At 45.3% G+C, this 131,388-nt stretch overlaps 2 protein-coding genes across 3 annotated transcripts in view; both read left to right on the forward strand.

Moving 5' to 3' along the window:
• The first annotated feature begins 41,628 nt into the window (after positions 1 to 41,628).
• On the forward strand, positions 41,629 to 121,606 carry cdan1 (codanin 1). 2 transcript variants are annotated; one of them, XM_084310869.1, is made up of 28 exons: positions 41,629 to 41,721; positions 42,922 to 43,697; positions 47,444 to 47,650; positions 52,117 to 52,316; positions 53,755 to 53,868; positions 54,924 to 55,002; positions 56,331 to 56,451; positions 59,405 to 59,514; positions 61,343 to 61,432; positions 62,212 to 62,287; positions 64,411 to 64,619; positions 67,463 to 67,598; positions 68,045 to 68,188; positions 70,028 to 70,194; positions 75,143 to 75,224; positions 76,086 to 76,181; positions 83,178 to 83,232; positions 84,271 to 84,407; positions 84,819 to 84,922; positions 97,171 to 97,320; positions 98,962 to 99,025; positions 99,725 to 99,803; positions 104,340 to 104,560; positions 107,658 to 107,765; positions 108,859 to 108,922; positions 111,814 to 111,995; positions 118,972 to 119,079; positions 121,213 to 121,606. In XM_084310869.1, exons 1-28 carry the CDS (start codon positions 41,638 to 41,640, stop codon positions 121,336 to 121,338), a joined length of 4,089 nt encoding a protein of 1,362 aa, XP_084166995.1. In that variant the 5' UTR covers positions 41,629 to 41,637; the 3' UTR covers positions 121,339 to 121,606. The 2 variants fall into 2 exon arrangements, with proteins under 2 accessions (XP_084166995.1, XP_084166996.1); XM_084310870.1 differs by lacking the exon at positions 111,814 to 111,995.
• A 4,959-nt stretch (positions 121,607 to 126,565) lies between these two features.
• Positions 126,566 to 131,388, forward strand: part of LOC311225119 (stAR-related lipid transfer protein 9-like) — a gene marked incomplete at both ends in the record, with an annotated part of 72,134 nt that continues 67,311 nt past the window's right edge. The window contains one exon of the mRNA XM_084310324.1: positions 126,566 to 126,612. Coding sequence (XP_084166450.1) covers positions 126,566 to 126,612 — 47 coding nt within the window. The remainder of the gene's footprint in view (positions 126,613 to 131,388) is intronic.

Raw genomic sequence — 131,388 nt, forward strand, 5'->3', positions numbered from 1 at the left:
CGAGAAAGACTTTCGTCTCGTTTACATCAGGGTCCCCCATTTTCAATTCATAATGACATTTATGACATACACAACATACAGATATATATCATGACATTTATGACATAATATACAATGCACAGGTGATTAAACTGGGTATAACATTATAAATATGATATGAAGTAGCGCAATGCCACTTACGGTATTATATTAGGCTAAAACTGTCTTCAGTTTAGTCATGACGTCAGTTTTGTAGGTTAGTTAGTTAGCGTCGGGGTTAGACGGGGTTCTACGTCAAATGATACTCTCTTTTCTAGACTCTTTTTGTACCACAAACAGTACTGTATTTGCAAATCTGGTATGTCATAAATGTATAGATGTAGCAGCAAGGCCAGATTAAGACTTCAGAGGCCCCTGGGCCAGATTCTTGTGGAGGCCCCCCCACACACACATACACGTGCACGCACGCACAGTGGCGTTTTTATATGTCACTTTAAAAAATATATAGAATATTTAGAAGTGGTGGGCTCTGAGGGCCAAGCTAAAAGGACTTTGATCACCCCTGCCCACTTTGACAACCTAGGATGGCTTAGAGTAGACGACAGAGTACAGCAACTTGCAATGGGCCTGGTCTACAAGATACACTACGCGACCAAGGTACCCATGTACATGTCAAAATACTTCCCAAAGGTCAGTGAATACCACGACCACAACACCAGAGGGAGCTCCACAAATCATGTTAAACCCAGATTCGGCTCAAACAAGGGACTAAACACGTTTCGCAATTATGCCACATCAATGTGGAACGCCCTACCCACAGCTGTAAAGGAATGTGAATCACTACCCACTTTTAAAACCACTCTCAAAGAACACCTGACGGGATGAAAAAAGTAGAGATAGTTGGTATGCTTTGCCGAAGTAACGCGCTCTTTCTGTCCCTTTCCTGTTTAGATTTTAACTTAGCAGCTCCGCTTTCCCACCGTTTAACTTTTTTATCCATGTTTTTTGAGTGTCATATGATCATACAGTACTACTCGAGTCTTAGCCTACTTGATCAACTTGCAAGTGCAATTCTCGCGATCAGTGGTCACCTGACCTGACCTGACAGTGACCCCTGGACCTGGACGTCAGTGTCACGTAGACTCAACGTCTCTCACCCCTCATTATCAAACAATCAATCACATTTTTATTTGCAATACAAAAAATGTAATAACAATAGATAGAGAAGAGATGAAATGATAGTAGTAGTCACTATAGATGCTGTGAAAGTAAACGCTGGATGAGGATCTGATTGTATATATTTTCTTTTTGTATCTCTTTTATTTTTTTTTACTAGTGTGTAGTGGAGGCCCCTAGTCGCGTTATTTCTAAACCTAGCTGCATTTCTGGCAAGACGCTCTCTGATTGGCCAACGCCTGTTTCTACACTGGTTAAGCTTAGGCACTCTTTCGAAGTTGGTTAAGGTTAGAGTTTGTCTTAGAGCATAGGTGTCAAACTCATGGCCCGCGGGCCAAATGTGGCCCCCAAGAGCTCTGGTAAATTTTTTTATTTTTTATTTAATTTTTTTTAAACATTAATCTTGGGTTAAAAAATAGCGGTGTTAAAAGAATTGTGGGTTAATGCGTTAATAAAGTTTTAACTTTGACAGCCTTAGTTATTACACATTCTTACACATACATGTATGTTGAACATCTGAGGTATTGATGAAGTAACAAAGGAAAAAAGTCAAAAGCACTTACTCCTCAGACATTCTTTGACAATTTTACAGCCCAAAATACAAAAAAGATCCAGGCGGAATAGGTAACAAATGGTTGAAGAAATATTGTCTGAACTGTCAGATGCAAACTGGCTGTGTGACATAACCGAGCATCTCGCTCAATTGAATAAGAAGCTGTAGGGACGCAAACAAGTCCCACCCAAAACTTGACCAATATAGTTGTGAACTGAGACAACCCTTATTTTGTTATTTTTGAGTACAGTTACAGTTGTGTGTTCATGCAGACACATAATAGCAATTTCATTACGAATTTAAAATGGGGGACCCTGATGTAAACAAGTCGAAAGTCTTTCTCTGGTCTGCATCCCCTTAACAATTGTGTGTATTGAGCTGTACTGTACTGTACCCATTCTGCAATCTGTTAATTAAAGTTAATTAAACAATCTTCCATTAGTTGGATGTATGCAAGGTTGTGTGCAGCCATTTGTTTTTGTAACATCTGCTACATCTGTCCCACGTGTTCTTTGCAGCTCACAGTTGTTAGTTCTGCCCCTCTTGACTGTGACAAAAAGGTTGAATGAATGAATGAATGAATGAATGAATGAAAACTTTATTTAACAGATTGCAGAATGGGTACAATACAGTACGGCTCAATACATACAATTGTTAAGGGGATGCAGACCTGAGAAAGACGTTTGTCTTGTTTCCATCAGGGTCCCCCATTTTCAATTCATATAGACATTTATGACATACACAACATACATGACATTTATGGCATAGGGACATATAGGTATTTAGTACTGATACATTTGTGACATAGGCGGTATTCAAATATACAGTACTGTTACCCCTAGATCCTGACAGAGTATATACATATGATGGGGAGGGGACTGTACATTAGGAGGGGGTGGGTGGGTGGGAGGGAAATATACATACGGCGGGGAGGGAATATATACATGCGGTGGGGAGGAGACTGTCTATTAGGAGGTGGTGGGGGTTTTGGGCATTTACGGTGGCCAGTTTCGACAAACAAACTTAATGTCATAGCTTGTATTTGATGATATTCTTCTTTGTTATTTACTTGAATGGTTTGATCATTGATTGATGGAGTAATATGGGGTTCTGATAAACTAAAATTATTTGTTAAAATAACATAAGCTAACATATATTTTTACATCTATGCGAATGCATTTGCAATATGTATAACTTGAATAAGTAATAAATACAGAAACAACATGTTTAACAATATGTAAATGAGTAGCTACATTTATTTTACATTACATTAACATTTATACGGTCTTTGGCCCTTTGTATTGGGGCAACCATAATGCTGATGTGGCCCTCTGTGAAAATGAGTTTGACACGAGCATGGCGATAGAACGCCAGGTAGTTTGCAGGCTGTTCGACGCGGAAATGGGCAAAGACACAGCTCGTCACGCGATTGGGCAAACATGTCAGTGGCCAATCAGAGAGAGTCAGTCAGTGCCAATCAGAGAGCGTCTGCCAGAAATGCGGCTAGGTTTAGAAATAACGCCCCCTAGTCACTAGGGGGAGCTCGATGATATCCGCTATCAGCACCGGCGGGTCTCTGCTGTCTGTCATGAATAATGATCCCAATCTGCCTTATTCGTGTCGGGCTGCGTCTATTATTTTACCAACGGATTTCCAGCTCCGCGTTCTGCGATCTGATTGGCCACTGACGTTTCTTAGGCGACTCTTTCGAAGTTGGTTAAGGTTAGAGTATGGAATCAGGGCTGGTGTTCTATCGCCCTGCTCTAAGACAAACTCTAACCTTAACCAACTTCGAAAGAGTGCCTAAGCTTAAAGGAAAACTCCAACATTTTGGGAAATTAGCTTATTTAACATCTTCCCTGGAGTTAGACAAGAAGATACATACCTTTTTTCTCTGTGCGTGCATTTAGCTTAGGGAACAGTCGCTCCGTTAGCATAGCTTAGCTTAGCTTCATCACTGGAAGTGAGGCGGGGCCGGAGCCGGTTCCCTACAGGTTTGTTGATATTCTCATTCCTTCAAAGGATCCGAACCGATTGAAGTTTATGGATACCATGACTTAAAATCCTCTTACCTTGACGATTAAAAGCCTCCCCAATTTAGAAAACAGTAATCCAATGGCTGGTATTGATAATATACTACTAACTACTGGACGCTCGGAGCTAACCGGAGCTAACACAGAACAGGATGGTAAAGCAAATATAATGACTTCCTTTCTGGGGTTTTCAAAATAAAAGTGCGACGTTTATAGCAGCGGAAAACGTTTATTTTGTACATTATCTAACGTTAACACAAACCTAAACTAATGTTAGGTTAGTTGTAACGTTAGTTTAGGTTCGTGTTAACGTTAGATAATGTACAAAATAAACGTTTTCCGCTGCTATAAACGTCGCACTTTTATTTTGACAACCCCAGAAAGGAAGTCATTATATATGCTTTACCATCCTGGTCTGTGTTAGCTCCGGTTAGCTCAGAGCGTCCGGTATAACAATACCAGCCATTGGATTACTGTTTTCTAAATTGGGGAGGCTTTTAATCGTCAAGGTAAGAGGATTTCAAGTCATGGTATCCATAAACTTCAATCGGTTCGGATCCTTTGAATGAATGAGAATGTCAACAATCACGACGACACGTTGAAATCACTGGCTGCGCTCAGAGGAGTGGTTGGGCAAAAAATTGTTCCGAGTATATTTGCTTATAAAACGTAATTGTCTAATTCAATTATTTTTTATTTCTCCACGTGGTGAATACCAGTGTTGTGCTAGTTACTGAAAAATAGTAACTCAGTTACTTTACTAGTTACTTCATTTCAAAGTAACTTCGTTACTGTACTAGTTACTTACACCCAAAAGTAATGAGTTACTGTGAAAAGTAACTATTTAGTTATTTAAAAAAAATAAAAAATAAAAATTGCTCAAGTCCCATGCCCCATATACTCAAAATCGGTTGATCAACTTGACAGTTTCCATTCACATCACCGAACTCTGCTAAGCAATGTGGTCTAGAGCGTTTCATTATATATTCCCTCCCCGCTGTATGTATATTTCTCTCCCACCCACCCACCCCCTCCTAATGTACAGTCCCCTCCCCATCATATGTATATACTCTGTCAGGATCTAGGGGTAACAGTACTGTATATTTGAATACCGCTTATGTCACAAATGTATCAGTACTAAATACCTATATGTCCCTATGCCATAAATGTCATGTATGTTGTGTATGTCATAAATGTCTATATGAATTGAAAATGGGGGACCCTGATGGAAACAAGACAAACGTCTTTCTCAGGTCTGCATCCCCTTAACAATTGTATGTATTGAGCCGTACTGTATTGTACCCATTCTGCAATCTGTTAAATAAAGTTTTCATTCATTCATTCATTCATCCATTCATTAATTCATTCATAACGATAGGTTATGTAGATAACCTAGTTATATTAGTATTGGCTAAGCGTCCCGCTCTGAGCCTTACGAGATACTCTATATCTCCTGTGATACCTAATGTATCTCCCACGAACAAAAAACACATGCACCCCACCTGTATGGGGCCCCGCCCCTTATGGTGGTACCACCCATATAACCATGACTCTGGTCATGAAACACCCTTCCTCGCCAAAAACCCGTCCCAGGAAAAGACCCCTCAAGAGGGAACTCAGGGCGCGCAGAGCGGGACGCTTAGCCAATACTAATATAACTAGGTTATCTACATAACCTATTGTTATATTTCGTATAGCATCGCGTCCCGCTCTGAGCCTTACGAGATAATGGGGAAGAGCGGGCGCGAGACCCGACAGATGTACCCCCTGAGGACCCGTAAGCCCACATCAAGGGGTGCGGGGAGCCCTGTCACCCCATCCTTCCTAACGAAGGGGGGGCGCAGTCAACTCCACCTGAATGCGAACAAGAGGGAGCCAGAACCCCTTGAACACACCGTACAGGCGGAACCACGTGTGACTCAACACACTGCGGCCCATACCCATACACTCCTGCTACCCGACCAAAGGACGGGAAGCAGGAAAGGCCACAGACCCCAGAACCGCCTGGGAGACAGAACCCCCGGTCATGTCCATGAGGAAAAACCTTACAAAGGAGCCCGGGGAGGACCATGAAGCTGCAGCACAGATGGCCTCCACCGAGGCCCCACCCAGGAGAGCGGCCGAGGCAGCCACCCCACGAGTGGAGTGCGCCCTGACGCCCCCAGGGGGATCCTGCCCAGCCAGCGTGTAGCAGAGGGTAACACCCTCGCACAACCAATGGGACAGGCGCTGCTCCGACAGTGCCTTACCAGCACGAGCCCCACCGTAACAGACAAAAAGCTGGTCGGTAACCCTGAAATCCTGAGTACGGCTGAGGTAAAACCCCAAGCACGGACTGGACATGACAGGTGAAGGCCCGCATCTAACTCACCAGTGTGAGGAGGAGGACGAAACGCCTGAACCACAATATCCCGGGAGCGGAAGGAACTCCGGATATTCTTAGGCACGAAAGCAGGATTAGGTCGCAGAGTGACACCGCAATCGGTCCGAAAAGACAGGCACTCTGGACGTACCGAGAGAGCACAGAGCTCACCTACGCGTTTAGCGGAAGTGACAGCCAGAAGGAACGCGGTCCTGAAGGACAGCTGTCCCAACGGCGCCCGCTCGAGCGGCTCAAACGGGGCCAAGGACAACCGACGAGGACCAATTGAAGATCCCAAGTCGGAGCCAAGGAGCGTTGCACCGGCTTAACGCGTCGAGCGCCAAGCAGGAAACGCTTCACAAGAGGGTGGCTGAACAAGACATCCCCTCAAACCCCTCATGATAGGAGGATATAGCTGCTGCATATACCCTCACCGTCGAAGCCGACAGTCTATCAAGGAGAGACTGGAGGTAACTAAGGACAGCAACCAGGGGGCAGGAGACTGAGTCCTGGCCCCCCGCCTTACACCACACTTGGAACATACGTCATCTGCCCGCGTAAGCGCGACAGTGGAGGGAGCATGCGCATTCCAGATGGTAACACCATCAGGATCAAGGACCTGCGCCCCTCAACGTACCCGTCCCAACAACTGACCTAACAGATGTATGGGGAAGAATCCCTGGCGGCACGGCATCGGTCCCAGACCTGCCTGGCCATGTCCAGACGCAATCCTCACCCGTCAGGATGAGGGCCGCCCCGCGACAGTACACCTGCACCCACATTCTCCCTGCCGGGGATGTGGGGAGCCCTTAGGCCGCGCAGATGGAGGACGCCCATAGCCAGCCGCCCGCCGCCTGGTGCAGACAGGGGGAGCGTACTCCTCCCTGTCTGTCGATACACGACACTGACGTCGTATCGTCCGTCCTGATCAACACCATTTGTGGACCAGAAGGACCGCTTTCAACACCAACACATTGAACGTAGCGCAGACCGGGCAGCATGGTTTGCCAGCTGCCCCCTACTGCGTTGGCCCGACGCGTCACCAGCGAGGGAGGCGTCGGTGAAAACGCGACGTGAGACAGCGCCGTAACCGTCCTAGGACGGAACCTCCCGAGCGTGTTGACAACACGCTCTGAGACGGATGCCCATAGCCCTCCAACCGTTGACTGGGAAGAGGAATACTCTACATCCAGTCTACAGCAACCCCAGGCTGGTAGAGACCTGCCTGGTACGAGACCTGACGATCCACCTTGACCGCGAAGGACCAGAACGTCATCAGGGCAGAACACTCCGTAACCCCGGATGACGCAGAGGCCCCAGTGCGGCCTCCACGCACTTGGTGAAGATGCGGGGAGCCAGAGAAAACCGAACGGCAGCCTCTGGTACTCATACGCTAACCATGCAAAGGAAGCGTAGGTAAGCCCTAGGATAGAAGATCGGGGATGCGCATACGCATCCTACAGGTCTATGGAGGAGAACCAGACCCCCACCTGACAGTGTTCAACAGGTAGGAGACGATCCAAAAAATGCTGAACCTTCCCATGGGACAGGTCCAGCCTGGGTCTTACACCCCTCCCTCCCGACTTCTCGGGCAGAGAACACCGGGAGGAGAACGCCATGACGATGGCTTGCTTCGTCCACAGAGATTGGATCTCGTCGACCAGAGCTGTCCCTGCTGGAGACCCCGACAACAGGGTCTGTACCAAACCTGAAAACGGGTGGGGTTGTGTAAACACAAGTCCCCGCCTCACCATTCTCTCCATCTACCTCGACATATGGTACTGCCGTAGTCATATGTGACGACACTCCCAACGCACCCGCCGTCACGTGGCGCAGGTCCGCCAGGAACTGTAGATAGTTGGCCCGGTCCCCCCCGCTGTGCGAAGACAACCCTGGAATCGTGCGAGGAGCGCGTTCCGTGTCGGAACACCTGACCCTGACACCACCCACGAGGCAATCGCACCCAAGGGGGAACCCCGACAGAAAAGGGCCTGTCTGATACGGGGGGCTTCCGATCAAAAAAGCCCCCCCACTGAACACCCCTCCAGAACATGCTGAAGGAGTTGTTCTGCAGCCGGACATGCAAGGTGTAAGGCCCCCATGGGTTCCTACACACCGTAGCCCTGCAGTGATATCACTACCACCCCAAACCATGTGAGCTGCGACCACTTGCCAATATTCCAGGAGTGGGAGCACCAACATGATACCTGGCCTGGCGAAGGCGAGGCCGGGGAAGCCCGCACTGTGTGCCTCAAAAGGTTTCGAGCCCCCCTGCTGACAACACTTAAGTTGACAGACGTAACACCAGGCTCAACCAACACAGTTCAAGGTGTGGGAGCCGCTTGACAGCACAACATTCTCACGGACAGACCCAGGCTCAGCCATCAACTGGGTGTCAGCCCCTGTCTCCATGAGAAGCGAAGAATGGGGCCGCATACGCTTCAAGAAGGTTCGCGGCCCGCAGCCAAAGGAACACACCCAGAGCCCCGCTTCTGAGGGTAACAGAAAGCGGACTGAGCGGGGAGCGGGCTGCTCGCGGCAAAATGACGACGGAGTGGTTTACCAACACCGAAATCACCCAAAATGGCCGATCCCTCGGCCGCCAAGACTGTCGGCCTCGCGATACCCTGTCGATTCTCCAACCAGGGCACCACTGGCGGGGGAAACATGGCCGCCTGTCGAGGGCCCCGTCATCGCCGCTGACGAGGCCATGCTCTCTCTTCTTCTGGCTGCGCGGTGTGAGGCGGTGTAGGGCCTAGGACAATACCGCCCGCGCTCCAGCAGAAGACCAAAATCCCCTGCGGAGAGGGGAACCCTGAGCGGTTATAGCTTGCGGCTGGGTCAAAGCTAATAACGTCAACATCCTCGACGGAGTGGTTTACCAACACCGTGCGCGATGTGTCGACGTCGGCCGGCCCTCAAGGCCCCTCCACCAGACACCATTTCTGTAATAGAAAAAACACCAATTCGAACACAGTTCTAATCGTTGCCAATTCCATACCGTGGCGGTACAAGCCTTAACAGCCCACCAGCCACTCGCCAGGCCGACCCATGGTGTCGGCCGGGCGGGGCATTGTTTCAATATATCAAAAACAAAGGACTGACGTTAACATGGAGCACCAGTGGTGATTGCAAACAGCACCCTCCACTGTGGTGTGGACCATGAAAAGGTTAAATGAATAAAAGAGCTAAACCACAAAAACTGTAGAATGAGCAAACCCATACACACAAAGTTTAAGGGGAGACGGACCAGACCCGTCTTCATTCAAAATATTCACAACAGAACACCAGCCCTAGTTTAGCCCATTTACCAAAAAAGGTAAACAAAGCCCCCCCCCCGCACTACTCCCCCAGTATACCGATTGACCGTCAGTATGAATGGTTTGAGAGGAGAGAAAGCTTGTAGCAAGACAGACCTTCTCATAGCAGAGTGACAAAATGAAACAATAGCCCCCTACACAGGGCCGCCCCAGGAGATGGGGGCCTCGCGTCTAAAAACGCACAGGGCCTCACATTTCTCCCAAGCGGCCCTGCCCTTACACTACTGCAGCCTAACGCCAGGCAATGTGGAACCCAAGACAACAATTGCCTGTGCACAAACACGCAACATGTTTACCATGTCGGCTGGACCCATAGCCCCACTACCCGACGCCAACCCAGATGGGAACACCGTTCAACAAACCCCGCCGGAACACAAGGTAATACCTGGCTAGAACCTAGCCACGACCTACCCCGTTGTCAACCCATTTACCCGAAAAAGGTAAATAGAACTCAAAACCCCACAACAGCTACCGACTGACCTTCATTGATGAACCGGGCAAGAGGCGGGAGAGAGACAACATCTCACGGCGGAGACATTAAAACAGCATAGCAATTAGCAGTAGTGATAGCATGCGGCAGTAGCGATAGCATGTTAGCATAGCTTTAGATGTTTTAGCAGCACGCCCAAGACAGCTTGGAAACCGTTCCCTGCAGAGAACGTTCACCAAACCATCTTGCCCCTGGCGCCAACACACAACAAGGTTGTGTTAACAACACAAACCAGCATTACTAACACTAATACCCATGCCTGAAGACACAGGGCCTACCTGAGTACAAGCTGGCCCGACAGCCAGCCTTGTACAGCTGAACCTCGATGTGCAGTCATCAAACGAGGAACATCACAGGCCCGTCGTGTCGCCGAAAACATGCGTCGAAGATGCCAGGGGCCAGCAACCTCCGGTAAGCTTCCAACATTATTAATCTTCCTTAATCTTTTCATTCCGCTAGCTCGTATGGTGCAAGCATCCAGTACGCTGGGACGAAAATAGAGGAAGGGTGTTTCATGACCAGAGTCATGGTTATATGGGTGGTACCACCATAAGGGGCGGGGCCCCATACAGGTGGGGTGCATGTGTTTTTTGTTCGTGGGAGATACATTAGGTATCACAGGAGATATAGAGTATCTCGTAAGGCTCAGAGCGGGACGCGATGCTATACGAAATATAACCATCTTGCAGCGTTGTTTAAGATATCAATCAAAGCATTGCAACGTTAGAATAGTTAGGATATCAATTGTGCATGAAAGGACTATATTTATATTGTTTGATTAGTATTATGAGATTCCCTGGCAGATTTCGTACAGTCAAAATCCGTTGATCTTGAGTTTCAGTGAACACATTGCACTCACCGTCACCAGTCTGCGGTGGTCGAGATGTAACGTTAGTCCAGTTGACTCCAGCAGCCCTTCAAACATGTTCTTTATCTCGTTTCCATGTTGTATATTAATTATCTCTCCAAGTAGTTGCTAAATGGTTTGTTAGTTCGTTATTATTACTGCGTTCTTATTATGTAGATTCATAGCGAGCGTCCTCTTGTTGTTTACTGTAGAGAGCGTCTATTTCTTTCAGAACGTCAGTGGCCAATCAGAAGTGCGAAAACCAGAATGAGGCTACGGAAAGAAATAATAATAATAATAATACTTCGTTTTATATAGCGCCTTTCAGTCTACAGTAAACAAAACAAACGCAGGCGAAATAAGGACGCTCGCTATGAATCTACATAAAAAGAACACAGTAACGAACTAACAAACCATTCAGTAACGTAAGTAGCGTTACTGAATTTCAAAAGTAATGCGTTAGAGTACTAGTTGCGGCAAAAAGTTACTTCGTTTCTGTAACGCGTTACCCGTTAGTCCCAACACTGGTGAATACACAGGTCACAACATGTTTACATGAACGTGTTGGAGTTGTATTTGGAGTGTATTCTGCAATCTGTTAATAAACTTTTCAATCAATCAATCAAACTATACACTGTAACGGGAACGTCAGGCTCCGGCCCCGCCTCACTTCCAGTGATGAAGCTAAGCTATGCTAACGGAGCGACTGTTCCCTAAGCTAAATGCACGCACAGAGACAAAAAAGGTATGTATCTTCTTGTCTAACTCCAGGGAAGATGTTAAATAAGCTAATTTCCCAAAATGTTGGAGTTTTCCTTTAACAATTGTGTGTATTGAGCCGTACTGTATTGTACCCATTCTGCAATCTGTTAAATAAAGTTTTCATCCATTCATTCATTCAACAATGATATTACCTCACATCACACAGTTGTATGACAAATATATTTGGTTTGTTGCAAAGCGGGACAGTGTTCACAAGTAACACATCACTTCCTGTTGATCATGCATTATTAGATCACTTCCTGTTGATCATGCATTATTACATCACTCCCGGTTGATCATGCATTATTCCTACATTTAATTGGATCTGGGGGTCATACAGTTTGGCTCATCAACTATCTAAATAGTTTGCGGGACACTGAACAAATGCAAATGTAAACTAAAATAATAGTACTGTTGCATTTTCCTCGTCACACGGTGAACAACGGAGAAAGATGCATTAGAAATGGAAAGAATTGCTCACGTTTGATCAGAAGCCAAGAATTGTTAAAAGAGCCATTTCTTCATAAAAATTCCCTTTATTTTGTATTTGATAAAGAATCTGCAAATCTATGATATACATGTACATACACAGCCCAGATGGAAGACTGGGCCAACCATACATAATAAAAAGTAGTGACAGACATGTCCTAATAGAGCTTTTCAAATGTATAAAAGGATGTTCATGAAATTATCTGTAATGTACATATTACATGTTGCAGGACACTGAACAAATGCAAATGTAAACAGAAATAATAGTAGTTTAGGGATGTCCGATATTATCGGCCGATATCGGCATTAAAATGTGATATCGGAAAATATCGGTATTGGTTTTCAAAAAAAAATATATATATATTTTTTTTTAACATTTCTATAACCTTTATTTACCCAGGCAAGCAAGTAAGAACAAATTCTTTTTTATTTATTGTCAAAAGTATGCATAATGTTGTTAATTCCACAACAAGAGATATGTAATGTTAATTACCTGAAATTAAAAAAAGAACATTGCATATATCGTATCGGTTGATATCGGTATCGGAAATTAAGAGTTGGACAATATCGGTAAAACAGCCAATATCGAGCATCCCTAGTACTGTTCCATTTTCCTCGTCACACTGTGAACAACAGATGGCCACTGAAGGTACTTAGGTGATCCTCATCGTCATAGATCCTTGCAGTTAAGTAGCGTGCATCTACCCTGAGCTGCACATACACCACATCCCCTGCCTCTAGTAGAAGTGAGGCTCCATTTGAGGCGCTAACATCATCGGTAGGTTGGCGTGCAAATGCACTGACTACACGTACACCATTTTTAACCAGGGATGCAGATGTGGTAGGTAGTGTTTCCCCCCCAACATGGATGAAGAGATTGAACAGGTAGACACCCTCCACTGGAGCCGTGAAGACGCCTGTTGGAGAAACAAGATCATCATTGTCCGCTCCTCTAATCCAACTAACAGAAAAATATAAATTGTTATTTACGATAGCCCTTAACATTACCGGACCCATACTTCCATTATCACGGTGCATGATAAACTAAAAGTAATTTATAGTAAATTAAAGGAGCAATAGGTGCCTGTTGATCTTTGGCAGAATATTTGTAAATCTTTAAACTGAATTCGACAACGCCCTTTCCGATCAGACCTTTGTGTACACGCAACTGTTATATGCACAACAAGCACGCGTGTCACTCAAGGTTTTGATAGACAGCTCGCTCATTCCAATCGTTTGACTTGGTCGTTCATTTGATTGGATCTTGTTGTTTTAGCTCCTGCCCCTTACCAGAACAACAGATCTTTCTCATTTTGGTGTCAAACGTTTTATTTATTTAGTACTATCCATTACTGTCGAGATAAAATAAGAAATCTAACATGTTGCCAAAAATCTGTCGTCATGTTAATCGGAAACAATAAGCAATGTGTAGAAAGAAACAGATCTGATACTGTTTAATCTTTATCAGGAGGAGGAATGGTTTATCTTTCTTAGTGAGTATCCCATAATCTCCCCAACAGAATTGCTGTAAGGATCAATGATAGTCCTGTTGGTAAAACTGTCTAACATTTAGCTAAAATGCACAACACAAATGGCAGTTGCTTGCATGTCTTTGTGGTTGTATCTTACACATACTATTACAAAGTAATAACTGGCAACATTACAGTATGAACACATTCTGTCACCTGTGTCATCTAGTATCCACCATACCTGTGGTTCGATCATAAGCGTTGCCAACATTCGTGATGACGTGTCTGTAGACCAGGGTAGTACTAGTTTTATAAGGCCCTGTGAATCCACGTCCTGAAGCCAAGAGGCCGGCTGAGAAAGACACCTGTCTGGCTGTGAGACAAAGATAGCATCACATATCACTTGCATTTCATGGGTTATAAGATAACAGTGTATTAACCATGAGGTCTCTTTATAACACATTAATGTATCTTCATGGAATAAACTGGAGCTGCCCCACCGTGGCTGTGATTTATTCTGGTTATTGATATAAGACATAAGTTATATAAGTTGCATTATGAGCAATTATGAATATTCATATAACACTGTATCCATATCCTAAAGCCAAGAGGGAGGCTGAGAAAGACACACACACACACACACACACACACACACACACACACACACACACACACACACACACACACATGAAATACCATCACTCTGTAGCAGACTGTGAAGTTACAAATTAACACATTTTTACATTAAAATCCCTTACCTGCATTCCGTCTCTGCAGCGCCCGCACCTCACTCTCTGTGGCATTTGATCTCACATTGAGGGTTTCAAGAGGAGCTAAAAAAAGAAAATTACCATAACACTTTTTTCTTTTTCTTTACAGCTATAATGGATTATAACCTGTTATACACAACATACATAACAGTGTATTAATGAGTAGGTCTCTTATAGCACATTAATGTGTCTTCATGCAATAAACTGGAGCTGCCCCACAGTGGCTGTGATTTATTCTGGTTATTGATACAAGATACTATGATTTATCATGCATGTTAATATTATTATATATTATGAGCAATTATGAATATTCATATAAGACTATGTCCATGTCCTGAAGCCAAGAGGCCGGCTGAGAAAGACACCTGTTTGCCTGTGAGACAAAGATAGCATCACATATCACTTGCATTTCATGGGTTATAAGATAACAGTGTATTAACCATGAGGTCTCTTTATAACACATTAATGTGTCTTCATGGAATAAACTGGAGCTGCCCCACCGTGGCTGTGATTTATTCTGGTTATTGATATAAGACATAAGTTATATAAGTTGCATTATGAGCAATTATGAATATTCATATAACACTGTATCCATATCCTAAAGCCAAGAGGGAGGCTGAGAAAGACACACACACACACACAGACGCGCACACACACACACACACACACACACACACACACACACACACACACACACACACACACACACACACACACACACACACACACACACACACACACACACACACAGACACACACACACACACACACACATGTGTCTTCATGCAATAAACTGGAGCTGCCCACCATGGCTGTGATTTATTCTGGTTATTGATATAAGACACTAGAGTTATCATTCATGTTAATAATGCATTATGAGCAATTATGAATATTCATATAACACTATCAGCAGTTTGTGGTCAGTAAAGCATTACCAAATATCTTTCTTCGTTTTTATATGCAGTTTATATATTTCTTTCTATTATCTTTTTCTATTGTATTTCTATTAATTTATTTTAAATAAATGTTTGTTCTAAAGGTTCTAAAGCTCTTCCTTAAAATGTTTCAGTGAAAGTAATTAGTTTTAAACAATAAAAGTCAATAATACCTTTAAACTGATTCTCACAGTCCCTCTGCCTGTCTGTCACCGCCTGCAGCTCCAGCTGTGTGCGTCTCAGCTCCACCCTCTGCGCCGTCATCAGAGCCTCCATGTCCCTCTGCCTGTCTGTCACCGCCTGCAGCTCCAGCTGTGTGCGTCTCAGCTCGATCCTCTGCTCCGTCAGGTCCCTCAGCACGCTGCAGATGTCAGGCAGGCAGGCTTGTTGGGAGAGTCCAGTTCCCTCTTGGTCAATCTGCACTGTCCCTCCGTCAGGAACAACCTGTGAAGAGATCTCGTTCAGACCGTCCCTGTCTACAGTGTCTCCCAGAACCTCAGCGCCTGACAGACGGCACCATAAGAGCAACCGCAGGTATACAGTCGAAGTCAATAGTCCACGTGGGGGTCCTGTAGGGGGGGGGGGGGAGCGAGAGCGAGCGAGAGCACATGGTATTGTATTTATTATTTTTATGTCTTTTAGTCTATTTTCATTCTGATTTAATTACTGGACTGTCATTATTGTTATTATTATTTCTGTTATTGTCCTGTGAATTATGGTTGATTATTACATGGCGTTTTCACATTTGCCAAAATGCTTGCTTGTGATTGGTCAATAGCCCCCCGACAGCGGTCATTATTTTTCAATAATGACCGCTGTGGGACAATAATGACCGATGTGCGCAGCTGTTGGCAATCAAGCCCACATCAGTGCAGCAAATCAGACACACTGCCGCGGCTGCACTGACAGCGGAGTGTGTGTAGATTACAGCGGAGCCAGAACAGCCCGCGATAATAATAATCACTTTATTTGGGCTGACAGAGCCACAGAACAACTGCGATTTGTCAAATGAATTAGGTATATTGTTAGTAAGTTAGCCATGTAATAAGCGGGATAATGTATAGCTTTACTCGGTCATTGTCGCAAAATAATTGACCTTCACTGACGTTTAAAACACCTCGCCGAAGCGGCTCGGTATTTTAAACTACGTGTCGGTCAATTATTTTGCGACAATGACCTCGTAGCTATACATTATCCCTTACTTATTACTGTTACCGTATTGTTTGTCTTGGTTCATGTAAAAAAAGGGTAAATAAAAAACATTTGTTCAAAAAAAATAAACTGAAAACTGACTTGCTCCTCAAAGCACGCCTGGATGATCCAGCTGCCTTTGAATGATTTTTTTGTTGTTACCCTAGTGGGAGTATTTTCTTTATTACAATTCCATTATGACTTTATGTCCTTTATGTATTTAAAAATATAATTCTAATTAGACATTATAGATGTCTCTGCAATGTGGTCTCTTGTCTTCCTTGTATTATTTTTCATATCCACTAGATGGAGAATTGTAGGATTAAAGCACTGATATTCAGGATCTAGTAATCATGAAAAGTCTGGATCTGGATCAGGGTGATCCTATCCTGAATTGCTTTGAAATACCGGGACACAATCTGGCAGAGTTGTCTGATCTGATCGGATCTGAATGTTCAGTAAAACTAGATGATATTTTTGAACGTGTGGCAGCTCCTCTTCAACCTCTGATATCAATGCAGGTGGCGTTCCCCTTTAAAGAGTGTGAGGTGTTTCACCTTGAAGCCATCGGTCTTGCTCCAAGACCCAACCCCTCGCAGATTATAGGCTCTTTCCACCTTCACATACCTTTCCATTCAGGCCGAGTGACTTGGCCAAGACAATCAGCAACAGGGGGAGAAATAGAGCCAGCTTCATCCTCACTACACTGTCTGTCCATGAGAGAGAGAGAAAGAGGGGGGGGAGAGAGAGAGAGAGAGAGAGGGGGGGGGGGGTGAAAGAGAGAGGGGGAGGTGAAAGAGAGAGGGGGAGGTGAAAGAGAGAGAGGGAGAGAGATAGAGGGGGGAGAGAGGGGGGCAGAGAGAGAGAGGGGGGGGAGTGAAAGAGAGGGAGAGAGAGAGATAGAGAAGGGGGAGGAAGAGAGAATGCAATAAAAATTGAATCAACTGCAAAACGTGGAATATTGCTGAATTTGGCCTAATCTGGACTGAAATTCCGTTTTTGGGTGGAAAGTTTGGTGCAAAGCAAACATGTCCGGGGATAATAACGTTATATTGTGCATTGGAAATACAAACATACTTAAAATGAGTAAATATTATTCATTTTAAACATGTTTATATTATTTATAGGGCTATAAAACAAAAAACAAAAAGATACTTTTTCTTGTTCTACTCTCATATAACCAGGCAGGGCCTGAAGGGGGGGCGGCGCCCTTGCGCCCCTAGTGGCAGAGCCGCCACTGAATCATAAATGACCAAATCAGCCGCTGTAATTTAAGATGTAATGTCTAATTTCTAGTGCTGTTTCAGCAGCGTGCCTCACAGGGAGGACTTTACTGTGACGCTTGCAATGCTAGGCTATAGGTATGAGTAACGTCACAGACACACACATAGTCCACACCACACAGGTCTGCATGGTGAAGACGCACATATTGAAATCATACCTGTCAACCCTCTCGTTTTTCCAGGGATTCTCCTGTATTTCAACCTTCTCTCCCGCCGTCCTCCTGTTAAAATATTTCCCTGTATTTTTCAATTATTTTTAAAAATTTATACAAAATGGCTGCAATTCCCCTCCATGACGACAGGTGGCAGCAGTTTAGATTAGAAGGTTAGCGCAGGAAGTAAGACCGGAAGATGGTTGCTGAGAAAGCTTCTTCTTCTTCTTCTTCTTCTTCTTTTTGGAGTTTTACGCCGGACAGCCACGGGCACAGTGGGGTTGTTCCCGGAGAGCTCGCTCTCGGCCGTGGTTTCTCAGTGTATAATGTATGGTGTTCTCCCTCAACATGCGAGTAGGGTGAGAGAGAGAGAGAGAGAGAGCCTCTCTATATATACATTTACATTTACATTTAGCTGACACTTTTATCCAACGACAAGTCATCAGGAAGGGCACAGGCCCAGACTGGCCATCGGGAGCACCGGGAGTTTTCCCGGTGGCCTGGCCTGCACAGATTAAAAAATAAATTATATTAAAAAAAATATAAAAAAATATAAAAATATTATAATTTTTTATAATTTTTTTGCCAGGTCATTGTTTCTAGTTGTGGCGGCGGCGCGGCGCGATAGTTAGATAACCTAGGTGGGTGGGGAACAACCAGGATTTCACTGTCTGCGACAGAGTTGGAGAACTATCTGACTCTCTCCCTCACGCGGATCACACACACACACAATGGAGCCGTGCTGCCGCTTGTGATTGGTGGAGGCGGGACCAGACGATACAACTGATTGACAGCGGAGGCGGCGAATGGAATGGCAGACGGCACTCAGATGCAGAATAACAGCCAGGCAATGAGCCAGGTAGTGAGGGACTCGGTAGAGATCAGAGAGCGAAAGTCAATTAACGTTGATGTCAAGATGGACAGTGGAAGAAAGAGAAAGGGTGGAGGAGAGAGGGATAAAACAAAGAAAAAGAAAGGCCCTTACAGGAGAGAGTGGTTAACTGTATTATAATAGTAAATAGAAAAATATGTTGTGCTCTTGCTTTCTTTTTGAAGGTGGAGAGAGTAGCATTGCTAGTGCCACAACAGTTTTATTTGAGGTCCATAACAGTACATTGTACTAAGCAATTGTTGGCTCATTAGTTTGTGATTCACATGCACTAAAATTCACCAGAATGCAGGAAATTAAGTTTTTGTAACAAAAAAAATCCTGGTGGGGGACCCCCAGACCCCCCGCGTTAAAAGTGGCCAGATTGGGGCTATATTTCGCGCTATATCTCCCGGTATGAATTATTTCCCCAGTCCGGCCCCACAACTCTATCAGCTGAGTAACAATGTTCATCAAAGTGTTGAGTGCTACAGTGCAGGTTAGTAAATTAGGACAAGTGCATGACTTTTATTTTATATAGTTTAAATAGCTGATGTGAAAATGTGTTTAAGATGTAATGTCTAATTTCTAGTGCTGTTTCAGCAGCGTGCCTCACAGGGAGGACTTTACTGTGACGCTTGCTATAGGTATGAGTAACGTCACAGACACACACATAGTCCACACCACACAGGTCTGCATGGTGAAGACGCACATATTGAAATCATACCTGTCAACCCTTCCGTTTTTCCAGGGATTCTCCTGTATTTCAACCTTTTCTCCCGCCGTCCTCCCGTTAAAATATTTCCCTGTATTTTTCAATTATTTTTTTTAATTTATACAAAATGGCTGCAATTCCCCTCCGTGACGACCGGTGGCAGCAGTTTAGATTAGAACGTTAGCGCAGGAAGTAAGACCGGAAGATGGTTGCTGAGAAAGCTTCTTCTTCTTCTTCTTGGAGTTTTACGCCGGACAGCCACGGGCACAGTGGGGTTGTTCCCGGAGAGCTCGCTCTCGGCCGTGGTTCCTCAGTGTATAATGTATGGTGCTCTCCCTCAACATGCGAGTAGGGTGAGACAACACCATTCTGTAGTCCAAATAATACCCTACTTTATACTATATTATTGTCATTCGTTTAATGTAAAGTCAGTCTTACATTGGCACTGCTTTAACGTTGCATTTACCCATAATCCATTGCTGTATTAGACGCATGTGCCAGTATAACTTTTGTAAAGTAATGAAGCGCAAATGTAAAGTTAATCAATACACAATGAAATAATATCTTTATCTATATCAAGGACCACAATGGAAATAAGTCTTGACTTTTTTGTGTAGCATCCTTGACGTTTTTCTGGAATCTTGTATTTTTTTCTTTTTAATGTTTAAGGTTAGAGTTTGTCTTCGAGCAGGGCGATAGAACACCAGCCCTGATTCCAAACTCTAACCGTAACCAACTTTGAAAGAGTCGCCTAAGCTTAACCAGTGATAAACTAGGCGTTAGGTAGTTTGCTGCGATTGGGCGCGCATGTCACATGACCAGAAACGTCAGTGGCCAATCAGATCGCACCAGAAACGTCAGTGGCCAATCAGATCGCAGAACGCGAACGCGGAACTGGAAATCCGTTGGTAAAAAACTAGACGCTTCCCCATTGCCCATTTCTAATCGTCTCGTTTAAAACAAATAAAGCATGAACATTTGTCATGAACATGAGCATGGTGTACCTTTCTGTGTGTATTCATCCACAATCTATAGCTCAACATGAAACAATTCGCAATTAATCGTAAAATAATTACGTATAATTTTATTTCAACCAAAAATGCTTAAACAATAATGTTAGTGATATAAGGGAACAATTTTTGTGCAAAAATGGAAAGCTTGCCAATGTTCATGAGGCAGAATTATTACAATAGCCGATAATACATGTTCCCAATGATAAATCCCTAAACGGGTGGACCGCTCGGGAAACTAAAGTGACGTCAGACAACACCTCCCTATTGGTGCGGTTGTGCCTTTCAAAGTGACTTTCAATCAACGCCTCCTGAGTGGCTCTGAAAGGGGCTCTGCGACACATGGTGGTGAAAACAGCAGACCAGTTTGTTGGAGAGACTGGCGAGATGTAACAAGCCAGTAACAGATGGAGTGCTGTCACGAGAAAGGCTCTCTCTATATATAGATATATATATATAGAGAGAGAGAGAGAGAGAGAGAGAGAGAGAGAGAGAGAGAGAGAGAGAGAGAGAGAGAGAGAGAGAGAGAGAGAGAGAGAGAGCCTCTCTATATATACATTTACATTTAGCTGACACTTTTATCCAACGACAAGTCATCAGGAAGGCACCACTCTATCAGCTGAGTAACAATGTTCATCAAAGTGTTGAGTGCTACAGTGCAGGTTAGTATATTAGGACAAGTGCATGACTTTTATTTTATATATATTTAGGGCTGTCAGTTTATCGCGTTAATTAGATTAATTAATTACACAGCAAATTATCGCGTTTTTATGAAAATTAACTCAAAATTAATTACAATTATTATTATTTTTTCTCTCATTCATTCCAGAAGAACGTAGAATACACATTTACAGACTTTTTTTATATGGTCCATTTGCATGTTCTTGGTATCTGATTCTAGGTCCATCTATGTATTCCCAGTGTCAGAAATACTGTGTCTGTTACTAGGCTTGAGTAAATTGTAATGAACCAAATGAGAATATCAATAAAAAAAATTGTATCTTTGACTGTGAATAGCACCATGCTCAAATTGACCAGACCTGAAAAATCTAAGCAAATTAATCAATGGAAGATGATTCACCAGAAGGTTTTGTAGATACAGTACTATGAGGGCAGACGTTCCACTCTACTGGTTAAAATTACTTACTCGTGAGTAGTACGTTCGTTGATAATGAAAAATTATGTCCACAGCCACTCCAGTGTAAAACAAAGATATCCAGATGGATGGTCCACAGATGCACACTGACCTGGCTGAGAGAATTGTTGATGTTTGATGTTCTAGAATGTTCAACCATGACATCATACTGTGACATCACAAATGTTCTAGAATGTTCTATTATGACAATTATATAATACAATAACCTAAATATACCTTTGGCTCCTACAAGTACTGAATTCTGCCATCCGGACACATGCAATTTGAAATATGATTATAGAATATAGAATATCAGGCATAAAATGGTTATGCGATTAATACAAATCCTGTAATTAATTAGATTAATTATTTTAATCGCCTGACAGCACTACTTTAAATAGCTGATGTGAAAATGTGTTTAGTGTTGGCGAGCACAAGACGTGAACACAGCCCTGGTAAATGTAGTTCAGCCATACATTTGTAAACATGTCGTCTCCATAATGCATGATGTTGGTTCACTGGTAGATTAGCTTTTGTTTGATTCACATTTTGAGCCGAAAACCTGCCTTGAATCATAAAATGACCAAATCAGCCGCTGAAATTTAAGATGTAATGTCTAATTTCTAGTGCTGTTTCAGCAGCGTGCCTCACAGGGAGGACTTTACTGTGACGCTTGCAATGCTAGGCTATAGGTATGAGTAACGTCACAGACACACACATAGTCCACACCACACAGGTCTGCATGGTGAAGACGCACATATTGAAATCATACCTGTCAACCCTCTCGTTTTTCCAGGGATTCTCCTGTATTTCAACCTTCTCTCCCGCCGTCCTCCCGTTAAAATATTTCTCAGTATTTTTCTAAATGTATACAAAATGGCTGCAATTCCCTCCGTGACGACAGGTGGCAGCAGTTTAGATTAGAACGTTAGCGCAGGAAGTAAGACCGGAAGATGGTTGCTGAGAATTCTTCTTCTTCTTCTTCGTCTTCGTCTTCGTCTTCGTCTTCGTCTTCTTCTTCTTCTTCTTCTTCTTCTTCTTCTTCTTCTTCTTCTTCTTCTTCTTCTTCTTCTTCTTCTTCTTCTTCTTCTTCTTCTTCTTCTTCTTCTTCTTCTTCTTCTTCTTCTTCTTCTTCTTCTTCTTCTTCTTCTTCTTCTTCTTCTTCTTCTTCTTCTTCTTCTTCTTCTTCTTCTTCTTCTTCTTCTTCTTCTTCTTCTTCTTCTTCTTCTTCTTCTTCTTCTTCTTCTTCTTCTTCTTCTTCTTCTTCTTCTTCTTCTTCTTCTTCTTCTTCTTTTTGGAGTTTTACGCCGGACAGCCACGGGCACAGTGGGGTTGTTCCCGGAGAGCTCACTCTCGGCCGTGGTTCCTCAGTGTATAATGTATGGTGCTCTCCCTCAACATGCGAGTAGGGTGAGACAACACCATTCTTTAGTCCAAATAATACCCTACTTTATACTATATTATTGTCATTCGTTTAATGTAAAGTCAGTCTTACATTGGCACTGCTTTAACGTTGCATTTACCCATAATCCATTGCTGTATTAAACCCATGTGCCAGTATAACTTTTGTAAAGTAATGGCACAACCGCACCAATAGGGAGGTGTTGTCTGACGTCACTTTAGTTTCCCGCGCGGTCTACCCGTTTAGGGATTTATCATTGGGAAAATCTATTATCGGCTATTGTAATAATTCTGCCTCATGAACATTGGCAAGCTTTCCATTTTTGCACAAAATTAGTTCCCTTCTATCACTAAGTCAAGTCAAGTCAAGAGTTTTATTTGTCACGGCATACAGGTATACAATGAAATGCGGGTGGTCTTGCCCGCAACGATGTGCAATACAGTGGTACAACATATAATAGAATCCAATAAAAAACAACATTGTGCAATAAACAGGTAACAGGTAACATGGTGGGACATCTCGGTATCTGTACATAGTTATTTACAGAGCATATAGGACATGCTAGGTAGCTTTGGTAGTGCAATACACTGTTACTGTTGTTATACTAATTTAAAGTGGCCTTTCCTTTTTGGCCATAAGTGTGGGTGTGTGCGTCATGAGTGTGTGCCTGCTCATGTTAAAGTGTTAAAGTGGCTGCTAGTGTGTGAGCGTGCGTGTCGCGTGTGTGCTCATGTGTGCTTGTGTGTGGATAGTTCAGTGTTCTGTGGCACTCAGTGTTCATTGTTCAAGGCTCTGATGGCCTGGGGGAAGAAGCTGAGCCTAAGCCTCTCTGTCCTAGTAGCTGGGGTTCGCAGGCGTCTGCCTGACCTCAGCAGCTGGAACAGGCTGTTATTGGGGTGGTGGGAGTCTTTCATTATTCTGCAGGCTCTGGATTTGCACCTCTTGTTGTATAGAACCTGCAGGGGAGGTAGTGCAATACCCGTGGTACGCTCGGCTGAGCGCACCACTCTCTGTAGGGCCTTCTTGTCCTGTGCCGTGCTGTTTCCATACCAGGCAGTGATGTTTCCGGTCAAGATGCTCTCTACAGCTCCTGAGTAGAAGGACTGGAGTATCTTCCCCGATACTCTGAACTTCCTTAACTGTCTCAGGTGGTAGAGGCGCTGCTTCGCCTTTTTTACGACTGTGTCTATGTGTGTTGACCATGTCAGATCCTCTGAGATGTGGACCCCCAGGTACTTAAAGCTGCTCACCCTGTCCACGGTAGCCCCGTTTATAATCAGTGGTGTGTGTGTCTCCTGCTGTCCTCTCCTATAATCCACGATCAGCTTGGTTTTACCAATGTTCAGGAGCAGGCTGTTGTCCTGGCACCAGCGTTCCAGTACCTCAACCTCCTCCCGGTAGGCCTTCTCGTCGTTGTCCGAGATCAGCCCCACCACCACTGTGTCGTCTGCAAACTTCACTATGGAGTTGGAGCTGAACTTGGCCACACAATCGTGTGTGTAGAGTGAGTACAGCAGGGGGCTCAGAACACAGCCTTGGGGGGACCCGATGCTCAGGGTGATGGTGTTGGAGGTCTGACCCCCCACCCTGACCGCCTGGGGTCTTTCACTCAGAAAGTCCAGTACCCAGGCGCTCAGGGCGGAGCTCAGACCCAGCTCGATCAGCTTGTCCACCAGTCTGGTGGGGACTATGGTGTTGAACGCTGAGCTGTAGTCAATGAACAACAGTCTCACATAGCCCCCCTTCTGACGGTCAAGGTGAGAGAGGGTGCTGTGCAGTACCTGGGAGACCGCGTCGTCAGTGGACCTGTTTGTTCTGTATGCAAATTGCATAGGGTCCATATCACTGGGGAGGGAGCACAAATGTGGTCCTTGACCAGCCTCTCGAAACATTTCATGACCACAGAGGTGAGTGCCACCGGTCTGTAGTCATTGAGACATGTTGGGGAGGGTTTCTTCGGTACAGGGATGATGGTAGACATCTTGAAGCAGGCAGGGACCACTGACTCCGCCAGGGATTGATTAAATATGGCGGTGAACACCGGGGCTAGCTGGTTGGCACAGGACTTAAGTATGCGTCCTGTTATACCATCTGGGCCTGCCGCTTTCCTGGTGTTCACCTGCATAAATGCTAAATTGCTGAATTGCTAAAATGCTAAACATTATTGTTTAAGCATTTTTGGTTGAAATAAAATTATACGTAATTATTTTACGATTAATTGCGAATTGTTTCATGTTGAGCTATAGATTGTGGATGAATATCCACAGAAAGGTACACCATGCTCATGTTCATGACAAATGTTCATGCTTTATTTGTTTTAAACGAGACGATTAGAAATGGGCAATGGGGAAGCGTCTAGTTCCCAATCCCCTTCCTGGTCGTTGCGCACTCTACCCCCTACCGTCGGTCCGGGAGGGCGGAGACTATCACATGCTTCCTCCGACACATGTGTACCCAGCCCACCGCTTCTTTTCACCTGGCAGCGCGGACTCTCACTGGGGGAGTGTAACGTGTGGAGGGTCACACTACCTCTCCCAGATCCTTCCCTTGCTGTGCAGGCGCCCCGACCGAACTGTAGGAGTCGCTGTTTACAACGACCAGGACCCACCCTCGCCGGGTTTCCCACCCGCTAACACCGCCAATTGTGTTAGTATGGACGGTCGGCCAACCCGGAAGCACCACAGCTGGATTCGATCCCACTGTCTCTGTGGTGGTAGACAGACGCTTAGTCCGCTGCGCTACCCGGCAGCACATCGATATCTTAATTAGAAATCTTAATTAGAAAGATTCAAAGAGGCCCCTCTGCACGATTGCATACGGGTGAAACACAATTCTACTTGCGTGTCGATTGAAATCAACTCCATTAGTTGAAGCCGTTTCACGACTATTAGATTCAGAATGTGTTCACTCGAGGACAGCCCTACGCTTCCTGTGCGAAACGGCAGCTCTCACGTGGGATTCTTTTTTTTTATCCACTTTTTATCCCATTTTCTATTTTTTCTCCCATCCCAATTTTCGTATCATCCAATTCAACCCTCCCCTGTCTTTGAACGCTGTTTCTTGCCTCCCACAAGCCGGCTGCAATGTGGACTAAGTCATACATAGCACGAGTCCCCTCCGATACTCGAGGTAACAGCAGTCGCATCTTGCCACCCTCACGTGGGATTCTTAAAGTCCTCGCCTCAAGTCCGTTTGCGAAGTGGATGAGTTGTAATAAATCAAGACATCATTATAGAAGCATAGAATGTACATTTTTACATTTAGTCAATTAGCTGATGCTTTTATCCAAAGCGACTTACAGGTTCTGTACGACAAGACAGCAGGAAGGGCACAACTCTTTCAGCTGAGCAACAATGATCATCAAACGGTGTTGAAACTTGTGCGCTGCAGTGTTGAGTGCACAGTAGTAGACATGTTAGTATAGTAGGTAGTGTAGATCATATTTTGAAGGCTCACCTGTTCCTGGGTACGTGCTGAATGTTCTACGCTTGGATGTAGATGTTGCCCCAAACGTCGGCTTCCTCGTTCTTCTCTTGAGCTCACCGACTCTAAACAAAAAGGCGGGCCTCTTTATATCACTCCTAAACTGAGGGGAGGGTCTGTTTTGAGAGTCGCACGATGACAAGCTGCATCATTTGCATAATTATGGGTGTTTTCACGTTGTTTGCTATTCTGTGGAAATACGAATTGGTTTCCTCAACAGCACTTTAAATAGCTGATGTGAAAATGTGTTTAGTGTTGGCGAGCACAAGACGTGAACACAGCCCTGGGAAATGTAGTTCAGCCATACATTTGTAAACATGTCGTCTCCATAATGCAGGATGTTGGTTCACTGGTAGATTAGCTTTTGTTTGATTCACATTTTGAGCCTAAAACCTGCCTTGAATCATAAAATGACCAAATCAGCCGCTGTAATTTAAGATGTAATGTCTAATTTCTAGTGCTGTTTCAGAAGCGTGCCTCACAGGGAGGACTTTACTGTGACGCTTGCAATGCTAGGCTATAGGTATGAGTAACGTCACAGACACACACATAGTCCACACCACACAGGTCTGCATGGTGAAGACGCACATATTGAAATCATACCTGTGTCAACCCTCTCGTTTTTCCAGGGATTCTCCTGTATTTCAACCTTCTCTCCCGCCGTCCTCCCGTTAAAATATTTCCCCGTATTTTTCATTTTTTTTTTTTTATTTATACAAAATGGCTGCAATTCCCCTCCGTGACGACCGGTGGCAGCAGTTTAGATTAGAACGTTAGCGCAGGAAGTAAGACCGGAAGATGGTTGTTGAGAAAGCTTCTTCTTCTTCTTCTTCTTCTTTTTGAAATTGGTTTGTCTAAATCAGTTGTCTCCCTGTTTTATCTTCAAGGAGGTCTACGTTTGGCTTATTGTTGGAAAATACAATTTCCTAGATAGAGATTCAAATCACAGTTTGAAATTAGAAGTGGGGAGCTTACCCCCCCCCCCCCTCCCCCACCATCACTAGCAGCAGCAGCAACAACAACAACAACAACAACAACAACAACAACAACAACAACACCAACAGCATGATGATGATGATGATGATCATGCCTAGATGTTGTGTAGCTGTGGCTGTTCTAGGCTCTTGATTCACTGTAGACAGGGGGGGGGGGGGGGGTCAGCGCGATAAGCACCTCTTGCATATAATCAGTTCTAACGTTAATGACCCGTTAATCTCCAATAAATGAAACATGGCTATAGCTGACATCACTGTCACACAGTTCAAACAGACCACGCTTGCCAAGAGACTAGGGGTGGGAATCACCAGAGGCCTCACAATACGATATTATCACGATACTAATATAAGTCACGATACGATAGTATTGCGATTAAAAATATATTGCAATATGCTGAGTATTGCGATATTAATATTGCGATATATTGCGATTTATTACCTTTTTTCAACTGCAAAGTAAAACTTTGTCAACATGTTTTATCTAATAAAATAAAGTTTTCAGTCTGTTCATCTCACTTCAATAGTTTTTATTGCAGAACATGGTATTTTCTCCAGCAGACAGATGTCAACACTGTAATCTGTGTTGCATGTACCTGACAAACTGAACTGTTTGTATTACAGTCATATTCCAACTTAACTGAATGTGTGTGTGTGTGTGTGCGTGTGTGTGTGTGTGTGTGTGTGTGTGTGTGTGTGTGTGTGTGTGTGTGTCTGATCACACCCCAGTGACTACAGGCATCTTGAGAAATCTAACAACAGATATAGTCTCTGACCAACTCAACCTCTCTCTCTCTCTCTCTCTCTCTCTCTCTCTCTCTGTCTCTGTCTCTCTCTCTCTCTCTCTCTCTCTCTCTCTCTCTCTCCTTAATATTAGCATTACTTCATACTAGCATTGCAACACCTGCATTGTGTCAGAGAGAGGCTCACACCTTGCTGCTTGGTTTTTTAATGCACATCAACTTGCACCTATACTAGTTGGCACCTGAAGACAAGATTATCATTTCTGAAAAGTTGTTTACTGTAGCATGGATGGCATTTTCTAAATGTCAAAGGGAGTGCTCTGTGTTTAAGGACATGTATTGTTTATTATACAACGGCATGCAAATTTCTCGATTCTGATTGGCTGAAACAGTCATTTTACACGTCTTTATTGGCAACAATCCACGCTGCTGGCCCAGGACCCGCCCACAACCGACCCACATCACATCACTCCGCCGGATCACAAGAAGGTGGCCAATAATATTTACAAATGGATATGTTAATGGCGACTAAACGACTAAATATGAAGCGATTCTGTCAAGGGGAATGTGTTAGCCCTTTAAACAATGTTGGATGATGTAATTGATGGGTCTTGAGGCAATCTAGAACAAAAGAAAAATCGCGGTTTGATTGATAGATTAATTGATTGATTTAAATTTCTACTTCCTTCTTGCTACTGACTGCAGCGTTCTCTCTCACTGTCCGACGCTGGCGTACCCACAAACACACACACACACATACACACACACACACACACACACACACACACACACATACGCACACACACACTGTGACACACACACACACACACACACACGCACACACACACACACACACTCCTGTCTGCAACAGGAGTCAGACTGAGAGAGAAGCAGCGCTGTTTTAAGTGAGCATGGTCTATTGAATTGATTGATTGGTTGATTGCTAATTTTATTACTGTACCCCTGGTTTCCAACTGGTTAAGTTTAGGCTAAAAGAAATAAATAAAAAAATAGGGCGAAGAAAACGTTTTTTTCCTATGCATTCCCTTAACAATTGTGTGTATTGAGCCGTACTGTATTGTACCCATTCTGCATCTGGTAATAAAATTTTCAATCAATCATTCCAATAATACACAGTTGGATGTGTTAGTTGGTTGGATGCACTTCAAGCTGCTTCCACATGAGGCAACTTCTCTCAATCATTCCAATAATACACAGTTGGATGTGTTAGTTTGGTTGGATGCACTTCAAGCTGCTTCCACATGGAGTTGTGGGAACTACTTTTTCTGGCGGATGGTTTTTTCAATAAATCTTCGATTAATGTGTGTTTATTGTATAGAAATAAGGTTGGATGAATCTGGCAGTTGTATAAAAGCTTTACACCACGTGCAGTCGTGATTTGTGACCAATAAACCATGCCTAGGGGGGTCTAACGACCCTCGGCTGCGCCTCGGGCCTAACAACCACCCCTAGGCATGGTTTATTGGTCACAAACCACTCCTGCGTGTGATGTAATGCTTAATTAAAAGGATCCCCAATAGCTGGACGCCTTGACGTCGAGCTAGTCTTCCTGGGGTCCAAGACAGACATACACAAACATAAACACATAGATAATCAAGCAATCCATAATCCTAATAACAAAAAGATAAAAATCTATTTAATTTGTTGTAGAAAAAAAATTACAATTATTTTAAAATTCAAAGACAAAAATATAAGACATTCATGTTCATTCTATTTTTAGACTAAAGAATGTAGGTGGATTCTGAGTATTTTGGAAATGGACTTTGGTGAAAGGACATTTCTCGGCTCTTGGGTGGATGGGCAGACAATTAACTCTTCATGCCTCAAGAACGCGATGCCCTCATCTCCGGCAAGAGCTCTTTCCTTTTTTGTCGAACCACCTCTGTATAATCCTCATAGATATAGACGTTGGATCCTCGCAGCTTTTAGCCCTCTGCATGACAGCAATCTGTGAACTGAACAAGCCTGACAATGCTCATTGTGTTTAAAGGGTGAGATCGGTACATTTATGCATATGTATTGGGAATGTCCCCCTGTTAAGATATTCTGGGAAGAAGCAACCACACAATTATCAGAACTTTTGTTTCTGACCATACCTGTACTGCCTTCGGTATTGTTGCTGAATGATGTCTCTCAGTTATCACACTCAGTACATGTAAAGAGGCTAATCTTGTCCGGTCTTACGGCTGCCAAAAAGCTAATAGCATCACGCTGGATTCAACCGGATAAAATGTGCCTGAAGGTATGGATTCTTACCTATCTAGATGTGATTTATTTAGAGATGTCTAAACGCACGAATTCTGGGTGTTAATGAAGCCAACGCACTGAGTCTCCTGACGTGGGCTGGAGGCGAACAAGCTCCTCTGTCCCTCTTTATCCGAAGACCTGAGGCGCATGACTTACTGCAAGTCAACCGAGACTGGCTGACCTCTCTCACCCGCTAGAGTGAAACTATAGTATTCCTTTGTTGTTATTTTCAAAATACTGTAGTAAATAATTGCAGAAATAACCCCATATGTAGTAGTATTTCTATGGTAATTCTGTTTGACGTGTTCAAAATACACAGGAACAGTAGTGATTCACCATACATTTATGTGATTTCACTATAGAAATGCTATGGACAATCACTGCAGTGTTGTTGTGGTAAATCTCTACAGTGTACATTCCACCAATCCGGTCCGATTTGAGTCCCTCTGATGTTTTTAAGTGTCTTTTATCTAATCAGTTACCAAAATGTGCTTTGAAATGCTATTTATTTCAGTTGCAATGTCCTCTTTAATAAAGTGTAAAAACATTGCAAGAATGTCATTTTTTTTATTATGCATTATGTTGTTCTTTCAGTTGACACCATGTATTTTGACAATACATTTCAAGAAAATGTATTTGGGATATGACCAAGAACATTTGTAAAAAGTCCATACTTTTTTCTATGAACATAAACATCCATATGTGATGTTAATGCTGGCAATGATTTATTCTTAAATAAATTAATAATTATTCATTAAAATAACATTATTTAGTCTGTCCCTCAGTAACCCTCAACCCCGTTACACTGAGCATTCTCCCTCCACAAAAATAATGGTTCAACCATAGAAGCATGTGAAACAGGAAGTGACAACTTTGAAGTCTTTTGGAAAACACAACACCAGAAACAGGCAAGTAGTTACCTCATTGTACTCATTGTCATTTATCTTGTAATATTATGGTAGTCAAGCATAATTACTCAACACCGTTACGTGTTTGATTGTAACGGGGTTGTGAGATTGTAACGGGGTTGTTGCGGCAGTAGACTGTAATAGACAGACCTGCCGAGGGGCTGAGCGAAGGAGTTCAAACAATTGACGCGCGACATGAAATAACTCCGTTCCACGTCCAGGAAATACTTTTAAGGCATTTATTCTTTCACTTCATCATGAGACAAACAAAATACGATTTGCACTTTGCGGTATTGCGTTATTGCGGTCAAAAGATAATATGCTCTCCTAACTCTCAACCCCTCTCTCCGTGAGCTGTCAACCTCTGTGAACTGTCAACGTGAAAAGGTGAATGAAATTCCATAAGACGCTCCCATTAGCGCCACACCCCCGTGAGCACGCCCACCACCTAAAGTGACAGTACAACTAATAATACAACAAAACTAGAATACTGAATCATAATAAAGAGACCTCCATTACGGCGCCTACAGGGGTTGTGATTTTAACACTGATTTTGAAGTTATACAATAATAGTAAAATTAATTATTGAGCTTTTTCAACATGCTTATGCCACATACATATTAATTGTAATGTTCATGTTGCTATGTGTGTGTGTGCTTTGTCACTGGACAAAAAGGGTCTATATCCGGACATCTGTGAGTCCGTGATGACACCAACAACAGCAGCAGAGAGAATCCACATCCCCAGCCAGCTAGAGGAGGGAATCCACAGCCAGCCAGCTAGTGGAGGGAATCCACATCCCCAGCCAGCTAGAGAAGGGAATCCACATCCCCAGACAGCTAGTGGAGGGAATCCACATCCCCAGCCAGCTAGAGGAGGGAATCCACATCCCCAGCCAGCTAGAGAAGGGAATCCACATCCCCAGCCAGCTAGAGGAGGGAATCCACATCCCCAGCCAGCTAGAGGAGGGAATCCACATCCCCAGCCAGCCAGAGGAGGGAATCCACAGCCAGCCAGTGGAAGGAATCCACATCCCCAGACAGCTAGAGGAGGGAATCCACAGCCAGCCAGTGGAAGGAATCCACATCCCCAGACAGCTAGAGGAGGGAATCCACAGCCAGCCAGCTAGTGGAGGGAATCCACATCCCCAGACAGCTAGTGGAGGGAATCCACATCCCCAGCCAGCTAGAGGAGGGAATCCACATCCACAGCCAGCTAGAGGAGGGAATCCACATCCCCAGCCAGCTAGAGAAGGGAATCCACATCCCCAGCCAGCTAGAGAAGGGAATCCACATCCCCAGCCAGCTAGTGGAGGGAATCCACATCCCCAGCCAGCTAGTGGAGGGAATCCACATCCCCAGCCAGCTAGTGGAGGGAATCCACATCCCCAGCCAGCTAGAGGAGGGAATCCACATCCCCAGCCAGCTAGTGGAGGGAATCCACATCCCCAGCCAGCTAGTGGAGGGAATCCACATCCCCAGCCAGCTAGTGGAGGGAATCCACATCCCCAGCCAGCTAGTGGAGGGAATCCACATCCCCAGCAAGCTAGAGGAGGGAATCCACATCCCCAGCCAGCTAGAGGAGGGAATCCACATCCCCAGCCAGCTAGAGGAGGGAATCCACATCCCCAGCCAGCTAGTGGATGGAATCCACATCCCCAGCCAGCCAGTGGAAGGAATCCACATCCCCAGACAGCTAGAGAAGGGAATCCACATCCCCAGCCAGCTAGAGGAGGGAATCCACAGCCAGCCAGCTAGTGGAGGGAATCCACATCCCCAGCCAGCTAGAGGAGGGAATCCACAGCCAGCCAGCTAGTGGAGGGAATCCACATCCCCAGCCAGCTAGAGGAGGGAATCCACATCCCCAGCCAGCTAGAGGAGGGAATCCACATCCCCAGCCAGCTAGTGGATGGAATCCACATCCCCAGCCAGCCAGTGGAAGGAATCCACATCCCCAGCCAGCTAGAGAAGGGAATCCACATCCCCAGCCAGCTAGAGGAGGGAATCCACATCCCCAGCCAGCTAGTGGAGGGAATGGGAATGGGGAGGAAAGGGTTCACTGAATGGGAAATGGTATAATTGAACATGCACGTTATAACACTCAAACAAAATGAAAAGTGGGCCCACGTTACCAAATGAAAGTCCTAGCTAAAGCCGGCTTAAAATGGTTGGGGTACCCCTAGACGCTGCTGCTAGCGTTAGTTTCAAACAACATTTATCTTCGCCCTTAGGGCCTGCGCCACACAGTGAATTGTATGATATTGTTTCAGCACTCGAAGCGCCGCTGTACTTAACCGAGATGGCGGGCCCACTCTCACCACCACTCGTCCGGGTGGTAAGATGGCCGTCGGGCGATCCCGCGATAGCAGCCAGCGGGCCGGGGTAGGCAGCTGGGGCAGTGGCGTGGGCTGGAGGAGCGTGCTGTGTTGTGGCGACCTCTGCTGGGAGAAGAGGCGTCCTCGGCTGCGTCGAAGAGACGTCCACTGCGGGGCTGAAGGGCTGAGCTGGCGCGCGAGCTAAGCTGTGGGCTAACCTAAACACAGCTAAACTGTGGGTCTTGGTGGACCCTCCTGCTGTCGCCTATATAGCTAACGCACGGTGGCTATGTATACCACCTGTCTTCGGCGACGCTCGCCTAGTGGTGCACTCAAAATGTCTATAGCCGTTAGCTACAAGCTACTATACCGCGTACACTTCTAGTATAACCCGTGGTATTACTGAAGTTTCTTTCTTTCTCTGTTTCACTAGTCCAACACTCCACTATCGCCTGTATTTCTATAATAACCCGTTTTGTAGCAGAGTCTCTCTATCGCTCCCGCTTGCTCTCAACGGGGCTCTCCGAGAGCGCACGTCTGTTCAAGTCCACGTTCACCGTCGAAGAGGGCTTCCTCCTGTTCCGCTCTCTAGGTAACCAGCGTCTTCCTCGTCTCCTTTCTCCTCTGCTCCGCCTGCCACCACCGCCCCCTGCTGGCGACCGCAATCGGGTCCCACCATAGGACACTCAAGGCAGGAATAAGGATGATTTAGTTGCACGTTAATAATCCATATTGAAGCATTTTGGAGGGATGAAAGAGAACCTCGCGTTATTTGTCCGGGCGAGATATCAAAGAGAAACACTGGTTATCATGTCTTTGTGCACACAGGGGAAGTAAAAGGTTACGTTAGCACTTCTGAATAATAGTAGAATATTCAGGATGCTACATTTATATATACACAGTATATAAAGTTATGTAAAATATATTATTGACGACGTAAAAAGTACTGAATACAATGTTCACTGCGTGAAACACACTGACCACCTCGTTTCTGAAGTGATTGGTCCATATTTCTAATCTTTGATGTGATTTGTCAGGTTCCCGATCCAGTGGGCTGGGCTCTGATGCCGGTTGCACCAATAGAGAGACCTGGAGGGTCTGGACTGGTCAGATGAGCTCAATGGTACACTGGTTGAAGAAACATGGCTTGGCTTCAAAACCAAATTTTCAACGATACTAAACAACATGGCCCCCCTAAGAACCACCAGGGTAAAAAATCGCGCTGAGCCGTGGATGCACGCTGAAATACTGACCGCTATGAAAACCAGAGACAAAAAATGCTCTGAGTTTCGTAAAAGTCAGTCAAAGCTTAACATAAGCACGAGCAGTGAACTCCAAGCCCACGTGACTGAACTCAAACTGCAAAGAAACAGACTAAGAAATGATGTAAACTCCATGATCAAAACAGCAAAGAAAAAATTCATCAATGACAAAACCGAGGAAAACAAAAACAAACCGCGTGAACTTTGGAAATTACTCAATAACCAACTAGGCTGCAGTAAAAAACTTAAAACCAGATTCTCAAACATAAACATAAAGACGGACAACACGCTCATCACAGAAAAGCTGGATGTAGCCAATTACTTAAATAGTTTCTTCACAAACATAGCCACAACACTGGTAAACAAACTACCCTCCCACTCAGGGCATTATGGGGTAGAACACATAGTAGCTTACTACAAAAACCTAGGGGTCCACAAAGACGACTTCAAACTGGAAATGGTAACAACAGATGAGGTACTCAAAAAACTGAGCGCCCTCCAACCTAACAAGGCCACTGGCCATGACAACATCCCCTCCAAATTCCTCAGAGACTCAGCAGCCGCCATCACCCCAGTCATCACACACATAATAAACCTCTCTATAAAACAGGGACACGTCCCCAAGGACTTCAAAATAGCGAGAGTGACCCCTCTGCACAAAAAAGGCAGTAAATTAGACCCAGGCAACTACCGCCCTGTTTCTATCCTTACCTCCATCTCGAAAGTCATGGAAAAAATTGTATACGAACAGGTCGAAAAATACCTTGCGGAAAAAAATCTAATCTACGAATTCCAATCTGGCTTCAGAACATCCCACTCCACTGACACATGCCTTCTCTATTTAAACGACCACATCAAACAAGAGGTGGACGCGGGCAAATACTGCGGCATGGTCATGCTGGACCTACAAAAGGCCTTCGACACTGTCAATCACACCATTCTGATTGACAAGCTAAAAGCAATTGGTTTTGATAGTCTATCAGTGAGCTGGATGCAATCCTACCTGGAGGGGAGAGAGCAGATGGTGGAGGTAAACGGTACCCTATCCCCCCCCCTCACAGTAAACTGTGGTGTTCCACAAGGAAGCATACTAGGTCCGCTACTGTTCCTAATTTATGCAAATGACATGTCGTCAGCTTGTGACTGCAACTTGTTCCTGTTTGCGGACGACTCAGCCCTGCTGGTCTCTGACAAGAACAAATTACAGGTTGAAAAAACCCTCAGCTCAGAACTAAGCAAAATCTGCATATGGCTCGCTGATAACAAACTATCATTACACATGGGCAAAACAGAGTCCATTCTCTTCGGTTCAAATAACAAACTCAGCAAGACCGACGGCTTCTCAGTTACAGTGGGTGACAATATTGTCACAAGGAAAGAAGATATTACCTACCTGGGTTCCATCCTAGAGGCAAATCTTTCCTGTGACAAAATGGCATCCAATGTAATAAAAAAAGTCAACCAACGAACTCGTTTCTTGTACCGGATCTCCTCACTGGTAAACAAGAATACCCTGAAGACTCTAGCAGGAGCACTCATTCAAGGGTACTACGACTATGCTTGCACCTCATGGTACCAAAGCACCTCAAAGGCGCTAAAAACAAAATTACAAACATCTCAAAACAAACTGGTCAGACTACTGCTTGACCTTACTCCTAGAACCCACCTCACCCCTGCCCACTTTGACAACCTAGGATGGCTTAGAGTAGACGACAGAGTACAGCAACTTGCAATGGGCCTGGTCTACAAGATACACTACACGACCAAGGTATCCATGTACATGACTAAATACTTCCCAAAGGTCAGTGAATACCACGATCACAACACCAGAGGGAGCTCCACAAATCATGTTAAACCCAGATTCGGCTCAAACAAGGGACTAAACACGTTTCGCAATTATGCCACATCAATGTGGAACGCCCTACCCAAAGCTGTAAAGGAATGTGAATCACTACCCACTTTCAAAAACACTCTCAAAAAACACCTAAGGGAGACTGCAACTCGAAACTGGCCCCTGTAAATGTCCGAACACAACCCCCGCCAACACCCCCCCCCCCCACACTCCTACCCCCCCCCCCCCCCCCCCCCCCCAACCACCTCCAATGTACAGTCCCACCCCCACCTACCCAATCCAATGTACAGTTTCTACGCCTAATGTATATACTCTTTTCTTTCTGGACTCTTTTTGTATCACAAATACAGTACTGTAATTGCAAATCTGGTATGTCATAAATGTATAGATGTAGCAGTACTGTCTATCTGTATGTCATGTATGTCATATATGTTACGATGAATTGGAAATGGGGGACCCTGGTGGAAACAAGACGAAAGTCTTTCTCTGGTCTGCATCCCCTTAACAATTGTATGTATTGAGCTGTACTGCACTGTACCCATTCTGCAATCTGTTAATAAAGTTTTCATTCATTCATTCATTCATGTTCGGGTGGCTGTTTGCGTTGGAGTTACCCAATAGTCAAGCAGGATTCAAGATCACTGGTAAACACTATGTGTGTGTGTGTGTGTGTGTGTGTGTGTGTGTGTGTGTGTGTGTGTCTGTGTGTGTGTGTAGCCAGCTGTGTTGTCTCCAGGGATGTGATGCGATTGCAGCCCCCCGCCCACACTAGCCCCCCCTAATGGGAGACAGCTGTGTGTGTGTGTGTCAGCCTGACACAAGCCAGCCTGACACAACCTTTGCACAAGTTATATTTTGGTAGATTGATTGATTGATTGATTGAAAACTTTATTAACAGATTGCAGAATGGGTACAGTACAGTACAGCTCAATACATACAATTGTTAAGGGGATGCAGACCAGAGAAATACTTTCGTCTTGTTTACATCAGGGTCCCCCATTTTCAATTCATCATAACATATATGACATAATTAATTAATTAGAGCCATATGCGCTGCTGTGATGGCTGCCTTTCTGATCGCTCCGACGAGACTGTGCTCTATTTTGTTAATTTTTATAGTATTAGGAGTTTTATTTGCACCAACTGTTGGTGCATTATATGTGTATGACCGTCAGTCAATCATTGACATTGGATTACGGGAAACTTACCAACTGGATTACTCGCTGGATCAACTTTCCGAACCACATCAATGGCCGGAAGAAATCCTCCGGAGACTAGGACCGGATCCTTTGTTCCTAGACCCCAGGAAAAGACGTCGAGGAAAAAGGTCTGGGATCCGAAACAGGCTGAGATCCAGACGACACCGTACACCACTTCCCAGTATATTGCTAGCCAATGTACAATCAATAGACAATAAACTGGATGACATCCGAGCAAGGATTCAATATCAAAGAGACGTTAGGGACTGCAATGTCCTTTGCTTCACCGAAACTTGGCTAACACCGGAGGTTCCAGATCACGCGATTCAACCAACGGATCATTTCTTTATCCATAGGAAGGATCGGACACAATCAGAGTCCGGTAAACAACGTGGTGGAGGTATTGCCTTCATGTTTAACAAAAATTGGAGTGATCCAACGAATGTGAAGGAATTATCCAACTACTGCTCCCCAGAACTGGAATATATAACCATCAAGTGTCGTCCTTTCTTCCTCCCGAGGGAGTTAACGGCGATCGTCCTGGTCGGAGTGTATATTCCACCGCAAGCCAACAACAACGCCGCGCTCTCCAGACTCCACGACGAGGTAAATAATATACAAGCGACGAACGTTAACGCCGCCATTTTAGTACTGGGAGATTTCAATAGCGCCAATCTGAGAAAGGTATTGCCTGATTTCTACCAGCATGTGACTTGCAACACCAGAGGCGGTAACATCCTAGATCACTGTTACACGCAATTTAAAGGTGGCTACAAGGCTCATTCTGATAGTGGCTTTGGCAAGTCAGATCACGCATCCATTTTCCTTACACCAAAGTACAGACAAAGAATTAAAAGTACTCCCGTAGTCTCGCGAGAGGTGCAGAAATGGGATGTGACGTCAGAGGACACGATCCGGTCAGTGTTCCACAACACAGACTGGATTGTATTCCGCGACACAGATAACATTAATGCCTACACGGAGACAGTGCTGGACTATGTCTGTACTAGGGTGAAAGAAACAATCCCCACTACCAAAATGAAAGTTTACCCAAATCAAAAACCCTGGGTAGACAAATCCGTCCGTGAAGCTCTGAGAGAGCGCACCAAAGCATACAATGACGGCCTAGTGGCAGGCAACATGAATGACCACAAGGTGGCGCAACACAACGTAAGGAGGACAGTGTCAGAGGCCAAACGGCGCTACAGGGATAAAATTGAACTCCAGTTTGAACAAGCTGACTCTAGAGCTATGTGGCAGGGGCTCAAAACGATGACAGACTACAAAGGCGCCTCCCTCAAACTGAACAATGACATCTCCTTAGCAAACGACCTCAATACCTTCTATGCGAGGTTTGATGCTGGTAATAACAACACCAGCTCACAAGCCTCGGCAATGGGGGGGGGGGGGTCGGCTGCTGATGGAGGCGCAGTGTTCAGGGTAACAGAGCATGAGGTGAGGCGGACCTTTAAAAAAGTGAATATCAGGAAGGCAGCAGGTCCGGACGGCATCCCCGGCCGCGTCCTAAAAGTCTGTGCCGACCAACTGGCCCCAGTATTCACTGACATATTTAACCTGTCCTTAGAACAGGCTGTCATCCCCACCTGCCTGAAGAAGTCCACTATTATCCCTGTACCCAAAAAATCCAAGCCTGCTTGCCTCAACGACTACCGCCCTGTAGCTCTCACCTCCATAGCCATGAAGTGCTTTGAGAAGCTAGTAAAGGGCTACATCTGCTCCTCCCTCCCCATCAACATGGACCCCCTGCAATTTGCATACCGCCCCAACAGGTCCACGGAGGACGCCATATCCCATGTGCTGCACACAGCAGCATCACACCTGGACAAGAGGCAGGGGAACTATGTGAGAATGCTATTCATCGACTACAGCTCGGCATTCAATACCATAGTCCCCTCCATACTCATAGCCAAGCTCAGGGACCTGGGCTTGGGCTATGACCTCTGCCAGTGGGTCTTGGACTTCCTGACTGGCAGACCCCAGGTGGTGAGAGCAGGCAACTGCACCTCCTCATCCATCACCCTCAACATAGGGGCCCCCCAGGGCTGTGTTCTGAGTCCCCTCCTCTACTCCCTGTACACACACGACTGTGTGGCTCAGCGGAGTAGCAATACAATCGTCAAATTTGCTGACGACACAGTGGTGGTGGGCCTGATCTCTGCCAACGACGAGAGGGCCTACCTGGAAGAGGTCAAGGTCCTGGCGGGATGGTGCCAGGAAAACAGCCTCTCCCTGAACGTCAGCAAAACAAAAGAGATGATTGTGGACTTCAGGAGGTCGGGGGTCAAGGACTACAGCCCCCTCAGCATCGACGGGGCACCGGTTGAGAGAGTCAACAGCTTCAAGTACCTCGGAGCCCACATATCCGAGGACTTGAAATGGACCATACACATTAACAGTGTGGTGAAGAAGGCACGACAACGCCTCTACTTCCTCAGGCGCCTAAGGAAGTTCCAAGTCAGCCAGAAGATCCTTAAGAACTTCTACTCATGTACAATAGAGAGCATCTTGACCGGCAACATCACCTCCTGGTTTGGGAATAGCACTGCAAAAGACCAAAGCAGACTACAAAGAGTGACACGTTCAGCCGAACGCACAATTGGAGGGGGGCTCCCCACTCTCCAGAACATTTACAACAAGCGTTGCAAGGGGAAGGCTAAGAGAATTATTAAGGACTCGAGCCACCCGAACAACTGCCTCTTTGAACTGCTGCCGTCAGGCAAGCGACACAGGAGTCTCAAGGCGAGCACAGAAAGACTCAGAAGTAGCTTCTATCCCCAGGCCATCAGGCTGCTAAACGAACAATGAATGAACACTACACAACAACAACCACCAAACACACATAGCACACACATCCACACGCACACACTCACTTTAAACAAACACACTGTAGCACCCACTACACACACTTTATAGCACACACCCACTTTAAACAAACACACTGTAGCACCCACTCCCCACACTTTATATTTATGGATGAAGGATTGCACTACAACTCGTACACCTTACTGTAAATTGTACCTAAAATTGTACCTCATCCCACTTCTGCTTTGCACTAGATAGTACTGTACATTAGTACACTGCATAGTATTGTGTATTGTATATTATATGGTAACTCAGAACATTGTACATATGTCTATACCGAACAACTGTGACCTCATTCTTCTTCTAAATTCATGCTATATTATGTTATTATGTTATTTGATACTATCTTGTCTAGCACAGTCTCTGGAGCGTAACAGTAAGAAGCATTTTGTATGAAAGTATTCTGTACTTCTGTATGACAACTATTAAAGAACTTGAACTATGAATTAGTGTATCTAAATGTATAGATGTAGCAGTACTGTCTATCTGTATGTTGTGTGTGTCATATGATGAATCTCATTATTATCTCATATTTGCGATAAGCGACGGCTTAGACACATAGCCATAATTTAAGATATAGTTTATGCATTCGCAAATATGAGAGCTCTGTCATTGAAGGCATAGTCGCGGCTTGTCACGTGGGCTTAGTGGCCAATCAGAGGAACCCGGAAACCGAACAGCGTTGTAGAAGGCTGCACGCCCCTCTCCATTCCCACAGTGCAGCAGCCCCGTAGTGCGCATGCTCCCACCACTTGGGCCCGCCCCTCTCCATTCCCACAGCGCCTCAGCAGAATGGCGGCTCTTTTGGAATCGCTTCTCGTGAAGAACGTGGAGCTCGGCGAGGCGCTGGGCTGGCTGAGGCTCCGACACGGCGAGGTGAGGAACACTAACCCTAACCCTTGTTAAAGCACGGGGGATGAGATGACACCGCTCACAACCGATGTAAACAACACCGTTTAGCCCATGAGCTAACTAGGTGGGGGGCAGCTAAGCTAGTAGCCAGCAAACCAACATCTATAATATCCTCAGTATCCTCCAGACAACGTGCAACAGCAGCAACAACAACAACAAGCCAAGACAGTTTCAAATGAAACGTGGCAAGTCAATGAAACTCAGACCATGATACCTGTGATGTTTACACATTGATTGTTGTTGTGCAAGCCAAGTAGCATAACATTATGGTGAATTGAAAATGGGGGGACTCTGATGTAAACAAGACGAAAGTCTTTCTCTGGTCTGCATCCCCTTAAAACCATTTCACTGCCACACTACAGAAGGTTAACCCTTTCACTGCCACACTACACAGAAGGTTAACCCTTTTTACTATCACACCGTCGGTAGTGTGATAGTAAAGGGTTAACCTTCTGTGTAGTGTGGCAGTGAAAGGGTTAACCGTCGGTAGTGTGATAGTAAAGGGTTAACCTTCTGTGTAGTGTGGCAGTGAAAGGGTTACCCGTCGGTAGTGTGATAGTAAAGGGTTAACCTTCTGTGTAGTGTGGCAGTGAAAGGGTTAACCTGTGTAGTGTGATAGTGAGAGGGTTAACCTTCTGTAGTAGTGTGGCAGTGAACGGGTTAACCCGCTGTTGTGTGGCAGTGAAAGGGTTAACCTGTGTATTGTCGCAGTGAAAGGGTTAACCTTCTGTTGTATTGTCGCAGTGAAAGGGTTAACTTACTGTTTGGTAGTGCGGCATTGAAAGGGTTAACACACTTGTGTGTATTTGAGCCGTACTGTGTAATTGTACCCCATTCTACAATCTGTTAATAAAGTTGTCAATCAGTCAATCAATCAGCAAGCTGGCTAATGTCAATATAATGTCGCGCCTCGTCTTTCAGCTGATGTTAGTGAGACACACGTTGTCGACTGATTAACTTTTAAACCCTTTCACTGCCACACGACAGAAGGTTGTGTGATAGTAAAGGGCTAACCTTCTGTATTGTCACAGTGAAAGGGTTAACCGGTCGTCGCGTGGCAGTGAAAGGGTTAACTTAACTACCCACCTGAACCAGGAACGGTGTTCCCTTCATTGTGTGTCACCGCTAACTAACGCTGCAGTCCTGCCACCTTTCTGCCGACAGGGAGGCGACAGCTTGTCGTTCCGTGAGCCCGCGGTGACCGTCCACAGGCAGGAGTTTGTGCCGTTCCTCCTCAACTTCCTGCGCGAGCAGAGCAACCAGGCCCTGACCCATGGCCCCGCCACGCCCGCCAAGACCCCCAGGGCCTCCGCCACCGGCGCTCGTGCTCCGGGCTTCTCCGGCGGCGGCGAGCGCAGAGGAGGGGGCTGCAGATCCTCCGGCGGTGGAGGTGGACCCGGCGGCTCCAGGAGCGCCAGTCGAGTCCAGCTGTTCTCCCCGGCCCCCTCCTCCGTGTCCCCCGCGGCGGGGTGGGAGGCGGCGGGGGGCGGCGGCCAGTCCGGGTCCCTGTCCCACTGCCTGAGCGGCGTCAGCGCCCTGAGCAGCCCCTCCGGCTCCGCCTCGGCCTGGAGCCCCGCCTCCAGGGGCTCGGACCACCGCCGGCCCGCCCAGAGGGGGGTCAGCCTCCTCGGGGACTACATGCTGTCTCCCCCCCCCGAGGGGGGGCAACAGAAGGGCCGCAGGAGGAGCGGCGGGGTGGGGGCCGCGGCGGCGGGGTTCGGGGGGGGACAGGGGAGACACGGAGGAGGGGGCCGGGGGGGTTACCAGAGTGACGAGTCGGCGCGCTGGGAGAGCGGTGGTGGGAGACGGCGAGGAGGAGGAGGAGGAGGAGGGGTCGGCAAGATGAGCGAGCAGGCTTCTCCTCCGGTTGTGGGTCATCTTAATTTCAACAACCTAGAAGACTTTCCTCCTGTTGGATCAACGCACACGGCATCGCCCCCGTGAGTCACTCACTGCTGTGTTCTGAATACATATCTGTATGAATGAATTTATTCACACACACACACACGATATATTACATTACATAACATTACACATATCTTCATGTGAGAACATCGTCGTGGAGATTGTGTGCGTGAGCCACGTCTCCCAAGAGAAGCTATTTAAAGCTTTTGGAGGGAGAGCCTGATCACAAATATAATCCCGGTTCGATTCCCGCTCCTCCCGGGCAGCGTGTCGAAGTGTCCTTGAGCAAGACACTTAACCCCTAATTGCTCCCGATGAGCAGGTTGGCTCCTTGCATGGTCACCTCCGCCGTCGGTGTGTGAATGTGTGAGTGAACGGGTAAAATGTGGGGAACAAATTGTAAAGCGCTTTGGATAAAAGCTGCTATATAAAAAAAAAAAAGCAGCCATTTTATTTACCATTGTATTCTGAATACATTCTGTTACACCTATATTGTATTCTGAATACATTTCTGTTACACCTATAATATATTGTATTCTCAATACATTTCTGTTACACCTATAATATATTGTATTCTCAATACATTTCTGTTACACCTATAATATATTGTATTCTCAATACATTTCTGTTACACCTATAATATATTGTATTCTCAATACATTCTGTTACACCTATAATATATTGTATTCTCAATACATTCTGTTACACCTATATTGTATTCTGAATACATTTCTGTTACACCTATAATATATTGTATTCTCAATACATTCTGTTACACCTATATTGTATTCTGAATACATTTCTGTTACACCTATAATATATTGTATTCTCAATACATTTATGTTACACCTATAATATATTGTATTCTCAATACATTTATGTTACACCTATAATATATTGTATTCTCAATCTCAATACATTTCTGTTACACCTATAATAATATTGTATTCTCAATACATTTCTGTTACACCTATATTGTATTCTGAATACATTTCTGTTACAACTATACATTTTGTATTCTCAATACATTTCTGTTACCTCTGAATACATTTCTGTTACAACTTTTCCAGTGCATTGGCATTTTTCTTGTTATCAACGATGCAGTGTTGGTCCAGGATCCATTGATTTTGTATTGATTATCTGGGAGTTGTGGCTCAGGAGGTAGAGCATTGTCAGAATGTAGGTAATCACAAGGTTCTCTGTGTTTGATTCCCGCTCCTCCCGGGAGCGTGTCGAAGTGTCCTTGAGCAAGACACTTAACCCCTAAATGGTAAATGGTGCATTTATATAACAGCTTTTGTCCAAAGCGCTTTACAATTTTGTTCCTCACATTCACCCGTTCATTCACACACCGACGGCGGAGGCGACCATTAGGGATGGGTACCGAATTCTGTACTTTTAAAGGTACTTACCGAAACACGTCGCTACTACCGAGTATCGATTCACGTGAGATACCGTTTTCGGTACTGTAAAAAAATATATATATATATATATATTTTTTTTTTATAAATTCTTTCAACTTTTTTCTTTTCATGTCAACGTTCACACGCACAATATACGCTTACCTAGGATTTTACTTGATTCAACAACAAAGCAGCACTACCTAAATGTTTATTGTGAGCGATCTGTGGGGATGGGAATTGATACGATTTTATCGATACGATTCCATTATCGATTTTGCTTATCGATCTGATTCTTTATCGATTCCTGATAAATTTATAATTTAAATAAATTGGAAATGCAACAGAACTAACCTGGTTAGAATAACAAAATGCAACTTGAAATTTTTTTTATTATCTTTTCCCCCCCTTCTTTTTTCCGTTTTTCTGTTTTTCTCCCATCCCAATGTTAGTCGTTATGCCAGTTCCCAATCCCCTTCCTGGTCGTTGCGCACTCTACCCCCCTACCGTCGGTCTGGGAGGGCGGAGACTATCACATGCTTCCTCCGACACGGGCTGGGCAATTAATCGAAAGAAAATCGCGATCTCGATTCATATACCTATGCAATCTCATTTCTAAGTTATGCCGATTTTTTTTTATATAAAAAAAAAATAAACTTATTATAATTTTATTTTTATTTATTTTTTTACTTTTTACTTTACTTTTCAAATGATTTTATTGAAAAAATAAGAATCGTGAGAGAATCCTGATCAATTCTTGGAGAGAAAAATCGTGATTCACAATTTAGCAAGAATCGCCCAGCCTGTCAGCCCACCGCTTCTTTTCACCTGGTAGCGCGGACTCTCACTGGGAGAGTGTAACGTGTGGAAGGTCACACTACCTCCCTCCAGATCCTTCCCTCGCTGTGCAGGCGCCCCGACCGAACTGTAGGAGTCGCTGTTTACAACGACCCGGACCCACCCTCGCCGGCTTCCCTCCCGCTGACTCTGCCAATCGAGCCAGTATGACGGCCGGCCCAAGCCGGAGGCAACGCCGACAGCCGGATTCGATACCAGTGTCTCTTGCGTTGGTGACGAGCGCTTAGTCCGCTGCGCCACCCGGCCGCCGCCACTTGACATTTCTGATTGTCATTTATCATTTATTGTTGAGCCCCCATGTCAGAAAAATACAAAAACTGTAAAAAATAATAATCTTATTGAACTGTAGTTGCATTCAACAGGTCGTTATTGCAAAAGAGAATTCGTTAGCAATAACCTACCTGTATAAATAAAGGTTAAAAGTAAAAACATAGGCGGTTAGGTGGCGTAGCGGAGATTGCGTTCGTCACCAACCCCGGAGCTGTGAGCTGGATTCGGGGTTGTCACCAGCTTGGCTGGCCGTTCACACTAATACAATTGGCTGTATTAGAGGGTGGGAGAAGCTGGAGGGGTGGGTCCGGGTCGTTGTAAACAGCGACTCCTACAGTTCGGTCGGGGCGCCTGCTAAGCGCGGATAGGACCTGAGTGGGATAGTGTGATCCTCCCACACGCTACGCCCTCTCAGTGAGAGTCCGCGCTGCCAGGTGAAAAGAAGCGGTTGATTGGCTGGACGTGTGTCGGAGGAAGCACGTGGTAGCCTCCACTCTCCCAGATGATCTGACTGTGGGGGGTAAGTGCGCAGCGACCAGGAAGGGGATTGGGAATTGGCATACGACTAACATTGGGATGGGAGAAAATCGGAGGAAAATGGAGGGGGAAAAAGATAATATAAAAAAAAAAAAAAAAAGTAAAAACATAACTGACACATAAGTACCGGTAACATGATCTGGGAAAGCAATTCACCTACCGAAATTCCGAGGCTTCTACCTCCTCTGATGTCGCAGCGCACACACACACACACACAGAGACGGCTCCCTCCCCCCGAGCCCCCACCCGTGCCAGCTCAGTGTTTTCTCTCCGTCTTCCTCTGCAATGAGCATGGCTAGCTAGCGGCTAACATTACTTTACCACGTAAATGAATGACTAGGATGCAAAGCACTTTCGGTTTTCACTGCACACACAAAAACGGTCGCAATTTTGAGCCCTTTAGGTTTTCCTATAGTCAAGGAATCAAATCTGTCTGCTATGGCTGCATGCGCGGCGCTAACGCTATTGTTTTAAAATGCGCAACTGTCGGAAAAACATGGCATTGACGAGAGGAATCGATAGTCACGGAGGCATGCGATTCCAGGAATCGGACAATTAGGAACCGGTTCCCATCCCTTAGCGATCTGTGCTGCTGAATCTCCCCCGGGATCAATAAAGTACTTCTATTCTATTCTATAAATGTAGTCCATTTATTATTACCATTGTCTTATTTCATCTGTCGCTGTGGCTCTTCTTCTTTCCAACGGGTCACCCAGTGTGGCCAAACCGTCCCGGAGGATCAACCCCACGCCGGTCAGCGCCGAGCGGCCTCAGTCCAAACCAAAGAGCTGCTTCACCTCCACGCCGCTCAGCAAGCCCCCCAGTCCCCCCCCGGCGCCTCCGGAGTCGCCAGCAGGAGGCGCTCTTCTGGGCCTCCTCAGCCCCCGTCTGCAGGAGGAGAGGGAGCTGCTGAAGAGGGAGAAGTAAGTGGACTTCGGCTGCTGCGCCTTTAACCCTTTCACTACCACACCACAGAAGGTTAACCGTCTGTGTAGTGTGATAGTAAAGGGTTTTAACCTTCTGTGGTGTGGCAGTGAAAAGGGTTAACATTCTGTATTGTCGCAGTGAAAGGGTTAACCATTAAGGTAGTGCGGCAGTGAAAGGGTTAATGAGTGTGTTTACATGATGACATACGTCATGCCAGATAGGCCACAGACAGACCCTCGCTTGCACCTTGTTTACTATATATTTTTTTTGTTAATTATATTGTTTACACTGTTTATTTTTCTCATATTTATTACATTCAGAGTTAATTCTATTGTGTACACTGTTTATTTTTCTCATATTTATTACATTCAGATTTAATTATATTGTGTACACTGTTTATTCTTCTCATATTTCTATATTCAGAGTTAATTCTATTGTGTACACTGTTTATTCTTCTCATATTTATATTCAGATCAAACTTTATTGCCTATATTCATGTCTTTCTTCTACTATTACCCTCCCCCATGCTGCCATGATGCCCGAATTTCCCCAAGGGGATCAATAAAGGAATATCTTACGTTATTCCGCTGATGTAGACCGTTTCAAAACTTGACAACATAAACATTCTAAAGGGGCCCAGGTTTATTTCCTGTTGCGCTTCCATTGAAAGGGTCCGGATGGCGGTCAGGTGGCGTAACGGAGATTGCGTTCGTCACCAACGCTGGATTCGCCTGTTTGAATCCAGCTCACAGCTCCGGGGTTGTCACCAGCTTGGCTGGCCGTTCACACTAATACAATTGGCAGTATTAGAGGATGGGAGAAGCTGGCGGGGTGGGTCCGGGTCGTTGTAAACAGCGACTCCTACAGTTCGGTCGGGGCGCCTGCTAAGCGCGGATAGGATCTAAGTGGGATAGTGTGATCCTTCCACACGCTACGCCCTCTCAGTGAGAATCCGCGCTGCCAGGTGAAAAGAAGCGGTTGATTGGCTAGACGTGTGTCGGAGGAAGCACGTGATAGCCTCCACTCTCCCAGACCGACTGTGGGGGGTAAGTGCGCAGCGACCAGGAAGGGGATTGGGAATTGGCATAACGACTAACATTGGGATGGGAGAAAATGGGAGGAAAAAGGAGGGGGGAAAAGATAAAAAATAAAAAAAGGTCCGGATGTTTGAGTGCTCTGTGTTTGAGTTGGCGTACGCTGGTCCCATTTGCCGCCTACAACCCTTTCAGACTGCGAGGAACTTGGACGATTGCTGGCATAATATGCCAATATTAGCCCGAATACCTAGGCATGTAAACACAGCCCGTTTACTCTTGGGGTTTTGCTGCTTTTGTAAGTTCTGTTTCCACTGCAAATTGAATGGCATATATATATTTTTTTTACTCTAGTCTAATACTGTAAGGGTGGCTCAGGAGGTAGAGCGGTTGTCTGGTAACCGGAAGGTACCCGGTTAGATTCCCAGGCAGCGTGTCCAAGTGTCCTTGAGCAAGATACTTAAAGGGGAACTATCTTATAAATGGCCTTTTTCAGTGTTTAGCATTGTTTCCTAGCTATGTGGACTTATATTAATATGATCTATGTCTCTAATTCTCATATTGGCGCATTCTTCAAATTCTCCTCTCACAATATTCACCCTCACTGAACTGAGTCATCTGAAAATGTGCTGATTTGTGATGTCAGAGAGACTCCGCTGCATGTTAATGTCCCAGATGCCGCAAAGGCCACACAGTGGTTTAGGAGCCCAGCCTCAAAACGGCTCGAGATCTTCAGGTAGAAAAATGCTGTTTTTGAGGACTTGATTAGAAATACAAAACAATGAATTAAAAAATATATATAATTACAGAGGTGTTCCATAAACTCACAGGAATTGTGTAAAAGTGCCCAAATAGTGAAAGAAATAGTAAAATAGTTCCCCTTTAACCCCTTAACTGCTCCTGATGAGCAGGTTGGCACCTTGCATGGTCGCCTGCCCTCCTCCGTCGTCGGGGGGTGTGTGAATGTGAGGAACAAATTGTAAAGCGCTTTGGATAAAAGCTCTATATGAATGCACCATTCACCATTGACTGTACCAGTGTTATATAATGTGGGTTTAGGAGCTGACTTGGGACCAGCATTCTAAACAAGTCTTTCATTTGAACAGAATCCCCGTCCCAGCTGGCCTGTTGGCGCTGAATTTCTGCATTGTTGTCGAGGAAACGTCGTCGGGCCATTTCTCACCCCTGGAAGGATGGTGTATACACCAAGGAAACTATAATAGAAGGAAGGGTCATCTCGTCAGAATACCAAGGAAACTATAAAAGAAGGAAGGGTCATCACGTCAGAATACCAGTGTTCTGTGCTCCGCTTGGTGCCAGACTTTGGTGCCAGTTCTATTGAAGCCTGTATTAATATTCAAATCATACCAGCTATCTGAGGAAATACATACATCAACCGTTATCAAAACGTTAGCTAGTTAACGAGGCAACACATTGCAGATGGTTCTGATATCCGAGGTTAGGTTTAGGTAGGTAGGTTTAAATGTCGGGTCATAAACAAGGAGACGGCTGGGCGGCTACGTGGCGTAGTGGGCAAGGCGCTCGCCACGAAATGCTGGAGACGCTGGGCTCGTCTGTTCGAGCCCAGCGCTCCACATTTGCTTTCAGTTTAGCTGGTCGTCCGCAGTAATACACATTGGCCGTATTAGGGGGTGGGAAACTGATGGGTGGGGATCGGGCGTTGTGGACGGCGACTCCTACAGGTCGGTTGGTGCGCCTGCGCAGTAGAATCAGGAAGTGTCGGGGGCAGCGTGAGCCTCCCACGCGTTACTCCTCGCCACTGAGAGATCGAGCTGCGCAGGTGAAAAGATGCGACTGCTGTTACCTCGAGTACCGGAGGGGACTCGTGCTATGTATGACTTAGTCCACATTGCAGCCGGCTTGTGGGAGGCAAGAAACAGCGTTCGTGACCGGGGAGGGTTGAATTGGATGATACGAACTGACGGTTAATAATGAGATTCCACACTTGGCACCAATGTGCGTTCATGTGCTACACAGACAGTGACGTAATGTACCTTCCTTCTTTTATAGTTTCCTTGGTGTATACAGGATTACAGGGCCATTTGAAATTGAGATATATATATATATAAGCGTCTTATCTTGATTCCTCCTCACTAAGACTTTTAACTTACACTGCAGTCAGTGTTTGCCAACTAAGGTTGGCTTCTGTTCCAGTATATACTGCATAGATATATTTATTCTTACTGTATATATATATATCCACATCTGTCTGTACATACCTGCATATAATCCCTTTAACATGTCTGTAGATACTATATCTATATCTGTACATATCCCTTACCTACTCTTACTAGTTACACTGCTGACCAGTATGACTTACTACCATAGTGTCTTTATACCTGAATCACTGTACATATTAATACTACAACGCTGTAAGGTAGATGCATCTGATTAGCACTATTACTCAGTAGTACTCATTTATATATTTTATACACAGTTTAATCACCTGTACATTGTATATTACTATTGCATTTTACTGCTACATTTGCACTCTTTTCTTTACGTCGTACTGTACTTGTGCTGTGTGATGATGACTACATTTGAATCTAATCTAAGTACATCCAAGTAGTAGCTATATATCTGTGGCTCAACTGTTCTGCAGTCGCTTTGTTTCCGTTTGTTTTTGGTTCGGTTTCAAGGCCTCGATTCGCCCAAAAAAAATAAAACACTGCACAAGGCCACACCCCTCAGAGCACCTATGAAGCCGTAGCTAGCAGCTAGCGCGCTCTTATCTATGTCAGTGGTTCCCAAAGTCGGGGTCGCGACCCAAAGGTGGGCCGCGAGCAGCCACGGGAGGGCGAGATGATTAAAAAATAAATAATTTTTTTTTTTTTTTGTCAGGCCACTGAACTTAGAAGCAGGCCAGGACAGTGTTTCTAGTTGTATTCAAAAATTCTATTGTATTCTAAAATGTGACTATATGGTTTTATATTAACTAAACAAAAAACATTAAATAAACAAACGAAAAATCTACTTATTTCAACGAACATTTCAAACAAAATAACAGATTATGCACATAAAACGCTGAAAACAACCGAAGCAACAATAGTATTTTAATGAGGCTATTATTATTATCATTATTATTTTGCAACAAGTTAGCCCTCTCATAAATAGCACATATAAATGAATAACTAACTTGAACTAACTTAATAGGATTGAAGTGATATTTGGCTTAAAAAATCGGACGCCTGGCAAAAAAAAAAAAAAAGAAGCCAGACGATGTGCATTGGGCCGCGGCTCTCTGACGCCTTATTTTCTGGGTCCCGGCCTGAAAAGTTTGGGAACCCCTGATCTATGTCACCGCCTCCCTATTGCTCTGGATTCGACCTCTCCCCCGTGTCTCCTTCCCGTGTGTTTTCATTAATTATCCCCCTGACCTCTCTTTTGTTTGCCGTTTTGTTTTGCAGGACGAAGCGTGCCCAGCAGGTCTTCTCCCCCCTGGCGTGCTCTTTGGACCCCCCCTGCACCCCCACCAAGATGGCCCCGAGGGTGGGGTCTAAAGTTACACCAGACACGCTGACGGCAGCCGCGTGCCCGGAACCCTCCAAAGTCACCTTGGCTTCTGACCTGGATCTGCTGGCGGAGCTGTACTGCGCCTGCATTTCAGGTAAACGGCCACTAGGGGGAGTTGGGGTTGAAGTGAGTCACTGGTTTATTGTTTATTGTTTAAAAGGATCCCCATTAGCTGCCACCTAAGTGGCGAGCTAGTCTTCCTGGGGTCCACACAGAAAGACGACAGAAAAGACAAAACATAACAACATGAGATACATAATGACAATCACAATTAACAATGATAATCTAAAAAAACAGTAAAACATTGTAGACATCATTATCAACATCAGAATATTTTGCTCACATATTTAAGTAGTGCATTCTCAGGTGGTATTTGAAAGACACTTTACTATTCAATTTACTTATGTTCAGCGGGCAGTTATTCCAATGATTGATGGCACGATAATAAACAACCGTCCTCTTTGGCGAGGGCTAGTTTTGTGGCTCATAGTGTTCTCGTGATGCGAGTGCATTTCCTACCAATATGGTGCAACACCATCAACCAGAGTGCAACAGTAAAGTGCAACAGACTCAATATACATTAATAATACAGAGTAATAGTGCTAATCAGATGCATGTGTACAGAGTTCCTGTGACAAAATGGCATCCAAGGTAATAAAAAAAGTCAACCAACAAACTCGATTCTTGTACCGGATCTCCTCTCTGGTAAACAAGAATACCCTGAAGACTCTGGCAGGAGCACTCGTTCAAGGGTACTACGACTATGCTTGCACCTCATGGTACCAAAGCACCTCAAAGGCGCTAAAAACAAGATTACAAACATCACAAAACAAACTGGTCAGACTACTGCTTGACCTTACTCCTAGAACCCACCTCACCCCTGCCCACTTTGACAACCTAGGATGGCTTAGAGTAGACGACAGAGTACAGCAACTTGGGCACCCAAGTGGCGACCCATGATTCCCGGACCCGGCGTCCTTTGCCGAATGTCTTCCCCCCCCCCCGCTCTGTCTCCCGTTCTTCCTCTCTCTTTCCCTCTCTACCGGACTGCCCGGTAGTACAAACAAATACAAATCTACCAAAAGCATAATAAAAAAAAATGCAATGGGCCTGGTCTACAAGATACACTACACCACTAAGGTACCCATGTACATGTCAAAATACTTCCCAAAGGTCAGTGAATACCACGACCACAACACCAGAGGGAGCTCCACAAATCATGTTAAACCCAGATTCGGCTCAAACAAGGGACTAAAACACGTTTCCCAATTATGCCACAACAATGTGGAACGCCCTACCCACAGCCGTAAAGGAATGTGAATCACTACCCACTTTCAAAACCACTCTCAAAGAGCACCTACGGGAGACTGCAATTCGAAACTGGCCCCTGTAAATGTCCTAACCCAACCCCCTCCAATGTACAGTTCTCCCCCCCCCGCCTACCCACTCCACCCATCCAACCACCTCCAATGTACAGTTTCTCACCCCACCTACCCAACCTGAACCTGACTTCGTGTTCGTGTCTCACACAGAAAACCTGGTGCCAAATATCTTCCTGGAGCTCTTCTTCGTGCTGCAGTTACTGACGTCTCGATCTCCTCCCGGCTCCGATGGGGACGACGACCGTCTGTGTGCCGTGACGCCAGGTCAGTTAGCTTCCATAAAGGGCCTGTCAGTCTGTGTGTTGTTGACGCCAGGTCAGTTAGCTTCCATAAAGGGCCTGTCAGTCTGTGTGTTGTTGACGCCAGGTCAGTTAGCTTCCATAAAGGGCCTGTCAGTCTGTGTGTTGTTGACGCCAGGTCAGTTAGCTTCCATAAAGGGCCTGTCAGTCTGTGTGTTGTTGACGCCAGGTCAGTTAGCTTCCATAAAGGGCCTGTCAGTCTGTGTGTTGTTGACGCCAGGTCAGTTAGCTTCCATAAAGGGCCTGTCAGTCTGTGTGTTGTTGACGCCAGGTCAGTTAGCTTCCATAAAGGGCCTGTCAGTCTGTGTGTTGACGCCAGGTCAGTTAGCTTCCATAAAGGGCCTGTCAGTCTGTGTGTTGTTGACGCCAGGTCAGTTAGCTTCCATAAAGGGCCTGTCAGTCTGTGTGTTGACGCCAGGTCAGTTAGCTTCCATAAAGGGCCTGTCAGTCTGTGTGTTGTTGACGCCAGGTCAGTTAGCTTCCATAAAGGGCCTGTCAAGTTTGATCAATGTATTTGCCAGGGGTGTAAATTATACACACATTTACAGATTCCATAATGGATTTAGACGTCGAGGTCATGAATTGATTATCTAGAGATGAACCTTTTCAGGCTATTATTCTTCCTGATTAATGTTTAGATGACACAGGGTATGATCTAGAGTAGACTAGAGACCTAGAGAAGAGAACGAGAGGAGTATTGACAGTTTGAAATCACGATACACTGAACATAACATTTAAAAAAAAAAAATTATTCGGTTATTTTGATACTGTGTTGAACGTAACATTTTTTTAAATGTTTTGATTCTGTGATTTTGATACGCTATTGAACGTAAAATTGTTTGGATTTTTTATTCTGTCATTTTGATACAATGTATACGGTTATTTTCTTTCTTTTTCTTCTGTATTGAGATCATTACACCCCTATTATTTCTATGCCGTGTTCCACTTGGAGTTTAAAGAAAGCTGATGCAGCTCTGACCGGCTGATATCTCCCCCCTCTTCTCGTCTCTCTCCTCTCAGACGTTCTGCAGAGAGGCTACCTCGGACAAGTGCACAACTGTGTGTATTTTGCGGTGAGGGTGTTGGAGAATCAATTCCAGTGAGTCATCAATCAATCAATCAATCAATCAATCAAATTTATTTGTATAGCACATTTAGACATGTCAACCAAAGTGCTTCACAGTAAGTCGCATGGCTAAAAACAAAGGAAAGTGCTAAAGTATGGACTAAACAGAAAATATAAACAACCAACGGACAGACAAAGAAACAAAACAACACGTCAACAACAAGCACGGCATGGGTCAGGGAAGGCCAGGGAGTATAGTGGTCATACGCTCCTCGTGTTTCTCCTGACCTCTCACCCCCCACCCCCCCCCCCCCCCCACCCCCGTGTCACATAACCCACTCTCAGGGTCGGCTGGTAACTGGTCCATAAGTAGGGCCGCTGGGAAACGGTGTCATCCGAGGTATCGACCAAAATCACGTCACCGCTGGCTGCCCGGTATATATCGAAGCCTTTTGAGAAGAAAAAGAAAATTAAACGTTATCTGACTTCGACACTTTAATTGTTTGCAGCCGTTCTCTCCGCTGCCGTTATTGTATGATTATCCGATATGACTTGACCGACTTTTTGCCTCGGAAGCGGGAACAAAAACGAGGCCTGTGCCGTTTTTGACTCCCACCTAAACTGCACGGACTAGAGCGTATGACGTATATATCACGCCGATTAGGGTATCTAATGTATACTGCACCTGTGTGTAGAAGAAGAAGTCTTTAATTGTCATGCAGATTAACACACACACACACACACACAGGAACACACACACACACACAGGAACACACACACACACACACACACACACACACGTGTGCACCGAGTCGTCGATGAAATGTCTCTCTCTCTGCCCATGCCCCATCCCGTCGTCCGTCCTCCCCCAGGCGGGTTAACCCCTACACCACCGTGCCACCCTATACTGCATACTTTACTCACTCATAGTATATTTTTAGTGTATTTATTATATTAGTATATTTTTAGTGTGTATTCATTGCAACCATATTTATTGTAACCGAGAGGGCATACAGACCCTCATCAGCACCTTTGATCACACTGCTTACTTGCTCATATGCGTAAATTCAGAGTTAATTATATTATTTACACTGCCTATTTTATTTTTTATTTTTCTACTGTACTATAATCTTATTGCCTGTATTTATGTCCTCTACTATTACCCTGCCCATACATGTACCTCCCCTCCCCATGCTGCTATGATGCCTGAATTTCCCCCAATGGGATCAATAGAGGAATATCGTATATCTTATTGCACAAAGTATAGAAAATAATATCGGTATCTAATGCCAAGTGTCGGTAGAGAGCGTTTTTTTCACACGAGTCCTATTCATAACCACTTCTCTCTTTTGATTGGTCAGATTGGTGGCACACCTGGACAAGTGCACCTTGCGTCTGCTGGCGGAGAACGAGAGAGTGGCCTGTTTCTCCCCGGCCCTCAGGGACCGTCTCGCCCGCGCCCAGGACACCAGCACCGCCAAGGTACCGGTTCTACCCTAACCCTAACCCCCCCCACGCCCAGGACACCAGCACCGCCAAGGTACCGGTTCTACCCTAACCCTAACCCTAACCCTCCCACGCCCAGGACACCAGCACCGCCAAGGTACCGGTTCTACCCTAACCCTAACCCTCCCGCGCTCATGACACCAGCAGAGCCAAGGTACCGGTTCTACCCTAACCCTAACCCCCCCCACGCCCAGGACACCAGCACCGCCAAGGTACCGGTTCTACCCTAACCCTAACCCCCCCCACGCCCAGGACACCAGCACCGCCAAGGTACCGGTTCTACCCTAACCCTAACCCCCCCCACGCCCAGGACACCAGCACCGCCAAGGTACCGGTTCTACTCTAACCCTAACCCCCCCCACGCCCAGGACACCAGCACCGCCAAGGTACCGGTTCTACCCTAACCCTAACCCCCCCCACGCCCAGGACACCAGCACCGCCAAGGTACCGGTTCTACCCTAACCCTAACCCCCCCCACGCCCAGGACACCAGCACCGCCAAGGTACCGGTTCTACTCTAACCCTAACCCTCCCGCGCTCATGACACCAGCAGAGCCAAGGTACCGGTTCTACTCTAACCCTAACCCTCCCGCGCTCATGACACCAGCAGAGCCAAGGTACCGGTTCTACCCTAACCCTAACCCCCCCCACGCCCAGGACACCAGCACCGCCAAGGTACCAGGGGGGTGGGAATCACCAGAGGCCTCACGATACGATATCATCATCACGATACTTAAGTCACGATACGATGGTATTGCGGTTAAAAATATATTGCGATATGCTGAGTATTGCGATATTAATATTGCGATTTTTATTACCTTTTTTAAACTGCAAAGTAAAACTTTGTCAACGTGTTTTATCTAATAAAATTAAGTTTTCAGTCGGTTCATCTCACTTCAATAATTTTTATTGCAGAACATGGTATTTTCTCAAGCAGACGGCTGTCAACACTGTAATCTGTGTTGCATGTACCTGACAAACTGAACTGTTTGTATTACAGTCATATTCCAACTTAACTGAATGCACACGTGTGTGTGGACTACTGTACTATTACAGGTATTGAAATGAACAATGCAACTTCCTTATACAAATCTTTTTCTTTTTTAATACAATCCTTTTTATAAATAATTAAATATCGATACTTAGGGTCCTTGTATCGATACAGTATCGCCACGCAAAGTATCACGATACTACTACGTATCGATATTTCCCCCCCACCACTACAAGGTACCAGTTCTACTCTGTAGAAAGTTATCCGTCGGCACGCTAGCCTAGCACAGCACAAATGAATGGAAGCCGATACGGACCAGCTAGCCTAGCTGGGTTGGCCAAGCACACCTCTTCCCCGGAGTTTTTAGCTAGGCTAGTGGTCCGTGTCTATCTTCTTGTCTGACTCTGAAGAAGAGAGTCGGCGCATTTCCCATAATGTTTGTTTGTTTGTTTTTATTCGGTTCATTAGCAGCAGCTATTCTTCCTGGGCTCCAATAACTTACATGGTGACAACACAAGAATATACATTCACACAAAACATACATACCGGTATATATATATAATGTTGACATGTTCCTTTAAGCCAGTGCTTCTCAAACTTTTTCTGTCAGGCCCCCCTTTGGCGGACAAAAATATTTTGGCCCGCCCCCCTCGCCCCAACAAAATAGTCATGAAATGGGCCATGTTTAAATTTATTGAAATAACACTCCCGCCTACCTCCGGTCAATGGTCTCTAACTACACACCCTCAAGACCCCTACGCTCTGCATCTTCTGGCCGCCTCAGACCCACTCCTATCCGAGCTCCGGGAGGGTCATCAAAGAGAAGCCGCCTATTCTCAGTCCTTGCCCCACAATGGTGGAATGAACTACCCACCCCAGTTAGGACAGCCGAATCACGTCCAATCTTTCGCCGTCGACTAAAGACTCACTTCTTCAACCATTATCTGAATTTTAAAAAAATCTAACCCTAACTAACCTACACTGTAGCACTCAACACTTTGATGAACATTGTTGCTCTCTAGGTGGTATCAGATGAGATTTCAAAGAGTTCTTCCAAGAGTTTGGATGGAGATGTGTCGGGAAGCTTTGTCTCCATGTTGTCTGTAAAGTTTTTTTTATCCAGAGTAACTTGGTGATCCTTTTCTGTGTTTTATTAAATAATGATTTTCAGATTTTGAGAAATGGTATTTTCATGGAGAACAGTGCAGCTGCAACAGATAGCACTTTACTGATAATTTTCTGTAATAATTTTTAATTTTTAATAAATCTCAATGCCCCCCCTGTCATGCCTCTGCGCCCCCCCTGAGGGGCGCGCCCCCCACTTTGAGAAACACTGCTTTAAGCAATGTTTTGATGTTGGCAAGCAGCAACAAACCTGACTGCAAATCCACTGCAGTCTTAGCTGTTGCCTAGCCATGTACCGAGAATTCCACTGAAAAAGGTCTATAGTTTATATCGGGGGCTCTCAAACCTTTTTATGCCACGACCCCATTTTATTTAGGATTTTTTTTGGCGACCCCACATAATGTATCGCGTCGTTTCAACGTGGAATTTAAGGAATTTCAAAATAAAAGCACACGTCGTTGAACTTGATCGTGCATATTTATTAGAACATTTAATTACAGCACTATGTCATCAATACACATTTATAAAACGAGGCATATTTAGCCAAAATATGTTGCCAGAACATATTTATTGATTTTTATTTTTTATTTTCTTACCAATGCGCTGTCACCTACCCACGACCCCACTTTCGGTCGCGACCCGTAGTTGGAGAACCGCTGGTTTATATAATACTTATGACAACACGGCTCTCTCAGGCAGGCATGGTATTGGGTGTACTGCAGTATGACTGTGTGCTCTGCCGTCAGGTGATGGGTTGTGTTTCTCCAGCTCTCTCCCACAGTCTGCCGTCAGATGATAGGTTGTGTTTCTCCAGCTCTCTCCCACAGTCTCCAAGTTCATCCACTCCGTGCCGTTCCAGCCGGCCACCGACAACAGGAGCAACTTCAGCAGCGACAAGGCCTTCCACATCTTCAAGAAGCAGAGGTACGGCTGGCAGCGGCCAGCAGAGGGCAGCAGAGGCCCCGCCATACCATGTTGTTATCACTGAGCCTTTTGGTGATTTGTATTAGTGGTCTGCAAGGGCCTTGAAATGAAGCCCGTACCCAGCCCGAGCCCGTGAACTTCAGGCCCTGCCGAAAATAAGCCCGACTGTAAATAATATTTTAGGCCCTAGCCCGCGTGAAAACCAGATTTTTTTTTTATTATTTATTTTTTGTTTTTAGTTTTTTGTTTTAAATATTCGAAACACGGTTTTATATGAACTTAATAAATAAACAAAAACGAAAATGTTCAATAGGTCTACCTAAATAACAGATAGTGAAAACGAAAGAAACATTAATATATATATTATAACATATAGCCAAAAATTATTTTATTTTTTTGTTTTAAATATTCTAAACACTGTTTATATATTAACTTAATAAATAAACAAAAACGAAAATGTCCAATAGGTCTAACTAAATAACACATTATCATGCTGAAAACTAACAACCATTATATAGCCTTTCTTCGCAAATTCTATTTCCCAGCGCGAGTCAGCCTCGTAAAACTCGTAATTTGAAGGCTATATGGAATCTTCTTTGACACACACACACACGACACAATAGCCTACTCAGTCACTGTACAAACAAACAGAAAACATAAATCAGATTTCGAGCAGAGCAACATTTATATAATGAAAGCGCAACAGAACAGGGCAGCAGCGACGTCACCCCAGACACCAGCAAATAATAATAATCAAACTCACCACTTCGCTGTGTTGATGTCAGCAAGGCGTTGAACAACGTTAACAACGTTAACATCCAAGAACAAATTAAAACATTCGCCAACTGGCTATATTCCAACTTCAACCTATGCCGCTTCGGTCTGGTTAATTTGTTCATCATCCACCTGAGCCGCGCGCTCCCCTCGAGTTATCCCTGCAGGCTGCGGAGGGAGACATCCAAATGTTTCCAAAAATGCAACTTTCCCTTGACTATTTTATCTGTTAACCTATACATCTTGACTCCTCAGACACGAGGCTTTCACGCTCTGATGACAGCACTACGTTACGCGAAAATGAAACAGAAACTTAAGGTTATCCTATAACCCTAGTTATATGAGTATAGCGAGCGTGCAAAAAAAAAAAAAAAAAAAGACGCAATAAAAAAAAAATTTTTTTTTAAAGAGGGCACTGCCCGGCCCGGCCGAGCCCGAATTATTTATTTAAAAACAAAGCCCTACCCAGCCCGAACCCGTCGGGTCGGGTAGGGCCCCGTCGGGCTTGGGCAAGGTTGCAGTGCACTAATTTGTATCTACTTCTAGCTCCACACATGTTATGTTCTTTTAATCTTTTACTAGTTTTAGCCCTTCACATATTTTATATTTTTACTCCTTTACTCGTTTTAGTCTTGCTTATTTTATGTTCTTTTATTTTACTTATTCTTTACTCTCTTGCTAGTTTTTTTTTTTTTTTATATATATTTTTTTGGCGTTTTATCGCTTTATTTATTGCTACTGGGCAGTCCAGTAGAGAGAGACAGAGGAGGAACGGGAGACAGAGTGGGGGGAAGACATTCGGCAAATAACGACGGGTTCGGGAGTCGAACCCGGGTTGGCCGTGTCGCGGCTGAGCGCGCTATGTGGTTCGCCACTGGGGGGCGCCCCAACTCTCTTGCTAGTTTTTATGTTATTTTATGCTGTAGCGCTTTGAGATTTGTTACACAATATTTATATATTGATATCGGGGGGGAAAAAAGCCCTTCTTAATATTGTTATATGTATAATGTTATACTATTGTAATACAATTCATGTTTTTTGTATTTGCCCCCAGGGACATCTTCTACGAGGTGCTGCGAGAATGGGAGGACTATCACAAGGAGCCGGGCTGGAGCTTTGAGGCGGCGCTCGGCAGCAGGATCAGGTACCTTCACTTTCACACACACACACACTAGTTCACTTCTGTATATCAAGTGTCGACTTTAGTTCAAGTTTCTTTAATAGTAATGAGTGGCGCAGTGGGCAAGGCGCTCGCCACTAACACGGGAGACGCTGGGTTTCGAGCCCAGCTCTCGGCGTTGCTACCAGCTTGGCCGGTCGTTCATACTAACACAATTGGCAAAGTGTTAGAGGGCGGGGGGGAAACCGGTGGGTGGGGATCGGACGCTGTGGACAGCGACTCCTACGGGTCGGTTTTCGTGACGCCGGTGCGGCGGAAACGGGAAGTGTCGGGGGCAGCGTGAGCCTCCCACGCGTTACTCCTCCTCGCCGCTGAGAGTTCGAGCTGCTGTTGTGGTGAAAAGATGCGACAGGCTGCCTCCTCGTGTACCGGAGGGTCTTCATGTTCTGTGGTTCTAAGCTGGCCTTCATGTTCTGTGGTTCTAAGCTGGCCTTCATGTTCAGTGGTTCTAAGCTGGCCTTCATGTTCAGTGGTTCTAAGCTGGCCTTCATGTTCTGTGGTTCTAAGCTGGCCTTCATGTTCTGTGGTTCTAAGCTGGCCTTCATGTTCAGTGGTTCTAAGCTGGCCTTCATGTTCAGTGGTTCTAAGCTGGCCTTCATGTTCAGTGGTTCTAAGCTGGCCTTCATGTTCTGTGGTTCTAAGCTGGCCTTCATGTTCAGTGGTTCTAAGCTGGCCTTCATGTTCAGTGGTTCTAAGCTGGTTCTGTGGTTCTAAGCTGGTTCTCACGTTCCTCTTCTCTCCAGAGGGATAGTGAGTCAGCTGACCTCTGCAGGAAACCACTCCCATTTCGCACGTCTTTTCCAAAAGCAGCTTGTGCAGGTAAAGTGTAGCACCACACACACACACACACACACACACACACACACACACACACACACACACACACACACACACACACACACGGGTGACAGTGGCTCAGGAGGTGGAGCGTCGTCTCTGGTCATCCGGAGGTTCCCGGTTCGATTCCTGGGCAGCGTGTCAGTGTGTCCTTGAGCAAGGCACTTAACCCCTAATTGCTCCCGATGAGCAGGTCGGCACCTCGCATGGTCGCCTCCACCGTCGGTGTGTGGATGTGTGAGTGAACGGGTCAAATGTGAGGAACAGAACATTGTAAAGCGCTTTGGATAAAAGCTGTTCTATAAATACACCATCTAGCCCAGGGGTTCTCTAACTGTTTTATACCATGACCCCATTTTATTTAGGAATGTTTTTTGCGACCCCACACAGGTTAATGTATCTCGTAATTTCAACGTGGAATTAAGGAATATCGGAATAAAAGCACACGTTGAACTTGATCATGCCTATTTATTAGAAAATGTAATTACAGCACTACCGTCACGGTGACCAAATGCGTCCACATTTTTATAGGATTCTATCACATTTTCATAACAACAGCGAATATTACTTACCCTGCGCCGTTTTCATTGAGGTTTCTTACAAATTAACGATGTTTTATTTGTCCTATATATGCGGATACCATTTAAAATCTTAAATTGTACCATTTTGTTTCCCTTTAGACAACAAACATTATGCTAATGATGCACTTTTGTTAAGATAATTAGTTTACCATTCGCGGTCACTGTACTGAGGTCGCATTAATAGTTTACCGCTGTTCAGATCGCGTCAAAGAATAGACGCGTCCCAGTGACCTGTGACCTGTGCTAAAGGTCTTGGGAAATGTATTCATGTTGTAGTTTTCAACATTTTCACCTTTTTAATTTTAAACCAATGCTGCCATCTACTGACAACAGAAAGTGTTGTGTGGCGTCACCTTGAGAGGCTACCCTCGCACTTCCGTAAACACCGTTGCCCAAAACACATTCCAGAGATTCCCACTTTTTTACTGGGAATGGGGCGTGACCGCATTTGGTCCCAGACAATAAGAGTGACTGAGATTGGTCTACGTTCCGTTATATCAATACACATTTATAAAACGAGGCATATTTAACCAAAATATGTTGCCAAAACATAATAAAAAAAATTATAATAATTGTACTTGCCAATGCACCTACCCACGACCCCACTTTGGGTCGCGACCCGTAGTTTGAGAACCGCTGATCTAGATAGAGGACCAGACTCAAAGCCCTCCCCCTCCCAGGCAGAACCAACGGGACCACAAATAGTTTCTTCCCCTCAGCTGTCAGACTTCTGAATCTAAACTCTACTTAGCCCACTACTTAGCCCACTGCACCTCACTATATACCTGTGCCATAGCTTATGTAGACTTTATTTTAATGATTATTTTTTATTATATTTTGTATTCTCACCATTTCACATTGTGCTAACCATTGCGCTTTACTGTACAGTTTTATTTACCGTACTTTTCGGACTATAAGCCGCGGCTTTTTTCCCCATTTTTCGACCCTGCGGCTTATATAACGGTGCGGCTTATATGTGGACAAAACCCGAAAATCGAAATATTACTTTTTTTACTGCATTGAAATGTTATTTATCTGTTCCCTTATTTGCTAAACTTAATACAACTTGTAAATGAGTTAATGTTATTTGTCCGACAGTATTGTGTCCCAATGGGAGTCATTCTCTGTAGAGGTGGGAACTTAAAGCTCAATATAAGAACGGCCATGCACCACCACTCACAGAATCGAGAAAGAGCAATCAATCTGTCAACCCTTTCCGTGTCCGGGCCGGGTGAGGTTTCCCGCGTTGAGTCAAATTAAGCCGCAGGCTCCACTCCTTACATATGGTAATTAAACATTAAAACACATGCGGCTTATAGTCCAGTGCGGCTTATATATGTACACATCATTCAATTTAGCTGCTGCGGCTTATAGTCAGGTGCGGCTTATAGTGCGAAAAGTACGGTACGTGTTTTATATTGCAACCCACTGTTGATTGTCACATCCTGGTTAGACGTACACAAGAGTCTTGTACTGTGTAATGACAATAAAGTGAATCTATCGATCTCTCTATCCCCCTGCCAGATGTGTAAAGGCTCCCGGGTGAACGGCTCTCCCGGGGACCCGCCCGACGCCGACCTGCTGGGCCTGCTGGGGGGAGCGGACAGCCTGGGCCGTCTGAAGCGGCTGGAGGAGCGCCTGGTCCAGCCCCAGGGCCTCGTGGGGCCCTGCCCTCCGCCCTCCTTCCCCGGACACCAGGAGTTCTTCAGGGACTTCCTGCAGGCCGCCAGCTGGTGAGGAGAGGAGGAGGAGGAGGATGAGGAGGATGATGATGAGGATGATGTTAATGATAATGATAAACTTTACTTGTATGGCACCTTTCATACAAGAATTGCAGCCCAAAGTCTTGTGACTTGACTTCCGAGGCTCGTTCCCAACAGTCTTTGAGGACGACTTTGGCGGCTGTCGTATGGGGCTGTCGATATGGATTAGAAGGGGGGGGGGGGGGGGGGGGGGTGCGTCTATTCTTATCCTAACGGATTTATGCTTCCGCGTTCGCGTTTTGCGCTCTGATTGGCCACTGACGTTTCTGGTCGCGCCAATCGTGTGGCGGCAAGTTCTTTCGACGGTTAAGCTTAGGCGACTCTTTCGAAGTTGGTTAAGGTTAGAGTTTGTCTTCGAGCAGGGCGATAGAACGCCAGCCCTGATTCCAAACTCTAACCTTTATCAACTTCGAAAGAGTCGCCTATAAGCTTAACCAGTGATAAACTAGGCGTTAGGTAGTTTGCTGCTGTTCAAGGCGGAAATGGGCAAAGACACAGGCGTCACGCGATTGGGCGCACATGTCACATGACCAGAAACGTCAGTGGCCAATCAGATTCGCAAAACGCGAACGCGGATGCATAAATCCGTTAGGATAAGAATAGACGCTGGCAGGGTTGATAGAGCTAAAGGGGGGTGGGGGGGGGGGGTGGGGGGGGGGGTGGTTTAGGTGATAGATTAGCGAGGGGAGGACTGGGTATATTTAGTATTTGTTTTTTTTTGGTCGGGTTTTGGGTCTGTTTGTTATTTTTGTTGTCTTGTCATTATTGTAGTTATTGTTGCCGTCAATGTGTTTGTTTTTGAAAAAAGAAATTTAAAATTTTTCGCTCTTATTTTTATTAAATCAATCTCCTTTCAAATAGGCCAAGTTTTTAATAAGAAAGAGAGAAAAAATACCAACACAAGGAACAATAACAGGGTCTGCTGTAAATATAGCCTATTTTGTGTCTTAATTTGTTATGTTATCCTACACTTTAAGCTGTCTGATATTTCCATTACCTGTAACTCTTGGGTCTCTTTCTCTCCTTCTCTGCCTCCTCCCTGAGTCTGCACAGTCACCATATCATTCTACATTAAGGAGAGCAATACACTTATGAATACACTGAACATCATTATGAAACATTTCTATTGCACCCTTACTTACAATTCATTATGAATTGAAAATGGGGAACCCTGATGTAAACAAGACGAAAGTCTTTCTCTGGTCTGCATCCCCTTAACAATTGTGTGTATTGAGCTGTACTGTACTGTACCCATTCTGCAATCTGTTATTGATTGATTAAAAATGTTATTAACATATTGCAGAATGGGTACAATATAGTACGGCTCAATACACACAATTGTTAAGGGGATGCAGACCAGAGAAAGACTTTTGTTTTGTTTACATCAGGGTCCCCTTATTGCATTATTATTATTATAAAAAAAATTAAAAAAAAAAGTTAAAAAAAAAGATTTTTTTTGGGGGGCCCTCGTCACTAAAGGCCCACGGGCCGCGGCCGTCGTTAATCCGGCCCTGCTCGTCTGCCATAGCGAACGTTAAAATTTGCAAACGAAGTCAACGTTATCCAGCTGACGACACCACATATCTACCGTACTTTTCGCACTATAAGCCGCACCTGACTATAAGCCGCAGCAGCTAAATTGAATGATGTGTACATATATAAGCCGCACTGGACTATAAGCCGCATGTGTTTTAATGTTTAATTACCATATGTAAGGAGTGGAGCCTGCGGCTTAATTTGACTCAACGCGGGAAACCTCACCCGGCCCGGACACGGAAAGGATTGACAGATTGATTGCTCTTTCTCGATTCTGTGAGTGGTGGTGCATGGCCGTTCTTATATTGAGCTTTAAGTTCCCACCTCTACAGAGAATGACTCCCATTGGGACACAATACTGTCGGACAAATAACATTAACTCATTTACAAGTTGTATTAAGTTTAGCAAATAAGGGAACAGATAAATAACATTTCAATGCAGTAAAAAAAGCAATATTTCGATTTTCGGGTTTTGTCCACATATAAGCCGCACCGTTATATAAGCCGCAGGGTCGAAAAATGGGGAAAAAAGCCGCGGCTTATAGTCCGAAAAGTACGGTAGATATATGACAACGTTAGCTAGCGGCTAGCACTAAAGCTAACGCCAACCAGAGGGAAACTTTGTTATTATTATTATTATTATTGGTATGACCTGACGGCATTTCGGGACGTGAAACACTTTTATTGTATTGCGTGGTAGAACTTCTACCACTCAATAGAAGACATGTCTAACATAAATAATCTTAACAATCATAAACAACTTACTGGAAAATCCTTCTGTGGCCTTTATTTACACTCAGCCTACCTGCAGCGCCGTGCGCCGTCTGCTCTGCTGGGGGTGGGAGAGGCACTGGATCAAACCATATGGGGGAGCAGGGGGGGGTGTCGCAATCTTTGGAAACTTAAAAACGTGCTATTAAGTGTCATTGCGTATTATTAATTTGATTGAAATTACGTAGTTATGGTTAGAAATATATATTGGGGGGGGGGATATATCAAATTTTTCATATGATCAAAAAGTGGTGGAGCAAGAGCATAGCTTTGCTCCCCCAAGTTCAATAGTCGGAGAGCATTTGCTCCGAGTGCTCTTATGGCCAGGCGTCTATGAATGATGATATGCAATTTAAAACCAAAACTAAGGCCTCAGTATGAGTTTAAGACGTGAACATGGTCATGTTTGTTGAATAATAATAATAATAATATTGCAGATTTCTTTTTACGGAAAATCACGTGATCGGATCGGGACATCCCTAATAAACATGTTGTAACTGTCCCAGCTGCCAGCTCAACCAGCACCTGAAGGACAGCCTGTGTCAGCAGCTCCTGCAGCTGGACGAGGTGTCCATCCTGGGGCCCGACGCCTCCGCGGCGGAGGGGGAGCAGGAGGAGGGCGAGGGCGACATGGAGCACCAGGTACTGATTTAAAAGACCCTTCGTACAGGAGAAGTGGTGGCTTATTGGTGGAGTTGTGCAAAGGATCAGACCCATTTCTGAGACCGACAAGAAGTTGCCCTCCGGTATTCTGTTAGCATTTAAACTCTTTCTCTAACTGTCTTATTTATCTATCTATCTATCTATCTATCTATCTATCTATCTATCTCTCTCTCTCTCTCTCTCTCTCTCTCTCTCTCTCTCTCTCTCTCTCTCTCTCTCTCTCTCTCTCTCTCTCTCTCTCTCTCTCTCTCTCTCTCTCTCTCTCTCTCTCTCTCTCCCTCTCTCCCTCTCCTCTCTCTCTCCCTCTCTCCCTCTCCTCTCTCTCTCCCCCCCCCCCTCCCCTCTCTCTCTCTCCCCCCTCCCTCTCTCTCTCCCTCCCCCCTCTCTCTCCCTCCCCTCTCTCTCCCCTCTCCCCCCTCTCTCAGGATGAGAAGCAGCGGTTCTCCTCGGTCCTCCTGCAGGCTCGTCTCCTGGCTAAGTTCCTGGGCTTCATCTCCTTCCTGTCGTACCACACGCCTGAGCGGCCGTCCAGGGAGCTCCAGGAGACGGCCATCGCTCTCCGCAGCAAGGTGAGGAGGTCGACCCGAAGGACCGAGAACGCTGCTGTCCTGCTAGTTAGGGTTCTCTAAGCTTATGTTATAGACAACTAAACTTTAATAACTGAACGCAAGTGGACTGTCCTGCTTGTTGTAACTTAATAGGCCACAGGTTACATGATTAACACATTGGTTGCCAGCCGGATGTGACGATTTATCGCTTGGATGCCAGCGCGTTAATCAATGGGAGGACGAGCACGTTTGCGAGCGATTTAAACTATATCTTAAATCATGGCTATGTGTCTTAATACACCCGTCGCTTATCAATGACTCGCTTGCAGTCAACGTGTACGAAACCGGATAGTTTTTTCATCGGTACATTTCCGTTTTATACTGTTTTGAATACGAGTATAGTTTTGGAGATTTCTAGCAAACAAAAAAAGATTTTAATATCGATTATTGTTTACATTTGAAAGCAAGGTTGGAAGAGTGTTTGTTTTATTAAAGCCAAGAGATACTATTATTTACATTAGTCGTCGCCACATTAGTTGGTAGAAATACAAGTCCCAGAATGCCTTGCGCCTAGTAACCTAGTAACCAGCTGTGTCCAGTTATAGTGATTAAGTTGCCGACTGGAGAGAGAGAGCGTTTTTTTTGTGAATGAACTGATGACAAGAACTGCAATGTGGCGTGCGCCGAACGCTTCTATATTAAAGGACATCGTATTGGTGCCCGACGTTTGCACAATCTATTATTTTGGAAAGTAGTTATTCTACACTGCTAGTTAGGATCCTCTAAGCTTATGTTATAGATATATAAACGTTAATAACTGTGAACGCCGTCCTGCTAGTTAGGATTCTCTAAGCTTATGTTATGTAAGGGATAATGTATAGCTACGAGGTCATTTTCGCAAAATAATTGACCGACACAGAGTTTAGAATACAGAGGCGCCTCGCAGAGGTGTTCTAAACGCAGTGAAGGTCAATCATTTTGCGAAAATGACCGAGTATAGCTATACATTATCCCGCTTATTACAGGGCTAACTTACTAACAATATACCTAATCCATTTTACACCATCGACAAGACGAGATCAAATGCAGACGCCGTTGTTCTGTGGCTCCGTCCGCTGTCAGCCCAAAATAAAGTTATTATTATTATTATCGCCGGCAGCCGGCAGGTGTGTGGACTGATTGCACTGATGCAGTGTGTGTCAGTGGGCTTGATTGCTCCAGCTGCGAACAGCGGTCAGTCATTATTGCCAATAATCACCGGTGATTATTGCACGTTGCCCATGGCAGCAGCGGTCAGTTATCGAAAAACAATTCACCGCTGTCGGGGGGCTATTGACCAATCACAATCGAGCATTTCGGCGAATGTGAAAACGCCACGTAATAAATAATAATAGCCTCATTAAAATACTATTGTTGCTTCGGTTGTTTTCAGCGTTTTATGTGCATAATCTGTTATTTAGTTTGAAATGTTCGTTGAAATAAGTAGATTTTTTGTTTTTGTTTATTTATTAAGTTAATATAAAACCATATAGTCACATTTTAGAATACAACTAGAAACACTGTCCTGGCCTGCTTCTAAGTTCAGTGGCCTGACACATTTTTTTTTTCTTTTTTTTTTTTTTAAATCATCTCGCGGCCCTCCCGTGGCTGCTCGCGGCCCACCTTTGGGTCGCGACCCCGACTTTGGGAACCACTGTAATAGATGAACAACATGAACATGAACCCCTCTCCTCTCCCCCCCCGTGCAGAGCACCCCGGTGCTGGACGTGTGTTCCGTGTTAAACCCCTCTCCTCCCCCGTGCAGAGCGCCCCGGTGCTGGACGTGTGTGCCGTGTTAAACCCCCCTCCCCCCCCGTGCAGAGCGCCCCGGTGCTGGACGTGTGTGCCGTGCTGCGGCGCTGTGTGGGCAGGAGGAGGACGGTGCTGACGCTGCCCTGGCTGGTGGAGTTCCTCTCCATGCTGGACCACACAGGGCCCCTGCTGCTCTGCTACCGGGAGGCCCTGGGCATGCTGCTGCTGCTGTACAGGTACCTCCACCTCTCTCTCTCTCTGCTACCGGGAGGCCCTGGGCATGCTGCTGCTGCTGTACAGGTACCTCCACCTCTCTCTCTCTCTCTGCTACCGGGAGGCCCTGGGCATGCTGCTGCTGCTGTACAGGTACCTCCACCTCTCTCTCTCTCTGCTACCGGGAGGCCCTGGGCATGCTGCTGCTGCTGTACAGGTACCTCCACCTCTCTCTCTCTCTGCTACCGGGAGGCCCTGGGCATGCTGCTGCTGCTGTACAGGTACCTCCACCTCTCTCTCTCTCTGCTACCGGGAGGCCCTGGGCATGCTGCTGCTGCTGTACAGGTACCTCCACCTCTCTCTCTCTCTCTACAGGGAGGCCCTGGGCATGCTGCTGCTGCTGCTGTACAGGTACCTCCACCTCTCTCTCTCTCTCTCTGCTACAGGGAGGCCCTGGGCATGCTGCTGCTGCTGTACAGGTACCTCCACCTCTCTCTCTCTCTCTCTGCTACAGGGAGGCCCTGGGCATGCTGCTGCTGCTGTACAGGTACCTCCACCTCTCTCTCTCTCTCTCTGCTACCGGGAGGCCCTGGGCATGCTGCTGCTGCTGTACAGGTACCTCCACCTCTCTCTCTCTCTCTCTGCTACCGGGAGGCCCTGGGCATGCTGCTGCTGCTGTACAGGTACCTCCACCTCTCTCTCTCTCTGCTACCGGGAGGCCCTGGGCATGCTGCTGCTGCTGTACAGGTACCTCCACCTCTCTCTCTCTCTCTACAGGGAGGCCCTGGGCATGCTGCTGCTGCTGTACAGGTACCTCCACCTCTCTCTCTCTCTCTCTCTACAGGGAGGCCCTGGGCATGCTGCTGCTGCTGTACAGGTACCTCCACCTCTCTCTCTCTCTCTCTCTACAGGGAGGCCCTGGGCATGCTGCTGCTGCTGTACAGGTACCTCTCTCTCTCTCTCTCTACAGGTCTCTCTACCACACTCTCTCTCTCTACAGGTACCTCCACCGCTCTCTCTCTCTCTCTCTACAGGTCTCTCTACCACTCTCTCTCTCTCTCTCTCTCTCTACCGCTCTCTCTCTCTCTACCGCTCTCTCTCTACAGGTCTCTCTACCGCTCTCTCTCTCTCTACAGGTCTCTCTACCTCTCTCTCTCTCTCTCTCTACAGGTCTCTCTCTCTCTGCCGCTCTCTCTCTCTACCACTCTCTCTCGCTCTCTCTCTCTACTGGTCTCTCTACTGTTCTCCCTACTGGTCTCTCCTGCACTCTGTATTACTGCTGCAGCTGTTTGATTTGATTCGCACACATACAAATACATAATACAAATACAATATTTGGATGAAAGTGGATGTGCAGGTGAGGTAAGCAACCCGTCGGGGGCTTCGTGTTAAATCCTCACCCCAACTTAAACATTTAAAGGGGAACTATCTTATAAATGGCCTTTTTCAGTGTTTAGCATTGTTTCCTAGCTATGTGGACTTATATTAATATGATCTATGTCTCTAATTCTCATATTGGCGCATTCTTCCAATTCTCCTCTCACAATATTCACCCTCACTGAACTGAGTCATCTGAAAATGTGCTGATTTGTGATGTCAGAGAGACACCGCTGCATGATAATCAGCTGAGTTTCCACACAGTTCCCACTGTGGCTGGAGCCCAGGCTCAAAACGGCTTAAGATCTTGAGGTAGAAAAATGCTGTTTTTGAGTACTTGATTAGAAATACAAAACAATGAATAAAAAAAAAAAAAAATTACAGAGGTGTTCCATAAACCCACAGGAATTGTGTAAAAGTGCCCAAATAGTGAAAGAAATTGTAAAATAGTTCCCCTTTAAGGTTTGAGCCCAGCTCTCGGCGTTGCTACCAGCTCGGCTGGTCGTTCATACTAACACAATTGGCAGTATTAGGGGGTGGGAAGCTGGTGGGTGGGGATCGGACGTTGTGGACAGCGACTCCTACAGGTCGGTTGGTGCGCCTGCGCAGTAGAATCAGGAAGCGACGGGGGCGGCGTGTCCCTCCCACGCAGACCCTCGCCGCTGAGAGATCGTGCTGTGCAGGTGAAAAGATGCGACGGCTGCCTCCTCGAGTACCGGAGGGGACACGTGATGCAAGGCTTAGTCCACATTGCAGCCGGCTTGTGGGAGGCGTGGCCTAACCGTTCGAGACAGGGGAGGGTAGAATTGGACGATACGAAATTGGGGATGGGAGAAAAACGGAAAAATGGGGAGAAAAAGTAGATAAAAAAATAAAAAATACTTAAACATTTAAATCATAAGAAATAAAACAAATGAAACGAATAAATTAAAAGAAAAGGTAATGAAATAAACACACTTACAATAATCAAATAAAAAGAAACATCAAAACAACGGAATAATATGAAGTTGACCAAATGCAAGGATTTATGTAAATGTACCAACCTGCCAGAAATACAGAAGTAATTAAAGTGAAAACAAACACAATTAGTCTACCCTGTTTCCTGTATGGGTGGTTATGAAATCATATTTCGGCGTTTGGTTATGTTTGTGCTTTTTAACTCATTCACGGCCAGCCGTTTGATCCATCCTTGTAGTCAATGGGCCACGCTTTAAAATATAGGGATTTTCACTGTGCGTCGTGGTGTTTGCAGGGCTATATCTATATTCTATATTATAGCTATGGAGACAATACTATGGCTCATTTGACAGTAACTATCCCTCGTCCAACATGTAAAAAAGAATGAATTTTTTCATGTATACGTTTGCGCGTTATACCGTGGTGAATATTGTATAGTTTCAGAGTGATCCTGGCTAATTCCTGGTAACTGCGTTATGGAGCGGTATGTGAATTTTTTGATGATCTGATCGCCAGCAACGGCATTCGTTTTGAATACTACATACGTTGATCGGCTGGATCGATATGAATTGTCTGATCGCGATTTCCAGTATTGATGTCCATCGGGTCCCTGCCATGAAGTCGCACAAGATATGCCTCAAGTGTGCTGAAATTCAAGTCCTTTTTATTTTTATTTTTTTTTACATTTTTATACAGTCTATTTTTACTGTATTTATTTACTGTATATTTATTCCATTTTTATTCTATTTTACTCTACTCTTATCCTAGGCAACTTGATTTGATTCGTTGTATTATTCTAATTCGTGACCTGTTCTGTCTAAATGTTTAAATGTTGAGCGATTTGCAGTGTCAAATTTCCCACGGGATAATAAAACAAGATACAAGATACAAGATACTTTAATGCCACACAACAATGGTTGGTGGTAATTGTTTTCGGTACAGATGTTAAGCACTGGTTACATCAAACATGAAACGGACATCAAACATCAGAAACGTCAAAAACGCCCACCTCCCAATCCCACATTAAATTCATATACATAAATACATATAGGACAGTCACGGTAACAGTGTCAAGGTGCTCCCATAGTCCAGCAGACTGTACACAGAGCAGACTCCGCGGAGGTCCGCGCGGACTCTTGAGCTTTGATCTCAGCGGACAGCAGACCCACAGGTGCGACGCTCCTATTTTCTGACGCGCGGACGTCCGCGCCGCTGACTTGGTGTCACACAAAACACTGCTCGGCGTTTTGGTTGACATCGAACTGCATTAAATGTGACGCCGCGCGAGCGATTGGTGGCGCGAGGAGAGAGATGAGCCCGTGAAGCGCGCTCTCTCTCTCTCTCTCTTTGTCTCTCTCTCTCTCTCCCTCTCGCTCTCTCCCGCTGATAATGTTCCCTCTGATCTGCCAGTACAGTAGAACAGACAGAATTGTGGGAAATGTAGTAAAACTGGTGCGAGAAATGTAGGAAATAGACCGCGGACGTCCGCTGAGATCTGCTCGACTATGAAAGCTCAAAGAGCCGCGCGGACCTCCGCGGAGTCTGCTCTGTGTACAGTCTGCTGGACTATGGGAGCGCCTTCAGTCAGTGACAGATGCTTGCCCGTCTGTGCAAAGGGGGGCGGGCCAGGGTGTTCAGTGTTCGGACTGCTGTGGGGAAAAAACTGTTTGTGAAGCGTGTGTCTGGTTAGGATGGACCTGTAGCGACCTGAGGGCATGCGCTGGAATAAGTGGTGTGCTGGGTGAGAGGGGTCGTTGACTATTTTAACAGAGCGGGTGACTGTGCGTGAGGTGTAGATGGAGTCCAGAGAGGGGAGGGGGCAGCCAATTATTTTGGAGGGTGTCTTGAAAAGTATTTCTATTCTATTCTAAATATGTATGTGGGGACGAGTAGGGATGGATATTGGATGTATACTGTGGATGGATGGATAGGTTTACCAGTCCAGGATCAGTAACATCTATACTGGTACTCACTCTTTTGTTTGTGTTTTTGTTTTTGTATGGGTGATGGGTAAATTACCCCGTACATTTATGTACATTTGTGTGTGTGTATGTACGTGTATGTATGCATACATGTATGTGTGACTATGTATATGTGTGTACTCCAAATGTAGAGTTATTTTATTGACACAATAAAGTATTAAAAAAAATAAAAAAAAGTGTGCTGAATGCGTTTCAAAGTGCTCGGATGAAGCGATTTACTTGGCTTGGTCTAAATTCTCCGCCCGGACGACATTAGATGTGACACACAGTGTGAAATAAGGTTTCAAAAGGGTGGGCGATACTGCCACCTAGCAGGATTCGGCCGGTATTGCACTCTCGGGGTCTCAGAATAATTATGTTCCAATGGTAACACCGAGGTCTGTGAGCCTGTAATGAATAAAAAAAATCGAATAAAAGAAAAAACTGCCAAAACCTGACTATACTCGGGTATGGCGCTGAATGAGTTAAGGGGCATCGATCTAGATTATAATATATATATATATATATATATATATATATATATATAACGCTTGATTTCCCATTGTACCCAGCGTTGGTGTTGGTGGTCCACTGCTGAATGAAAGTAGAGGAATGAATGCTTGACCTTTCTGGTGACCTTTCTGGTGACCTCGTGTGTCGTGTGCTCTTGTTTCAGGAGGATGGTTCTGGGCAGAGGCGGAGAGGTGTGTTACCTGAACCAGATGCTGATGGTGGCTGTACTGGGCTGGCTGTTCCAGGTGAGGCTCCTGATTGGTTGGCAGACATGAAAGGAGGGTTTTTATTAGGGATGCCCCGATCACGTTTTTTGCCACCGATCACCGTTCTTCTATGAGCCATATCGGCCGATACACTGCCGATACCGATCGTTTTTGGTTTTGTTATAGATTATTATAGAATAATAATAATTTATATCTAACCCTAACTAACCTTACTGTCATGCACTTGTCCTAATAAACTAACCTACACTGTAGCACTCAACACTTTGATGATCATTGTTACTCAGCTGATAGAGTTGTGCCCTTCCTGCTGTCTTGTCGTACAGAACTTGTAAGTCGCTTTGGATAAAAGCGTTCAGCTAAATGTAAATGTAATGTAAATACCCATTGTTCAATTAATAAACTGTATGCCTCATGTGTGGAAGAGACTGGGATCATTCTTTTGTGCAATAAGGCAACATCAGGCTTGACTTAAAACATTACTTTCCTAACTTAGTGAAACTAAATGTAACAAATTGACACATAGATATAAATGTACTGAATTGTTATTTCTTATTGTATTTATTATTATATTACAATAAAAAAAACATTTAAATTTTTTTTTTACCGATACCCGATCCAGCTATTTTTGTGAATATCGGCCGATACCGATCACTGGCCGATCGATCCGGGCATGTCTAGTTTTTATGAATCGCATGGTCGCCTCCAAAAAAAATATGATTCTTTTTACTTTTTTACTTGCCAATGCGCAATGCTGTCACCTGCCCGCGACCCCACTTTGGGTCACAACCCGTAGTTTGAGAACCGCTGCCCTAATCACAACAACTGTTGCTTCCTGTCCGAGGGCTTGAGATCTCCCTCCCTGTGTTCGTACCTTTTCAGATCCCAGTGATTCCTGAGGACATCTTCTTCACCAGCGACTTCACTGGTGTCGCCAAGCTGGAGGAGGAGGAGGGCACCAGCAACACCCAGGGACTGGTGAGTCCAGTGTCATTACAAGAGCCGCCACTAGAGGGCAGCGTGGAGCCACGCTAAAACACCCAGGGACTGGTGAGTCCAGTGTCATTACAAGAGCTGACCACTAGAGGGCAGCGTGGAGCCACGCTAAAACACCCAGGGACTGGTGAGTCCAGTGTCATTACAAGAGCCGACCACTAGAGGGCAGCGTGGAGCCACGCTAAAACACCCAGGGACTGGTGAGTCCAGTGTCATTACAAGAGCCGACCACTAGAGGGCAGCGTGGAGCCATGCTAAAACACCCAGGGACTGGTGAGTCCAGTGTCATTACAAGAGCCGACCACTAGAGGGCAGCGTGGAGCCATGCTAAAACACCCAGGGACTGGTGAGTCCAGTGTCATTACAAAAGCCGACCACTTGAGGGCAGCATGGAGCCACGCTAAAACAAACCCTTCATTTCTCCCAAAACCACCAAAGACATGTCTCGTTTCGACAAAGTAATTATTTTAAATACACAATGTTGTAACTTTCACGCTTGGATTGCTAGATTGAAACTTTTAACAATAACAACGACGCTCTCTTGGGCCTTCCCTGGTTGTTAAACACGGTGGGTAAATACTTCACCTACAAGCACAACACTGTTCTCACGACACAGTATTGATAGTCATTAAGAGATTCGCTGGGGGAAAAGGAAACGTTTTAAATGCATAGGTTTATAAAATAGGCAGAGCTAAAGCACAGGCCGGCTTTATGGAATAACAAGTCCAGGGTTCGTACAAGGTCCTTGAAATGCTTGATTTTTGAAAAAAATAAAAAAGTCAAGGCCTGAAATTCCTTGAAAACTGCCCATTTTTTAACATGATGCTTAAAAACTCCTTGAAATTCAAATCAACCATTCGCATTGAACGTTTTGTTCATCCATGATAATACATTTCTGAATCAAGAAATATAATTTCTTTTGTTTAAAGTGTAACTAATTGTCGGAAATAGTTTTTTTAAGCCATACATATTGGATCAGATTTTCTTTTCTTCTTTTTTTTTTTTAAACTTTGGCCATTTCCCTGGCTCTTTTATACGTTTATCGCATTTATACTTGGTCAAGTTCGACCGACAGAAGCAGGCTGAAAGGGTTCAGATGGGGGGGAAGACACTCTGGGAAAGGCACGGCTGCAGTCCGGGATTCGAACTCGCTCAGCCCCAGATCCGTGCGAGCACGGTTGTCCACGGCGCTGAAATAGCACTCGCGGTACGTGGTGAGCTACTGGAGCTCCCCCAGATTTTCTTTTCTATAAAAAACAGCATTTAAAAAGTGAATTGTATCCTTTAAATGCCCTTTTAAAATGAAAAATAGTGCTGGGAAAAGTACTTTAAGGTCCTTGAATTTCATTTTTTGCAATGTCTGTGGGAACCCCGCGTGTCATTTCAAAAGCTGCAATAATCGTTTTCCGACCACTAGAGGGCAGCGTGGAGCCACGCTAAAACAAACCCTTCATTTCTCCCAAAACCACCAAAGACATGTCTCGTTTCCGACAAAGTAATTATTTTAAATACACAATGTTGTAACTTTCACGCTTGGATTGCTAGATTGAAACTTTTAACAATAACAACGACGCTCTCTTGGGCCTTCCCTGGTTGTTAAACACGGTGGGTAAATACTTCACCTACAAGCACAACACTGTTCTCACGACACAGTATTGATAGTCATTAAGAGATTCGCTGGGGGAAAAGGAAAACGTTTTAAATGCATAGGTTTATAAAATAGGCGGAGCTAAAGCACAGGCCGGCTTTATGGAATAACAACAGACTGGCTGCTGGTGGTGCAGGGGTGGACCTTCTGATGGTAGCAGGTTTGTTTGAGTATAAGTCTTTATTTGTCATCAGATTAACACACACACATGCGATGGGCGACCCACAGGAACACACACACATGCACTGAGTCGCTGACGAAATGTTCTCTGCACCTCCCACCCTGTGTATGCATGCTGGAGGAAGACCGGTAAGGTCGAAACGTTGCATCTACTGCCTTTTTTGTTTATTAAAATCACCTTGGAACTACAAGTGAGTTTGCGAGCCCTGCTTTGTTCTTATGTTTCAGTAGGACACCATGACTCAACGAGACCTTCTGATGGCAGGGTTGTTTCAGTAGGACACCATGACTCAACGAGACCTTCTGATAGCAGGGTTGTTTAGAGTAGAGACACCATGACTCAACGAGACCTTCTGATAGCAGGGTTGTTTAGAGTAGAGACACCATGACTCAACGAGACCTTCTGATAGCAGGGTTGTTTAGAGTAGAGACACCATGACTCAACGAGACCTCCTGATAGCAGGGTTGTTTAGAGTAGAGACACCATGACTCAACGAGACCTTCTGATAGCAGGGTTGTTTAGAGTAGAGACACCATGACTCAACGAGACCTTCTGATAGCAGGGTTGTTTAGAGTAGAGACACCATGACTCAACGAGACCTTCTGATAGCAGGGTTGTTTAGAGTAGAGACACCATGACTCAACGAGACCTTCTGATAGCAGGGTTGTTTAGAGTAGAGACACCATGACTCAACGAGACCTTCTGATGGCAGGGTTGTTTGTTACAGTAGAGACACCATGACTCAACGAGACCTTCTGATAGCAGGGTTGTTTAGAGTAGAGACACCATGACTCAACGAGACCTTCTGATAGCAGGGTTGTTTAGAGTAGAGACACCATGACTCAGTGAGACCTCCTGATAGCAGGGTTGTTTAGAGTAGAGACACCATGACTCAGCGAGACCTCCTGATAGCAGGGTTGTTTAGAGTAGAGACACCATGACTCAGCGAGACCTTCTGATAGCAGGGTTGTTTAGAGTAGAGACACCATGACTCAACGAGACCTGCTGATAGCAGGGTTGTTTAGAGTAGAGACACCATGACTCAGTGAGACCTCCTGATAGCAGGGTTGTTTAGAGTAGAGACACCATGACTCAACGAGACCTCCTGATAGCAGGGTTGTTTAGAGTAGAGACACCATGACTCAACGAGACCTCCTGATAGCAGGGTTGTTTAGAGTAGAGACACTGTGACTCAATGAGACCTGCTGATAGCAGGGTTGTTTGTTACAGTAGAGACACCATGACTCAACGAGACCTGCTGATAGCAGGGTTGTTTGTTACAGTAGAGACACCATGACTCAACGAGACCTTCTGATAGCAGGGTTGTTTAGAGTAGAGACACCATGACTCAACGAGACCTTCTGATAGCAGGGTTGTTTAGAGTAGAGACACCATGACTCAGCGAGACCTTCTGATAGCAGGGTTGTTTAGAGTAGAGACACCATGACTCAGTGAGACCTCCTGATAGCAGGGTTGTTTAGAGTAGAGACACCATGACTCAGCGAGACCTTCTGATAGCAGGGTTGTTTAGAGTAGAGACACCATGACTCAACGAGACCTCCTGATAGCAGGGTTGTTTAGAGTAGAGACACCATGACTCAACGAGACCTTCTGATAGCAGGGTTGTTTAGAGTAGAGACACCATGACTCAACGAGACCTTCTGATAGCAGGGTTGTTTAGAGTAGAGACACCATGACTCAGTGAGACCTCCTGATAGCAGGGTTGTTTAGAGTAGAGACACCATGACTCAGCGAGACCTTCTGATAGCAGGGTTGTTTAGAGTAGAGACACCATGACTCAACGAGACCTTCTGATAGCAGGGTTGTTTAGAGTAGAGACACCATGACTCAGTGAGACCTCCTGATAGCAGGGTTGTTTAGAGTAGAGACACCATGACTCAACGAGACCTTCTGATAGCAGGGTTGTTTAGAGTAGAGACACCATGACTCAGTGAGACCTCCTGATAGCAGGGTTGTTTAGAGTAGAGACACCATGACTCAGTGAGACCTCCTGATAGCAGGGTTGTTTAGAGTAGAGACACCATGACTCAACGAGACCTTCTGATAGCAGGGTTGTTTAGAGTAGAGACACCATGACTCAACGAGACCTTCTGATAGCAGGGTTGTTTAGAGTAGAGACACCATGACTCAACGAGACCTTCTGATAGCAGGGTTGTTTAGAGTAGAGACACCATGACTCAGTGAGACCTCCTGATAGCAGGGTTGTTTAGAGTAGAGACACCATGACTCAGCGAGACCTTCTGATAGCAGGGTTGTTTAGAGTAGAGACACCATGACTCAACGAGACCTTCTGATAGCAGGGTTGTTTAGAGTAGAGACACCATGACTCAGTGAGACCTCCTGATAGCAGGGTTGTTTGTTACAGTAGAGACACCATGACTCAACGAGACCTGCTGATAGCAGGGTTGTTTGTTACAGTAGAGACACCATGACTCAACGAGACCTTCTGATAGCAGGGTTGTTTAGAGTAGAGACACCATGACTCAACGAGACCTTCTGATAGCAGGGTTGTTTAGAGTAGAGACACTGTGACTCAATGAGACCTTCTGATAGCAGGGTTGTTTGTTACAGTAGAGACACCATGACTCAACGAGACCTGCTGATAGCAGGGTTGTTTGTTACAGTAGAGACACCATGACTCAACGAGACCTTCTGATAGCAGGGTTGTTTAGAGTAGAGACACCATGACTCAACGAGACCTTCTGATAGCAGGGTTGTTTAGAGTAGAGACACCATGACTCAGTGAGACCTCCTGATAGCAGGGTTGTTTAGAGTAGAGACACCATGACTCAGTGAGACCTCCTGATAGCAGGGTTGTTACAGTAGAGACACCATGACTCAACGAGACCTTCTGATAGCAGGGTTGTTTGGAGTAGAGACACCATGACTCAACGAGACCTCCTGATAGCAGGGTTGTTTAGAGTAGAGACACCATGACTCAACGAGACCTCCTGATAGCAGGGTTGTTTAGAGTAGAGACACCATGACTCAACGAGACCTCCTGATAGCAGGGTTGTTTAGAGTAGAGACACCATGACTCAACGAGACCTCCTGATAGCAGGGTTGTTTAGAGTAGAGACACCGTGACTCAACGAGACCTCCTGATAGCAGGGTTGTTTAGAGTAGAGACACCATGACTCAACGAGACCTCCTGATAGCAGGGTTGTTTAGAGTAGAGACACCATGACTCAATGAGACCTCCTGATAGCAGGGTTGTTTGTTACAGTAGAGACACCATGACTCAACGAGACCTCCTGATAGCAGGGTTGTTTAGAGTAGAGACACTGTGACTCAACGAGACCTTCTGATAGCAGGGTTGTTTAGAGTAGAGACACCATGACTCAATGAGACCTCCTGATAGCAGGGTTGGTCATAAGAAGTTTTGAAAATGTAAGAAATAATGTTCAAAAATAAGTTATTGCAGCTTTAACGATTATCTGGAAATGCAGGCAGATGCCTTCACTGCCTCCTGGTAGAGACTGAGTTCTCCTCTTCAGTGGCTGTGGCACCAGGGGAGTTGAACAGTTCTGGCTCTGCTAGTTTCTTTTCTATCTTTTGGCGCTTTTTTGGTGGACAAACCACCGCACATGTGCACCGTGACTCGTGACTGGAGTCTAGCTCTGCTAGCACACATAGCCTACTGTGTACAGACGGTTTCAAACTGTATTTTAAATTAGAAAGCAAACAAAATAAATGGACAAGAGAAAAATAAATCTCAATTTGGTCAGTATTGTCATTTGGACAAGCAAAGCCATTACTTTAAGTTGCAGGCAAGAAAGACAAGTCTGTCCACTGTCTCTGGGTTTAAAGCTGCCCTGTTGCAGGTCACAATACAAATAAAAAATAAAAAAATCTTATCGATATAATTTGTATTATCGATTATTAAAATATATCGCGATAATTATCGTTTTATCGCCCAGCCCTAGTAGAGACTCCTCTTCAGTTCCTCGTAGAGACTGAGTTCTGCTCTTCAGTTCCTCGTAGAGACTGAGTTCTGCTCTTCAGTTCCTCGTAGAGACTGAGTTCTGCTCTTCAGTTCCTCGTAGAGACTGAGTTCTGCTCTTCAGTTCCTCGTAGAGACTGAGTTCTCCTCTTCAGTTCCTCGTAGAGACTGAGTTCTGCTCTTCAGTTCCTCGTAGACACTGAGTTCTGCTCTTCAGTTCCTCGTAGAGACTGAGTTCTCCTCTTCAGTTCCTCGTAGAGACTGAGTTCTGCTCTTCAGTTCCTCGTAGAGACTGAGTTCTGCTCTTCAGTTCCTCGTAGAGACTGAGTTCTGCTCTTCAGTTCCTCGTAGAGACTGAGTTCTCCTCTTCAGTTCCTCGTAGAGACTGAGTTCTGCTCTTCAGTTCCTCGTAGAGACCGAGTTCTGCTCTTCAGTTCCTCATAGAGACTGAGTTCTGCTCTTCAGTTCCTCGTAGAGACTGAGTTCTCCTCTTCAGTTCCTCGTAGAGACTGAGTTCTCCTCTTCAGTTCCTCGTAGAGACTGAGTTCTGCTCTTCAGTTCCTCGTAGAGACTGAGTTCTCCTCTTCAGTTCCTCGTAGAGACTGAGTTCTGCTCTTCAGTTCCTCGTAGAGACTGAGTTCTGCTCTTCAGTTCCTCGTAGAGACTGAGTTCTCCTCTTCAGTTCCTCGTAGAGACTGAGTTCTGCTCTTCAGTTCCTCGTAGAGACTGAGTTCTGCTCTTCAGTTCCTCGTAGACACTGAGTTCTGCTCTTCAGTTCCTCGTAGAGACTGAGTTCTCCTCTTCAGTTCCTCGTAGAGACTGAGTTCTGCTCTTCAGTTCCTCGTAGAGACTGAGTTCTGCTCTTCAGTTCCTCGTAGAGACTGAGTTCTGCTCTTCAGTTCCTCGTAGAGACTGAGTTCTGCTCTTCAGTTCCTCGTAGAGACTGAGTTCTGCTCTTCAGTTCCTCGTAGAGACTGAGTTCTCCTCTTCAGTTCCTCGTAGAGACTGAGTTCTGCTCTTCAGTTCCTCGTAGAGACTGAGTTCTCCTCTTCAGTTCCTCGTAGAGACTGAGTTCTCCTCTTCAGTTCCTCGTAGAGACTGAGTTCTGCTCTTCAGTTCCTCGTAGAGACTGAGTTCTGCTCTTCAGTTCCTCGTAGAGACTGAGTTCTGCTCTTCATTTTCTAGGACTCCATTCCCCTCGTGGACCAGCAGCTGCTTTACACCTGCTGCCCCTTCCTGGGTGAGTGTCTGGAGTTTTAACAGTTTTACATTAGATTAGATTAAAAATGTATTGTCATTATTACAGCACAAGTACAGTACAACGAAGAGAAGTTTGGCATCCAACCAGAGTGCAAATGTGCAACAGTATTATATACAATGTACAGGTGATTAAACTGGGTATAAAATATATAAATTAGTACTACTGAGTAATAGTGCTAATCAGATGTATGTACAGAGTTGTAGTATTAATATGTACAGTGATAACGGGTATAAAGACACTATGGTTGTGAGTCATACTGGCCAGCAGCGTAACTAGTAAGAATAAGTAAGGGATATCTACAGATGTGTAACAAGGATTATATGCAGGTATATAGAGATGTGGATAAATATATATATAAACGGTATATACAGCATTATTGTACATTCTATCATACAGAGTTATATGGGTTATATGTACGTGTATATAAATTATTATATGCAGGTATATTCAGACAGATATATACTGTATATACAGTAGGGCTGACCTTTGAAGCTTTTTATGGCAATCGAAGCTTCGGGGCCGAGATTCGATTTTAATTCGAAGCTTCGAGATAGAATAAAAAAAAAAAGAAAAAAGTATCTTATGTTGTGGGACTTGTATAGCACTTTGGTCAACTTTGTTGTTTTTTAAATGTGCTCTATAAATAAAGTGGATTGGATTGAATTAATGAATTAAATTAATAATGAGTCGGGGCGGCTGCTCTCCGTTACACAGCCAACAACATTACATTACATAATTATGTTGCAACCGTCGTTTGTTGCATTGGAGGCGTAAGATTTTGTAGGTGGGAGGGGGGATAAAAATCGTATTATTAAATTGTTTAAATTTTTTTTTATAAATATATTCGCATTTTATTTTCCCGTTCGAATCCCGTGCCCATCGAACGAAGCTTCGAAGTATTTAAGACAGCCCTAATATACAGTAAATATGAATTATAAAAATATATATATATATACATCAATATTCTAGAGTGAAGGTAGTTTCCTTCACGTTTTTGTTTTCTCGCTCGACCCCCAGGTGAGTTCCGTAAGCTGCTGGCAGCCTTCGTGTCGGGCAGCTCGGCCCGGGGGGGAGGAGTCATCCGGAAGATCACGCCCACCTCCGCCGAGCCCAGGGACGCACCCGCCACCAACAGGTCGCAGCACAAACTACAGGTACGTCCAACACAGGCCGGCCGGCATGGTGGTGCAGGGGTTAAGCCCCCCAGCAATCTAATATATCATCTGAAAATGCTAAATATATGCTCTGATGAAGTATACAGTATTCACATAAGGTACGGTATGCATAAGGTAAGTATATTGTCCTTTTTAGGTTCCTAGTAGTTGTAGTTGGATGTCTGGCAGCAGTCCCTGCCCACTGTTGTGGGGCCTGATGGCCGCTGGTATGAAGGACTGGCAGAGGCGGTTAGTTGAGTGTCGGGGGGGTATGAGTCTGTGACTGAACGTGCTTCTCATCTTGACTAGCTCGTCGTATGTGCAGATGAATCACAGATTGGGGCTTTAAGTAAAAAGTAATCCGTTATCATCTGTATGCATTTGTGACAGATGTGTTTGTTGTATTTGAAGGTGGACCTGGAGCAAGCCTTCTTTCACAACCAGCCGCCCTCTCTGCGGCGCACCGTGGAGTTTGTAGCGGAGCGGGTCGGATCCAACTGTGTCAAACATATGAAGTGAGTACCACTGAGTTCTAGAGGATGTCTGTCTGTATCAGGAGGTTCTGGGTATATCTGTCTGTCTGTCTGTAATTATCAGGAGGTTCTGGGTATATCTGTCTGTCTGTCTGTAATTATCAGGAGGTTCTGGGTATATCTGTCTGTCTGTCTGTAATTATCAGGAGGTTCTGGGTATATCTGTCTGTCTGTCTGTAATTATCAGGAGGTTCTGGGTATATCTGTCTGTCTGTCTGTAATTATCAGGAGGTTCTGGGTATATCTGTCTGTCTGTCTGTAATTATCAGGAGGTTCTGGGTATATCTGTCTGTCTGTCTGTAATTATCAGGAGGTTCTGGGTATATCTGTCTGTCTGTCTGTAATTATCAGGAGGTTCTGGGTATATCTGTCTGTCTGTATCAGGAGGGTGTGTGTCTGTGTCTCTGTGTGTGTAATATACCATGGTGTGTGTGTGTGTGTGTGTGTGTGTGTGTGTGTGTGTGTGTGTGTAATATACCATGGTGTTGTGTGTGTGTGTGTGTAACATACCACCGTGTTGTGTGTGTGTGTGTGTGTGTAACATACCACCGTGTTGTGTGTGTGTGTGTGTGTGTAACATACCACCGTGTTGTGTGTGTGTGTGTGTGTGTAACATACCACCGTGTTGTGTGTGTGTGTGTGTGTGTAACATACCACCGTGTTGTGTGTGTGTGTGTGTGTGTGTGTAACATACCACCGTGTTGTGTGTGTGTGTGTGTGTGTAACATACCACCGTGTTGTGTGTGTGTGTGTGTAACATACCACCGTGTTGTGTGTGTGTGTGTGTGTGTGTGTGTAACATACCACCGTGTTGTGTGTGTGTGTGTGTGTGTGTGTGTGTAACATACCACATGTTGTGTGTGTGTGTGTGTGTGTGTGTGTGTAACATACCACCGTGTTGTGTGTGTGTGTGTGTGTGTGTGTGTAACATACCACATGTTGTGTGTGTGTGTGTGTGTGTAATATACCATGGTGTTGTGTGTGTGTGTGTGTGTGTAACATACCACCGTGTTGTGTGTGTGTGTGTGTGTGTAACATACCACCGTGTTGTGTGTGTGTGTGTGTGTGTAACATACCACCGTGTTGTGTGTGTGTGTGTGTGTGTGTAACATACCACCGTGTTGTGTGTGTGTGTGTGTGTGTAACATACCACCGTGTTGTGTGTGTGTGTGTGTAACATACCACCGTGTTGTGTGTGTGTGTGTGTGTGTGTAACATACCACCGTGTTGTGTGTGTGTGTGTGTGTGTAACATACCACCGTGTTGTGTGTGTGTGTGTGTAACATACCACCGTGTTGTGTGTGTGTGTGTGTGTGTGTGTAACATACCACCGTGTTGTGTGTGTGTGTGTGTGTGTAACATACCACCGTGTTGTGTGTGTGTGTGTGTGTGTAACATACCACCGTGTTGTGTGTGTGTGTGTGTGTGTGTGTAACATACCACCGTGTTGTGTGTGTGTGTGTGTGTGTAACATACCACCGTGTTGTGTGTGTGTGTGTGTGTGTGTGTGTAACATACCACATGTTGTGTGTGTGTGTGTGTGTGTGTGTGTGTAACATACCACCGTGTTGTGTGTGTGTGTGTGTGTGTGTGTGTAACATACCACATGTTGTGTGTGTGTGTGTGTGTGTGTAACATACCACCGTGTTGTGTGTGTGTGTGTGTGTGTAACATACCACCGTGTTGTGTGTGTGTGTGTGTGTAACATACCACCGTGTTGTGTGTGTGTGTGTGTGTGTGTGTAACATACCACCGTGTTGTGTGTGTGTGTGTGTGTGTAACATACCACCGTGTTGTGTGTGTGTGTGTGTGTGTGTGTGTGTGTGTGTGTGTGTAACATACCACCGTGTTGTGTGTGTGTGTGTGTGTGTGTGTAACATACCACATGTTGTGTGTGTGTGTGTGTGTGTAACATACCACCGTGTTGTGTGTGTGTGTGTGTGTGTGTGTGTGTGTGTGTGTGTAACATACCACCGTGTTGTGTGTGTGTGTGTGTGTGTGTGTGTAACATACCACATGTTGTGTGTGTGTGTGTGTGTGTAACATACCACCGTGTTGTGTGTGTGTGTGTGTGTGTGTGTAACATACCACCGTGTTGTGTGTGTGTGTGTGTGTGTAACATACCACCGTGTTGTGTGTGTGTGTGTGTGTGTGTGTGTGTGTGTGTGTAACATACCACCGTGTTGTGTGTGTGTGTGTGTGTGTGTGTGTGTAACATACCACCGTGTTGTGTGTGTGTGTGTGTGTGTGTGTGTGTGTGTGTGTAACATACCACCGTGTTGTGTGTGTCTCTGTGTGTGTAACATACCACCGTGTTGTGTGTGTGTGTGTGTGTGTAACATACCACCGTGTTGTGTGTGTGTGTGTAACATACCACCGTGTTGTGTGTGTGTGTGTGTGTGTAACATACCACATGTTGTGTGTGTGTGTGTGTGTAACATACCACCGTGTTGTGTGTGTGTGTGTGTGTAACATACCACCGTGTTGTGTGTGTGTGTGTGTCTCTGTGTGTGTAACATACCACCGTGTTGTGTGTGTGTGTGTGTAACATACCACATGTTGTGTGTGTGTGTGTGTAACATACCACATGTTGTGTGTGTGTGTGTGTGTGTAACATACCACATGTTGTGTGTGTGTGTGTGTAACATACCACATGTTGTGTGTGTGTGTGTGTGTGTAACATACCACATGTTGTGTGTGTGTGTGTGTGTGTAACATACCACCGTGTTGTGTGTGTGTGTGTGTAACATACCACATGTTGTGTGTGTGTGTGTGTGTGTGTAACATACCACATGTTGTGTGTGTGTGTGTGTGTGTGTAACATACCACCGTGTTGTGTCTCTGTGTGTGTGTGTAACATACCACCGTGTTGTGTGTGTGTGTGTGTAACATACCACATGTTGTGTGTGTGTGTGTGTGTGTAACATACCACATGTTGTGTGTGTGTGTGTGTGTAACATACCACCGTGTTGTGTGTGTGTGTGTGTGTAACATACCACCGTGTTGTGTGTGTGTGTGTGTGTGTAACATACCACCGTGTTGTGTGTGTGTGTGTGTGTGTGTAACATACCACCGTGTTGTGTGTGTGTGTGTGTGTGTGTGTGTGTAACATACCACCGTGTTGTGTGTGTGTGTGTGTAACATACCACATGTTGTGTGTGTGTGTGTGTGTGTGTAACATACCACATGTTGTGTGTTGTGTGTGTGTGTGTAACATACCACCGTGTTGTGTGTGTGTGTGTGTAACATACCACATGTTGTGTGTGTGTGTGTGTCTCTGTGTGTGTAACATACCACCGTGTTGTGTGTGTGTGTGTGTAACATACCACATGTTGTGTGTGTGTGTGTGTGTGTAACATACCACATGTTGTGTGTGTGTGTGTGTGTAACATACCACATGTTGTGTGTGTGTGTGTGTGTGTGTAACATACCACATGTTGTGTGTGTGTGTGTGTAACATACCACCGTGTTGTGTGTGTGTGTGTGTGTCTCTGTGTGTGTAACATACCACCGTGTTGTGTGTGTGTGTGTGTCTCTGTGTGTGTAACATACCACCGTGTGTGTGTGTGTGTGTGTAACATACCACCGTGTTGTGTGTGTGTGTGTGTGTGTGTGTGTAACATACCACCGTGTTGTGTGTGTGTGTGTGTGTGTGTGTGTGTGTGTAACATACCACCGTGTTGTGTTGTGTGTGTGTGTGTGTGTGTAACATACCACCGTGTTGTGTGTGTGTGTGTCTCTGTGTGTGTAACATACCACCGTGTTGTGTGTGTGTGTGTGTCTCTGTGTGTGTAACATACCACCGTGTTGTGTGTGTGTGTGTGTCTCTGTGTGTGTAACATACCACCGTGTTGTGTGTGTGTGTGTGTGTCTCTGTGTGTGTAACATACCACCGTGTTGTGTGTGTGTGTGTGTGTCTCTGTGTGTGTAACATACCACATGTTGTGTGTGTGTGTGTGTAACATACCACCGTGTTGTGTGTGTGTGTGTGTGTGTGTGTAACATACCACCGTGTTGTGTGTGTGTGTGTGTGTGTGTGTGTGTGTGTAACATACCACCGTGTTGTGTGTGTGTGTGTGTGTGTGTGTGTGTGTGTGTGTAACATACCACCGTGTTGTGTGTGTGTGTGTGTGTGTGTGTAACATACCACCGTGTTGTGTGTGTGTGTGTGTGTGTGTGTAACATACCACCGTGTTGTGTGTGTGTGTGTGTCTCTGTGTGTGTAACATACCACATGTTGTGTGTGTGTGTGTGTCTCTGTGTGTGTAACATACCACATGTTGTGTGTGTGTGTGTCTCTGTGTGTGTAACATACCACATGTTGTGTGTGTGTGTGTGTCTCTGTGTGTGTAACATACCACATGTTGTGTGTGTGTGTCTCTGTGTGTGTAACATACCACCGTGTTGTGTGTGTCTCTGTGTGTGTAACATACCACATGTGGTGTGTGTGTGTGTCTCTGTGTGTGTAACATACCACATGTTGTGTGTGTGTGTGTGTGTGTGTGTAACATACCACCGTGTGTGTGTGTGTGTGTGTAACATACCACCGTGTTGTGTGTGTGTGTGTGTGTGTGTGTGTGTGTGTAACATACCACCGTGTTGTGTGTGTGTGTGTGTGTGTGTGTGTAACATACCACCGTGTTGTGTGTGTGTGTGTGTGTGTGTGTGTGTGTGTGTGTGTGTGTGTAACATACCACCGTGTTGTGTGTGTGTGTGTGTGTGTGTGTAACATACCACCGTGTTGTGTGTGTGTGTGTGTAACATACCACATGTTGTGTGTGTGTGTGTGTGTGTGTAACATACCACCGTGTTGTGTGTGTGTGTGTGTGTGTGTGTGTGTAACATACCACCGTGTTGTGTGTGTGTGTGTGTAACATACCACATGTTGTGTGTGTGTGTGTGTAACATACCACATGTTGTGTGTTGTGTGTGTGTGTGTAACATACCACCGTGTTGTGTGTGTGTGTGTGTAACATACCACATGTTGTGTGTGTGTGTGTGTCTCTGTGTGTGTAACATACCACCGTGTTGTGTGTGTGTGTGTGTAACATACCACATGTTGTGTGTGTGTGTGTGTGTGTAACATACCACATGTTGTGTGTGTGTGTGTGTGTAACATACCACATGTTGTGTGTGTGTGTGTGTGTGTGTAACATACCACATGTTGTGTGTGTGTGTGTAACATACCACCGTGTTGTGTGTGTGTGTGTGTGTCTCTGTGTGTGTAACATACCACCGTGTTGTGTGTGTGTGTGTGTCTCTGTGTGTGTAACATACCACCGTGTGTGTGTGTGTGTGTGTAACATACCACCGTGTTGTGTGTGTGTGTGTGTAACATACCACCGTGTTGTGTGTGTGTGTGTGTGTGTGTGTGTGTGTAACATACCACCGTGTTGTGTGTGTGTGTGTGTAACATACCACCGTGTTGTGTGTGTGTGTGTGTGTGTGTGTGTGTGTAACATACCACCGTGTTGTGTTGTGTGTGTGTGTGTGTAACATACCACCGTGTTGTGTGTGTGTGTGTGTGTGTGTGTAACATACCACCGTGTTGTGTGTGTGTGTGTCTCTGTGTGTGTAACATACCACCGTGTTGTGTGTGTGTGTGTGTCTCTGTGTGTGTAACATACCACCGTGTTGTGTGTGTGTGTGTGTGTCTCTGTGTGTGTAACATACCACCGTGTTGTGTGTGTGTGTGTGTGTCTCTGTGTGTGTAACATACCACATGTTGTGTGTGTGTGTGTGTCTCTGTGTGTGTAACATACCACATGTTGTGTGTGTGTGTGTGTAACATACCACCGTGTTGTGTGTGTGTGTGTGTGTGTGTGTAACATACCACCGTGTTGTGTGTGTGTGTGTGTGTGTGTAACATACCACCGTGTTGTGTGTGTGTGTGTGTGTGTGTGTGTGTGTAACATACCACCGTGTTGTGTGTGTGTGTGTGTGTGTGTGTAACATACCACCGTGTTGTGTGTGTGTGTGTGTGTGTGTGTAACATACCACCGTGTTGTGTGTGTGTGTGTGTCTCTGTGTGTGTAACATACCACATGTTGTGTGTGTGTGTGTGTCTCTGTGTGTGTAACATACCACATGTTGTGTGTGTGTGTGTCTCTGTGTGTGTAACATACCACCGTGTTGTGTGTGTCTCTGTGTGTGTAACATACCACATGTTGTGTGTGTGTGTGTGTGTAACATACCACCGTGTTGTGTGTGTGTGTGTGTCTCTGTGTGTGTAACATACCACATGTTGTGTGTGTGTGTGTGTCTCTGTGTGTGTAACATACCACATGTTGTGTGTGTGTGTGTCTCTGTGTGTGTAACATACCACCGTGTTGTGTGTGTCTCTGTGTGTGTAACATACCACATGTGGTGTGTGTGTGTGTCTCTGTGTGTGTAACATACCACATGTTGTGTGTGTGTGTGTGTGTGTGTGTAACATACCACCGTGTGTGTGTGTGTGTGTGTAACATACCACCGTGTTGTGTGTGTGTGTGTGTGTGTGTGTGTGTGTGTAACATACCACCGTGTTGTGTGTGTGTGTGTGTGTGTGTAACATACCACCGTGTTGTGTGTGTGTGTGTGTGTGTGTGTGTGTGTGTGTGTAACATACCACCGTGTTGTGTGTGTGTGTGTGTGTGTGTGTAACATACCACCGTGTTGTGTGTGTGTGTGTGTCTCTGTGTGTGTAACATACCACATGTTGTGTGTGTGTGTGTGTCTCTGTGTGTGTAACATACCACATGTTGTGTGTGTGTGTGTGTCTCTGTGTGTGTAACATACCACCGTGTTGTGTGTGTCTCTGTGTGTGTAACATACCACCGTGTTGTGTGTGTGTGTGTGTGTGTAACATACCACCGTGTTGTGTGTGTGTGTGTAACATACCACCGTGTTGTGTGTGTGTGTGTGTGTGTAACATACCACATGTTGTGTGTGTGTGTGTGTGTAACATACCACCGTGTTGTGTGTGTGTGTGTGTGTAACATACCACCGTGTTGTGTGTGTGTGTGTGTCTCTGTGTGTGTAACATACCACCGTGTTGTGTGTGTGTGTGTGTAACATACCACATGTTGTGTGTGTGTGTGTAACATACCACATGTTGTGTGTGTGTGTGTGTAACATACCACATGTTGTGTGTGTGTGTGTGTGTGTAACATACCACATGTTGTGTGTGTGTGTGTGTGTAACATACCACCGTGTTGTGTGTGTGTGTGTGTAACATACCACCGTGTTGTGTGTGTGTGTGTGTAACATACCACATGTTGTGTGTGTGTGTGTGTGTGTAACATACCACATGTTGTGTGTGTGTGTGTGTGTAACATACCACCGTGTTGTGTGTGTGTGTGTGTGTAACATACCACCGTGTTGTGTGTGTGTGTGTGTGTGTAACATACCACCGTGTTGTGTGTGTGTGTGTGTGTGTGTAACATACCACCGTGTTGTGTGTGTGTGTGTGTGTGTAACATACCACCGTGTTGTGTGTGTGTGTGTGTGTGTGTAACATACCACATGTTGTGTGTGTGTGTGTGTGTGTGTAACATACCACCGTGTTGTGTGTGTGTGTGTGTGTGTGTGTGTGTAACATACCACCGTGTTGTGTGTGTGTGTGTGTAACATACCACATGTTGTGTGTGTGTGTGTGTGTGTGTGTAACATACCACATGTTGTGTGTTGTGTGTGTGTGTGTAACATACCACCGTGTTGTGTGTGTGTGTGTGTAACATACCACATGTTGTGTGTGTGTGTGTGTCTCTGTGTGTGTAACATACCACCGTGTTGTGTGTGTGTGTGTGTAACATACCACATGTTGTGTGTGTGTGTGTGTGTAACATACCACATGTTGTGTGTGTGTGTGTGTGTAACATACCACATGTTGTGTGTGTGTGTGTGTGTGTGTAACATACCACATGTTGTGTGTGTGTGTGTGTAACATACCACCGTGTTGTGTGTGTGTGTGTGTGTCTCTGTGTGTGTAACATACCACCGTGTTGTGTGTGTGTGTGTGTCTCTGTGTGTGTAACATACCACCGTGTGTGTGTGTGTGTGTGTAACATACCACCGTGTTGTGTGTGTGTGTGTGTGTGTGTGTGTGTGTAACATACCACCGTGTTGTGTGTGTGTGTGTGTAACATACCACCGTGTTGTGTGTGTGTGTGTGTGTGTGTGTGTGTGTAACATACCACCGTGTTGTGTTGTGTGTGTGTGTGTGTGTGTAACATACCACCGTGTTGTGTGTGTGTGTGTCTCTGTGTGTGTAACATACCACCGTGTTGTGTGTGTGTGTGTGTCTCTGTGTGTGTAACATACCACCGTGTTGTGTGTGTGTGTGTGTCTCTGTGTGTGTAACATACCACCGTGTTGTGTGTGTGTGTGTGTGTCTCTGTGTGTGTAACATACCACCGTGTTGTGTGTGTGTGTGTGTGTCTCTGTGTGTGTAACATACCACATGTTGTGTGTGTGTGTGTGTAACATACCACCGTGTTGTGTGTGTGTGTGTGTGTGTGTGTAACATACCACCGTGTTGTGTGTGTGTGTGTGTGTGTGTGTGTGTGTGTAACATACCACCGTGTTGTGTGTGTGTGTGTGTGTGTGTGTGTGTGTGTGTGTAACATACCACCGTGTTGTGTGTGTGTGTGTGTGTGTGTGTAACATACCACCGTGTTGTGTGTGTGTGTGTGTGTGTGTGTAACATACCACCGTGTTGTGTGTGTGTGTGTGTCTCTGTGTGTGTAACATACCACATGTTGTGTGTGTGTGTGTGTCTCTGTGTGTGTAACATACCACATGTTGTGTGTGTGTGTGTCTCTGTGTGTGTAACATACCACATGTTGTGTGTGTGTGTGTGTCTCTGTGTGTGTAACATACCACATGTTGTGTGTGTGTGTCTCTGTGTGTGTAACATACCACCGTGTTGTGTGTGTCTCTGTGTGTGTAACATACCACATGTGGTGTGTGTGTGTGTCTCTGTGTGTGTAACATACCACATGTTGTGTGTGTGTGTGTGTGTGTGTGTAACATACCACCGTGTGTGTGTGTGTGTGTGTGTGTGTGTGTGTGTGTAACATACCACCGTGTTGTGTGTGTGTGTGTGTGTGTAACATACCACCGTGTTGTGTGTGTGTGTGTGTGTGTGTGTGTGTGTGTGTGTGTGTGTAACATACCACCGTGTTGTGTGTGTGTGTGTGTGTGTGTGTGTGTGTGTGTGTAACATACCACCGTGTTGTGTGTGTGTGTGTGTGTGTGTGTGTAACATACCACCGTGTTGTGTGTGTGTGTGTGTGTGTGTGTGTGTGTGTGTGTAACATACCACCGTGTTGTGTGTGTGTGTGTGTGTGTGTGTAACATACCACCGTGTTGTGTGTGTGTGTGTGTAACATACCACATGTTGTGTGTGTGTGTGTGTGTGTGTAACATACCACCGTGTTGTGTGTGTGTGTGTGTGTGTGTGTGTGTAACATACCACCGTGTTGTGTGTGTGTGTGTGTAACATACCACATGTTGTGTGTGTGTGTGTGTGTGTGTAACATACCACATGTTGTGTGTTGTGTGTGTGTGTGTAACATACCACCGTGTTGTGTGTGTGTGTGTGTAACATACCACATGTTGTGTGTGTGTGTGTGTCTCTGTGTGTGTAACATACCACCGTGTTGTGTGTGTGTGTGTGTAACATACCACATGTTGTGTGTGTGTGTGTGTGTGTAACATACCACATGTTGTGTGTGTGTGTGTGTGTAACATACCACATGTTGTGTGTGTGTGTGTGTGTGTGTAACATACCACATGTTGTGTGTGTGTGTGTGTAACATACCACCGTGTTGTGTGTGTGTGTGTGTGTCTCTGTGTGTGTAACATACCACCGTGTTGTGTGTGTGTGTGTGTCTCTGTGTGTGTAACATACCACCGTGTGTGTGTGTGTGTGTGTAACATACCACCGTGTTGTGTGTGTGTGTGTGTAACATACCACCGTGTTGTGTGTGTGTGTGTGTGTGTGTGTGTGTGTAACATACCACCGTGTTGTGTGTGTGTGTGTGTAACATACCACCGTGTTGTGTGTGTGTGTGTGTGTGTGTGTGTGTGTAACATACCACCGTGTTGTGTTGTGTGTGTGTGTGTGTAACATACCACCGTGTTGTGTGTGTGTGTGTGTCTCTGTGTGTGTAACATACCACCGTGTTGTGTTGTGTGTGTGTGTGTGTAACATACCACCGTGTTGTGTGTGTGTGTGTGTCTCTGTGTGTGTAACATACCACCGTGTTGTGTGTGTGTGTGTGTCTCTGTGTGTGTAACATACCACCGTGTTGTGTGTGTGTGTGTGTCTCTGTGTGTGTAACATACCACCGTGTTGTGTGTGTGTGTGTGTGTCTCTGTGTGTGTAACATACCACCGTGTTGTGTGTGTGTGTGTGTGTCTCTGTGTGTGTAACATACCACATGTTGTGTGTGTGTGTGTGTCTCTGTGTGTGTAACATACCACATGTTGTGTGTGTGTGTGTGTAACATACCACCGTGTTGTGTGTGTGTGTGTGTGTGTGTGTAACATACCACCGTGTTGTGTGTGTGTGTGTGTGTGTGTGTAACATACCACCGTGTTGTGTGTGTGTGTGTGTGTGTGTGTGTGTGTGTAACATACCACCGTGTTGTGTGTGTGTGTGTGTGTGTGTGTGTGTGTAACATACCACCGTGTTGTGTGTGTGTGTGTGTGTGTGTGTAACATACCACCGTGTTGTGTGTGTGTGTGTGTCTCTGTGTGTGTAACATACCACATGTTGTGTGTGTGTGTGTGTCTCTGTGTGTGTAACATACCACATGTTGTGTGTGTGTGTGTCTCTGTGTGTGTAACATACCACCGTGTTGTGTGTGTCTCTGTGTGTGTAACATACCACATGTTGTGTGTGTGTGTGTGTGTAACATACCACCGTGTTGTGTGTGTGTGTGTGTCTCTGTGTGTGTAACATACCACATGTTGTGTGTGTGTGTGTGTCTCTGTGTGTGTAACATACCACATGTTGTGTGTGTGTGTGTCTCTGTGTGTGTAACATACCACCGTGTTGTGTGTGTCTCTGTGTGTGTAACATACCACATGTGGTGTGTGTGTGTGTGTGTGTGTGTAACATACCACCGTGTTGTGTGTGTGTGTGTGTGTGTGTGTAACATACCACCGTGTTGTGTGTGTCTCTGTGTGTGTAACATACCACATGTGGTGTGTGTGTGTGTGTGTGTGTGTAACATACCACCGTGTGTGTGTGTGTGTGTGTAACATACCACCGTGTTGTGTGTGTCTCTGTGTGTGTAACATACCACATGTTGTGTGTGTGTGTGTGTGTGTGTGTAACATACCACCGTGTGTGTGTGTGTGTGTGTAACATACCACCGTGTTGTGTGTGTGTGTGTGTGTGTGTGTGTGTGTGTAACATACCACCGTGTTGTGTGTGTGTGTGTGTGTGTGTAACATACCACCGTGTTGTGTGTGTGTGTGTGTGTGTGTGTGTGTGTGTGTGTAACATACCACCGTGTTGTGTGTGTGTGTGTGTGTGTGTGTAACATACCACCGTGTTGTGTGTGTGTGTGTGTGTGTGTGTAACATACCACCGTGTTGTGTGTGTGTGTGTGTCTCTGTGTGTGTAACATACCACATGTTGTGTGTGTGTGTGTGTCTCTGTGTGTGTAACATACCACATGTTGTGTGTGTGTGTGTGTCTCTGTGTGTGTAACATACCACATGTTGTGTGTGTGTGTCTCTGTGTGTGTAACATACCACCGTGTTGTGTGTGTCTCTGTGTGTGTAACATACCACATGTTGTGTGTGTGTGTGTGTGTGTGTGTAACATACCACCGTGTGTGTGTGTGTGTGTGTAACATACCACATGTGGTGTGTGTGTGTGTCTCTGTGTGTGTAACATACCACATGTGGTGTGTGTGTGTGTCTCTGTGTGTGTAACATACCACATGTTGTGTGTGTGTGTGTGTGTGTGTGTAACATACCACCGTGTGTGTGTGTGTGTGTGTAACATACCACCGTGTGTGTGTGTGTGTGTGTGTGTGTAACATACCACCGTGTGTGTGTGTGTGTGTGTAACATACCACCGTGTGTGTGTGTGTGTGTGTAACATACCACCGTGTGTGTGTGTGTGTGTGTGTGTGTAACATACCACCGTGTGTGTGTGTGTGTGTGTAACATACCACCGTGTGTGTGTGTGTGTGTGTAACATACCACCATGTTGTGTGTTTGCCCCCCAGAGCCACCCTGGTGAGTGAGCTGGTCCAGAGAGGAGAGCGGATGCTGAGGGACGGTCTGGAGGCTCCCGGCTCCAGCGCTGCTAAGCTCAACGACTCCATCTGTGCCCAGCTGTGTGACGGGGCCATGGAGGTGCTGCCCAGAGCCACCAGGTACCACCGCTCAGTGTCTACCATGTACGGAGGCACACGCCCCAGGGGCCATGGAGGTGCTGCCCAGAGCCACCAGGTACCACCGCTCAGTGTCTACCATGTACTGAGGCACACGCCCCACTTATCGCCATGTAGCTCGAGAACCGCTGAGCGGATTTTGTCCGTTGCAATGGCAATCGACAGGCAACAGATAGGGCTTTAATTCGATATATATATATATTAGGGCTGGGGGCGATAAAACGATAACGATAACTATCGCGATAAATTATTTCCTCGAAATAAACATGAAACGTGGTCGCAAAGTTTCGATATATCGATTTTCCAAGCTTGGATATGAGCACACGCACTAACGACCAATCGGTGAAGGAGATGGCCGAGAGCGAAGGAGACCCGGAGGTAGGACTCACTCAACAACAAGGCTTGCTAGGCTAACTAGCTTGCACGGCGCTGTTTTATATATTTACGTGCCGAGTATGTGTGTGGCGTGAATTCTGAGGCCACGTTTATAGTAGTGTGGGGTATACAGTGGACGTCGTTTCAATATATTGTGGCGGAAGAGAGTATTTTAGTGTCATATTTATTACATTGTCATGAGATACTCCGCTTGTCGGCTAACTGCTAACGTGCGCGGACTGATGACGACATCAACTCGACTCGAGACATTCGCAGCAGCATAAGAAGTTAATTAAACTTGACAAGACATTATATCGACGATAATTATCTATATAGAATTATATGAAAATAATTTTATAATTTTATCGCGATAACGTTTTTGGTCATATCGCCCAGCCCTAATATATTATTATATTACAATATGCACACCCGAGCCGCTAGAGGTCGGCAAAATGGCGCGTTGTTGCGCCGGTTGGCAAAACATCCCGGGGCCGGGTCGGTGCCAGTTAAGAGGTGAGTGAGTTTACCTGCCCGGCAGAAGTAAGAGCTGAGCTCTTCTGCATCACTTTTCAAACCCAAACAAAGGTTTTCCACAGACTCCCAGAGGCACCGGTGGCTTTAAGCTGAATTATTCAAACAAAAAGCTTTGCACACTGTGTACTTTCTTTTTTGACGAGGGCCGCGGCGGCTGTGTTCTCGGTGTTCCGATGCGACCCCGGGAACACGCCCACTCGGCGGGCCATAAGGCCTCTGATTGACGGAGAGAACATCAGCTCCCTGCATCAATAACCAATCGGGTGGGGGCGTTCCATCATAAATATCCCAGTGTTCCACCCGTCGGTCCGCGTGCCTTCTCCTCACGGATGATTTCCCCCTCCGGTGTCTCCTCCTCTACTCATCTTTGTAATGGAGCCTTTTGTTGACTTTTTTTTATCTAGTTTTAGCTCCACACATTTTATGTTCTTTTATCAGTTTTAGCCCTTCTTATTTTATGTTCTTTTTTTACTCTTTTACTAGTTTTAGTGTTCTTTTTACTCCTTACTAGTTTTAGTCTTGCTTATTTTATATTCTTTTTTTACTCTCTTGCTAGCTTTCATGTTCTTTCACACTGTAGCGCTTTGAGATTTGCTCCACAATTATAAAGCGCCTCTACAAATCAAATTTATTATTATTATTATTATTATTATTATTGTTATTATTATTATTATTATTATTATTATTATTATTATTATTATTATTATTCTGCAGGTTCTGCAGTGAGAAGAGTCCAGAAGCCGTGCGGATCCTGTTGCCTGAAGAGACCTCCCCCGCTGTGAGTCAGGCCCGTCTGATACATTAACCCTTTCACTGCCGCACTACCAAACGGTTAACCCTTTCACTGTGACAATACACAAAAGGTTAACCCTTTCACTGCCACACTACAGAAGGTTAACCCTTTACTATCACACTACCGACGGTAACCGGCTCCTCCAGAAGGCAACCGAGAGGGTTGGCCTCAAATAGTTGTAGTTTAACCCTTTCACTGCCACACTACAGAAGGTTAACCCTTTACTATCACGCTGCAGTAGTGTGATAGTAAAGCGTTAACCTTCTGTAGTGTGGTAGTGAAAGGGTTAACCCTTTGTCGCGTGGCAGTGAAAGGGTTAATAGTTCTCCCTTTCTTTTTAATTTGGTTGGTTAACATTGTTGTGTTGTTGTTGTTGTTGTTATATTATAGTTTATATGTAGCATAAAAAGGAGCATGGGGTTCGAGCTGGAGCATATGTGTGTAGGTTTTTAGATAACAGGTATTAGGGGTATATCTTATATAAGACAATTAACTAAAATGTGATTTCATTGGATGTGCTCTGACAATTAATGCTTGTATATCTTATCGTGTGTTGTCATGTTTGTTTATGTGTTTGTTTAAAAAATAATACAAAAAAAAAATACAAAAAAAAAAAAAAAAAAAAAGGAGCATGTGTGTAGTAAGTTGTACCTTGTTAACGGCGCCTCCTGGTGGTGTCTGCAGGTCATGACCACGTCTGAGAACATTACGCAGCGCCTGGCCACGGAGAAGGCCTGCAGCTGGCTGTCTGCCAACATCACAGGTACTGTGGAGGGGGGCGTGGGGAGGAGGGGATACCTGGGGAGGAGGGGGCGTGGGGAGGAGAAGGCCTGCAGCTGGCTGTCTGCCAACATCACAGGTACTGGGGAGGGGGGCGTGGCTAGAGGGTATACCTGGGGAGGAGGGGGGCGTGGGTAGAAGGTATACCTGGGGTGGGGGAGGGGGGCGTGACTAGAAGGTATACCTGGGGTGGGGGAGGGGGGCGTGACTAGAAGGTATACCTGGGGGGGAGGTGGGGCGTGGCTAGAAGGTATACCTGGGGAGGAGGGGGGCGTGGGTAGAAGGTATACCTGGGGAGGAGGTGGGGCGTGGGTAGAAGGTATACCTGGGGTGGGGGAGGGGGGCGTGACTAGAAGGTATACCTGGGGAGGAGGGGCGTGGGTAGAAGGTATACCTGGGGTGGGGGAGGGGGGCGTGACTAGAAGGTATACCTGGGGAGGAGGGGGGCGTGGCTAGAAGGGATACCTGGGGGGAGGGGGGCGTGGCTAGAAGGTATACCTGGGGGGGAGGTGGGGCGTGGCTAGAAGGTATACCTGGGGGGGAGGTGGGGCGTGACTAGAAGGTATACCTGGGGGGGCGGTGGGGCGTGACTAGAAGGTATACCTGGGGGGGAGGTGGGGCGTGACTAGAAGGTATACCTGGGGGGGAGGTGGGGCGTGACTAGAAGGTATACCTGGGGGGGAGGTGGGGCATGACTAGGAGGTGGGGCGTGACTAGAAGGTATACCTGGGGGGGAGGTGGGGCGTGACTAGAAGGTATACCTGGGGGGGAGGTGGGGCGTGGCTAGAAGGTATACCTGGGGGGGAGGTGGGGCGTGACTAGAAGGTATACCTGGGGGGGAGGTGGGGCGTGGCTAGAAGGTATACCTGGGGGGAAGGTGGGGCGTGACTAGAAGGTATACCTGGGGGGGAGGTGGGGCGTGGCTAGAAGGTATACCTGGGGGGCGTGTATGCCTTCTACGACGGAACTGCGTTTCCGCGTTGGAGTTTTGCGCTCTGATTGGCCAGGTCATGTGACATGTGCACCAATCATGGGACAGCAAGTTCTGCGCCTATTTCCGGGTCGAACAGCCTGCAAACTACCTGGCGTTCTATCGCCATGCTCTAAGACAAACTCTAACCTTAACCAACTTCGAACGAGCGACTAAGCTTAACCAGTGTAGAAACTTGCGGTCCCACGATTGGGCGTACATGTCACATGACCAGAAACGACCTGGCCAATCAGAGACGCGGAAACGCAGTTCTGTTGTAGAAGGCATTCAGGCACCTGGGGGGGAGGTGGGGCGTGGCTAGAAGGTATAGCTGGGGAGGAGGCCGCGGGGGTGTGGCTAGAAGGTATACCTGGGGAGGAGGCCGTGTGGTGCGTGGCTAGATGGTATACCTGGGGAGGAGGCCGCGGGGGTGTGGCTAGAAAGTTGTCTATGAACCCTGACCTCGCCAGGGATGACCCCCGCACTCTGCCTGAACGTGACAAAGAGATGAGGAAATGGATTTTGTGCGATCATCGACTATTTTGGAAGTTAGAATGCATTTAGACAAAAGGCGGATACCATCTAGCCGTGATCGGCAGGGTGGGACACAGGGTCACATTAGAAGAAGATATATGCTTATTTTAATCTAGTTAAACCTCAAGTCTCAGAGCAGAGGGAAACGGAGAACATTTTATAATTAAGTTTGGCTGCATTTTTAACACCTTGGCAGTCAGGTACTAGGTGTCACAAACTGCCTTTTTTAAACATGTTTTTACTATTTAGACTGAGATACTTAGAGATACTATAACTTAGCTGTTACAGTAAATAGGTTCGAGGGCTGTCAAAGTTAATGCTTTAACTTTGGAGATTAATAAAAATTATTTAAAGCATTCAAATAAATTAATCTAGATTAATCTATGGAGTGAAAAATCTTCAACGTTCTGAACTTTCAGCAGTATCTTTGCGTGTTCTTTGTTTGCATCGACTCGTGCACCTTTTTGAAAATCATCTGACATGAAGATGGAACACATTTTTGTTGTTAATATGATTTATATTACTGATATTACTGGTAGTTCATACAAGACATTATCGTCCTCTAAGCCAATCTGCACTTTAACACGGGCCTGGGTTGTTTTTATTTCTGTTAGCGCCGCGGATATAAGAAAGAGGTCTTTAAAGCTGAGTCAACGTTGATGGTTTTGTTGAACATTTGTATTTCACAGGAGAGAAACTGTATTCAAAGAAAGCTATTAAAATAGTCTTTGAATCGAAATATACTTTCTTTGTGTTGATTTTACATTAATTCCATGATTTTACTCAAGTAAATATCTGTTACAAGCTTCGGTCTTAAGTAAAAGAAAATATATAAAAAATGCTATTTTTTATCTAGATTAATCTAGATTAATTACAGAAAATTGTGAGATTAATTAGTTAATTTTTTTTAATCTATTGACCACTATTTTACACATTCAAACTGTGATAATATGGAAAAAAACATTTAATTGATTTTCTCGAGATCTGACTTCCAGACATGAGTCTCTTACCGCTGGGCCCATAACCTGACAATAACCTGACAATAACCTGAGAATAACCTGACAATAACCTGACAATAACATGACAATAACCTGACAATAACATGATGATAACATGACAATAACCTGACAATAACCTGACAATAACCTGAGAATAACCTGAGAATAACCTGACAATAACCTGACAATAACCTGACAATAACCTGACAATAACCTGACAATAACATGACAATAACCTGACGATAACATGACGATAACATGACAATAACCTGACAATAACCTGACAATAACCTGACAATAACCTGAGAATAACATGACAATAACCTGACAATAACATGACAATAACCTGAGAATAACCTGACAATAACCTGACAATAACCTGACAATAACATGACGATAACATGACAATAACCTGACAATAACCTGACGATAACATGACAATAACCTGACAATAACCTGACGATAACCTGACAATAACCTGAGAATAACCTGACAATAACATGACAATAACATGACAATAACCTGAGAATAACCTGACAATAACCTGACAATAACCTGAGAATAACCTGAGAATAACCTGACAATAACCTGACAATAACCTGACAATAACCTGAGAATAACCTGACAATAACCTGACAATAACATGACAATAACCTGACGATAACATGACGATAACATGACAATAACCTGACAATAACCTGACAATAACCTGAGAATAACATGACAATAACCTGACAATAACATGACAATAACCTGACAATAACCTGACAATAACATGACGATAACATGACAATAACCTGACAATAACCTGACGATAACATGACAATAACCTGACGATAACCTGACGATAACCTGACAATAACCTGAGAATAACCTGACAATAACATGACAATAACATGACAATAACCTGAGAATAACCTGACAATAACCTGACGATAACATGACGATAACCTGACAATAACCTGACAATAACATGACAATAACCTGAGAATAACCTGACAATAACCTGACAATAACATGAGAATAACCTGACAATAACATGACAATAACCTGACAATAACCTGACAATAACCTGACAATAACCTGAGAATAACCTGACAATAACCTGACAATAACATGAGAATAACCTGACAATAACATGACGATAACCTGATGATAACATGACGATAATCTGACAATAACCTGACAATAACATGACAATAACCTGAGAATAACCTGACAATAACATGACAATAACATGACGATAACCTGACAATAACCTGACAATAACCTGACAATAACCTGACAATAACCTGACAATAACCTGACAATAACCTGAGAATAACCTGACAATAACCTGACAATAACATGACAATAACATGACAATAACATGACAATAACCTGACAATAACCTGAGAACAACCTGACAATAACCTGACAATAACCTGACAATAACCTGACAATAACCTGACAATAACATGACAATAACCTGACAATAACCTGACAATAACATGACAATAACATGACAATAACATGACAATAACATGACAATAACCTGACAATAACCTGAGAATAACATGAGAATAACCTGAGAATAACCTGAGAATAACCTGAGAATAACCTGACAATAACCTGACAATAACATGACAATAACATGACAATAACATGACAATAACCTGACAATAACATGAGAATAACCTGAGAATAACCTGAGAATAACCTGAGAATAACCTGACAATAACCTGAGAATAACATGACAATAACCTGAGAATAACCTGAGGATAACCTGAGGATAACCTGAGGATAACCTGAGGATAACCTGAGGATAACCTGAGGATAACCTGACGATAACATGACGATAACATGACGATAACCTGACAATAACATGACAATAACATGACAATAACATGACAATAACATGACAATAACCTGACAATAACCTGACAATAACCTGACAATAACCTGAGAATAACATGACAATAACCTGACAATAACCTGACAATAACCCATGATGTCTTTCCGCCTCCTTCACCACCAGCCCTCATCAGACGCGAATGGAAGAGTAGGTTTGACCGCGTGATGAAGGCTCTGCCCACCCAGCTGGCCCCGGACTCAGGGGAGGGGGTCGCGTCGGGTGCCCAGGAGCAACACACCACCCCCAGGAGGAAGCAGGGCAGCGAGGGGGTGACCTCCACCTCCTGTCCCGCAGACTGCAGCCACGGTGCCATGATGCCTTCTGACGTCCTCGTGGAGGTCAAGGTACTGTGCCTGAGAGGACACGCACTACATCTGGGTCGTATCTTACAATTTAGCTCTGGTGGGATTAGTGCCTTATATTGTTGTTCTTGATTATACTGTATTAATTGCATTCTAATTATACGTTTATAATTTAACCCTAGTGTGGTAGTGAAAGGTTAACCTTCTGTAGTATGTTGTAGTGAAATGGTTAACAGTCTGTAGTGTGGTAGTGAAAGGGTTAACCGTGTGGTAGTGAAAGGGTTAACCGTCTGTAGTGTGGTAGTGAAAGGGTTAACCTTCTGTAGTGTGGTAGTGAAAGGTTAACCTTCTGTAGTGTGGTAGTGAAAGGGTTTAACTTCTGTAGTGTGGTAGTGAAAGGTTAACCTTCTGTAGTGTGGTAGTGAAAGGTTAACCTTCTGTAGTGTGGTAGTGAAAGGGTTAACCTTCTGTAGTGTGGTAGTGAAAGGTTAACCTTCTGTAGTGTGTTAGTGAAAGGGTTAACCTTCTGTAGTGTGGTAGTGAAAGGGTTAACCTTCTGTAGTGTGGTAGTGAAAGGGTTAACCGTCTGTAGTGTGGTAGTGAAAGGGTTAAAGTGTGTAGTGTGTAGGGATGCCCCCCGGACCCCGGTTCTAAACGGGACCCGGTACTAAATTAGGAAAAACCGGAGTATTGATAAGCTCCGACGTTATCGGTACTGCTATCGATACTCGAGAAATTATTATTATTATGAGTTTTTTTCGAGGAATTTAAACGTTGCAAACGATCTCTCCTCTCTCTGTCTCTGCACGAGAAGCGAGCCGCAGCGAGCCATTATTACACACACTCGTCGCGAGCCGCTCACACGCACACTCACACATACGGGTACTTAAGGGAGGTGCCTGTCCGTGGCTCCGTGCTGCTGAAGCGCGCAGCACACAGACCGCTCTGCATGCGCTCGTCATGGCGGAGAGAGCGAAGCGCTCGAAAGTCTGGGTACACTTTACGAGAGTCGATGCCGACAACGCACGTTGCCACAAGTGCAACAAAACATTTGCAAGTAAGAGTGGCAACTGGCAATACGAGCAATTTATCAAAACATCTGTTGTCAAAACATAACATTAGTGTCCAGAAATGCGCCGTTTTCGACTGCTTTGCTCGCAGTGTTCCATCTGCATCCACGTCCACTGCAAGTAAGCCAAGATACGGAGTTAGCTAGGCTAATAACGAATTATTACGAATAGGCTAATAAATAAAAATATAATTGCTTAGCTAATTGTTTAGCTACAAATATATTTGAAAGATGACAACTTTTTATAGATAGTCAGGCTGAGGCTGCAGCCACCATGTCCCAGCCCACCCCTCCCCCCTCCACCACCACCGGTCCCAGCCCAGCCCTCCTCCCTCTACCACCACCGGTCCCAGCCCACCCCTCCTCCCTCCACCACCACCGGTCCCAGCCCACCCCTCCTCCCTCCACCACCACCGGTCCCAGCCCACCCCTCCTCCCTCTACCACCACCGGTCCCAGCCCACCCCTCCCCCCTCTACCACCACTGGTCCCAGCCCACCCCTCCCCCCTCTACCACCACCGGTCCCAGCCCACCCCTCCCCCCTCTACCACCAAGGGTCCCAGCCCACCCCTCCCCCCTCTACCACCACCGGTCCCAGCCCACCCCTCCCCCCTCTACCACCACCGGTCCCAGCCCACCCCTCCTCCCTCTACCACCACCGGTCCCAGCCCACCCCTCCCCCTCTACCACCACCGGTCCCAGCCCACCCCTCCCCCCTCTACCACCACCGGTCCCAGCCCACCCCTCCCCCCTCTACCACCACCGGTCCCAGCCCACCCCTCCTCCCTCCACCACCACCGGTCCCAGCCCACCCCTCCTCCCTCCACCACCACCGGTCCCAGCCCACCCCTCCACCACCACCGGTCCCAGCCCACCCCTCCCCCCTCCACCACCACCGGTCCCAGCCCACCCCTCCCCCCTCTACCACCACCGGTCCCGGCCCACCCCTCCTCCCTCTACCACCACCGGTCCCGGCCCACCCCTCCCCCCTCTACCACCACCGGTCCCAGCCCACCCCTCCCCCCTCCACCACCACCGGTCCCAGCCCACCCCTCCTCCCTCCACCACCACCGGTCCCAGCCCACCCCTCCTCCCTCCACCACCACCGGTCCCAGCCCACCCCTCCTCCCTCTACCACCACCGGTCCCAGCCCACCCCTCCTCCCTCCACCACCACCGGTCCCAGCCCACCCCTCCTCCCTCTACCACCACCGGTCCCGGCCCACCCCTCCTCCCTCCACCACCACCGGTCCCAGCCCAGCCCTCCTCCCTCCACCACCACCGGTCCCAGCCCAGCCCTCCTCCCTCCACCACCACCGGTCCCGGCCCACCCCTCCTCCCTCCACCACCACCGGTCCCAGCCCACCCCTCCTCCCTCTACCACCACCGGTCCCAGCCCACCCCTCCCCCCTCTACCACCACCGGTCCCAGCCCACCCCTCCTCCCTCTACCACCACCGGTCCCGGCCCACCCCTCCTCCCTCTACCACCACCGGTCCCAGCCCACCCCTCCTCCCTCTACCACCACCGGTCCCGGCCCACCCCTCCTCCCTCTACCACCACCGGTCCCAGCCCACCCCTCCTCCCTCCACCACCACCGGTCCCAGCCCACCCCTCCCCCCTCTACCACCACCACCGGTCCCAGCCCACCCCTCCTCCCTCCACCACCACCGGTCCCAGCCCACCCCTCCTCCCTCCACCACCACCGGTCCCAGCCCACCCCTCCTCCCTCCACCACCACCGGTCCCAGCCAGGACAGGGTGAACGAGTGTCACGGGGTTACTGTTGCTGAAGAAATAATATTTATTTATTATATTAAATTTATAATATTTATTTATAAAGTTATAAATAATAAAGCAATGTCGATTCTGTTCTTAATTAATTGTCTTTTTTTTTATTATTGCAAAAAAAAAAAAAAAAAAAAAAACGAACCGATAAGAGTATCGATAAAGTACCGAACCGTTAAGCACTATCGCTAAGAGTAGTAGTATCGATAAAATCCTAACGATACCCATCCCTAGTATAGTGTGGTAGTGAAAGGGTTAAAGCGTGTCCCTCTCCGCGCTCCGCAGGAGGTCCTCAGCGTTGCCGTGGGACCCAGGACCCAAGACGAGCTGCTGACCGGCCCACAGCTCGCCGCCCTGCTGGACAAAGTGGGAGACACGCTGGCTTGTAGAAAGGTACGGGAGTAGAGGACGACGTCTGCTGTGTCTCTCATTCTATCTCAAACCCCGCCCTCTTTTCCTCGAGCCTCCAATCACAAGGGTTGTTTCGTCGCTTCGACGTTTGTCTCGACAGTCGTGATTGGAGGATCAAGAAAAGAGGGCCGGGTTTTGGTGGTTTTGTCTCCCTTCGTGTTCGGCAGTGCCATAGATAACATTCAGCCACTAGATGTCACACTAGAGCACCAGCATGTCGGGCGATACATCCACCGCATCATGTAAACAACAACATTCATTTTGGACCCGTCGAAAGTGTTTGGGGGTGAAAGCAATGCTTTTATTCTGCACCTTTCTAGAAGCTCCGGATATATTCATAATCTTTATTTTTTTTTAATCTTTGAAATTGAAAAGATTAGTCATCGCTAGACATCTTTAAAAGACAGCTTAAAACCTATCTCTTTGCTCAGGCATTTCACTGATAGATATCTGCCGCCACCTAGTGGCGAGAGGAAAACATCAGGGATATCCTGACACAACTTGTATTTACCTGCACTATTCTTACCCTGCCTACTCTTGTACACTGCCTATCAAATTCATGTGTCGGTTATTGCACTTTTTACTTCTTACTGATGACTATTTTTAAACTGAATCATTTTAAACTATTCTTATTATTTGCTAGATCCAAATGTGAAACACTGTGATTTGCCATACCTTGCTATGCTCGCTCATGCCTGTATTTTTTATGTCCGTTCTATTTTATAATTCTTTTTTACTATTTTTAAACTGAATCATTTTAAACTATTTTTACTATTTGTGTTACTGAAAACTGTAAGCGGAGAGCCTATTCGGATGCTTGATCCTAATGTGAAACACTGTGATTATTTGTATTACTGAATAGAGAGCCTATTAGGATGCTAGATCCTAATGTGAAACACTGTGATTCTACCTGTCTTATCTTTTTATGCTCGCTTATGCCTGTATTTTTTACTGTTGTGAAGCACTTTGAACTGCAACCTCTGTATGAAAAGTGCTATACAAATAAAGTTATTATTATTATTATTATTATTATCTCATACAGTTTTTAACTCTGACTCCTCTCTCTCTCTCACAGTTCTTAACTCCAATGTCGGAGCAGATGCTGCTGCGTTCTACTGTCATACTGGCCTGCAAACTAGGTGAGACCAAGGCTTTCATTTAATTTCAACCCTTTATTTCAACTCGTAAGACACTGAGGTTGCCCTCATTTTACAGCGACGACAAGCTCACAAACCAACACGAATTTATCAGCAATTTCAGCCATTTTCGCACAAAACGGGGAACACAACCGAGTCAGGGAACCGAGTCATATTTGATTATTTCAACGCCTCTTTGGTACGAACGAAGGGAGCCGTAATTCGCTGTGATCTTCCTTCTGTGGCCTCCATATATGCCACACACATCATCGGTGACCCCTTTCACCCTGCTTACTATACCTCTTTAACCCCCTTCCCTCTGGCAGAAGACTCGGGTGTAGGACATCTCGTTTTAAGAACAGCACATATCCCGAGGTTGTCCGTCACCTGAACTCAAGTCCTCCTAATGCACAGGCACTTTGTACCATAAGGGCTGGCACCAGCCGACAGGCACTTTGTACCATAAGGGCTGGCACCAGCCGACAGGCACTTTGAGGCAGTATGCACTTTAAAATGGAACACTGAGCTCTTTTATGCACTGTAGCATTTTTAAATGTTTGTGGAATACTTCTATTTCACGGTTTGCATTGTATGTATTCTTGTATGTTTTTATATTGTATGTTTTTATACTGTGTTTTTTCCTCTTTTCTATGATGAATGAGCATTGCACCGAGACAAATCCCAATCAACCATGTGTTGAAATGGCAATAAAGTCTCTATAAAATAAAATCTATCTATCTATCTATTCCTTCTCATGTCCTGTGTGTAAATACAGCAGAAACCACACAAGTGTGGATTGAACATTCTCTCCTGGTCCTAATTCTCTAATTCATTCCATATTGTTCCCGTACTTGATCGACATTCCCGAGAGGCCCCTACCTCTCTTAACACAGTGAAAACAAACACAGGAAAATCAGACCATGTCCCCACAGAAGAAAGCTGCTCACAAAAGCCATAGACCTTTTGTTAAACTTAAATCCTACTTTTAAACACCTGCTGTCTCTCTACAGAGAGACGCACTTCTTGTGCCGCTCACCGCATCGAGCCTTAAGGCCGAGATTACGCTTAAACGCCGGCCGGCTGTCGCCGATATTTTATTTTTAAATTAAATCGAACTTAGGACCATAGGATCCACGGCCAAGCAGAGTTACCAATTGAGCTAGTTTGTCGATGTTAAAGAAGGGGGGATTACTGCTACATAATGCTGCCGCGACGGAGCTCCGCCGCGACAATATTATTAAACAGCGGCTCTGTCATTGAAGTGGGAAAAGTGAGCCGTATTGTATATTAGTACATTGAACAGTGATTAATATTATTAGAGATGACTGATGATATTATTATGACTGATGGCGTTGAAGGCGGAAAGCGCCTGTGAACCACAGCAGCCTCGTTGCCGCGTCGCGGGGCTGCCGCGGGGCGTGGCCGCGGCGGGTCACGTGCCTGTCGGGGCCGCGTGTAACTGTTCCGCAACAGTAAGTGACTTCCGGGGTAGGCCTGATTGGCCCCGACAGGCACGTGACGCGCAACTTTCTCTGCCGCGCGGCACGCTCCGCGGAGCCGAGCGGCAGAGCTTACGGAATTACGTAACCGTCCAAATACGCCATGACTCTGATTCGGCGCTATAGCTCACCTGGCAGAGCAGCGGTCCTGCGATCCTGCGGTCCGTTGTTGGTCAGTTCGAATCCCATAAAAATCTTTTTTTTTTAACGTGATTTTTTTTTTAACGTGTATTCTTTCGCCGGTTAAGGTTAGGCATGGTTAAGGTTAAGGTTAAGGTTAGGCATTGTTTCGGAGTTGGTTAAGGTTAGAACGGTTAAGTTTAGGCGCTGTTAAGGAGCTGGTTAAGGTTAGAGTTTGTCTTAGAGAATGGCAATATTCTTTCTATGGTTAAGGTTAGGCATGGTTAAGGTTAAGGTTAAGGTTAGGCATTGTTTCGGAGTTGGTTAAGGTTAGAACGGTTAAGTTTAGGCGCTGTTAAGGAGCTGGTTAAGGTTAGAGTTTGTGTTAGAGAATGGCAATAGACAGCCTATTTCCGCGCGACAGCTCTCAGCAGCCTCGTTGCGCGTCCTGAGTTTGCCGCGTCACGTGCCTGTCGGGGCCAATCAGGCCTACCCCGGAAGTCACTTACTGTTGCGGAACAGGTACACGCGTCGGGGCCAATCAGGCCTACCCCGGAAATAGCTACAGTTGCAGAACAGCTACAGGCGACCCGGATCCACCCCTCCAGCTTTCCCACCCTCTAATACTGCCAATTGTATTAGTGTGAACGGCCAGCCAAGCTGGTGACAACGCCGGGAGCTGGATTCGAACAAGCGAATCCAGCGTCTCCGGCGTTGGTGACGAACGCAATCTCCACTACGCCACCTGACCGCCCTGTCGCCGATCTTTTGAGCGTGGGAGCTAGGCCGACATACTTCCACATCAGTTCAACGCGTGGGTTGCAGTACACCATCGAACCACTAGGTGGCTTTGCTGCGTCTCGTCGTACAAATGGCGGTATATTATTTCCGGACTTCCTCGACCAGTCTTTGTTCGATTCGGTCCATGTTTGTTGTAATGTAGTTAATCACGATCGATGATGGAACGCTCCGACATATACAGGAGGATCCTAATGTAAATGGTGCATTTATATTAGCGCTTTTATCCAAAGCGCTTTACAATTCACTCACACATCCACACACCGACGGCGGAGGCGACCACTGCAAGGTGCCAACCTGCTCATCAGGAGCAATTAGGGGTTAAGTGTCTCGCTCAAGGACACTTCGACACGCTAACCCGGGAGGAGCGGGGAATCGAACCGGGGAACCTCCGGATTACCAGACGACCGCTCTACCTACCTCACTGTCGCCCCCCAAATGTCCTAACATCCGGTGTCCTTTCCCCGTCCCGCTCAGTGTCTGGGGAGCTGCCGGTGCCTGGTCCCCAGGACGGTGCCGCTCCCGGTGGGGGTGCCGTCCGAGCCGTGCTGGAGAAGCTGTGTTCGCTGTGGGAGAGAGAGTGCTGCTCTGCCGCGCCCCTCCACCTGGTGTTCACCGAGCTCACGCTCAGCGCTCTGCTGAGGGCCAGCAGCGCAGAGGTAATGAACAGGGGTCGCACAAGGTGCTTGAAGTGCTTGATCTTTTTTAAATGTTACTTGTCCTTTCGGACAAGTTGTGTTTTTGTAGTTTTTTTTTTTTCTTTCTTTTTTTATATATTTTTTTATTATTATTTTTTAAACAAACACATAAACATTTATTTATAGACAGTTAGTTAGAGCCTACAGCTACATTTCAAGCAACAGTTAATTAGAGCTGTCTGTCTGGGAGGCCCAAACTTTCATTGACCTTCCGTTAGCGAAATACATGTCTGTCACCAAAAGAGGAACTCCACTTTCTACCACGGTACGTGCATTTAACAGGAGACATGTTAGTATAGAGACATGATGAATTACAATCATAGATACATATAGAATCAGGCATAATGACTATAGTCATTCATCTGTCATTAATTTGCAGATAATTATCATCTTTCATCAACAGTGCCTGCTTTTCTTCAAGAATGTCATTTTTTATAGCACAGTTTCATCTACATTATACTCCGGTGGCTCGTCTGGGTCAGCGTAGCCAAACAGTGGCATGAAGATATGCACTATCAATGATATGAACAAGAACGCACATATAACCATTATTGTGAAACCAGTTATCACGATCAGAACCTGCTCCATTTTTCTATATGTGTATAGGATTAGTTGTTTTCTTCACCAGGGTTGAGACGATCAGTTCCTAGCGAACTAACCCCCTTTGTAGCTGGACTTCTCTCCTATACGTCGAGATTTTGGCAGGAATTCAAGCTTGTATATTGTTATTGCGTGGATCCTTCCTTCTCCTTCCACTGAGGTAGGTGTGGTTTTAATAGCACATGATGTGGTCCGTGGTGTTGCCCAGTTGACTTCTTCGGAACACCTTTCACCAGCACCTGGTCATCTGGTTTCTGACCTGTGGGGGAGATAAGAACTCAGGCAGATCATTTGTTTCTTTGATCGTCTTGTTTTTCAAGCATTCTTTTCAAGTATTATTTGTGCGCTTTCACCAACCCAACACTTTTGGGGGCAATAAACACAGTGGTTTCAGTTTTTGTATTTATTACCAAGTGTGCGGAAGCACTGCTATTCACATGCACTGTTACGTCATGCTTTTAGAACATGCATCAATTATTATAAAGCAGTATCTTAGCTTCCCTTCCTTGTGAGTTATCTTTACACCAGATTTACACCAAAAGGTTTATACAAAAATAATTTTTTGTTATAGTTTTGGTACTTGGGAGCATAGATAGAACATCATCACACATCATTTGTGATTCCATATGCACAACATCATTTGTGATTATATATGTTTTTCAATGCTTTCATCAATCATCATTATCCCTCCTGTTGAACCTATGGTTCCGCCCATGGTTCAATATATATTTTGTTCTACATATAGATTTAGGTGAAACCCAGTTTCTCCTGTATAGTGAGTCGAAGGACCATGGTGGGTGATATCCATGTCTACTAGGATATCACAATCGATGGTCGTTTTTAATGACGTATCAATTAAGAAAGCGTTGTCTCTCTTTGGGTTTTTTTTCTTTTTTCTTTTTCCCAAGGCTGCTATTTGCCATTTTTTCCTGCACAATTGTTTCCAGCGGTGTTCGTCTTGTGTGCGGACATTTACATAATGCGAGTGAATTCGGTACTGAGACTAGTGGTGCCTTTCTGATATCACTGTGATTGCACGCTAATGGCGCCATGTGCACGCGCTCTCCCGGCGCGTGCGCGCTCCCCTCGCTTGAGCACAGACTAAACACACTGCCTAATTGCCTCAATGACTGGAGTGTAGCATATATCATTCATAAGTTAGGTGTGAATATATCTTGAGAATGTATTTAAACACACCGGACGATTAGCGCTATTTGATATGCAAAGTAGCCCAGGTGGGTACTTATAGCGAATTGGCGAGTTCATTCCTGTGTGCGTGCACGCTCTTTTGCTTAAACTCTTTGTCTGCACGGAGTGCAATCTCGTCCTATGAGCAACGCATGCCTGCATGAGACCACATCTAAACGTTGTTTCAATATACAAGTTAATCTTTTTATCATCTGCTCGTTTGTTTGCTCCACTAATAATACTAATAATAATAATAATTATTATTATTATTCGGCTGCCTGTGCAGGCAGGTATGGAGATCATTTTCCTCCTATGAGCAGTATCTCCATTGTTGTTACTGCGACTCTCGTATGTGTTTTGTCATACTGATCTTTTGGGCGATGAGCCATCTAAAGACGTCATGCATGTCTTGTCTGGGTTTTGTAGCCTGATCTGTTTCATGAATGCTACAATGTGGTGAGTCAGCCTCTGCTGGAGTCTAGAGTGTTCCTGGATTCAACATGGTGGATCGTTATTAACTCCTGCAGGGGGGCTGTGACTCGAGACTGTTCAGGGATCCAAAGTCTGCAATAGTTGCATTTTCCAATGAACGACATTAGTGGCCGTGTAGTGGTTGGTTGGTGCCTGTGCAATTTCCAACTTCCTGTTTTCATGCAGTCCTTTTCCCTGCCGTGAAATCTGATGACCCAGTTTGTACTTTCCTACATGCTGTAGGACTTCTAGTGTTGTACTTTTGCATTGGTCAGCTGTGTTTGATCCTATGAGGATATCGTCCACGTAAATTAAAGAACATTTTTGGCATGTTCTTTAGGAATAGGTAGACATACATTTCTGTATGTTTTCTGAAAATATTGAAGGACTCTCACTGTACCCTTGTGGTAAGTGAGTGTAGGTGTATTTTACTCCTTCAAACGTAAATCCAAACCAATGTTGAGCGTCTGGGTGTAATGGTATTTAAGAAAAATGCATTACTCAAATCTATGACTGAAAACACCTTTTTCTGTGTTTCTAAACTGTTCAACAACGTATTACATATTTATATGTATAGTTCAACTATAGTCTAGCAGACAACAGCTGGATACTCTGTTGTGCTTGTCCATTAATGTGACAGAACCCTGAGTTCCAACCCATCTCTAGACTCCTCCCCCCCGGGTCTGGCCTCTCTGTAAGGGAGTCCGTGGCTCAGTCGAGTTTTCTCATCGCGTGGGGCACATCCCCATTTTTCTCAGTCTCCTGCTCCATTCTCCCAGCCACCCTGCCTCGGCTGCGTCTGCTTGTCTTTGCCTCATCTTACTCATTTTTCTGTGCAGTAATATTTTGCTCTGTGTACTTTAGTGGTTATGATTTTCATATTTAGCTCATCCACCACTTTCTTGCCACTTTCTGTTGTACAGTGGCCATTTAGATTATGTTTTCTCCTTTCACTACCCTATGTTCTATATTTTTTCCTCATTTTTTCCACATGTATCTCTCGTCTTTTGTGAGCACTTTACTCTAAATACCTTGCCTCTATATTATAACGGACGTGGTTTCTAACGTTATATAAGACGACTCTCCTATCTATTTATCTATCTATCTACCTATCTATCCACATATACACATATACATACACATGCACATATATAAGCAGGTTGGTAGTTCTTAATGCAAGTCTTTATTCATAGTTCTCCATTTATAGGCTGTAGTATTAGACTCTTGCTACCATTTCCTTTGTCGAGAGAGAGAGAGAGAGAGAGAGAGAGAGATATAGACAGAGAGAATGTGCACACTGGGTGGTCCATCCGCTTTATGCCTCCCCAGGTCAGCCCGTACACTCCCGACTCCGTCATCCAGCGGCCGGCGCGTCCACCAGCGCCGGGATGGTGGAGTGTTGAGTGAGTTGCTGACGGGACCAACCCGACCCCAGTCCCAGGGTCGCTTAATATAGTTTTTTTCTTTTTCTTTGGGGGAGGATTCATCAACTACTGTCGGCTGTTAGTTCATTTATTTATTTAGGTCTCGCCGTGTCATGCGCAAGAGGGAGTCACATGCTAGCCTGCTGGTTTCTACCCCATTCTCTGTCTCTTGGCAGTAGTGTATATATTTAAGATCCTCGTTGGCCTCCATAAAATGTCCCAATGACCCCCATTCCGGCACCACTGCCTCATCCGGAGGCAGACCGACCACCTCACGCTCTTTGTCACTAAGCTGCGGGATGTTTTCATCATCTTCATAATGCATTTCGGCTTGGCACAAAGCTGACATAATCATGTCAGACACTTCCCATTCTTCTTCATCACTATCTTGAAAATCGCTGTTACCGGTCATAGATAACTCATGCTGCAGGTATTCGTAATATTTTCTCAGCTCTTCCTCCGCCTCTGTGTAACCTGACTTCAGTTCTTGTTCACCACTGGGAGAACAGCCTGGTTTGTCTGTTCCACCACAGCACAATTCACATTTCATGTCTTGTGTTGTGGGTGTAGGTTGATTACTGTTCATCTTTACAGTCGTTCAATATTATCAATATTATTTACTCATGTATATTTCTCAGAGATACCTTTTTTCAGTTTAGCAAATCCAGTAAAAAACCCTCATGAATGACTCCTTATTGGTCAATTGGAACTGCAGGAAGTCAAGCTTCTACAGTCCTCCGCTCGGAGGATCCGCGGCCTGTTTAAAATTCACACAGTTCTCCAATCTTTTAATTCATGAGATTAATTCCTTTAGCCAACTTCTAGTATCTCTTAGAATTATACCATATACTCACATTCTCACTTGTGTACACAAAAACATTCACTAGCACATACTACCGTTACTATTTCCCAGAAATATTTTTATCGTAACTTTAGTGCCCCTTTCCGGTAGGCGGCAACCAGTGCTTTCAAATATTCACAAACACATACTAAGCGTAACCTTAGTGCCCCTTTTACAGGTAGGCGGCAACCAGTGTTTCTTTTACAATGAATATTTATTATAGATCTGAACACATACTATTTCCGAAATAGTGCCCTTTTTCAGTTAAGCGGCAACCAGTGTTACATAATCATATTTTGTTCTTACCCTCGTGTGTTGTTGTTGTTGTTACTGGCGCTCTGGTCGGATCCCGTCAATCCCTCATTCAGGGGAGAAGAAGGCAGTTGTTATCGCCGGCCGGACTGGAATTCAACACGTCCGGACTTTCAAAACAGAGCCCCAGGCTCCGGCTGTACAGGCAACGGCGTCGCGGTCTTCTCCACCGAAATGATGATATCTTGGGATCCGGCTCTCGAAGGACCAAATTGTTAAGGATTTCTCACTCTGTGCCTTTAACTGCACTTTCAATACCAGTACCCAATAACAACAAGACACAATGTAATAACAGCTTATACTGTCTGCAGAACAGGAGCGTGTCTCTCTGTAGAGCACACTGAAAACTTCCCGTTTTACAACCAGGCTTTATTGAGCGCGAAAGGACATGGAACAAAGAGGACATCATGTGTTCATCAGGAAACATACAATTAATCATCTGAGACATGGCGCCCCCCATTGACCCTCTCAGCATATACACATGTCTTCACATTCAGTGGAAAGTGCTTATTACAGCGGTTTCTGTTTAAGGAACTGGTTTACATAACTGGCCCCAGAGAGGTCCAGTGGGACTTCCTGCTTTAGCTCAGAGGAAGAAAGCAGAAGCGTGTGTCTGTCAACATTGAGACACACATTCTGACATTTAGAGACCTTATCAAACAGTACCTCAAAACTTAATGTATTCAGACATTTGTTGATAATAACAGATAGATCTAGTAATAACTCTAACAGAGACAGCTACCTGCTCCAGGTGTAACGTCTCCTCATCGTGTCCCTCTTGTCTCCTCAGTGGGAGACAGCTACCTGGTCCAGGTGTAACGTCTCCTCATCGTGTCCCTCTTGTCTCCTCAGTGGGAGACAGCTACCTGGTCCAGGTGTAACGTCTCCTCATCGTGTCCCTCTTGTCTCCTCAGTGGGAGACAGCTACCTGGTCCAGGTGTAACGTCTCCTCATCACGTCCCTCTTGTCTCCTCAGTGGGAGACGGCTACCTGGTCCAGGTGTAACGTCTCCTCCTCCTCATCACGTCCCTCTTGTCTCCTCAGTGGGAGACAGCTACCTGGTCCAGGTGTAACGTCTCCTCATCACGTCCCTCTTGTCTCCTCAGTGGGAGACAGCTACCTGGTCCAGGTGTAACGTCTCCTCCTCGTGTCCCTCTTGTCTCCTCAGTGGGAGACAGCTACCTGGTCCAGGTGTAACGTCTCCTCATCATCACGTCCCTCTTGTCTCCTCAGTGGGAGACAGCTACCTGGTCCAGGTGTAACGTCTCCTCATCATCACGTCCCTCTTGTCTCCTCAGTGGGAGACAGCTACCTGGTCCAGGTGTAACGTCTCCTCATCGTGTCCCTCTTGTCTCCTCAGTGGGAGACAGCTACCTGGTCCTGGTGTAACGTCTCCTCATCGTGTCCCTCTTGTCTCCTCAGTGGGAGACAGCTACCTGGTCCAGGTGTAACGTCTCCTCCTCATCACGTCCCTCTTGTCTCCTCAGTGGGAGACGGCTACCTGGTCCAGGTGTAACGTCTCCTCATCATCACGTCCCTCTTGTCTCCTCAGTGGGAGACAGCTACCTGGTCCAGGTGTAACGTCTCCTCATCACGTCCCTCTTGTCTCCTCAGTGGGAGACAGCTACCTGGTCCAGGTGTAACGTCTCCTCATCGCGTCCCTCTTGTCTCCTCAGTGGGAGACAGCTACCTGGTCCAGGTGTAACGTCTCCTCATCGTGTCCCTCTTGTCTCCTCAGTGGGAGACAGCTACCTGGTCCAGGTGTAACGTCTCCTCATCGTGTCCCTCTTGTCTCCTCAGTGGGAGACAGCTACCTGGTCCAGGTGTAACGTCTCATCGTGTCCCTCTTGTCTCCTCAGTGGGAGACAGCTACCTGGTCCAGGTGTAACGTCTCCTTGTGTCCCTCTTGTCTCCTCAGTGGGAGACAGCTACCTGCTCCTGGTGTAACGTCTCATCGTGTCCCTCTTGTCTCCTCAGTGGGAGACAGCTACCTGGTCCAGGTGTAACGTCTCCTCCTCATTGTGTCCCTCTTGTCTCCTCAGTGGGAGACAGCTACCTGGTCCTGGTGTAACGTCTCCTCGTGTCCCTCTTGTCTCCTCAGTGGGACAGCTACCTGCTCCTGGTGCGGGGCCTGGTGGACCGGGGTCTGTTCGGAGAGGAGGAGGTGGCGGCTCACTGGAGGAAGCTGCCCGCCCTGTCCCTGCCGGCGGTGAGAAGTTCAAGTTTGTTTATTAATTGTCACGACAAAACACAGAATACTTTATGATGAAATGCTTGTTTCTGTATGAGCCCCTGAGAGCGTGCTACATACAGTAAAAAGAGAATAAGTAAAAAAAAAATTATAATCTAAACAAAATCTAAAAATTAAGAAGTAAGTAAAGTCAATATACATATATACAATACAGAGTAAAATGAGTAAGAGTGAGGTACAATGCAGAGGTACAAAACTTAGGGTAGGGTGTGGTATGAATGTAGTGCAAATATCCTTAATAATAGATGCATATAAAGTGTCTAAAGTGAATAAAGTGAGTGGTAAGCTGGGTGTTTGTTTAGATGAGCCTCATCTTGTTCCTTGTAGGGATGAACTCTATAGACTGGTCCGCGTCAGACTCGGTGTGCGCGCATCCAGGAGGCAAAAAGGAACGCAATCCTGGTCAGAACAACGGGGCAGACTACAATATATTTGCATTTGTTTAGCCATGCTAGCGATCGAAAAACAATCAATCCATGTCAAAGCTAGATATGTAAAAGGTGAAAGACTCACAACCACGCTGGTTTGGCAAAATGACATCCAGCCGTTTTCGTTTGAAACTACTTTTAGTCAGGGGAGTGTCATGGTTTCTCCATAGAGCTCCATTATACTGTTAGTCAGGGGAGTGTCATGGTTTCTCCATAGAGCTCCATTATACTTTTAGTCAGGGGAGTGTCATGGTTTCTCCATAGAGCTCCATTATACTTTTAGTCAGGGGAGTGTCATGGTTTCGCCATAGAGCTCCATTATACTGTTAGTCAGGGGAGTGTCATGGTTTCTCCATAGAGCTCCATTATACTTTTAGTCAGGAGAGTGTCATGGTTTCTCCATAGAGCTTCATTATACTTTTAGTCAGGGGAGTGTCATGGTTTCTCCATAGAGCTCCATTATACTGTTAGTCAGGGGAGTGTCATGGTTTCTCCATAGAGCCCTGTCCTAGGTAGGTGACAACTTAGTCACGTGACTCAGTTGGTGTTGCTGATTGGCTCGAACACGGTATGCTTGTATACAGCGAACAGGTCTATCAGTGACCATATTGGTATCGGCCGATGATGGTGATTTTTTCACATCGGTCCGATGAGCAGAAACCAGGTGGATATAAATGGAGTGTTGAGTGCATAGTAGTAGAGACATGTTGGCATAGTAGGTAGTAATATAGGCATGGTCGATTACTTGGTGGCAAAGTGCATGATGGGAAAAGATGGTACGGAGGTTTCGGCTGTCCTGACTGTGGTGGGAAGTTCGTTCCACCGTTGTCTAGCTGCCGTAGTGTGTTTGTTTTTCTGTTTTTAGCCTCGCAGAGTTTGTCTGGGTAACGTTGCTTGCGTGACGGCGCAGCACAGGATTGTGGGCTAACATTGCTTCAGTGTGTCCAAAAATAGCAATGTGCACAATTAGATTATCATAGAAATACGTTATCGGCCATAACAGAATTGATAACCTCATTATCTGACATCATTGACACTCACAGCATTTACAATGGTGTTGAGCATACAGACATAATAAATACATGATAAATACAATAAAATAAATACAGTAAACAATACAATAAGTGCAATCATAACAGAAATGTATACAATCAATTACATTTATTGCAGATTATGGTGGAATGATTGGTGATCAAGGACTTAAATGAACTGATATGACTGAATGTTTGTAATTTTTTACAATAAAAAAAAAAAGTTCCAGTCTGCCTCCAGAATGACCTTCCCTGTCTGTCTCTCTCCTCTGTGTGTGTGTCTCTCTCTCTCTCCATCTTCTCTCTGTCTATGTATCTCTTTCTCTATCTCTCTCGCTCTCTTTATCTCTACCTATCTCTCTCTATCTCTATCCTCTCTCTTCTATACCTACCTATCTCTCCTACCTGTGTCTCTCTTGATTTCTCTCTCTATCTTCTCTCTTCTTTACCCATCTCTCTGTGTCTCTCTCGCTCTCTCTCATCTCTACCTATCTCTCTCTCGTCTCTACCTATCTATGTATCTCTCTTCCTCTCTCTCTCCCCCCCCTCTCTCTCTCCCCCCCTCTCTCTCTCGCTCTTGCTCGCTCTCCCTCTCTCTCTCTATGTATCTCTCCCCCCCCCCCCCCCTCTAGGAGTTCCTGGATCAGTTCCAGCTGCAGTCAGACTCCGCCCCCCCGGCCGCCTTGTTTCCCGTGGAGCTGAAGAGGCACATGGAGGTGCTGCACATCTCACAGCCTACAGTAGAGGGCGCCACTTGACTGAACTCACACCCGAGCGCGCCCCGTAGCATCTTGAGAGACTGCGACCCCCCCCCACAATGATAAATCCATGTTTCTTTTTAAACTGGTGGTTCGGGACAAAAAAAAATGGATGATAACCAGTTATTGAGCGTAAATGAGTTTGAATTGCCTCAGGGACCTTGTTAATTAATTACAGCTCCGTGAAACGATGTCGATGAAGAAACTGCAATACCTTGTTCTTGTTCTTGTTCTTGAATCTGCATTGTTTTTTAGTTTTTTTTTGAAGTGCCCCTTTAAAGATTCAGAGGTGTGATGGATGGATGGAGGGGGGGGGGGGGGGGGTTGATACGAGTGTCCTGCATGAAGAATGTCATGTTGTTCTCACCTTGAGGCCACATTACGAAGAAAAAGAAAAGGATCCCGGTCTTTCATTTCAGTCTGGCACTTTCCACACGGTGACGCCTTCTCGTCTGACCGTCTCACGAGTGACCGGTGCCCGTTTCTGTCCCCATGAGCGCGAGAACCGCGCTTGTGATCGTTTTTTTTTAGTTCACGTTGAACCGTGTTGTGAAGATTATCTGCTGCTTTTAAAACCTTTTTATGTTGATGTAATGATAATAAAGTTGTGTTCTATTTAGAGCTCTCGTCGTGTAGGTTTTCTTGTACGTTAGCGTCACCAGTGTCGTGTCCAGATGTATCCACTGTCGCACACGCAGTGGTGGAAGATGAGATGAGGTGAGGTATTCCTTTAGAAGATATGCCGAAATTCAGGGGCGTCATAGCTGCTGCATGGGGGGAGGGGGGGGGGTACAGGCAGGGGCGTAGCTGGGGGGGGGTAGCTTAGGATGATTCCAAGGGCCCAGCACTGAGGGGGGGCCCCAAAAAATCACTCAGGTGTATTATTGATGCTCTCATTGATACTATGTTTGTTTCTGAAGTGTGTGTGTGTGTGTGTGTGTGTGTGTGTGTGTGTGTGTGTGTGTGTGTGTGTGTGTGAGATATATAGAGAGAGAGGGGGGGCTTTGGTAGACTATTGCATGGGTCCATTCATTGAAGATGAACGCAATGCGACATCCTTTACTAGGCTCACCCACCAACAGTGCAGGTGCTGAACTGCTGATCCGAATGTATAGGTAAAAACTAGGGATGTCCCGATCGCCTTTTTTTGCTTCCGATCCGATCCCGATCATGTGATTTTAAATATCTATCGATCCGATCGTTTCCGATCCGATCTTTCACATTAGTAATCAATTTTGACGCATTTTTGTCAGAAACTGGCAGAGCGAGACAAGCCCATCTGTTGCCTATAATAGTCCGGGGCGCGAGAGCGGAGGCTTTTGTTATTACATTCACCCTGAGAAATGTGCTTCTGCTTCATATGAGAAATATTAAAAGTTTCAATATATGTTTGCACATTAGTATACATTCAGTGTTCGACTTACGTAATGGTCCATTCTGGTCTGAAACGCCGACGATAATCCTCAGTCACGTAACGTTATCCTCCAGGTGAAAATTTAGTCTGAAAACTTCGCCTCCAGCCTGCTGCTTCATGAGTTTTTCCTCCACGCGGAATCTCCTCCTTGCAAACATTGCAACTGGCTTGACTTTCTATTTTAAAATGCTTAGTTACAAACCTCTGACATTAAGTCTAGCTGCTCAAGTCAGTGGATATTAACCGTGTTTCGGGAGCGACGTGTTGTTGTTGTGGTCGCGTGTAGCGTGTAGCGTCTAAATTAAAGGGAATGTTTGTTGCAACAGTGAAAATTAAAGGGGAATGTGTTTGTTGTGGATAATTATTCTGCTCTGTGTGACAATAAATACATTAATGATGATATATTATATGTAATTTAAAACCAAAACTAAGGCCTCCGTATGAGTTTAAGACGTGGACATGGTCATGTTTGTTGAATAAAATTTTTCTTTTTTTGACTGCCGATTTTTATTATAATTTTTTCCCGATCCCCGATACTCTGAAAAGCACGTGATCGACGCCGATTCCGATCACGTGATCGGATCGGGACATCCCCAGTAAAAACCATATTATGCGTTTTCATCAATAAAAAAATGGCCAAAAAAAATTCGCTCGCGCACTTACGCGCGCTCGCATTCACTGGGGGCCTACAAATACATTCTTTCATGGGGCCCAGAATCTGGAGCTACACCCCTGGGTACAGGTATGGGCAGCTTGTATGCTTTCTACAACGCAGTTGGGCGATTTGCGAATCTGATTGGCCAGGTCATTTCTGGTCATGTGACATGTACGCCCAATCCTGGGACCGCAAGTGTCTACACTGGTTAAGCTTAGGCGCTCTTTCGAAGTCGGTTAAGGTTAGAGTTTGTCTTAGAGCATGGCGATAGAACGCCAGGTGCTTTGCAGGCTGTTCGACGCGGAAATGGGCAAAGACACAGCTCGTCACGCTATTGGGCGCACATGTCACATGACCAGAAACGTCAGTGGCCAATCGGAATCGCAAATCGCCCAACTGCTTTGTAGAAAGCATACACGCGTATGGGCAGTGTAATGGTCGAAGCCTAGAAGGACATAAATAATAGGCAATGAAATTAGAGCTGAATATAAACATATAAACATGAGAATAAATTAACCGTGTAAACAATTAATTACCTCTGAATATGAGAAAAATAAACAGTGTAAATAAACAAAGGTGCAGATGAGGGTCTGTGTATGCCCCATCGGTTATATTATACGTTACAATAAAATATAGCGATAAAGAATTTGAATCTGAATATTTATATACTCTTGAGTAAAAGTAAACGTGTACTCTGTGATGTATATGTGTCGTCTTGTCTCTTCTACATTTATTTGGGGGGAAAAAAACATTGGCGCTTAATTTTTAAATGATAGGGCGCAGTCGCATACGGTTGAGTAAAAATACTTTCTCTGCAATTGTATGTATTGAGCTGTACAGAAACGGTAAAAATACTTAAGACGAAAGACGGACGTCTTTCTCTGGTCTGCATCCCCTTAACAATTTTATGTATTGAGCCGTACTGTACTGTACCCATTCTGCAATCTGTTCATAAAGTTTTCAATCAATCAATACTTAAAAATGACTTTGAAATACTTTCCATCATCACTGATATCAGGGATATATTATATAGTGTTTTCCTCCATGTAAACTCTGAGATCAGTAGATAGACATCTATAATCTATCTATCATGGATACATGATGGAAACGCGCTGTCAATATCCCATAATAATAACCAGGAGGAGTCGTTATATGAACAAACTGGTCAGACTACTGCTTGACCTTACTCCTAGAACCCACCTCACCCCTGCCCACTTTGACAACCTAGGATGGCTTAGAGTAGATGACAGAGTACAGCAACTTGCAATGGGCCTGGTCTACAAGATACACTACACGACCAAGGTACCCATGTACATGGCAAAATACTTCCCAAAGGTCAGTGAATACCACGATCACAACACCAGAGGGAGCTCCACAAATCATGTTAAACCCAGATTCGGCTCAAATAAGGGACTAAACACGTTTCGCAATTATGCCACATCAATGTGGAACGCCCTACCCAAAGTGGTGTTCCACAAGGAAGCATACTAGGACCGCTACTGTTCCTAATTTATGCAAATGACATGTCGTCAGCTTGTGACTGCAACTTGTTCCTGTTTGCGGACGACTCAGCCCTGCTGGTCTCTGACAAGAACAAGTTACAGGTTGAAAAAACCCTCAGCTCGGAACTAGGCAGAATCTGCATATGGCTCGCTGATAACAAACTATCATTACACATGGGCAAAACAGAGTCCATTCTCTTCGGTTCAAATAACAAACTCAGCAAGACCGACGGCTTCTCAGTTACAGTGGGTGACAATATTGTCACAAGGAAAGATGAAATTACCTACCTGGGTTCCATCCTAGAGGCTAATCTCTCCTGTGACAAAATGGCATCCAATGTAATAAAAAAAGTCAACCAACGAACTCGATTCTTGTACCGGATCTCCTCTCTGGTAAACAAGAATACCCTGAAGACTCTGGCAGGAGCACTCATTCAGGGGTACTACGACTATGCTTGCACCTCATGGTACCAAAGCACCTCAAAGGCGCTAAAAACAAAATTACAAACATCTCAAAACAAACTGGTCAGACTACTGCTTGACCTTACTCCTAGAACCCACCTCACCCCTGCCCACTTTGACAACCTAGGATGGCTTAGAGTAGATGACAGAGTACAGCAACTTGCAATGGGCCTGGTCTACAAGATACACTACACGACCAAGGTACCCATGTACATGGCAAAATACTTCCCAAAGGTCAGTGAATACCACGATCACAACACCAGAGGGAGCTCCACAAATCATGTTAAACCCAGATTCGGCTCAAATAAGGGACTAAACACGTTTCGCAATTATGCCACATCAATGTGGAACGCCCTACCCAAAGCTGTAAAGGAATGTGGATCACTACCCACTTTCAAAACCTCTCTCAAGAGACACCTACGGGAGACTGCAATTCAACACTGGCCCCTGTAAATATCCTAACCCAACCCCCTCCAATGTACAGTCATTTACCTAGTATGGTTTTGTCAATAGTCCAATGTACAATTTTGTTTGTTTGTACAGAGTCTCCCCCCCCTCAATGTACAGTTTTGCTTGCTTATACAGTGTGCCCCCCCAACCACCTCCAATGTAAATTACCCAGTATGGTTGTCAATATCCCAGTGTACCCAACCCCCCCCACCCAACCTCCTCCAATGTACAGTTTCTACGTCAAATGTATATACTCCCTTTTCTTGACTCCTTCTGTATCACAAACAGTACTGTATTTGCAAATCTGGTATGTCATAAATGTATAGATGTAGCAGTACTGACTATCTGTATGTCATATATGTCCTGATGAATTGAAAATGGGGGACCCTGGTGTAAACAAGACGAAAGTCTTTCTCTGGTCTGCATCCCCTTAACAATTGTGTGTATTGAGCTGTACTGTATTGTACCCATTCTGCAATCTGTTAATAAAGTTTTCAATCAATCAATCAATCAATTCAACCCGCTCCGCCTCCTCCCTGATGATCTGCAGGCAGCAGGAAGTTTCATTCTCCGGCAGAGAGTTGGAGGAGCAGCGGCTCAGAGGCGCAGGGCCGCCGGGGACTGACGGCGTGACTTTACCCCGTTTATCGGGACAATGTGCGAGGATTTATGATGATGATGCGTTCGCGTGGATTATAGTTTCCAGTGTTCCAAGGATTTCAAGAAGAACAGATCATCATCATCATGGCTAATGTGAAAGTTGCTGTCCGGGTCCGTCCTCTCACTGCAAGGTAGGTTGTTTTATTAAAGCTTTTAAAAACTGCATTCGTGCTTTTAATCGGTCAACTGTCTAATCATGGAAGGAGTCCAGGTCAAGTGGACATAGATATGAGGGATTATTAATTATGATGATCCTGCTGCTGCCTTCTCGGCGCCTGTGTTGCTCTCCGTGGGAATATTGATCTGCGGTGACGACCAGACGCGCTACTTTCTCTACAGTCATGTTATAACAACCACTTGCATTGTGTTGCTACGTCATACCACGTCATAGTATATACATACAAAATGTATATACTCTTTTCTGGACTCTTTTTGTATCACAAACAGAAACGGTACTGTATTTGCAAATCTGGTATGTCATAAATGTATAGATGTAGCAGTACTGTCTTATCTCTGTAAGTGACAAGTCATATTATGTTATGATGAATTGAAAATGGGGGACCCTGATGTAAACAAGACGAAAGTCTTTCTCTGGTCTGCATCCCCTTAACAATTGTGTGTATTGAGCTGTACTGTATAATGTACCCATTCTGCCATCTGTTAATAAAGTTTTCAATCAATCAACTCTCTTGCTTTCTCTCTATCTTCTTTCCCCATCTCTCTGTGTGTCCCTCTCTCTCTGTGTTTCTCTATCTATCTATCTATCTATCTATCTATCTATCTATCTATCTATCTATCTATCTATCTATCTATCTATCTATCTATCTATCTATCTATCTATCTATTATGAATTGAAAATGGGGGACCCTGATGTAAACTAGACGAAAGTATTTCTCTGGTCATTCATTCATCTATATCTATGTATCTCATTCTCTCTCTCTTCTCTCTCGCTCTCATAGAATATAATATAATAGAAGTACTTTATTAATCCAGAGGGAAATTCAGCGCCACACAGATCGCACAGACACTATAAACATTTAGGTATAGTCAAAAATAAGAAAAGATGTACATTCTAAAATATACAGTCCAAATATATATACGGGTTCCATTAAATGTCACAGATGATGACTGATGAGATGAGAAGTCTTGGGGTACAAGTTACACAACTGTCAGAAGTGTGTGTGTGTGTGAGGGAGAGAGAGAGAGAGTGTGTGAGGGAGAGAGAGAGAGTGTGTGTGAGGGAGAGAGAGAGAGTGTGTGTGTGTGAGGGAGAGAGATATAGTGTGTGTGTGTGAGGGAGAGAGAGTGTGTGAGGGAGAGAGAGTGTGTGTGTGAGGGAGAGAGAGAGAGTGTGTGTGAGGGAGAGAGAGAGTGTGTGTGAGGGAGAGAGAGTGTGTGAGGGAGAGAGTGTGTGTGGGGGGTTATCCTCCAGTACAATCAAGTACACATTACATTGTCCCACTACTGTTTAAAGCTGTCTATGGCTCTTCAGAGTTATTATTATTATTATTATTATTATTATTATTATTATTATTATTATTATTATTATTATTATTATATATATTTTTTTTTATGTGGCCAATATCAGATTCCAGTGTGAACGGGGTCACATGCTCCTGAACTGACCCACGTGCACAAAATGAACAATAAAGAAGATGGACGTACAAATTGTGACATCATGATGAATGTCACATGACACGTTCTTCAGACTGAGGTCGCATTACAAACAAATCAGACCTGTATATCTGATTTAGGACCACATGATGATACTTATGAAAGTGGCCCAAACCAGAATTGAATCAGATTCCATGTGATGTGTGCTGTTGTTCTCACACTGTCCATAATCAGATCCTGAAAGAATCAGATCTCAGTCACACGAGCAAAGAAATCAGATTTGGGCCACTTTTCCTCTGCAGTGTGAACGGAGGCTATATGCGAACCATCTCGTGAATGAATGAATGAAAACTTTATTGAACAGATTGCAGAATGGGTACAATACAGTACGGCTCAATACACACAATTGTTAAGGGGATGCAGACCAGAGAAAGACTTTCGTCTTGTTTACATCATGGTCCCCCGTTTTCAATTCATAGTGACATTTATGACATACATGACATACATGACATTTATGGCATAGGGACATACATGACATACAGGTATACAGTACTGTTACATTTGTGACATATATGATATGCAAATATACAGTACTGTTACCCATAGATCCTAACAGAGAGTATATACATACGGTGGGGAGGAGACTGTCTATTAGGGGGGGGGGGGGGTCTATAATGTTCTATAATGTTGTCCTTATGGCACGTTCTCCTCTATACACAGCCACACCATGCAAGTGTAATAAAGTAGACTTATATTAGAGCGCATTGCCTTCACTTCTATACAGCCACACCATGCAAGTGTAATAAGGTATAGGCTTATATTAGAGAGCATTGCGTTCGCTTATATATAAAATAGACTTTCATCTTCATTGCATCTTTTTCTCATTTACTTTTTAGATTTCACTTACTTGGCTTTTTAACCCCTCCATGCCTTGACGAGATGCAATCATGGAAGGAAAAGAAAAAGGCCCAGACTTTACGGTGCTGTTAAAAGCTATAGCGTTGAAGTAGCACAGTAAGGCCAGTGAAGTGACTGTACTGCTATTAGGCCAAATGACTACAGCATGTTGGAGTTATAGGTCTTCAGGGGCTGGAACATGTTTGCAAGCTATACTGTATATATGGAATTAACACATGTTAGCAACCCCCAATGTGTTTTACCTAAGAGCTGCTACAGTGTCCCTTTTGATAAAGCATTATTCGAGCTATGAAGGCACGGACAATGATTCTTTCAGACGGTCTTCCTCCTGTTTTACATAACAAAGCCGGGCAGCCTTATATAGCTGATGCGTTGATGCGTCACCGACGTGCAAATCTATGCTTCCTGGTCATAACATTATGAATGAAGAAAATGGGGGACCCTGATGCAAACGAGACGAAAGTCTTTCTCTGGTCTGCATCCCCCTTAACAATTGTGTGTATTGAGCCGTACTGTATTGTACCCATTCTGTAATATGTTAATAAAGTTTTCAATCAATCAATAGGCAGCCCTAAGGTTCAGGGGGCCAGTTTCAAGGTCAATTATGCACCCCCCCCCCCCCCCCCCCCCCCTCGATGTACATTTACAGGAGAGTGTAAGCTTGGACATATGCCTCTCTGACGCACACGTTCGCTCTCTCTCTGTAACTGCTCTCAGGAAATTCTCCCTCTCTCTCAAACACACAAACACGCACCCTCAAACACACACACGCACACACACACACACACACACACACACACACACACACACACACACACACACACACACACACACACACAGACTAAACCAGTGATTTTTTTTTTTTTTTTATTATTTTATTATTTTTTAAACAAACATATAAACAAACATGACAACACACGATAAGATATACAAGCATTAATTGTCAGGGCACATCCAATGAGATCACATTTTAGTTAGTTGTCTTATATAAGATATACCCCTAATACCTGTTATCTAAAAAAACCTACACACATAAGCTCCAGCTCGAACCCCCCCCTCCCGGACCCCACCTTGAGAAGTACCTCCACTATCCCTCGCACCTAACCAGACACTACCATTATAAGCTAGCTTTTATTCTCTCCACCACTTCTAACCACATTGACATTTTGGATTCATTGAGACCCAGAATTCTTGCTGTAGATATTTCATGGTAAATTACATCGAGATATGTAAGAAACCAAACTTTACGGCACATTTTTTCCGGTTGAAACCAGCGTGATGCGATCAGCTTTTTGGCTACTGTGATACCCGATAAAACCAATCTCTTTAGCTGTGGATTCACTGCAAACTCAAAAACATCATTCAATAATAATACCGAGGGGTGTACAGGTATATTCCAAGATACGAGTTTTGATATTTGTTGGGTCACATCTTTCCAGAATGCCTTAACTGGTGAGCAGTCCCAATACATGTGCATAAATGTCCAGGGCGCGTTTGTTTTGTCAGTCCGGGGGGGGGGGCCCTGCTAGCGAGTGGGGCCCCTTTCAGTTGAAACAGGTGAAACGTAGCTAAGGCCCCCTATGTTCCTGGCGCTTGTTTTTGTGTGTGTGTGTGTGTGTGTGTGTGTGTGTGTGTGTGTGTGTGTGTGTGTGTGTGTGTGTGTGTGTGTGTGTGTGTGTGTGTGTGTGTGTGTGTGTGTGTGTGTGTGTGTGTGTGTGTGTGTGTGTGTGTGTGTGTGTGTGTGTGTGTGTGTGTGTGTGTGTGTGTGTGTGTGTGTGTGTGTGTGTTACTGAGGATGGACAGATAATGTTGATATTTAAACATGAATACATAATAAATGTATTCATGATCATCATGCAACATAAAACAATTGTAGGAAGTTTGGGAGAGGAAGGGGTTTTAGCTTGCGTGTTGTGAGTTCCATAACATTTTACTTAAAGTTTAAAGCTCAAGAGGGCGGCTAGGTGGTGTAGTGGGCAAGGCACTCGCCACCAGTGTGGAGACGCTAGGATTCGCGTGTTCGAATCCAGCTCTCCACATTGTTTTCAGTTTAGCTGGTCGTCCGCAGTAATACACATTGGCCGTATTACGGGGAGGGAAAACTGAAGGGTGGGGATCGAACGTTGTGAACAAGCGACTCCTACAAGTCGGTTGGTGCGCCTGCGCAGTAGAATCAGGAAGTGTCGGGGGCAGCGTGAGCCTCCCACGCGTTACTCCTCGACACTGAGAGATCGAGCTGCGCAGGTGAAAAGATGCGACTGCTGTTACCTCAAGTACCGGAGGGGACTTGTGCTATGTATGACTTAGTCCACATTGCAGCCGGCTTGTGGGAGGCAAGAAACAGCGTTCGTGACAGGGGAGGGTTGAATTGGATG

The sequence above is a fragment of the Notolepis coatsorum genome, assembly GCF_963971535.1.
Source record: "Notolepis coatsorum genome assembly, chromosome: 3".
NCBI classification, from domain to species: domain Eukaryota; kingdom Metazoa; phylum Chordata; class Actinopteri; order Aulopiformes; family Paralepididae; genus Notolepis; species Notolepis coatsorum.

Coding starts and splice junctions, on each gene's coding strand:
- cdan1 (XM_084310869.1), top strand. CDS start 41,638: ATGGCGGCTCTTTTGGAATCGCTTCTCGTGAAGAACGTGGAGCTCGGC. Junction 59,515..61,342: donor CACATCTTCAAGAAGCAGAG/GTACGGCTGGCA, acceptor ATTTGCCCCCAG/GGACATCTTCTACGAGGTGC. Junction 67,599..68,044: donor AGGGCGACATGGAGCACCAG/GTACTGATTTAA, acceptor CCCCTCTCTCAG/GATGAGAAGCAGCGGTTCTC.